This window comes from Rosa chinensis, chromosome 4 (assembly GCF_002994745.2).
Source record: "Rosa chinensis cultivar Old Blush chromosome 4, RchiOBHm-V2, whole genome shotgun sequence".
NCBI classification, from domain to species: Eukaryota; Viridiplantae; Streptophyta; class Magnoliopsida; order Rosales; family Rosaceae; genus Rosa; species Rosa chinensis.
Window position 1 is genome coordinate 49,440,084 of NC_037091.1, and position 129,198 is coordinate 49,569,281.

At 38.3% G+C, this 129,198-nt stretch overlaps 19 protein-coding genes, 1 long non-coding RNA gene and 2 pseudogenes across 23 annotated transcripts in view; 7 read left to right on the forward strand and 15 right to left on the reverse strand.

The window, feature by feature from the left end:
• The window catches only part of LOC112195795 (WD repeat-containing protein 43), a 5,763-nt gene extending 2,932 nt beyond the window's left edge, over nt 1-2,831 (forward strand). The window contains exons 7-13 of one of the 2 annotated variants that reach the window (XM_024335995.2): nt 1-167; nt 430-593; nt 709-788; nt 1,090-1,201; nt 1,658-1,732; nt 1,821-1,986; nt 2,375-2,831. The exon at nt 1-167 is cut by the window's left edge and continues 1 nt beyond it. In XM_024335995.2, the coding sequence (XP_024191763.1) occupies nt 1-167; nt 430-593; nt 709-788; nt 1,090-1,201; nt 1,658-1,732; nt 1,821-1,967 (745 nt within the window). In that variant the 3' untranslated portion in view covers nt 1,968-1,986; nt 2,375-2,831. The remainder of the gene's footprint in view (nt 168-429; nt 594-708; nt 789-1,089; nt 1,202-1,657; nt 1,733-1,820; nt 1,987-2,374) is intronic. The other variant, XM_024335994.2, reaches the window with a different exon arrangement.
• A 364-nt stretch (nt 2,832-3,195) lies between these two features.
• LOC112199472 lies at nt 3,196-6,076 on the reverse strand. The gene is made up of 4 exons (XM_024340489.2): nt 5,899-6,076; nt 3,895-5,415; nt 3,673-3,791; nt 3,196-3,581 (listed from the first exon to the last, which is right to left on the reverse strand). Exons 2-4 carry the CDS (start codon nt 5,408-5,410, stop codon nt 3,225-3,227), a joined length of 1,992 nt encoding a protein of 663 aa, XP_024196257.1. The 5' UTR covers nt 5,411-5,415; nt 5,899-6,076; the 3' UTR covers nt 3,196-3,224.
• A 993-nt stretch (nt 6,077-7,069) lies between these two features.
• LOC112198097 (leucine-rich repeat extensin-like protein 3) lies at nt 7,070-9,079 on the reverse strand. Of its 3 annotated transcripts, XM_040517461.1 has the most exons (4): nt 8,431-9,079; nt 8,258-8,342; nt 7,637-8,169; nt 7,070-7,600 (listed from the first exon to the last, which is right to left on the reverse strand). In XM_040517461.1, the coding sequence occupies exons 1-4, from the start codon at nt 8,446-8,448 to the stop codon at nt 7,340-7,342; spliced, it is 897 nt and encodes a 298-aa protein (XP_040373395.1). In that variant the 5' UTR covers nt 8,449-9,079; the 3' UTR covers nt 7,070-7,339. The 3 variants fall into 3 exon arrangements, with proteins under 3 accessions (XP_040373395.1, XP_024194914.1, XP_024194915.1); XM_024339146.2 differs by having other exon boundaries at nt 7,070-8,169; nt 8,431-9,078; XM_024339147.2 differs by lacking the exon at nt 8,431-9,079 and having other exon boundaries at nt 7,070-8,169; nt 8,258-8,348.
• A 1,146-nt stretch (nt 9,080-10,225) lies between these two features.
• LOC112198546 (major strawberry allergen Fra a 1.07) lies at nt 10,226-11,258 on the reverse strand. Its single transcript, XM_024339688.2, has 2 exons — nt 10,944-11,258; nt 10,226-10,834 (listed from the first exon to the last, which is right to left on the reverse strand). Exons 1-2 carry the CDS (start codon nt 11,125-11,127, stop codon nt 10,536-10,538), a joined length of 483 nt encoding a protein of 160 aa, XP_024195456.1. The 5' UTR covers nt 11,128-11,258; the 3' UTR covers nt 10,226-10,535.
• A 9,633-nt stretch (nt 11,259-20,891) lies between these two features.
• On the reverse strand, nt 20,892-22,017 carry LOC112197627 (major allergen Pru ar 1). The gene is made up of 2 exons (XM_024338377.2): nt 21,643-22,017; nt 20,892-21,388 (listed from the first exon to the last, which is right to left on the reverse strand). The coding sequence occupies exons 1-2, from the start codon at nt 21,824-21,826 to the stop codon at nt 21,081-21,083; spliced, it is 492 nt and encodes a 163-aa protein (XP_024194145.1). The 5' UTR covers nt 21,827-22,017; the 3' UTR covers nt 20,892-21,080.
• Nucleotides 22,018-23,488: 1,471 nt separating this feature from the next.
• LOC112200904 (major allergen Pru ar 1) lies at nt 23,489-24,566 on the reverse strand. The gene is made up of 2 exons (XM_040517484.1): nt 24,235-24,566; nt 23,489-23,981 (listed from the first exon to the last, which is right to left on the reverse strand). The coding sequence occupies exons 1-2, from the start codon at nt 24,420-24,422 to the stop codon at nt 23,684-23,686; spliced, it is 486 nt and encodes a 161-aa protein (XP_040373418.1). The 5' UTR covers nt 24,423-24,566; the 3' UTR covers nt 23,489-23,683.
• Nucleotides 24,567-35,423: 10,857 nt separating this feature from the next.
• LOC112197261 (major strawberry allergen Fra a 1-B) lies at nt 35,424-36,401 on the reverse strand. Its single transcript, XM_024337879.2, has 2 exons — nt 36,129-36,401; nt 35,424-35,978 (listed from the first exon to the last, which is right to left on the reverse strand). The coding sequence occupies exons 1-2, from the start codon at nt 36,310-36,312 to the stop codon at nt 35,680-35,682; spliced, it is 483 nt and encodes a 160-aa protein (XP_024193647.1). The 5' UTR covers nt 36,313-36,401; the 3' UTR covers nt 35,424-35,679.
• Nucleotides 36,402-40,032: 3,631 nt separating this feature from the next.
• On the reverse strand, nt 40,033-40,942 carry LOC112197260 (major strawberry allergen Fra a 1.05). Its single transcript, XM_024337878.2, has 2 exons — nt 40,683-40,942; nt 40,033-40,559 (listed from the first exon to the last, which is right to left on the reverse strand). The coding sequence occupies exons 1-2, from the start codon at nt 40,864-40,866 to the stop codon at nt 40,258-40,260; spliced, it is 486 nt and encodes a 161-aa protein (XP_024193646.1). The 5' UTR covers nt 40,867-40,942; the 3' UTR covers nt 40,033-40,257.
• Nucleotides 40,943-49,113: 8,171 nt separating this feature from the next.
• LOC112197262 (major strawberry allergen Fra a 1-3) lies at nt 49,114-49,987 on the forward strand. The gene is made up of 2 exons (XM_024337880.2): nt 49,114-49,396; nt 49,501-49,987. Exons 1-2 carry the CDS (start codon nt 49,213-49,215, stop codon nt 49,794-49,796), a joined length of 480 nt encoding a protein of 159 aa, XP_024193648.1. The 5' UTR covers nt 49,114-49,212; the 3' UTR covers nt 49,797-49,987.
• A 1,854-nt stretch (nt 49,988-51,841) lies between these two features.
• LOC112198497 (major strawberry allergen Fra a 1.07) lies at nt 51,842-52,648 on the reverse strand. The gene has a single exon (XM_024339629.2). The coding sequence runs from the start codon at nt 52,567-52,569 to the stop codon at nt 52,087-52,089; it is 483 nt and encodes a 160-aa protein (XP_024195397.1). The 5' UTR covers nt 52,570-52,648; the 3' UTR covers nt 51,842-52,086.
• A 9,502-nt stretch (nt 52,649-62,150) lies between these two features.
• LOC112199473 (major strawberry allergen Fra a 1.07) lies at nt 62,151-62,518 on the reverse strand. The gene is made up of 2 exons (XM_024340490.1): nt 62,433-62,518; nt 62,151-62,379 (listed from the first exon to the last, which is right to left on the reverse strand). Exons 1-2 carry the CDS (start codon nt 62,516-62,518, stop codon nt 62,151-62,153), a joined length of 315 nt encoding a protein of 104 aa, XP_024196258.1.
• A 3,605-nt stretch (nt 62,519-66,123) lies between these two features.
• On the reverse strand, nt 66,124-66,851 carry LOC112198451 (annotated as a pseudogene).
• A 3,133-nt stretch (nt 66,852-69,984) lies between these two features.
• LOC112197995 (major strawberry allergen Fra a 1-3) lies at nt 69,985-70,910 on the reverse strand. The gene is made up of 2 exons (XM_024338978.2): nt 70,625-70,910; nt 69,985-70,491 (listed from the first exon to the last, which is right to left on the reverse strand). The coding sequence occupies exons 1-2, from the start codon at nt 70,806-70,808 to the stop codon at nt 70,196-70,198; spliced, it is 480 nt and encodes a 159-aa protein (XP_024194746.1). The 5' UTR covers nt 70,809-70,910; the 3' UTR covers nt 69,985-70,195.
• A 5,942-nt stretch (nt 70,911-76,852) lies between these two features.
• Nucleotides 76,853-77,549, forward strand: LOC112201083 (major strawberry allergen Fra a 1.05). Its single transcript, XM_024342097.2, has one exon. The coding sequence runs from the start codon at nt 76,942-76,944 to the stop codon at nt 77,422-77,424; it is 483 nt and encodes a 160-aa protein (XP_024197865.1). The 5' UTR covers nt 76,853-76,941; the 3' UTR covers nt 77,425-77,549.
• A 1,816-nt stretch (nt 77,550-79,365) lies between these two features.
• Nucleotides 79,366-80,127, reverse strand: LOC112200838 (major strawberry allergen Fra a 1.08). Its single transcript, XM_024341844.2, has one exon. It carries the CDS (start codon nt 80,036-80,038, stop codon nt 79,556-79,558), a length of 483 nt encoding a protein of 160 aa, XP_024197612.1. The 5' UTR covers nt 80,039-80,127; the 3' UTR covers nt 79,366-79,555.
• Nucleotides 80,128-84,262: 4,135 nt separating this feature from the next.
• Nucleotides 84,263-85,060, reverse strand: LOC112200495 (major strawberry allergen Fra a 1.08). Its single transcript, XM_024341537.2, has one exon. It carries the CDS (start codon nt 84,966-84,968, stop codon nt 84,486-84,488), a length of 483 nt encoding a protein of 160 aa, XP_024197305.1. The 5' UTR covers nt 84,969-85,060; the 3' UTR covers nt 84,263-84,485.
• Nucleotides 85,061-86,684: 1,624 nt separating this feature from the next.
• Nucleotides 86,685-95,914, reverse strand: LOC112200791. The gene is made up of 5 exons (XR_002936454.2): nt 95,714-95,914; nt 95,471-95,568; nt 95,220-95,324; nt 86,996-87,158; nt 86,685-86,824 (listed from the first exon to the last, which is right to left on the reverse strand). It is a non-coding gene; the product is annotated as an uncharacterized LOC112200791 (long non-coding RNA).
• Nucleotides 95,915-96,772: 858 nt separating this feature from the next.
• LOC121052650 (major strawberry allergen Fra a 1.08-like) lies at nt 96,773-97,222 on the reverse strand. The gene has a single exon (XM_040518034.1). It carries the CDS (start codon nt 97,175-97,177, stop codon nt 96,926-96,928), a length of 252 nt encoding a protein of 83 aa, XP_040373968.1. The 5' UTR covers nt 97,178-97,222; the 3' UTR covers nt 96,773-96,925.
• A 736-nt stretch (nt 97,223-97,958) lies between these two features.
• On the forward strand, nt 97,959-98,776 carry LOC112200627 (major strawberry allergen Fra a 1.05). The gene has a single exon (XM_024341650.2). The coding sequence runs from the start codon at nt 98,132-98,134 to the stop codon at nt 98,612-98,614; it is 483 nt and encodes a 160-aa protein (XP_024197418.1). The 5' UTR covers nt 97,959-98,131; the 3' UTR covers nt 98,615-98,776.
• A 1,372-nt stretch (nt 98,777-100,148) lies between these two features.
• Nucleotides 100,149-101,078, forward strand: LOC112197674 (major strawberry allergen Fra a 1-3). Its single transcript, XM_024338439.2, has 2 exons — nt 100,149-100,464; nt 100,574-101,078. The coding sequence occupies exons 1-2, from the start codon at nt 100,281-100,283 to the stop codon at nt 100,867-100,869; spliced, it is 480 nt and encodes a 159-aa protein (XP_024194207.1). The 5' UTR covers nt 100,149-100,280; the 3' UTR covers nt 100,870-101,078.
• Nucleotides 101,079-111,560: 10,482 nt separating this feature from the next.
• Nucleotides 111,561-112,375, forward strand: LOC112197672 (annotated as a pseudogene).
• Nucleotides 112,376-114,565: 2,190 nt separating this feature from the next.
• On the forward strand, nt 114,566-115,318 carry LOC112197673 (major strawberry allergen Fra a 1.08). Its single transcript, XM_024338437.2, has one exon. The coding sequence runs from the start codon at nt 114,653-114,655 to the stop codon at nt 115,133-115,135; it is 483 nt and encodes a 160-aa protein (XP_024194205.1). The 5' UTR covers nt 114,566-114,652; the 3' UTR covers nt 115,136-115,318.
• Nucleotides 115,319-129,198: the final 13,880 nt, after the last annotated feature.

Genomic DNA, 129,198 nt, shown 5'->3' on the forward strand with positions numbered 1-129,198 from the left:
TGTTGCATTAGATCGTGCAAATGCAGAAGATGCCCTACTTCCGATTCCAAAGATCTTTGATTCGCATGAAAAAAAGAAAAAGCATGAAAAATTGCGCTTTGACAAAGACGAAGTAATGGCCGATTTGGAGGACAGCAGGAGTCTCTCTGGCCCTGTGAAGACCAAAGGTAGGCTCTATGTTCTCCCAGGAATGCCACTGAAACTTTCATTTATGCCATATAAGTAATCCTATAACTAGTAACGATTTTGGTGTAATGGCAGAAATATTAGTTTTCACCCATAATACTTTTAGGCCAATCAACATGTGTAGTAGTTATATGTTATTTGACCTCTGGTCATTATGTGTTTATTTACTATCCTGTTGAAAAGTAGTGGCACAGAAGATATCTGATGATGGGCTTGATATTTTTGCTATGCTGGTATGTGCAGATGGCACGGTAGAATTTGAACTTGACACTGGAGCAATTTGCATGGAGGACCGGTTGAGATCATTAGGAATACTCAGTAAACTAGATGACCAAACAATCAAATCCACACTAAATTCTGCAGCATTCAAGAGTATTGACATTCAGACAAATATGCCACAAAAGAAGGTTTGCTTGACATATTTATTTGTGCATTTCAAGTTCAGTGCTTTGATGTCATACATTTTATATTTTTTCCTGTACTTTGAGTTTTGTTCTCATCTAAATACTAATCATCTACCAGATGAGGGCAGCTGTACTGTCAATGGTACCTAGTGACACATACAAGTTATTGGGAGTTTTGGTGGCCATTTGGCAAACAAGGTTTGTTCTTGCTGTCATGATCTTGCTTAGGTTTTACATCATATGCATGCATGCATGCTTGTGGATATGTGTATATGTATATACATATATATATATATATATATTTTTCCTATTTTTTTTTTACTTTTGAGGATGTGGCTATGTGTGCATCTGTGTGCGTGTTTTATAGATAAGTTCATTTAGTTATGTTTTATAACCAGGTGTTAATTTGCCTTGTTGTTAGTATTAATAACTTTTTTATTCAATGTATTATGGTGAAAATTGACTAACTATGACTTGAGGTTTAATATTTCGTTTAAAGGTCTAGCAGTGGAAATTATGTACTTCCATGGATATACAGCATATTGGTAAATCACAGTCATTATGTCATGTCAGAAGAACCTGAGACCCAGGTGCTTAGTTCCTTGTTCAAGGTAAATACTATATTCCTATTTTCTATATGCTCCCTTATTTCATATCCTAAATGACATGTAACCTATAGAGTTTCTTTTCTTTCTCTTCATACATGTAGTAGTTCAGTAGTATTGAAAAATGATTTGAATTTCTGGATAAATCTTTACCACAGCGCTGCTAGATGCCTGGTTTAGTAGCCTATGCATATGATGATACCATGACAAACTAACCTTTGACAGGACAAGCCAAAGCCTAGATGACTTCGTTGGTTACATTACCTGCGATGTCTTAAACTTCTGACATTTACACCTAAATAAAATGACTTTCCACATAAATGCCCCTAGGTGGTTATGGTCTTTGGAATTGTTATTTGTCCTGAATCCAGAACTCTCAATTCCTCTTTAAAACCCCAACTCCATTTTATACTCGTGGTATAATATATTGGATGCAGTTCGTAATTGTTGTCCTCTTTGCAGGTCACCAAATCTAGAAAGGCAGCTATTCAGCCTTTATTACAATTATCCGGTCGTTTGCAGCTTGTAGTGGCACAGGTTGAGTGTCTCACATGCTCACATTAATTCAGTACTTTCGTCCAACTTTGTTGGTCTTTGATTGGAATGTTTGTATGCTTCTTACTAGATTGACAAGGCAACAAACACCGGAAATCAAATTTTATTGCATGAGGACCAGAAGGATGAAAGTGAAGATGAGGATGAAGATGTAAATGAAATTCACTTCAGGGAAGAAGATGATGACTCTGAAATAAGCAGTGACGATGAGCAGTAGTTGAATTTTGTGATAGGAGGTCAGCAAACTTTTTGTCATGATAATTTCCCTTTGTGTTACATGTTATTATTATGATTCTTTCATTCTTAGTAATTTAGTAACTGTTTCTTTGGAGACGACTTGGTGGACCTACAGTTTTATTCTATAGTTTGATTGACTTTAGAGTACAATGGATTGATTTTACTAGGTTATTAGGTGTATGAAGATTCTGTTTCATTGTGGAGTAGATGTGTGTTCTTTCTAATGTTGGAGGAATGACCCCACTCTAATCCATTCCTTATTAGTTTCAAGTATTTGAATAGGGTACTTAATAACATGGAATACCACTTATTGGTTGGAGTTGGATATCATGGCTTTTGCTTATTTTCCATTTTTGGTTGATAAGTTGCAATTTTTTGTTGTACAAGGATTTAGGATAAAGAGGCTAGAAGTGGTGCAGCATTTTCAACATCTTCTTCAGCCGATCAACTGGTCTCTTGATGCCGCGAAGCTGGAAAATTTTAGTGCTCAAGGTCACAACCTGGGCTCCTGGCCGTGCTTAACACCCGCAATTTTGTTTTGCTCCATTCCACCCCTCTTATCCTGGTGAAGAAGTTGATTTGCCCCAAGATATCAATTATAGTACTCTCTTTGTAATTTATTGCATAACATAGGTTTATCAGTGTATATCTTTGTGCCTTGCGAAAAGCAATCAATTTTGTACAATGAACACTCACTTTTGCTGCCAATAGATTAGCGGCTATAGCCGCTGCTTGACACTTGTTAGAGCCCAAATATCACTACTTATGAAGAGTAATTGGCAGAGTTTTTTTTTTTTTTTGGGACAAATTGTGGCAGAGTTGTTGATCATATATAGAGAGATGAGTTACAAGAAATGAGTATTGGAGGTGTTTGAATTTTGTTTTAGTATTTCTATACCTTACAAATCTCAAGCAAGTTATGCTTCCATGTTTGGTATGGTATATAGACCTGCGCGGCTGCGCCTGCATCGTGCTGATTTTACCAATGTTTTAAAAAGTTGCAAGCTGGTTGGGCGATGACAAGTGCCTATGTGGGTTTTATTTGTTTTAATTTTTATAATACATAATTATATTACTAAGAAAATAATCAAAATATAAAGTAAAAATTGGTTGAAAGTACTCAAAATAGAGAAAAAATGTTAAGCATACAATGAAACCATTAGTACTTAGAAATTAGGGAAAAAAAAAAAATGCAAGTCTAAGTCTCTAACTCTTCTTCTCTATATCCTTCCAAGACTCACTCCATATCGGACTCAAACTTATAAGCCTCCTCATCTCCCTCCTCTTCCGTGTTCTCATCCGATACAAAATTTTCTTCATAAAGTTCTCTTACTTCCACATTTCTAGAACCTCTCCTAAGCTCTAAGACATTATCCACTCCTGATGCCTCTCTAACCATTTCACCCAACTCAACTTTTTCATCACCACCATCAACAATCCATCCTTGAGCCATACTAGCTTCATTAGCAAGTAGTACATCAACTCTCCTCTCTTTCTCCCTTCTCTTTTTGTTGATGATCTTGGCATTGAATTGAACATAGATTAAATTGCTCAACCTTGTTGTATCTAGTCTATTCATTTTCTTTGTATGGATCTACATTAAAGAAAAAAATAAAGAAATATTAGTATATTTTGAGTTTTAATGCTAAGTTACTTATTATGTATTTAATTAATAAACTACTTACCCCCTCAAAAGTGCTCCAATTTCTCTCACACCCAGATGAACTTGTAGTCAATGAGAGTATCTTTATAGCCATTCTTTGTAATTTGGGTACATCATTTCCATAATTGGACCACCATCCAACTAGAGAAGCACAAAAAAATAAACACAATTTAAAACAAATATAATAACAACTAGTAATAAACAAAAAAAATAATGAATTGTAATTTTCACAAAATAATCTTACCCGGATCATAATTGTCATCATTGTTAGCACATCCCACCTTAGCCAAAACTCTTCCAAATCCACCATTTTTGTTCATATACTTCCCCAACTCTATATTTGTCACAACACTTTGGGTCTCAATGTTATCGGGAAAGAACTTCTCAACACAAGTAAAGAATGCATCCATGACAACTTCATTATTTTGTATGCTTTGATCTTTGTAGGTGTAATAAGGGTTCAAGAGGTAAGCCACCAAATGTAATGGACTATCAAGTCGATCACGTGCTTTATCATCAATAATTTCAAGGATTGGACGATAGTTGACCTCTTGATTTTTGAATGCCTCTTTAATCTCTTCCTTTGCTTTAAGTAGCTCTCCATATACAAAGCCCATTGATGGCTTTTTATCCCCATAAACAAGCCGAAACACCTTAACTAAAGGAGCAACTACTTTCAAGTAAAGTGTTACCCCATTCCAAAAAGAGGCACTCAATATAGTGGCATATGCTGTTTTCCCCTTCATACTCATGGAATGTTTACAATCATCCCATTCATCACTAACAACCATAGCCCTTAACTCCCATTTTTTCTCCACCAAGCTTTGCAAACTTAGGAAAGAAGTTGCAAATCTAGTGACTCCCGGTCTCACTATGTCTCTTTTCTTTGTGAACTTCCTCATCAACGCCAATGTCTTGTGATGTGCATAAATGAAGATAGTGAAGGCCTTTGCCTTCTCAATCACTCTCTTGAATCTAGGTTGGTTACCAATTCCTTGAAACATTAGGTTCAATGTGTGAGTGGCACATGAAGTCCAAAATATGTTTGGTCTCTTCAACTTCAACAAATCCCCCGCCATATTGTTAGAAGCATTGTCCGTCACTACTTGAACTACATTTTGTGGCCCAACTTTTTTAATGTACTTGTCAACATATTCATAGATATACAACCCGGTGTGTGCTTCCGCCGAGTCTTCCTTAGAAGAAAGAAAAGTTGTGCCTTTCTTGCAATTGACACATAAATTCATTATACTTCTCTTTCGGTCGGTCCAAACATCGATCATAATTGAGCAACCATTCAAAGCCCACTCTTCTTCTTGCTTCTTGAGTGATTGTCTAGTCCTCTCAATCTCTTCCTTCAACAATGGCTCCCTTAATTGGTATTGGCTTGGAGGTCGGTAACCTGGTCCAAATTGACCAACCGCTTCTACAAATTTTTTGAAGCAATCATTGTCGATGGTATGAAAAGGAATGCCGGTTTCATACACCCACCGAGCCAAATTTTGATGCACACCATGTGTTCTTTCCTTCCAAATGCCATCATTGATGTTTTGTTGTCTCATCTTCTTGCTTCCATCTATCGAAGAATCGGGAGTGATTGTAGAAGCAAACTTATCCATAGGCCTAAGAAAGTGCGTCCTTTTTCTTGGTCCTTCAACATCTTCATCTTCTTCAACATTATGTGGAACATCATTTGAAAAACGCTTCAATGATTTCTCCATTTCAGACATTGGATTAGATGCTTCGGAAGATGCGGTCATTTCCCCTAGTAATATAACATAATGACAATTGATTTTACAATAATCAAACATTCAGATATAATGTGTCATTCAAACAAATTCAGATTACAGAAAACATGTATGAAATTCGAGAGATAAAAAAACTAAAAACTAAAAAATAATAATAATAAAACTGGAAAACTATGAACAATTGCATTAGTGCATTACTGCATAGGCTTAATTAAGAAAGCTAGGAAAAAAATTGAATGAAGGAACTGAATGAATTAGCTGCCCAAGTGCCCATTATTGAATAAATTTTAAACAATCGTCAATTCAGACTATTCAGCAATTCATCAACCCATTAATCCAACCACTGTTCTAAAATCAAACCACTGAAACCAGCGATTTTTTTAGTAAATCATTATCCAACAATCGCCAATTCATTAATCCAGGAATATCAAATTAATTCATCATAACTTCAATTCATAAGGCAGTAGATAAAAGATCGAGAGAGAAGGAGAAGGACTTACGGGTTACGATGAGAGAGAGGGTGCAGATTGGAGCAGTGGAGAGAGAAAGAGAAATAGCGACCGTCGATCGTCGAGGAGAGACTGAGCCAGCGATGTGCTTCGGAGAGACGGCGATGTGCTTTGGAGTTCTAGGTTTTGAGAGGAAGTGAGGAAGACGGTCGAGATATGAATTCCAGATTTCGAGATATGGGTTTTCAATATTTGATGAGGAAAAAAAAATAATAATAATAAGCGCCCAGACCGCCCAGGCCGCCTAGGCGGCCGCCTTTTAGAACATCCTACTGATCATTGTCAGTTTAGTTCTTGGACGGTTGGATTTAGTAGTTGCTAAATATTTTCGTTCTACATGACACCGCTATTACTTTGTCCATCTTGAAGCACAAATACCTTTATGCATGCTGCATGGTATCAGAATTTGCTATATGTGCTGTTTCAATCATGGTATATAACTATATATCCATCGTTAATGTATGGGACCTTCGTCATTCTTTCTCTGGATACTTAGGAACGAGTCATGACAGTTTGCAGTGTCTTTTTCAGTGTCCTTGAGAATCCGACTGTAGTCAACTCTCCTACAAGGGTTTTGGATGAGTCGAGGAATTAGAGTGATTGACTATAAAATCCACTTAGTCTTCTTTTGATTCTAGTTATTCCATTGCAAGCTTTGGTGCGTTTTGATGCAACTAAGAGCTGTATGCATAAAAATTTTCTTGATTCTACATTTCGGCTTTTTGCAGAGTAGAGGAAGATTGTAGGTTTTATTTTAAAATGTTGTAGGTTTAGTTCTGCGTTGGAGAACCTACTAAAATGGTCATTTGTATGGCTTCTGATTAACAGTTGGTTATATGGGTCATCGTCCCATGGATTTGGTGTGTATATATATGGAGCATTGGTGTGTGTGTGTGTGTGTGTGTGGAGCACTAGTTAATTAAAGAGTCATCGTTTGAACCTTTTCCTTTCTTGAATCAGTAGCAACATTTGGCCTGGGAATGGAGTATTTCGGTTTAGGACCCTCTTTAGTAGGGAGAAGTTTGATTGTTTTAACAGATCGCTTCTGGGGAAACAAAACTTGGTTGGGAAAGGCCTTGCTACTTTTCAAGTGCAGAAGTCAAGAGTAGCTAATAATGAAGAAAAAGTATGGTTATATTTGAAAAATGAATGGTTGATAGTATGGTTCAAAAATATAGACGCTTTATAGAATTCTTTTACATAAAACTGAATTCCAGGCAGTACTATGTATTAAGTCCCCCGAGTGGGATTTAGGATCAATTCTCTCTTCTCTTACAAGCTTAGAATCTCATTCCTCCCCCTAACATCATCACATGATTATTAGAAAATATATCTTGCCACCAAATGATACATCTTTATAGGCCAATATATTCTCCATTAACTTTCCCGCCTGCGATTCTTTAGCGCCCGCCTTCAGCACCAATCTCTCTGTCTACATTACAGCACACGCATTCGGATTTTCGTCGCTAAAAATCGACGTGATGTTGCCATTTCCATTTCCATTGCTGATATTGTGATACGGTTGATCCTCATTATAGTGGTGGTATTGGCTGATCCTACTGTAATGCGTCTGTTGTGGTGGGGGTGGCTGAACATACTCATATTCAGTGACATAAGGTGATGGCCTGTATGTGTTGTAGCTATGTGTCACATAGACCGGTGGTGTATGGACTGGAACCTGAGCTGGAGCCGGAGCCGGAGCTGGAGCCGGGGCCGGAGCCGGAGCCGGGGCGGGGGGAGGAGTTGGTTCCGGTGGAGGTCCTTGACTATTATGGTATCTGTTATAGTAGCCGGGGTAGCCATTAGGGTAGCCGTATCTGTAGCCATAATCAGGTGGGTGGTGGTATATGGTATGAACTTCCCCAACTTCTCTTGGCCTGTGGTGGTACACCGGATGTTGTTGGCCTAGATTGGTCTCAGCAGCCACAGGTGTTGGTAGTGCCTCTGGTTGTGGATGTTCCGGTGGTGGCGGATCCTTTGGTGGCTCGGCTGGTGGGGCAGCTTCAGGAGGTGGAGCTGGTTCGGCTAGTGGATGAGGTGATTCTGTTGGAGGAGGGTTTGCTGCATCGGGAGGTGGTGGTGCGGCACCTTCGGGGGGTTGTTCTGCTGGAGGAGAAGCAGGCTCTGTTGGTTGTTCTATATGGGAACATATGGTGGCAATCTTCCTCGTCTTTTTAATGGCTTTTACTATCTTCTCTGGATCCGCCCACCCTATTATTGTTAACTTTTGCTGAGGGAAGTCAATGTAGAGATCATATATACCTGTTTGAAAAAAGAGAGACTTAGTTCATCAAAATTAGAAAGAAAAGAAGAAGGCCTGGATTTTAGTGTAAAGATCATGAATTCCTACCGTTGATGCCATGTAGTGCTTTCTTAATCTTCTGTACACACCCATTACAATCCATCCGAACATGTATCTCGGTAATCCGAGGTTTCTGCATTCGACAAAGAAACTATCTGGTTAGAGATTAATGTTGATACATATGTAATATGCTACACGTATTTGGAGCCATGCATGCATACCTCTAATTCTGGGACCATAGCTGGAGAAGAGAAAAGAAGCCAGGAAATGTGATGAGGAGGGTGGAGAGTATGAATGAAGAATCAATAGGTAGCATTTTATTTGCATGCACAGGTAAGAAGGAATAATTGAAAGGCAAAAGATGTGGGACATGAAAGGAATCATTCAACCTTTTTTCTCACACAAATAATAATGTTACAGCTTGATTAGCCTCTCCACAAATCATTTTCAAATCTTAAAGGGAACGAGGGAGGGTCGGTTTTGTATGGAATGTTGATGAGGCCAAAGAGAATTTGCTTTAAGGTGGATGGACGTCTATAATTGAAGGATGTCTTTGAGCTCATTAGGATATCCAAAACCGACCCTTTAAAAGAATTGAAGTGAGATCAATTTTGTTTACATTATTATTTCAATCTGTGGTTGTGGGTGGCTTTTGAGGTTGAAAGAGATCCACTATTGTGGAATCCTTTTGTCACAAGAAAGATCAATATACACGTATGAAAATTGTGTCCAGGGAGGGTTGGAAGGCATATAACCCTCCTTCCATTTTAGTCATAAAGGGTGATACAGATTGGAATTCAGATTCTTTCAGACAACGACGAGTGTGCACAAAAGCTTTTCATGAGGTAAGACCAACAGTACTCGCCAAAACTAACATATAATAAGCGGTGCTTTACTTTAGCATTGTATCAAGCTGGCAAGAATTTGGTTGGATGTTTTGGCTTGATTTACATTGTTGACTTATTTTGTGATAGCTTAACCTTTTAGGATTCAGTAGTTATATGTATGGTATAGCCGTAATTATTCACAGAAGGTTTGAGATTTTCAAGTTCTGCCTCCCACTTATCATCACTAATAGGAAATCAGAAAATTTAATTAGCATGTTAACTTGCAGGGTAGGGCTGCGCCTAAACTACATTTGTCTGTCTTCGCGTGAAGGAGGGGAGGACTTAATTAGGCATATTTAACAACTTAACAAGTACTTGATTGAGTATTACAGGACATCTTGTGGTTGATGATTCCGCTTACTGAATAAATTGCTTGATGCTTTTGAGTTTCAATTTCAGCCATTCTTTATTAGTCTAAAAAGAAAAGCAATACTGCAATGTAATTGGGGCTGGACCAGACTAGCCAGCTCAAACAATCCAGCACCTTCCAAATATCAAGGGGAATTCATATAACTAATCATTTATTAATTTCTTATTAAGTTACTGCATTTTGACCAAAAAGGCGGGTTGTTGTCAAATTGAATCTGTTTAATTTGTTATGGTAATGAGGTTCAGGAGTAGAACTTTTAGATCTTCACTTGTAAAGTTGATTACTGTTTGTTTTTGGACAAGGGTGGCATGGGAAGATTTAGACCTCACAGCAGGCCAAAATCTACAAAAATAAAAAGAGGGGAAAGAAAGAGAATGCCATTGTTGTTTTAAGTGTATCTTGCTGGTCCTGCTTAGATTATATTTCATGCAGATAATTTGGTTCTGGTATTTTTCTATTTGAGGTTGCCTTTAAGTTTTAATTAAAAGGACTACCAAGCAACTTGAGCGTGCAAATAAAAGAAAACCCCATAAAGCTTCTTGACCAAAATCTAAAAGCTCAAAGTAATGTGTGCGTACATTCTTTCTTATTGAACATAAAGATTGAAGCAGGAAAGATTTTCAGGACCTTAAAGAATATACAGGCTGGTTGGCTTATAGATTGAAGAAAAAATTGACTAGTTTTCCTTTGACTACGTAGTTGATGAATTTGCACGCAAACTTGAAAATGACGTCCATTTCCCCAATGAAAGAAGAAAACTGACTAGCTTTTCATGCTTTGTTATGTAAGAATAAGTAGTATTACAATGGGTTTGGGTATTTTCTTGGGAATTTTCCACTTATATGTGCTTGACTTTTAGTCCTAATCGTGTATTATGAATTTAAGAGAATGTGACATAAGAAAAAATGAATTCATATAACATTTGCCTGTGTGAAGTCAATAAGGGTTCACAAAATCGAGTCCTAAACAATACAGTTGCTGTGAATCTGTGATATATGCATGTATGTGTATATTTGTAACTATATGAAAGCTGGAGGGTCAATCAAATGATTGACGATGAAGACGCAATTCAAGAATAAACATTTGGGTTCTCTAAGAGGTAGGCTTCAACGACTTTGTAAATTCCCATAGCACTATTCTTTCCTGCTAAAATCTCCTCTTCTTTGACCTCAAATTCTCCAATGGAGTTGTAATTACTTGTCATCTTGCATATAGAGCTCCCATCACTAGCTGCCTCAAACTTGACCTCGTAAGCAATAGACTCAAGCTTGTCCCCTAATGCATCTCCCTCAATCATAGTGTACTTGCACACGAAATTGTCCTGGTCGAGTTCATCGATTCTGTGCTTGACGTATTTGAAATGGCTACCTACAATATTGTAACACCAAACAGAACTTTCATCAGTGGAAGAAATTAAAATAGGAGAAACTGCAGAGTAGTAGTAGCTAATATAGATAGAATAATGTATTTTCCTAACCTTCTGTGAAGTTGACTTGTTCAATGCTTCCTGCTCCGCCATCTCCTTGAGTTACTTCAACGCTTGCTATGAATTGGGGCAACAGCTTTGGGATCAAGTTTTTGGAGTCTATGATCAAAGCCTTGAACATGCGCGATGGGGCAATCGGGCACAAGAACTCCTGTGAAACGCTTGTCACACCCATGATATGTAGACTAATTGTAAAAGGAGGATCTAGATGACAAACCTTGATTATATATAGGAACCGGTGGAAACTAACCAGTGGCAGTACATCTATATACAGATGGAAATCCAATTTACAAAGAATTTTCAAAGTTTTTATCATAGACTTGGAGCTACGTAGTCATAATATATAGAATGGTTTTCAAGGGTTTCAAAGTTTTTTGGCCGCTTAGTTGGAACTTGGACTTATTAGTTCAAACTTCAAAGATACTGCTAAATAAAATACATGCTTTGATGTCTATAAACACATGGGCGGCGCTTACCAGCAACAGTGGCATCCTGGGTAGTGGGTACTAAGTATTATGAGGTTCAAGGTTTCAAACTCATTTTTTATATGACCCTTTGAACAAATTTCAGGCACTGGATGGATGAAGGCTAATATTGTTGTGATAAAGTTGAGAGGAATTATCATGCAACACTCGGAGAGTTTCTAATGAGGACTTCATGAGGACTTTCTAATCAACAATTGGGAGATCCAGTTTTCAATTACATTATAGTAAATCAACCAGTAGATGTTTATGTATGTATCAGTAGATTACTTATAAAAAATTTCTTCTAAACTACTAATCGTTAAGGTACCGAACCAGATCAAATCAATAGATGAACTAAATCTGTCAAGCCTAAACCATTCATGTTCATAAATTATAAATCACAATTATAAATATCTTAATAACTTTTAATTTGGTTGAAAAATTGAATAAATGATTTACAAATGAATATCTAAACATCTAACGGTTGATTTGTGGAAATGTGATTGAAAAGTAGGCTTCACAAGAAAGTCCTCATAAAGCCCTCATTTTAGTAGTTCTTATCAGAAACTCTTCCATGCAACACTACTGGGTGAAAGAATCACATGACATCATGCAATTATAACAAGGGTGCGGCTATTGCCACCCTACCATTTTCTTTGTTCACCATACTTGCTCATTACACCCTACATTTTAATTTCAATTATTAAATTTACTTATTTAACCCATTTCTCTTTTCAAGAATATCCTTATATGACATATCCAATTAGAAAATAAATATTTTTAATAAAAATCTATCATTTAATTTATACTCATAAAAAAATTTAAAATTTATTAAAGTTTCCTAATAAAATCATAATCTAATTTACACCCATTTTTAAAATTTTTTCTTTCAATTTCAATGTTTTTTTTTTTTTTTGATCAAGAACTTCAATGTTCTCTATTTCAATCTATGTAAAAAGATTAGTAAATTTACAACTATGATCAATGAAGAAGAGATTGATTTTTTTTCTTCGTGTTTTAAATTTTTACTTTCAGTGTTCACAAAGAATATTGTAGAGATTTTGATGAAGTTAAAGGTAATAATTTTGTGAATTGAATAATGAATTAACGATGAAGAGGCATAAAAAAGACAAAGAAATAGTAATAAATTCAAATTTGGGTTAAGAACATAAAGATTAATGTTATCCAATGAGAAATTAAGTAGTCTTATATTTAATTAATTACTTATATATTTATTTTTTCTTACATATTTGGATTTTAGAAAATTAGTGTACTCATTAGTCATTTTGCACTTGGGTAATATAGTCTTTCAATAATTCAAATGTTTGTAGGGTGAACTAAGAAAATAGTAGGGTGGCAATAGCCGCACCCTTATAACAATATGATGAGGCACTCTTTTATATATTGAGAGTTTCTATTGGAACCTCCAAATTTACTCATCTGACCTCTCTACTCTCTACACCTCCTTATTGCTTTTAAATACCCAATGTTTGCTCACTAGACCTCCTTTTGAATTCCTAAAATAACCTTAGTTATATTATTCACATACAAAACAAGAAATTACTCATTATACCTCTAATTCACTCACTACACCTCCATTCTTTGATTTTTTTATTTTTTTTATTTTGCATGCAAACACAAACTTGGACCATATTTTATTACTAAACAAAAAATAAATCATGACCTAGCTAGAACCATACTTGCAGCACGCACACATAGTTTGACTACAATATTTATATATAAAAGTTAACTCATTAACTCCTATGCTCCTATTAATCGAAACGAACTCATATGCTCCTATGTGGTGATTAAACACACTGAAGGCCATTAAGAAGATTGATAATGTTAGAGTCGAACACAAACGCAGAAAAAAAAAAAAAAAAAAAAAAAAGAAGAAGCTAAAAGCCATCGTCTTCCATCCAAAAACTCTCCTCCTCCAACCAAACCTTAAACAAAGTTAGATTAAGAACTTAATTAGAGTTCTGAAAAAATTTCTTAGCCTTTTTATCGACAACAAACTTTATACTAGTATTCAAATAATACCTTGCTTGGAAGCTCTGAAACATTGAATTGTGTATCCATTAATAACGTTATTTCAAATAGTTGCAATAGCTCTTATGAACGTTGCTGGCTTTGACGTTGTGATCAGAACGGGAACGTTATTATGGATGAGAGTAAGATCACAAGTCTAGGGTTTAAACCATTGTATCGTGAAAACTAGCTAGGTAGAGAGGTTTGTAAAGAAAGTATTAGTTAATTAAAATTCATTGTCTATAATTGTCATTTTATAAGAGGATATATATGTAATTCAATAATTCAAAAGGGGTGGAGGTCAAATGAGCAAATTGGGAGGTCCAAATAGAAAATTTCTTTTATATATGCACCGAGTTATTGCTTGTAATTGCTAAATATAAGCTAATCTTGCTTGCTCCGAAGCGTAGGTAGAGTGGGTACGTTATTGTTTATCTAAAGCCAGTAAATTGTAGGAAGAGGATTTTTCGGAATTATTTGAATAAAAATAAAATATTTTTTTTTTAAATAATCCAAAATTGAAAAAATTCAAGATCTAAACTTATTAATCGGCAACATTCCAATATCTCATTATCTAGATCTGAATAAAAATAAAAGTTATTGCTGTTGAAGTTGGACCAACTTATAGTTTCAGAATAGTATGAGTTAGTGAATTAACAAAAAAATAAATTTGAAAATCAATTACTTTATGTCTTTATAAACCTTTATAGATCCATATTTTGGAAGAATGGTTGTCCTAGAAGATGGCTGAATCACCAATGACATACTTGTTTAATGCTTCAACTAGATACACAGATTCAAAATGAATTGCATAATTAATATCATATTTTATGCTTAGTTGTACCAACGAGTTAAAGTGAGCACTTATTTGATAAAAAAAAATTTGACGGGTGAAACTAATGTAGAGACACGAAGTTCCTTAGTCACTTACTTTGTGGGGATGTTTGGTACAGTTTTGAACCGTGGCAGCATAGCTTATCCTTAAATTGATAGGCAGACCGAGGCTAGGTTACTAATAAAACTTTGGGCAACATGGTCAGGAGTGTGTGTGGAGATAGGCCAAAACAGTGGGACTATGTTTTGCTACATGTGGAGTTTGCTAATAACAATGTTGTGCATAGTGCAACAGGGAACTCGATCACCATTTTCTTTAGTTTATATTGTTGTTCCTAGATATGTGGTTGATCTGGTGAAGGTTCCTAAGGAACCTGGTGTTAGTGTTGCTGCTGAGAGCATGGCTAGAGATGTGCAAGTTGTTAGAGATGGAGTTAAGGCCAAGTTGGGGGAAACTAATGCAAGTATAAAGCTGCAGGTGACAAGCATAGAAGAGTTAAAGTGTTCCAAGAGGGAGATGACCTGATGGTGTTTGAGGAAGGAGAGGTTTCCTGCTGGTACCTACAACAAGCTGGAGCCAAGAAAATATAGTCTTTTTAAGGTGCTGAAGAAGATCGACAACAATGGTTATGTTGCTGGTACCTACAACAAGCTGGAGCCAAGAAAATATAGTCTTTTTAAGGTGCTGAAGAAGATCGACAACAATGGTTATGTTGTCGCACTTCATGATTTCATGGGCATTTCCAACACCTTTAATATTGCTGATCTGCATGAGTTTCGTGAAGATGAGGTTCTCCTGATGAGAATTTGGTCGAATTCTTCGGAGGTGGAGGAGACTGATGTAAAGCATTTGGCTGAAAGGATTGAAGAGCAGATTGATCGAGCATAGGGTAAAATAGGAACACTGCAGAATTGGCGTTCGATGTCAGAATGTTAATTATTATACCTTTCTGAGAAAGGAACGGCGTCAGGAGTCAAACTCATCACTTTGCCATGCCATATGGGCATTTTTGGGCTTCTGAGGTTGTTTCGGACCTCAAAACTGCATTTTACTATTTTTACAATATTTTAGGTTTTCTTAGTAATTTTTGGATTTATTTTGATTTAATCCATATGGGGTTTTAGGCTTGATTGTTAGTTGCTCTAAGGTTTGTTTGCTTGTATTTAAGCAACCTTAAACGGCTGCAGACTGCTATCTTTCATATTATTACCATAAAATTGAGAGTTTTCTCAAATTTTTTGGTATACTCCAAATTTATCTTTCTTAGGGTTTATATCTTGTAAACCCTGGCTATTCCGACTGCGTCATAAACAATCATTGTATTAATGAATTAAACAAGGTCAGAATAGAACATGCACAAAAATAAGCAAATCTAGGCCTACACTGGTACAAGACTACTCTTTAAGACTTAAGTGGCTCCAATGTCGATTACAAAACAAAAGTACATCGCCTTCGAAGGAAGATATATATTTAGCTAGCCACTCACGTCGAGCATGCAATTGCGGTATGTGAACATCTAATACTTTTAAGAAGACTCATAAAAGCAACAATTGCAAGTATAGGGTAGCCAACTAGAAAAAACTAAACAGTTGCAACCTTCTTCCCCTTATGGTTGGAGTTACCTGAACCTTTAGGAAATAAAAAAGAAGGTAAACCATTCTCCCCCACTCCAGCTTTCTTCTTCTTTTTACCTGAACCTAGATGCTTCTTGGGTGAAGATTACTTCAGCAGAAGACTTGTTTGGAACTTTGTTTTTGTTGCCTCTTGGACGTCCCGTCTTCTTGAGCTCCATTTGATTGATTGGAATCAAAACAAGCCCCATGCTAGTTGCATCCAAATTTGACTTTCCAACCGCAAGACTCAAACGCGGCTTCTTTGGCGATGACTCCACCTACTTTTACCACGGATAGCGCTGGCCACTCAGATTGGTATTAGTAGCATCTCCGACTTTTATCTCCCTGATAACTAGTTCTCAAACACGCTTCTTCTGTTTGAGAACTGAGAACATGAAGCCACTTAACAACACCGACGCCAGCCTAGTTGGCACCATTGAAGGTAATTTCACTTTTATGGCATCCCAAGGGGAGTCTTACAATGCCGCAATCCCAGCCAATGAGAAACAGAAACATCACATAGGACATCTCGTTAACCTGTCAACTTGCAACAACGTTGAAAACGAGAGAAGTCCTAGAATCCGCTGCAGACGCTGTCGGGATTGGTGAAGCTACCTGAATTAAAGATTGATTGAGATTGCGCTGCACAGAGTTCGACAAATCCTGGAACTTTATTAGCAGTAGCAACCCAACACAAGGCAACCCCACATGCCTGAGCATCCCACAAGTACGGCACCTTCAAACTAGGTTTTCTATGAAAAAATCCAGATTCAGAACAATGTCGTCCTCCACAGTAAAGCTTCACTTGAAAACCATGGGTTGGGTCAGAACAACCTCGACCCGAATTCGGAGCCTACCAGCAAACAATTCTCCTTCATCCTTGTCAATGAATTCTCCCAGAGAGCTTCTAACAAGTATGATGCACCTATCGGTCTGGAATGTAGGGGTGATTCTTCCAACCCTAAAGTATTCAAAGGCACTAAATCAATTGGAACAACACCATCATACGGGGCCAACACAATCAAAGCATGTTCGACTTCCCAAGGCCATGTCTTCATAACTCGAACTAGATCAGCAGGTTCAGTGAATGAAAACAGATAATGATATCCCAGAGAGCTTCTAACAAGTCTGATGCACCTATCGGTCTGGAATGCAGGGGTGATTCCTCAAACACTAATATAGAATCCTAAAGTATTCAAAGGCACTGAATCAATTGGAATAACACCATCGTACGGGGCCAGCATAACCAGAGCATGTTCGAATCCCCACGACACTCCCTTCATAACTCGGACTCGATCAGCAGGTTCAGTGAATGAAAACAGATACCGATCTCCATGTTCCTGGATTTGATACCTAGCAGAAAGACGCCATGTGCGTCTGAACATGTCCTTGAAAGAGAGCCCTTATAATAAGCGCGGGCAATGAGCAGTTTTCCAACTAGCAGCGCTTTGGAACACCGGAGTCCGGAACACCTTAGAAGGCCGAAAATCAATCGGGTTTTTTCCGTTAGCCAGGGCTATTGAAGACATAACCTGCACTGTTATTTCGTCGATCATCGACATCAAGGAAGAAGGTGGAACCACAGAGGTTTGGGAAAAGCTAGGGTTTGGGGGTGCTGCAACTAGGAGAAGCTAGGGGTTATATATATGTGTGGATCAAAAGAGGACATCCTTACTTTAAGAATTTGAGAATTTTTATTATTTTACACTAGTATATGACATGATTCATTGATTTCAACGGTTGATCCTTTAGATTCCTATGCAATAATTATGTCTACAAAAAATAACCAAATCCATAATCATTTGGTCATTCAAAATTGTGTAAACAAATGTAGTCTGTTAGATAAAATTAAAACGAACATTGTGCTAATCAAATAGTTAAACATTTTTTGAATAAAATCAAAATGAACATTGTGCTAATCAAATGGTTAAACATTTTTTGATTCTGCTAAGTTTTTGTATTATTCATATGTGTGCAGGTAACTAAAGAATGTCTGATTTTGATTATAAAAATATGAAAAATTCTACGATACATTAATGTACCAATACATCAAGTAGACTAAATTTGATATAAAGGTAGACTGACTCTATGAATAAGTAGACTAGCTTGAATTTGTCTATCTCTGTATCGAGGTAGTCTACCTCTGTATTGAACTAGTCTACTTGATGTATAGGTACATTAATATACAGTAGACAATCCCTTAAAATACATGCTAAAAATAAAAACATCCTCACTTTTCAAGTTTAAGGAGGTCATCTCTTAATTTTTCCTCTATATATATATATATATATATATATATACACACCTCCCCCTCTCTCTCTCTCTCTCTCTCTCTCTCTCTCTCATATATATATATATAAAGAATAATTTTAAATACACACCTCTACTTTGTTAATACACATCCCCTAATTTTTTTTATATCTTTTTCCCCCTATTTTTCCTTTTATACCATTTCATTGTCCCTTTCTTTTCAATTGACATTGTTCATCATCACTGCTATGTGCCTATGTTCTGCAAATACTTGAGGGCTACCCTATAATTTTCAAGTTCAAAGCCATTCCTCTAATCAATTATTTCCAATCTCCTATTCAATCTTCAATTTTCATTTGAAACTCTTGTTGTTGTATTTGTAATGGATTTTCACTTTTTTTTTATTTGGATTTCTAATCAATCCCTTCCCTTGCCATCACTTTCTTTAATTTTTAGTTGTGGACCTTATTGTGAGAGAAGATCTTATATATACTATTGCTGATTTGTCTGCTCCCAACTTGATGGCCTCTTTTGTTTGTTCTAATGAGCCTTGAAACAACATCCTTTACATACTCATGAACTTTCTTCACACTCACTTCGAGGAGATATTGAACATCTTTATTGTGGCAAGGATTGAAGAATGCTCAAACTCAGAATTTGGAGTAGGTCCTGGTGGACCTCTTATTACAGTCCCTTTCTTGATCTATGGAGAGGCCATAATTGTCGATTCGTTGGGACGCGAAACCCAAACAGATCAAACTTGAATAAGGAGCAGTCTTTTCCGATTAGAAAGGGGAAGAAGGGTGAAATAGGAATATAAAAATTTACAAAAAAGTGAGGTGTGTATCTTTTTTTTTGACAAAGTAATTATATGGATTTCATTAAGAATACGGTAAGGCCAGAATGACCATTACATATCCTTCCGCTACCATGTACATATAGTCAAGAAGTTGTGATGTAAAAACACACCACCATGATACATAGTCTAGATCATTCATTCAAAAAAGTCATGCTCACTTATTCTAGTGAGCCTATGTACTATGAAGCAAAGCATAGTAATAGGCAACATACCCTAAAGGCTACATCTTTTCCTTGCCCTTGGAGCTAGGGCTAGTCGGCTTTTCCGAGTGGAGATAGGAAAACACATCTTCAACAGAGACATGTTTCTTTGGCTTGGGAGGATTCTTGTTTCGGGACCCTAATGGCCGTCCTCGTTTCTTTTTGAAAGTGGAGTCATGGGAAACATCTCCCCTAGGCATCATGACTTGCGCAGGAACTAACATTCCACCTGGTGTTTCTACTAGTCCCAATGATTTGGTAGAAAGCTTGATTGAGGCAGCATGCATCTTCATCTTCTTTGTTGGTGCGGGTGAACCGTTGTGGCCAACTACAAGCTGCCCTAGTGTGAGCTTTAGTTTCTTAGGAGAGGCAAAGGGAGAGCCAGGCCTTCCTCGCTTCAAGGGAGACTGTTCTGCACTAGGTACTAATGCAAGCTGCTTGTTGGCTGCCTCTAGGGTTTGCAGATTGGCATGACGGAGAACCAGAGGTTTACGCAGTTTGGAGGTAGAGCCAGTGCTAAACAGACTTCGTGCCACAGGAGGCAGAATGGGCATTTGGATGCCTTGAAAATGAAATGCACCTCCACTGAAAGTGCAGTGCGCAAAACCTGCAAAAGAACTAGGCAACTCCACCTTGTTTTCAACCCGTTTTGGGTCCCATCTCGGTTGAGCGTTCTTACCTGCGTACAGGCATGCCCCATTCCCATGAAAGATAAGACTGCAATCTCGACAACGACCAAGCAAATTTTCAAAATAAAACGAGATTTCCTCAATAACCCCCGGCGCGAGCTTTAGGGTTTTTGTCAGGAAGAAGGGTTTGGCAATATGATGTGCCACATGAACCCTAATGCTACCAGTTGCCTTGAACAATTTCTCATCCCACTCCAGGAACCTGCCTGCAATCGAAGCAACATTCACAATTGTATTCTTTACCTCTAAGGCTGGCGGTATGTTATGCAGCTTCACCCAAAAAAACAAATCATGCATCTGAATTGCAGTGGGGGATTGCAATCCATCATACTCATGGATGATGACTGGTGCATGCTGAAAATACCAAGGTCCGCTTCGCAGGATCTTGTTCCTGTCCTTGCGCAGATCAAAAGATATCACAAAGCATTTCTGCGCTCTTTCCTGGACCTTGAAAGCAGCGTTTAGAACCCATATACGCTTGAAATGGCGCTGCAAATCCGATGCAGTAAACGGCTTTGGCGTGAGAGGTCGAGCCAGGAGGTATGCCTGAGAGCCTCGCCTAGTAACTGCTCCTGGCATCTTGGAGATATCCACCACATCGTCGCCTAGGAGAGCCAGCGACGATGCAAAACTTGTTGCAACATCATCGATCGTTGCCATGGAGAGAGGGATCAAGAAGCAAATCTGAGAGTTCTAGGGTTTTGGGGCGTCAGAGTGGCGCCTAGAGTTTGTTTATTGTACTCACTGTGAGGTGTGTATCTAATATAAAAGGATGTGTATATAAAATTTCTCATATATAAAAGCTGTATCTACTTTGTACTTATTTGATAAAAATAATTTGCTTTCAATATGTTTATTATGGTCTATTAAAAGCTAATATGTTCATATTAGCTTTTAATCTGTTTATTGTGGTTCCTGTTTTCCGATTTGTCCTTCATATCGTGTACATGAACTCGGATGAACTACTTTTACATAACAATAGATAACAGAGCCCCAAATTAATCAGATCAGAACCAAAATCATATATTAATCACAATCCTTTAGATCACCACAGGACAATACAGAATATAAAGAACAAAATTAAGTCTGGAAAACATAAACATGAACAATAGTACATGTTAGATATATTGTTCACAGCATCATAATTCCCAAAAATTAATTTCTACAACTTCTTGAAAGTTATATTTTCAAGTGTATGCACGGGGATGAGCCATAAGGTAGGCCTCTAAGACTTCATACATCCCAATGGCTCTGTCTTTGCCAAGCTCAATGTCCTCTTCTTTGATCTGAGTACCATCTTTTGCTTTGTATTCACTTGTCAAATGACATATACACCCTCCCCTGCCATACCCTTCAAACCTCACATCATAGGTAATGTACTCAAGCTTGTCCAGCAAATGTTCTGCTGCATCACTTTCAATGAAGGTGTACCTGCACATCAGATTCTCCTTGTCCAGAGCATCAATCCTGTGTTTAGCATATCTCATAGGACTAGCTGCACATCACAAACAAAACCAAACATTTAGTTACCTAGTAAACTAGTTCTATGACCAAACTCACCAAAGGATAAAAGATTTCCATTTTAGTTGATTTTAGCATGAAACTCATAAATTGGTATCTAAAACTCGGTCAGTCGGATCATTAAAGGGTTTAAATGATTATATGAGTCGGATCTGAAGCTAGCCTTTTGAGTATATATAAAACATAGATGGAAAAAAGTGAAAGAGTTGACTTGCTGATCAATAATACCTTCAGTGAAGTTGATCTGCTTGATGGTTCCAACTTCTCCTTCACCTTCAAGGAATTCAATACTTTTAATCGATGAGAACATGAGCTTGGGACAGAGGTTGTGAGCATCAAGGATCAAGGCCTTGAACATCCTTTCTGGAGTTACCTGAGTAATAAACTTCTGACTGATTTTGGTGATCCCCATCTTGGCTCGGCTAGCTTCTGATCAAGATTCAGGACTACGATTTCTATCAAAGAGAACTATGGATTTGAAGTCTGAAAGACTGGATGATGATGATGATGATGTTTCTGAGGTCTCGGTATTTAGGAGGGCGTATGCTTTATACGAGATGTAAAACATGGACCAGAATGAATGTGTTCTTAAGTGGACTTTTCAACACGGCTATGGATGGTGGGTCTTTCTTCTTTACAAACTAGATGGGGAGGCATGGAATTTCCATGCCCTGAAGGTACATTTTTCCATTTTTAATATTAACCAGGAAGACTGGTTGACATGTTTTATGGGTTTAAAATGAGAAATCAAACGTGATGATCAAGTTGCTTCTTATTCCCGTCGGTACCTAAAAAACAACTGGATCAGCTGGATATCGTTCGTTTCGTTTTGCAAGAGAAAACCATGAACCTATCAGTCACATTAGTGGAACCTTGAATTGTTTAGGCGTCTAGAATCTAGATGAGTTGGGTGGAATAGTATTATTCAACTCGTTGTCCTTTTGCTTCCTAAGGACTTCTACTTGAGATTTTATTTTCTTTTCTTTTCAGCGCAGGAAAAAAAAACCACGGTTGGTATTATCCACATAGCCAGAAGTATAAAAATTGGTTTTTGGTGGTTTAGGCTTTGTTGGGTGTATCCGAGGAGGGTATTCAACTTTGGAAACATCCAAAAGAAAATGAGATGACGTACGTATAGGCGCGCCCAAAAAACGCACTGGAATTTTTCTTGGGTGTCCAGAGCATTTGTTTGGTTGTTCTTTGTTCTCCTTTTCCTTGAGCTCTTTGATTGCAAGGTTCAAGTCCCTCTCACTTGAATTGTATTCTTCTAAATTCTAATTAATAAAGCGGAAAGTGTCAAAGTGCAGTGACTTTATAGGGTGTCATCGTTCTTTTTGTAGTACGTTTTATATTTCTTTAGATTTTTATGGAGACGCTAATATCACCGGCCTGCTCCTCAAAATTTAACGAAGAAAAGATATAGGCAGGGGCGGATGTACTTGGAAGGCTATCTGGGCTCAAGTCTAGACAAGATTTTGGGTTGAAAACCCATAGGTATATATCTATCTCTACCTTTCATACCAACCCAAAGAAAAAAAAAATATCCATCACAGCAGCTCACAAGCTCACCGCTTGCAGCCTCAGTGCCTCACACAGTCACACTCACTGACTCACAGCAACCTCAGTGCCTCACACAGGTTTTCTGACTTTCTCAAAGAAATCCCAGATTCCTAGAAGCTAGATCTCCTCTCGCCCAGTTTGCCCAGATCGAGAGTCTCGGCGGACGCCGAATCTGTTTGCTACGGTGCTACCAGTGGCGAAGTCGCGGAGAGAGACAGAGACAGAGATTCCATCATTTCCATGTTAGCTGAGCCACTGAGGAGTGAGGAACTGCCGAACTGAGGATCTTGAATTCTTGATCATGGTCGGTCTCGGTGAGTCGGTGGATAGCCTATGAGGCTTTGATGAATTGATGATTGTATTTTAACTATTTTTAGTTAGAATTACCGACTGAATGACTGATGTCTTTGATGATAAGCTACAGGCTAAAAAAAAAAAGAAAAAATTGTGCACTTCTAAGTAGCTTAGACAACAATTGAATCCTGGATCCGCTCCTGGATATAGTTCCGAAAGATCAAAATTCAGATTTATTATAGCAAAAGTGTTTCAATCATGCATGACTGCATAAGTCGCAAGCATTATCAAGAAAACTGAAAGTCCTGTTGTCAAAGTCCAATAGGCCGGTGAAACCAAAGGCCGCACCTATAAACATGACAGACTTAAAGAAATTTTCTTTTGAGCCCTCTTTATAGAAATGAAGTGGTTGATATCAAATATAGATATCTGGGTTTTGGAGGAGGTAGGCTTCCACAACTTTGTACATCCCCAAGGCCTTTTCTCTGCCGGCCTTTATGTCTTCCTCATTGAGCACAATGTCACCTTTGGTGTGGTACTTGCTCACCATCTTGTTCTTACTGCCACCTTCTGGTGTAGCCTCAAACTTAACTTCATAAGAAATAAACTCAAGTTTCTCCATTACTGAAATATCTCCATCAATCAAAGTGTAATTATACACGTAGTTCTCGTCATCCACCTCATCAACCCGATTTCGCACAGAAATGATCTGGCTGCCTGCATAAAAGATAATATGTTGATGCTAAGAAACTCCACCAATTATGTGTAAAATCAAAGTGGGCGTAATGTTCATTAGTCAGACAGCTAACAGGTAAATGTTGTGAGTCTGTCAATCTACCAAGAACCTTCAACAAAAGTCCACCCTACACAGTGTGTCATGCTAGATTCCCTGACCAGAGAACATTTCGCTTGTAGTATATATAACTTTAAATAATTAGCAAGTAAGCTGTTTATAACTTTATATGCATGCCTTCGGCGAAGTTGATCTGCTTGATGCTTCCTGCTCTTCCGTCACCTTGGATGGTGTCGATGCTCTTAAGAGCCTCCGGCATGAGCATTGGAACGAGGATGTCAGCCTCAAGGACCAATGCCTTGAACAACCTGCATGGAGGGATTGGGGAAGTGTACTCGTCTGTATAGGTGGTCACCCCCATAGTGTAGAAACCACGTATATAGAAAATTAGAACAGCTTTGGTCAGTGCAGATGGTGATCAGGGGGTAGTATATATATGGGTTGGAGTGACAATAAAAAACTCTTGTTCCAGAAATCGTTTCGGTTAGTTCTAAGGCGTTGTTGTGATTTTATGTACAATCTGTCTTGATGTGAGTAGAAAGGGAGCTACTTTCAAGGTTCATCTGCTTAATTATCAGCAAAAGGAAAGAGACATTGATACATAGAAAATTGAATTTGTTGCAAAATTGTTTACCCTTTTCCTGTGTACGGCTAGCTGCGCAGTTTGCGAATTGACAACAAATTAATTCATAGATCTTAATGGCCTCGGATATCTTATATGATCGAATGATCCGGATATTCATGATCACCTGAAGACAAATCGAAGGAATATGAATATTTGGAGTACTCGATAAAAAAAAAAAAAAGTTTGTTTCTCATGTATGCGTACAACAGTTGTTTTTGATCCACCATCTTGAGTTCTTGACATTATGACATGCATACATACATATACACACACACACACACAAATTCTATCCAGAGCGAGGCGCTCGCTCTGAAATTAAAATGAGTTTTTAGAGTTTATGGTCATTTTTCGGTTACATATCTACATCTTGATCGTTCAGTTTTTAAGTACTAATGTTAGATTATCTCTGCAAAATTTCAGTTGAATTGATGGTCGTTAAGACATTGATATCTTAAAGCTAGTACGGTTCAGGTTAGACAGATTAAGTTTGTCAATTGGTTTAAGCGAGTTAGATACCTTTAAGATCATCAATTTGGCAGAAATTTTATAGAGATGATCTATGCATTAATACCTAAAAACTGAACAGTCAAGATGTGGATATAAGACCGTAAAGTGACCATAAACTCTAACCTCGCACTTTAATTTCAGAGTAAGACCTCATTTTGGATAAATATTATATATATATATATATATATATTAAGAAAAACTCATATATATATATATATATTTTCTTTTCAATCTACACCTAATTCACATCAGTAAACCTTCCTTATTGAGCTAACAAGTGTAATTAATATTATATGTTCAAATACTGTATACCTAATTTCAGGTTTTTTTTTTCTTAACACATCCTCGTGATTAAATTTTTATGATTTCCCCCCTAGGACCCATTCCTTAATTATAGCTTCTTCTGTTTTTTTATTATTAATATTTGTTCCCGTTTTCCTTAATTATAGCTTCATCCTCGTGATTATCAACCATAAACTCAAAATATTGTTCCTGTTTATTGTTCCCGTTTAAATTGAAAACGGGAACAATTTAAATACACTTCACTAAGTAATTAATTTGTTGATAATCTTCCTTAACTGATTTCATTTAATTTGTTAAAAATAAAATGTAGTACATCATTTTATAGATGATAACTATAGGAAAAAAATATAATATGGTCCCAAATTGTTGTACAAGTGGTGGTCTGCGCTGATGACTCTACTTGATGCTGAGTAATTGTTTTTTTTTTTTCCCAGCCCCTACATTTCCTCCGCATATATGTTGGTATTCTATGTGGTGGTTCACGACCACATAATAATTATACGTAATTGTAGTGTTTGTTCAATAAATAAGTATTCCTTAATTTTGGCGACGTTGAATAATTTTGAATGTCGAGAGGAGTTTTGGCATTATAATTTAGCAAACTCATTTTTAACATTGATTCTTTTACAATTGAAAATGAACTTTACAATGCCGAGGAGAAGTTTCTTTCTGACATAAAGGTAACTTAAATATACAATTTCAAAATTGTTTTAACAATAGAAACAGAAAATTTACATTTTTACACCTAAAATAAAGAACATGATAATACTTCATTCGTCATCTCGACTTGCACTCAACAATTTGCTATGTAGTCTTCAAAAATCTCCCCCCTACTAGTGCTCCGTTGTGGTTCCTTCATTATAATTTATAAACAATTGCAAAGAAACAATGACGAATAAATTTACTAGCTTATATTTATATAGGAAAAGTCCACAGAGGAGTTAGTGCAAGTCCTGTTGATCCAGTAAAAGATGTTCAGGGCCTTAGTCCTTGACTGTGACAATCTCATTCCAAAGCTCATGCCTCAATGGCTCAACCCATCAAGAGCTTCGAAATTGTTAAGGACAGTGGACCCCAAGGAAGCAGCAAGGAAAAGGCTAGTTTCATCGGACATGATTTACAGCTAGGAACATTACATTATGATGTTAACAGATCAGTTGTGCAGGTGCCCAAAGCAAGTACTTGAAGAACAGATTCGAGGGGATGGCCAACGAAGAGAGCTTGACAAATGGTTACACACAGATGGAGGGTGATAAACTGTTAGAAAAAATTGAGTTATTTTCCTTATGATATCATGTTTGAGTCGTCTCCTGCTGATGATGATGATGAGGGATGCAAATGCAGCGTTGTAAGCAAGGTGCATCCGAAACCAGGCATTTAAATCAAAGAAGAGGAAATTGAGGCAAGCAAGCAAAAGGTGATGAGGGATGTTTTTAAGGCTGTGTGCATGGAAGCCCATCTCTTTTCTAACCCTCAGGCCTATGCTTAGTAATGTTTCCGGCCTCATTTATATTTTATTTTCCTTTCCGGCCTAATGGGCTAATATGCGACTCAATTAATAAAAACAATCTGGGGTGATTAAAAGAAAGAAATTGGACACTGGACACAATCAAACTCTTGATCGTCTAATCGTCTATGATCTTTCAATCGAATACCGGCTTGGGATTTTAGATTACACTATCATTCATATTTGTTGTTGTTGCCGGTGAGCTGCACGTGTTGTGGCTTTTTGATTATGTACAGCGTACTATGGAGTTACATGAATCAAATCACGTTTGGATGTATCTTCGAGTATAAGTGTGTAACCAAAAATATTACTAAACAAAACTATATTGCAATCGAACCAGTGACATTCAATTTAAATACAAAATAAAAAAACTCATAGACACCTAAGAGACTAGTAGTACATAAAAGTATAACCGAAAATTATCAAAAATAATTTAACCTTTCTATTGGTAGGGTATTTGATTAGACATTCTCCATTCATATATATCTCCTTTCTTGATCCTTTGTCTCACATTACCGGATCCTTTCTTTTTTTCCCCTGTCTCTATAATCAACAGAAACATAAAACTAATAGAGAAAATGTTAAACATGATCAAGTTGCTTGATATTATATTCCTATTGGAATAAGTAACGAACACATAATTTTATTTATCTAGAAACATACTGTTATATTCTCTTTATTTAAGCTGTTGTGGGAGTATATATATTAACATTTAGACTAAAATTTTATCTGCTAGTTAATAAATCATCAATTAACTTCACTACAGATAAAAACTCTTTAAGCGCATGAGCTCTCATTTGCCACCGGCCAGTTAGGTCCGCGGGTGACTGAAACTGTTGTTCGGTTTTGAATGATGATGATAGTACATGCCGATGGGCCCTCGTATATTAATCTGCAGGCAGATCTAATCTTCATTACATGATTTTTGTGCCTTCCTTAAGCCCACCAGCACAGACTATATGACTCGTTGGACACCAGGCACATGCAGATCGATCTTTATATCCATATATGCTATCGTGCCTTGTCTTAATTGAGCCACTCACTCAGAAATGGATCAACTAGGGGCATATATATTATCCCGTTTTTCTATATAAAGATATTTTTCAAGCTAGCTAGAGACAACGACAACGTGTTTATAATCATCCATCCAAAAACCTCAAAATACAAACAATAATGATCGATCACCAAAGACGACCGCATCACTCGTCTTGATGGCTCCACAATGTGGACATGCTAATAAACAAATAAATGGAATGGAAGAATACAGAAGTCTAGTTGATTCCTGGAAGCTTGCTTCCTCTATTTTCTCTTTCAACGTGAAGTTGTTTGGGTTTCACTTCAGTGAGCGGCGACATAGAATACTGAATATTGATTTCTACAAATTGTAACCTAATTGATGGTCTGTCATAAAAAAAAAAACGAAATTGATGGTATAATAAATTTTAAAGATGTGCGCCAACCTTGTCTACTGTGTGAATATATGTCTATTATTTAACAATCTTGATCCTGATATTTTCATATAATTAGACAAATTTGGACGACTTCTCACAAAAAAAAAAAAATTAGACTGTTTTAGTTTTTCTTTATTTATAATTTGTAAGAATGTCTATGTTGCTAGCTTGATTTTAATATTTTCATAAGGTCCTTGACCCATAGCACTAAAATAGATTAAAATTAGTCTACTTAGAGCAACTCCACCCGTAGTCAAGAAAAGTCGAGGCGTCGACCAGTCAAGTTAATGTTCACTGTCACTGGACATGAGTTTAACGTGAAGTTGTTTGGGTTTCACTTCAGTGAGCGGCGACATAGAATACTGAATATTGATTTCTACAAATTGTAACCAAATTGATGGTCTGTCATAAAAAAAAAAAAAACGAAATTGATGGTATAATAAATTTTAAAGATGTGCGCCAACCTTGTCTACTGTGTGAATATATGTTTATTATTTAACAATCTTGATCCTGATATTTTCATATAATTAGACAAATTTGGACGACTTCTCACAAAAAAAAAAAAAAAATTTAGACTGTTTTAGTTTTTCTTTATTTATAATTTGTAAGAATGTCTATGTTGCTAGCTTGATTTTAATATTTTCATAAGGTCCTTGACCCATAGCACTAAAATAGATTAAAATTAGTCTACTTAGAGCAACTCTACCCGTAGTCAAGAAAAGTCGAGGCGTCGACCAGTCAAGTTAATGTTCACTGCCACTGGACATGAGTTTCCACCCCTGTTCACTTTTCACTGTTCATCAACTTTTTCTTACATAAATGAAAAACTATGAATAAGTACAATACAACGTTATTTAGGGGGTCGTGAAAATTGAATTTTTATACGTTCTGAATTTGGGAAAACTTCCTTCATGAAAGTTGTAGAGATCGTCGATACGATCTCGTGCATATATGGAACGCAATATTCGAAGTTCGTATGAATTTATTATGAATTTTTAAAATCTGAAAATTTTCTATAAATATAAAAAAAAAAATTCATTTTAAATAAAAAGAAATGCTTTGGCATGATCTGGACCGTTAAAAAGTCCACCGCTTGATCAGCGCCGTTCGTCTGAAATGAAACTCAAGCTATAAATAGCCCTTAGATCGATTCACCGTCCCAGATCATTCCAGAGACTTGGACCCGTTTCTGCTCCTCGATGACCCGAAGCCACGACCCGGACAGAACTCCTCAGTCTGACCACCTTTTCGAGGTGAACCACCGGCAACAGTTTCGTCTCGCCGTTGCCTACGTCCCTGCGTTCTCGGATTGTACATGCATCGACGGTGAACAAAGAATCGACGACGAGAAGCTATGAGTTTTCCGGCGAAGTTCCTGCAATCTCCGGCGATCTTCGGGGCTGCATGAGGTACGGAAGTTGATTCTCTCAACGTGCTCTACGTCTTGCTAAGTTTAGTTTTTGAATTCGATCGATTGTTGACTGATTGGGTTTCTGGGTTAGCTTCGGGCATTTTTGGTTTGGGTTTCGGCCTCGCTTGTAGCTCCATGCGAGATATTGTGTCGACCTGGCAGCCACGATACCTTTGGGTGGAGCTGGCAGCCTGCCAAGCTTAAGCAAGAAAAAAGTCACGGGCTTGCCTTTTTTCTTGGCCTCGGTCATGAAAAGGCAAACCTTGGCTGGGCAAAGCAAGACCGGTGGAAGGCCAAAATTCCTTGTGGTCGGTCACCACATCAGTTTTCCTTGCTGGAGCCCGAGGAAAGCAAGACCGGTGGAGTTGCTCTTACACCACCAACAAAATTTTGTTCCCACTAACCCCACTTGATAGCTAAATGACGATTTTGGGCTCCAAAAAATTAAAAATTACAGGTCACCACTCTTATCTCTCTCGCCGACTCTCTCTCATCATTGATCTCTCTCTGCAAGGACAACGTCGACTCTCTCTCTCTCTTTGCAAGGACGTCATCGACTACTCCCTCTCTCTCTCTCTCTCTCTCTCTTTGTGCAAGGAAGACGTCGACGACTCTCTCTCTCTCACTTTCTCTCTCATCACCGATCTCTTTCTCTGCAAGGACGTCGATGACGACCCAAGGATCCATCTATCTCTCTCTCTCTCTCTCTCTCTCTCTCTCTCTCTGTGCAACGACGACGACGAGGATCTTAATTACAAAAGCTCGGAGTCCGATCTGAATCTTCTTCCCTGCACTAATCCCTCCGTTGGCCTTCTTCCCCGTTGTTTTCCAGCACCGACTTCGTCGTCGTCATCTTCGGCATCACCAGTGTCGTCATCTCTAAGGCTATGATTGATTGAATGATCTACTTTGGACCAGCTCGACCAGATGCAACTACTTTGGAGTCGGAGCTCTCAACACCGGCGAGAAACTCATTCGGTTTTTGACTTGGGTGCCCAAATAGTTTTTTTTTTTTTTTTTTTGTAAAATGAGTGTAGAATTTAATTAATTAATTTTTTTTGGTAAAGTGGGGGCAGAAGGCCCAGAAGGAAAGAACAAAGAAAAAAAAGTTATCGGGGGGCAATAGACGTTTTGAATTGATGTAATCTCCTCGTTTTTTTCTTTAATCAAAGTTTTATTTGTCTAATTTTAAGAAATAAATGGGTATTAAGGGGCAATAGACATCTATTGAGAGGCAATACAGGTTTATTTAGGGGGGAATAAACATCTCCGACCCCATATAAGATCTACAACAACCTCTTTGGAGACTTCCGGTGAGGTTTCATAAACCTTTATTACCCCTCTATTCGGGAGCAATAGACGTCTATTTGGGGGTAATAAACTTTTCCGGAGACCTATGAGATCTCGGACGATCTCTTTGGGGACCTCCGGCGAGGTTTTCAGAAAAGTCCAGTGGGCGGTGGCGGATGACCGGAATCCTGCGGTCGGTGACCAGATTCCAGCGAAAGTTGGCTGGAATCCGGCGGCCAGTGACCGATGACCGGCTCCGACAAAATCTCCTATGGTTTCTCTCTCTTCCATTCTCTCTCCCTCTCTAAGTAACAAAGGGGTGAGGGTAAAATGGTATTAAAAAAAAAATTAAAAAACAAAAAAAAAAACCTTAATGAGGTATTAGGGAAGACATCCTTACAGTGTTTTGTGTAAGAGAGAATTAAAAAAACTTAATAGGGTAAGTAAGAAAAAGAACCCCTAAAAATAGGGTAAATTGACAAAAACCCATTTTCATATATTAGGCAAATTTGGACGACTTCTCATGAACAGAAAACAAATTTAGGCTAGCTTAGTCTTAGTTTATCTTTATTTATAATTTGTAAGAGCATATTTAGCAGTCTCTCTATCTTATTGAATCCTTAACTATTTTGGAGAGTATGTTTAGTTTTTTTTTATCAATTTTAATGGCTGCACCAGACTCCTAAGTTTGTTATCTATTTTAACTTTTGGCTATCTCACTCATAAATATAGAGAGCGAGATGAGGCTCACTATTATTATTTTTTATTTCATTATATAAATAATATAAGGGGAGTGAAATTTGCACACCCCAATTTACATTATGTACTCCCTTCCTAATTTTTTAATATTTTCATATGTCCTCTTATATTTGTTTCCTATATTACCCTTCTTCTCCAACCAACTTCAAAAAGCTGCATCCCGACCATCTTCTCAAACCCGTTTCTCCTCGTTGGCTCATATACATATATATAGGCCAATAGTAACAAGAAAACAAGAACAACAAAACAAAACAAAACCAAAACTGTCGTTATTTCACAGAAGAGGAGGAGCTCTATCATACAGAAGAATATGGAGAATGGAAGAAGGAGGCAGCTGAAGCCAACTCGCCTGGCGCATCTTTCATCGAGCCAAATTAGCGACAAGGTTTGCAACTTTGTTGGCATCCCAATCCACTAGACGGCGGTGATTCGTAACTGCTTGGATTAAACGGAGACAATCTGATTGAACTATGATAGATGAAGCTGTGGGAAGCTTTGCAGAGAGAGAACAGACCAGTTGCAGAGCTAAAGTTTTTGTAGCAATCGGAGAGGGGGCCAAAGCATTCGAACCCACTCCATCAATTAAGTTACTGAAAGAGTCTCGATGAACCAAAGCCCGAAAGAGGGCTCATTAGCTTCTCTAATTCAGAATACCAAGATATGAGAGTTCTCAAATTTGTTGTATGAAAAAGACCGAAAGATTTGTTTTTCTCGATTGGAGAATTATAATCAAGGAAAGTTTTCTCTCATCATCAACTTCTCAGAGGCTTCCTCTAAATCTCGCTATGTCTCTTGATTTGGCAATCCCTCTATCTCTGACTCCCTTAGTCTCAAATTTTCGATTTGCCTCTCAACAAATTGGATTTTCTTTTTCTTTAGTTTGACTGATTGAAACTTTCAGATAATGAACAAAACCTAATGCAGAAAACAAATAAATTTTTTTGAAGCTTCATGTCTCCAACACACATACAATCTGAGCATGATTTTGGGTATCTCAAATCGTTCTTCATTGTATCTATGGGTAATGAATCTGGGTATTCTTTCGATTGACTAATATGATTTTGGAGAATAGGTTGATGATGATTGGTATTCATAGCTCAGTGCCTCAGTTCAACAATCAAAATGTTCTATGAAATTTTCTTATATGTTTTGCCATAACTTTCCTTGAGAAATTCTAAAGTTCAGCTACTTAGAAAGAAAACTCTTAGTTAGGGTGAGAGGAGAGGGAACTGAGAGAGAGAGAGAGAGAGAGAGAGAGAGAGAGAGAGAGAGAGAGAGAGAGAGAGAGAGAGAGAGAGAGAGAGAGAGGAAACGGGTTTTGAGAGGATGAGATGCAGCGTTTTGAAGTTGGTTAGTGAAGAAGGGTAATATGGGAAATAAATATAAGAGAACATCAGAAAATATTAAAAAATTAAGAAGGGAGTGCAGAATTGGGGTGTGCAAATTTCACTCATCTAATATAAATACGAAACTAGTTAAAATAAAGAGAATTGATGTAGACATATTTTATAAGTGGCTAGGCAAAATGACTTTTTAGCTACTTTGGCTAAAATTTGATTAAAAAATGACTAGTTTTGCTAAAAGATGTTCTAAGAATGTCACTGTTGCTTGTTGTAAAATTGTAATATGAGAATTAGATATCATATAGCAATGTCATTAATTAAGGCTTGAGGTAAATAACACCAGTCACTTTGAAAAAAATAAAAAACAAAAAATACAATAAATATATATATATATATATATATATATATATATGAAAATATTTAAATAAAGGAACGGGCGATAAATTTCTAGAATATGACAGACCCTTCACCTTCAGATTTGAGGGTGGGACGTCTTGCTTCATAAATTTTTTGTCTCCGAATAACTAATATCACCTCATTCCTTATTTACTTATTAAAACAACATATGAAAACAAATTTTTTTTTTAAATTTCCCCTTAGCTTTTAAGTCAGCTAACATATAACAGTTGACGTATAATATGGATTCAAATTTGTTTCTCTGGTAACCCAAAGGCCTCTGGAAGGCAATCAAGGAAGCAGGATTCATACTTCATACATATAACTTCATATTGAATCTGATGAAGAATTGAAGATAAACTAATGCTCATCATCATATTCATACAAAGACTTTTCCTCATTTGGCTGGTCATATATAGTTATCGCCAAAACCGAAGAGTTAAATGACGGACTAGAAACTCATGCATGTCGACAGACGTTGTTGTTATGAAAATCAAGTCTGGTTCGAAACGTAAGATTTAACCCAGAACTTACGTAGATGTAGATGGTAAAGATTGGGTTATCATGCATGTCTTAGTCTATACACTTTCAATTCTGAATATGTAGGGGATTAAGGGCGACAACCATCAAATATCCATCGATCAACTAGTCTACTAACCAACGACTTTTCAATATGCTCTTTCGGATATTCCTATAGACCTGAAGATCTCGTTGTTTTGTACGTGGTATGCCAGTAATTTTGGAGAGAAAGAGACGATCATATATGCCTGACGTTTTCAGGCTGATCTGGTCCTTAATTGTTTATGCATCACGTCATTTTCGGGTTTAAAGTTCAAAGATTGTTAATTCCGTTTATTGACTAACAATTTTTCTACCACGAAGGTTACGTTGAGAATGATGATCGATCCTGACGATGAACCATTCGTAATTTTTGGACTAAGTTGTTTATGAACACTTCATATAATCCGATCCATTTGGTGCATTATCTAGTTAATTATCTACACTTGATTTCTGCAGATGCCTAAAAAGCCCTAGAGTTGACGAAGACTTTATCGATAACAGGTACAAGTCACCCGATCCAACGGCAAAGAAAGTCTCCTGGTTTTTTTTTTTTTTGATACAATCTGATAGTTTAAAATAAGGGATTTTGCTCTCTGTAAATATTCACCAATTATAGAACCAAAAGAAATTGCAAAGATATGGAAAAAAACTTCTCTAAATTGATATAAAGAATTCGCTGCATTTGGCCACTTTTTCTGGTAGATGGACCAAATCATAAGTTCGTAAAAGCTTGGGGACCCAGCGATCTGTCCGTTTAGAATTTTGTAATTATATTAAAGGAGTCGGTTCATGTTTGTATTGCCAAAAAAAAAAAAAAAATCTTGTCCCTTGAATATATTACTCACCACTACTCTTTGTTATTACTTTAATCTATCATCAAACTTGAGCATGATAATTACTCATAGGTCTTTAATTACTTTAGGTCATCATCTTTACTTTAGGTCATTGGCTAAATGGGACTGAAGCTATTTTTCAAAGTTGGGTGCGTATATTTGATGAGGCGGTAAGACAATGACTTATCAATTAAGAAATTATGTGTTCGAATCTCATCAAAAGTGAGATGGTGGGTTTAAAAAAAAAAAAAAAATTATTTTTCAACAGTTGACAAAGTCGCTGGATATTGCTTTCAATAGGAGTGACCAAACTTGTTCTTATCCTCTTGGGCAGGGATGTACTCAAACATATCAAGTTAATGCAAGTAAGATCTCATTGATTACAAAGATAACTAGTTTCATTTATATTCATAGAAGATAATAAACTGTGTTCAGAGTTTCATCCCAAGCAGACATCACAAGCAAGCAGAAATCACACACCATAGACACTTATTATACTCAAGTCCAAACTGCCCAAACCCATGGCTGTTCTGGACTGACAGAAAGCAACATAAAAACCACACAGCCTTTTGAGTACTCAGAGCGCTCATAGCTAGCTAGTACTCAAACATCATATACAGATCGATCATAACTTAGTTGTATTCGCTGGGGTGGTCCTTGAGGTATCCCTCAATGAGCTTGAAGAGGTGCGAGGCCTTCTCTTTGCCGGCCTTGACGTGCTCTTCCTTGATTTCGACATCACCCTTGGTGTGGTACTTGCTGGTGCTCTTGATGATGGTTCCTCCGTGAGGAGCTGCCACCAACTTGGTCTCATAGTCGATCTTCTCGATGGTGTCTGACAAGGCATCTCCCTCGACCAAACTGTAGCTGTAGACGTGGTTCTCTTTGTCAATGGAGTGGATCTTGTGCTTCACGTACCCGTAGTGGCTGCCTATCGAGTTCCAATGTAAAAAAGAGAGCGAGCATATAATTAATTAATTAGGGTAATACTTTCTTGCTAGACATCACACTTGCATGCAGCATAAGTTAGTAAATTGACAATCTAACAATATATTTACACATGATTGAGAGGTAAAGTTACCTTCGCCAAAAGTGATCTTCTTGAGGGTTCCGGGGCCGCCATCTCCTTCGAGGATCTCAGCGGACTTGACTGCCTGAGGTGCAATCTTGGGGATGAGGTGGTCAGCATCAAGAACGAAGGCCTTGAACAACCTAGGTGGTGGGATGTCGGAGGTGAACTCGCTTTCATAAGTGTAAACACCCATGATGATCACGACTTGAGAAATAAGCAAAGGAAGAAACTTCAAGGATGATGGTTTTAGGGGAGCTGTGTTGTGTTGGAAATGTGTAACGGGAAGGTGGTCTTTATAGATTTTGAGAGTGAAGATTTCCCGAGTGAACTGACAATACTGTCCCTGTAGATGGATCAAATCAACTTGTCACTTCTTAATGGGGTGTTTCCAAATTAGCAAGGAACCTAATTTTTTATACAAAATTATCTGTTTTATTTCTTTAGTGGATATTTCTAGATTATAATTTTTAATAAATTCTGTGTCTTAGTCAAACTAAGCAATAAGCACCTTTCAATTGATTACTTAAAAAACAGAAATCAATCCAACTAGAAAATAATATTAAAGACTTTCTAGATATTGTAAGGTAAAAGGAGAATTGATCATCATGCAGTACATAGCTTTCAGTAAATTAATCTCATATAAGATAAACATCCACTCATCTTTTTGAAAATAACACGTGGCAAGTTTTCTAAAGCATGAGAAATAATTGAAGTCAAAAAGCCTAAACGAAAGGATGAAAATAAAGAAAATGCTTTGGAACCAAAAAAAAAAATATATAAAGAAAATACTGAGAAGATACTATGACAACTTTGAACAAAGTTCGGTTATAATCACCAGCCATTACCAACATGGTAATTTGGTCTCGATCTTCTTATTTTCTGGTTTTCTTTCTCTTCTATTTGGTAGTTCGAGACTTGAATGCTTTATTTCAACTTTCAAGAATAGCAGCTGGCGGTCAACATTGGTTATCAATATGTCTCCTTTTTTTTTTTGTGGATATAAAAAGTTTAGATAAGAGTGAGCCTTCCTTACACTATTAGGACCAGGACAAATCTACGACCTCAACCCAACAGGACTTACGAAACTGGCCAGTGTTTCAGTCCAACCCAGCCCAATGCAGGACATTTTCTAGATTGCCCATCAAATGAGAGATTGTTGGTAGTGGAGATTGAATTTGTGTGAGTTTACACCTCAAGTCCGCCATTGCCAACTGAACCAACTCTCATCGACAATATCTCTCCTTTTCTTTTATTTTCACATAACTTTTTTTTTTTTCCTTTTTCTTTTTCCCTTTTTCCTTTTTTCTTTGATGCAGGACTAAACTGATCGATCTTAATTGTCTACATTGTATTGGACATGCTTTTAATTATTCAGAAGATCCTACATCAACTGATGGGGACATTTTATTATTCTTGGATAACCATCTTCGCAATTCACAGACCTATTAATCTAAAGGTAGCTTAAGAAGAAATGGGACGGATATGATATATATGCATGAAGAAATTTAAAAAAAAACTAAAACTTACTGAACAGTTGCTGCATTAACAATTAATAACATTAACTAACTGGGTTGATGGAGTAGTTACATTACCAAATACCATATAATATAAACTTATATGGGCAGTAAGTACACGTCTCAGAAATGTAAGAAACCGGCCATGAATCATAATGGCCTCATATTTTTGTCTCATGCACTTAACCAATTAATTAACTTTATTGCCTTTTAAAAAACTGATAAATAAATAATTTTGCCGAAAGCAAGAGGAAAGACGAACAAATATATATATATATATATATATATATATATTATCATTTCAATATGGATAGAGTGTGTGTCTATATATATATATATATATATATATATATAATATATATATTATATATATATATAGGTTTTGAAGAGGACGTCCGCAACCCAGAAAAAGTGCGGACGTCTGGCATTTCTCCACTATCAAGCTCCAACGGCGGCGCGCCTCTTGCCGGACGGAAGCCAACGGCATCCTAGACCAGTTTGCAGTGAAGATGAAGGCCAAAGAGATCGAGATCGGAGGTCTGGGCACCCGGGTCGACTGCAAAGTGGTAGTTCGATCAAGGTCGACTGAAAAGTGGTAGCCGGCGAGTCCACCTGATTGCAAACTGGTCTGGGATGTCCAGAGGGTTCGTCTGGTGACCGCAGGTCAGCCATCGCCACCTTCTCGACACCAGAAGAGGGACGTCCACACTTTTTCTGAGTTGCGGATGTCCTCTTCATAACCTCTCTCTCTCTCTCTCTCTCTCTCTCTCTCTCTCTCTCTCTCTCTCTCTCTCTCTCTCTCTCTCTCTCTCTCTCTCTCTATATATATATATATATATATATATATATATATATATATATATATATATATATATATATATAAGTTCTCTAGCAGCCTAGCTACGCATTTGGTGGAATACAATGCACTTGATCAACAGTACGTAGTTGGTGCTTAAAAATTAATCAATCACTAAGTCATCTAGTGGAATATCGAATTGAATATACATCTTTGATTCCTCAGTACAAATATGCAGATAAAAAATGTATTAATGCTTTGTTAAACTATTGCTGCAACTACTAATCACGAATTGATCAAGGCATATTGCATAAGCATATACTAAGTTCATTATTTCTACAACTAAAGTTGACTAAATAGTTTATTGGGATGGTTGTGAATTGTGATCATGTACGTACGACGAAAAATAAAATTTTAACATAGTATGAATTTAGCCATTCCATTTGAAATAGCAACATTTTCTAATAATTGAACAAAAATTAATCAGATTGAGCTTAATTTACACCGATTCATAGCTATCCTGTACACACGTGAACCACTGACAGTAGCATTTTTTTAAATAGATATTAGTTCAATTCACGGTATTTACGTTCGGTTGTACTCATATTCTTACTGATATGTACTGAAAATGCTTTCATCATTTCATAATCTGAAGAAAAAGTCATCTTTATCACATGCCCCACATCATCGTCTTAAAGATTGCAGTTTATCTTTGCCTCGGATAATCCTCATCGTCAATCTGGATATTCCCAAATTTATGCAATGTCCCAAGACGATAGCGCCCTCTTCATTTGTAAGTGTTAGGCTATATATGAGCTTCATTGCCACATTATTTTCGTACCATCTATTGTGATAATATGAATGATGATTCTAGAGCTTCAACTTTTCAACTATTGCTACCTAAAGATCTAACTTCTTATATACCAAGATAGAAGCCAAATTTCCCATGGTTTAAGTGGTAGTTTTATTTTTGGCAAAGTAATTCAGTATGTTATCTTGCTAAATTGTGAGTTTGAATAATCCATTCATACATAGAAGACAAGATTAATAGTTCAAAATCACATTTGATTAAAAACATATATTAAGCTAAGTTATCTAAATTTCTTTTGTGATCTTTTAAATGAAATATCTTGTCAATCATATAGTGGAGTCAAATGACACTAGCTAATATTGACTCCGTATATATACTCATTAAATTTGGTAATTAGGTAGCCCATGTTTTGGCAAATTATCATTCAATTTCTACTAATTTGGTTTGGTGGGATTTGGTTCTTTCCTCTATTCATGCTCATTGTAATAACGATTGATTAGGTCTGCTAAAACTTTGTTTTCATTAGTTGGTGTTTGTATGTTTTGTTTTGGATTATGAAGTTTGACCGTCTTCCCCTTCTCCTGTAATTTTTTTTTCTTAATAATTCTAAAGTTTAAGGAGGCTTATTGCCTCGCTTAGCTTAAAAATAAAAGCCCAAGAAAGCATTTCATGATTCATATCTTTGCAATGATTGTCAATGGACGGTTTTAAGGGTTTGAAGAACCATGCTAGGGTAGTGGCATGGTGGGAGGCACTAACTATATTTAATCAAACTATTAAAGTAATGAAATGTTATGGCTTGATTAACGGATGATTTTCATTATTTTATAGAAAATAATACCACAATCAGATCTTTTTTAAATACTATAATCCAACAGGTCTATATCCATGCATGATATAACCAAGTTCTTGGCCTTTTTTTTCCTTCCAGAAGAAAAACTAACGTACGTGTAAAACCACATCTTTAACAGTTCATATAGAGGTGGTAATACCCAGACAACGTACGTATAACCAAGTTTAGTTGTAGGACTCGGGATTGGCCAAGAGGTAGCCTTCAACCAGCTTGAAGAGCTGAGATGCCTTCTCTTTTCCAGCCTTAACATGCTCTTCTTTGATCTCAACATCAGCAATGGTGTGGTAGTTGCTGATGCTTTTAACCGCAGTTCCTCCATCAGCAGATGCAAGCAATTTGGTCTCGTAAGAGACCTTCTCAATCTTGTGATCAGATAACACATCTCCTTCAATCAAACTGTAATTGTAAACGAAGTTATCTTTGTCAATCCCATCGATCTTGTGCGTTACAGAGCCGAATTGACTGCCTGCAAAAAACATAATGTGACACCAAATTTATGTAATTATACCAAACTAAATCCTACTCTAATACTCCGAAATATATAACTAATTACAGTATGGGTCAATTACGTAAGTGCATGTCTATATACCTTCCCCAAAGGTAACTTTCTTGATGGTTCCAGGCTTTCCATCACCTTGAAGGATTTCAGTACCCTTGATTGCTTGAGGTGCAATCTTCGGGATGAGATTGTCCACATCAAGAATGAAAGACCTGAACAATCTAGCTGGTGGGATGATGGAGGTGAACTCGGTTTCATAAGTGAACACACCCATTATACGATCGAATTTATCACTTCAACATAACAAGAAAGTAAATGTTTAACCTAGAAGATTAGGATCAGACAGAAGAGAATGCTCTGAAGGTGGTAGTTATAGAAAGAGATCAGTGAGACCAACGTTTATATGTGGAAGGTGTTACTACAACTTTAGGAGATACATCCATAAAAATTAAAGTGTGCTACTCGATCGTTTGGTTTTAGGCGGTAGACATTAAAGAGTCACAAAATGTGGTTGGTCTGTCGACTTCCAATTTTATTTGAACTTTCGATAGCACACAGAAAAGAATATACGGAGAACTTGGTTTTTAAGTTGGTCTCCCCCCCCCCCCCCCCCCCCCCCCCCCGCATGAGGCTTAAAAAGTGCGAGGTGTAGGTGAAAGAAAGGCGCAAAACATGCATCGGAAGGTGTCGAAAGCAGACGACTCAGATTTTTTTTTTTTTTTGGGTGAGAAGCTTTCTCGTTATCCGTTTCTAGACTCCATTTGGTTCGATCAGCCAATGAGAACATTCTGGTAAAGATGATAGAGATGAGAAAAAGAGAGAAGATCATACATAATATTGATGACCAAAATCTTAACGTAGAACAGAGCGATTATGCCTGAGACTCCATGTTTGAGTTGATTTTGGAGTTTATAGTTATATTTCAATTGATAAGTATCATACATACAAGCTAGTGTATTAGTGGGTATGAGATACCCTCATTTACAACTATTTAAACAAAAATTTACAAGTATTTGAACCAAAATTATAACATTGAGAACAAAAGTTACCATATTCATTTACACTATTTACATATAGTTAAACAAAAATTACAACATTGACAACGAATTTGTTCAAAAGCTTGTAAAAATGTCGTAAGAGGTATAATTACTAATATTAGAACTAAGATTACAACATTGACAACGAATTTCTTCAAAAACTTGTAAAATGTCGTAAGAGATGTAATTACCATTATTAGAACTAAGATTACACCAAGTAGGACTCAAATTACAACTTTGACAACAAAATTTGTTCTCACTTTTGTAAATGTGGGTATGCGATACCCACCACTACACTAGAATTTCCCTTCTTTTCTTTATCTTTTGCTGCTAATCTGATAAGTATAAAATTGAATTTGAATTGAGTACCATTTGAGTTTGAGTTCAGTTCATCAAATTCTAAATCTAATATGCATCAAGTATATAGTATAACTAGCTGTATTTGTGGATTTTCATTTTTCATGTATAAATGTTGTTGGTTGGTTTTTGTTTAGAACCTTTGATTTAGAGATCTGGGGGTGATAGAATTCAAGAAAGGTTTTCAAGGGTTAGCACAGATGCCATTCTTAACAGTTTTCGCACTTTGTTCAGTACTTCTATTAAGTTTTGAATGCCGAATTGCCTATTAGTTCCATTTTGTTTAAGGAGTTTTGGAGTTTAATTCCCGTATTAATTGTTCAGCACTTTGGAGTTTAAGTAGTTTTGTTTTTCTTGATGCCAATCAATTCCATTTTTCTTGGACGGACATGCATTGTTCGGCAGTTGGAACCAGATTGGCATATCGACACAAATCCTGAGATAATCTTTCAATTGTCTGTATATTCTTGTTACTTGTCTTGTTATTAAGTTATTGATTATTTATTGGTTACAGAGGTTTATCAAGTATCAGTTCCGTTTTTTCAATTCTGTATGTCAACTCCATTTCGTAGATCAATTCCATTTTGAATATCAATTCCATTAAGTTGATATAAGTACTTAGTTGTTTTGTTTATGATACAAGTATATCCATGTTCTGTTTTGAATATCAATTCAGTATATCAACTCCATTTTGTGGATCAATGAATGAATGAATGACAATCCATATTGTTTTTTGGTTACATTACGTGTTCTATATATAGGACTTATGCACTTATAATATAGCTCATTTATACGTAAGGTTAAGCCTCAAGGTGAACACCATCCTGAGACTCTTCTGAAAACGCCTCGGCTTCTCCTCATCCTTTTAAAATATTGGTTTCAAGTTTTATTTAGTTTCTTTGATGAGAGATTCTTATGTATGACAAACGTACTACATGGCTGGTAGGGCTTCCAAATCAATGAACATGCAAAAGAGTATTTTTGGTATTTCATTTTAATAAGAAATGATAGTTTCAGAACACACTTAAAATTTTTTGGATTTTGATTGGGTTGCCCCATCGCTACGTGGTACATTTTCAGCAGTGACAACTGGCAATCAATCATTTGAGGTTCATAACTGTAGAATCGCTGTAAATCTGTATGTAATTAGGATTTTATTTAATTAGGATATCCTGTAATTATGGAAAGATTGTTTCCTATTAGAGTTAGACTACTCCTTTGTACTTGTATATATACCCTCATTGTGGGATGAATAGAATTATTGAATTAACCCTGAATTGAAGTATTCTTTTCTACTTGGTATCAAAGCCAGGTTCAATCCTTTGAACTTACGCTGCATCCTTTGAATCCTGAATCCTAAAGAACACCACAAACCGCTGCGTACCACTACCATTGAATTCCAAACCACCATCACCCTACCTTTTTTCGAAAAAAAATTCAGATCCATCTTGAAACCCTAGAAAACCCAATCCTGCAAAAATCCCGAATTCCTCAATGGCCGGACCTGTAATTGAAGGAGAACAGTCAAATCCCGAGAAGGGAATGGTGCCATCCTCACAAGTCATCCATCACCACTACACCACCCAACAAGACAACTCTGCGTTCCCAACAAGTGTTGTCTTGAATGAATCCAACTACACCATATGGGCTCCTCTCATGCGGATGCACATTGGAGCACGAGGGAAGGTTGGTTATTTGACCGGAGTGAAGGCTGAACCCACCATAAATTCTGCAGAGTATAAAGCTTGGGTCACGGACAATGAAAAGTTGGCTCATTGACTCCATGGAGTCCTCTCTTATGAACCGGTATATTCGTCTCCCTACTGCAAAAGATATTTGGGAAGCTGTTGAGAAAACTTTTTATGATGATTCTGAAGTGTTTTGAAGCAAAGCAAAATGGATGGCCTTTTCCTACCTACTATAATGAGTTAGTGGCGATGTTCTAGGAGATTGATCAAAGGGTGGCCTCTCAGAATGATAATGTTGCAGCTGTAGTTCAAGAGACCTCAGCGATGTCTCAGATGCGTGTTCACATGTTTTTGAGTGGACTTGACCTAGAGTATGATCAGGTGCGTGGAGAAATCCTGCGCAAGGAACCTAAATTCTCTTTGGAGCAGAGCTATGCTTACATTCGCAAGGTGCAATAAGAGAAACAGGCTATGAGGCATTCAATACCTACCGAATCTTCTGTTATGGCTGTCCAACGCAAACCAGGACCTCCTCCAGGCTTCTCAGGTCATTCTTCACATCGTCCTCTAGGTAAACCAAATACATGTGCAAATAGAAAGTGCATTTTGTGTGGGCAACTAGGTCATAGCAAAGAGCGGTGCTATGAAGTGATTGGTTACCCTGATTGGTGGGACTTCACCAAGAAACCACGAAAGAATCTGGGCAAGGCCGCCATTGCTACAACAGAGGAAGAACGTCTAGATAATGCCTTCGCTAATGTAGCGCAATCAGGTATGAAGGGTAAGGTTACTTTGAATAATACATGGATAATTGATACAGGTGCATCTGATCATATGACCAATGACCCTAATCTTGTGAAAAACCTTAGACATTCCCCTCAAGTTGTTGTCTCTACTGCTGATGGTACTCCAACTCCGGTCACCGGAGAAGGTTCTATTGTTTTATCTGATACATTAACCCTTGAATCTGTCTTAGTTTTTCCATCACTAGCTTATAATCTCCTGTCTGTTGGTCAAATTATTTTAGTTCTTGCATGTATTATGACCTTCTATCCGTCTTTCTGTGTGTTTCAGGACATTCTGACTCGGCGGATCCTTGGTTATGGTGTTAGAAGGGGGAAATTGTACTACCTGGATTTGACAGAGACTGGAGAGAACCAGAAGCATCTTTTGGGGCAAGCTAATCAGATCAATGGGGTAGAGAATGCGAAGGAAGCTGTATGGTTATGGCATCGCCGTTTAGGTCATCTATCTTTTAGTTATCTTAAGAAGCTACAACCTCATTTGTTTTCTGTTGTCAGTGATTTGGATTTCCATTGTGACATTTGTGAACTAGCCAAGAGCCACCGTGTTTCATATTCACCAAGTCTTAATAAAAGTCCTGTTCCTTTTATGAAAATTCACTCTGATGTCTGGGGTCCTGCGAAAATTCCTTCTCTTTCTGGAGCTCGATATTGTGTAATGTTTATTGATGATTGTACTCGCATGACATGGGTATCATTACTGAAGAATAAGAGTGATGTATTTGGGATGTTTACCAAATTTCACAAAATGGTGGCAACTCAGTATCAAAAATCTATTAGAGTGTTTCAGTCTGACAATGGTGGAGAGTTTGTGAATGACCCTATGATTGATTTTTGCCGGTCAAATGGAATTCATCATCAAACCTCCAATTCTTATACTCCTCAACAGAATGGTTTAGTAGAACGGAAGAACAGGCAGTTGATGGAAGTTGTTTGTGCTTCCTTGTTTAGCATGAATGTACCTCGGTCCTATTGTGGAGAAGCAGTAAAATCAGCAGCATATCTTATCAACCGTACTCCTTCACGGGTGATTGAGTTTCAGAATCCTCATCAGAAGCTTCATACACTTTTGACCATCCCTTCTATACCTAATTTGGAGTCCCGGGTGTTTGGGTGCACAGCCTATGTTCATATTCCCAAGCCTCAACGCAGCAAGCTTGATCCTCTTGCCCGTAAGTGTATCTTTGTTGGTTATGTTGACTTCTAGAAGGGTTATCGATGTTATGATCCTCTTACTAGCACTATACATGTCTCTCTTGATGTTGTTTTCGTGAATTCGAGCCTTATTACTCAGGGGGAGCTTCTCAGTCTTCCTTTCAGGGGGAGAGAGGTTGTGAAGGGAATCCTCGTTCTATTATTGATTTTGATGTCTTTGAAGACTTGGAAAATTTGGAGGATAGATTTGAAGGTAGAAATTCGGAAACAGAAAATGCAGTTGCCGAACAGAGCATTGTGAATTCCGAAACAGACAATGCGATTGCCGAACGAAGTGTTGTGAATTCCGAAACAGAAAATGCGACTGTCAAACGAAGTGTCGTGAATTCCGAAATAGAAAATGTAACTATCGAACAAATTGTTGTGAATTCCGAGACAAAAGAGACGACTTTCCTAGATAGTTTGAATCAAAATCAAGACGTAAGCTCACACACAAGATATTCCCCCTTCTGCATCACCAACTGAAGATCCCGGTCAGAATGATCCACCTCAGGTACCCCTAAACTTTAATGAGTCCTTATGGGTTAGACAATGTTGAACCTAGGAAATCACAAAGGGTTACCAAGGGAATTCCTAAGAAACAATATGAACCAGATATCAAAGCCAAAGCTAAATACCCTATAGCTAATTTTATGTCTAACCATAGGATTTCTGGGTCACATGCACTTGTTGTTGATCAATTATCTACTGTATCTATTCCTAGTAACGTGCATGATGCATTGATGGATCCAAAATGGACAAAGGCCATGAATGAAGAATTGGAAGCTCTTCAAAAGAATACAACATGGGAGCTAGTACCTATGCCGGTTGGAAAGAAGACTGTAGGATGCCGTTGGGTATTTACTGTGAAGCTTAATGTAGATGGAACTATTAATAGATACAAGGCGAGGTTGGTTGCCAACGGATATACACAACGCTATGGGATTGATTATGAGGAGACTTTTGCACCGGTGGCAAAGATTAATACTATCCAGATTCTAATCTCACTTGCAGCAAACAAAGATTGGCCCTTGCACCAGTTTGATGTGAAGAATGCGTTTCTTAATGGGAATTTGGAGGAAGAAGTGTACATGGATGTGCCCCCAGGTGTTAAGAATTACCCAAGTGACATTGGCAAGGTGTGTAAATTGAAGAAGTCTTTCTATGGCCTGAAGCAGTCTCCAAGAGCTTGGTTTGGAAGATTTTCAAAGTCCATGAAAGCCTTTGGATACAAACAGAGCAATTCTGACCATACCTTGTTCATCAAGCGCAAGAATGGTAAGGTTACAGCTCTTATTGTGTATGTTGATGACATGATTGTTACAGAGGATGATCCGAAAGAGATAAATGAATTGCAAAAGTATTTGTCCAGGGAGTTTGAAATGAAGGATCTGGGACAACTGAAGTATTTTTTGGGTATTGAAGTTGCAAGGTCTAAGAAGGGGATTTCACTTTCACAGAGGAAATATGTTGTTGATTTACTTGCTGAAATGGGGATGCTAGACTGCAGACCCATCGAGACACCCATTAAGATGAATCACGGACTTGCTATCTATCCTGATCAAGTTCCAACTGATAAAGGGAGGTATCAACGTCTTGTAGGAAGGTTGATTTATCTTTCACATACTAGACCTGATATTGCTTATGCTGTGAGTGTTGTTAGTCAATTTATGCATTATCCTAGTGAAGAGCATATGGATGCAGTCTTTCGTATTTTGAGGTACTTGAAGATGGCGCCAGGTAAAGGGTTACTGTTTCAGAAAAAAAAGAAAAAAAAAGGAAGTTGTTGGGTATACAGATGCAGATTGGACTGGTGATAAAACTGACAGACGTTCTACATCTGGGTACTTCACTTTTGTTGGAGGGAACCTTGTTACTTGGCGTAGCAAAAAGCAGAAAGTTGTTGCCAGATCAAGTGCAGTAGCTGAGTTCCGAGGTATGGCACACAGAGTCTGTGAAATGTTATGGATTCGTAATGTCTTGAAAGACCTGGGTTACAAGCTTAAAAAGCCTATAGATTTGCATTGTGATAATACAGCTGCCATTGAGATTGCACATAATCCAGTTCAGCATGATAGAACAAAGCATGTGGAGGTTGACCGTCATTTTATTAAAGAAAATCTTGACAGAAAGGTTATTCGTTTTCCATTTGTAAACTCAGAGGAGCAATTAGCTGATGTTCTTACTAAAGGAGTGTCTAGGAAGGTATTTGACAGCTCAGTTGACAAGTAGGGCATGATAGACATCTATGCACCAACTTGAGGGGGAGTGTAGAATCGCTGTAAATCTGTATGTAATTAGGATTTTATTTAATTAGGATATCCTGTAATTATGGAAAGATTGTTTCCTATTAAAGTTAGACTACTCCTTTGTACTTGTATATATATACCCTCATTGTGGGATGAATAGAATTATCGAATTAATCCTGAATTGAAGTATTCTTTTCTACTAACTAGCAAGAGCTTTGGATTTTCTTCGTTTTTTTTATTTTTTATTTTTGTTTATGTAATTTAGCCTATAGATTTTCACTTGAAAAGTATACTTCACCATAAAACTAAGCAACATCAATGAAATGTGGAAATGTCCTTCCAAGGAACCAAGACTTGTTACGCTGTCATTAATATGACTAGTAGCATGAAAGAATTGTCATTATTTAAGATTAACATGCGCAATAATTTGGATAAATTAGTACCGGAGAGTCTGCATGAATAATTAGAAAAGTAATTTTCCAGATCATGACATATATATTACAAATGAAAAGTAAACAAATGTTACGTACAAAGACCGTTGATTAGTCATGATTGCATGATCGACCTTCACCCTAGTACACCAAATTTCGTCTTGATGCATCCAATAGCTAACTGTACCTCAAAACCGTACCAAATTTCGTTTTCATGCATCCAATAGCTAATTATACCTCAAAACCGTCCATGTTCAACATTTTGATCATCAAAAAACAACTTCACCCTCAATAATTATTTGTAATACAATGAATTTAACAATTCTTTGATATAGAGAGTCCAGATTCGTAGGATGATTATGCAGTTATGGTTGAATAATGAATTGTGATGAAGAGTGTACACCAGAATTTAGTGCAACCTGTACTACGTAGTACAATCCACTTGTTCTTAATTATAGGCAATTTGGCCATCAAACTGTCCAAGTGCAGTGAGGTAAAGTTAGACTTTTTTACTAATTAGTAAATAAAGTTTTGATCACATGCATAATTCATTCACTTTCGAGGCGGCTTCATTCTTTAGACTAATGATCAAATTATTCTGACAAAAAATAAAATACAAAAGCACTGAAAATTGATATTCCTTCTGATCACATGGAAAGATCCATTAGAAAAACTTGCGAACTGCCAAAACCATTTGATCTATAGGCTGGTCACTTTACAATGCATACCCTTCACCTGAACCTATAAATACCACCTTTGGCCCTCACACTTCCTCACACCAATACCATATTATTCTCTCCTAGCTTTCTTCATATTGTTGCCTTATTCCTCTGATCATTTTCTAAGCTCTTTATCATCATCATGGGTGTGTTCACATACGAAACCGAGTTCACCTCAGTCATCCCACCACCTAAGTTGTTCAAGGCTTTCGTCCTTGATGCCGACAACCTCATCCCCAAGATTGCCCCTCAGGCTGTGAAGAGTGCCGAAATCGTTGAAGGAGATGGAGGTGTTGGAACCATCAAGAAGATCCACCTTGGTGAAGGTTAGTTTAATTGTAACCATTGTCTTCGTACCTAGCTTGACTGTTTAACTTTATTTCTCCGTGCAGTTTTGATAACAATTAATGTTGTGTTTTCATTAATACAGGAAGTGAATACAGCTATGTGAAGCACAAGATCGACGGAATCGACAAAGACAACTTTGTGTACAACTACAGCATCATTGAAGGAGATGCTATCGGAGACAAGATTGAGAAGATCTCCTATGAGATTAAGTTGGTGGCATCCAGCGGAGGTTCCATAATCAAGAGCACCAGTCACTACCACACCAAGGGTGAGGTCGATATCAAGGAAGATCATGTTAAGGCCGGAAAAGATAGAGCCGCTGGTCTGTTCAAGATCATTGAGAACCATCTCTTGGCCCATCCCGAGGAATACAACTAAAACTGTTGATCTCTGTGATCAGAGGCAACAACTAAAACTGTTCTTCATATCTCTCTGTTTATTGGTGTGATGGTGTGCCTTTCATTTTCCCCTTTTCTCTTGTACCAAGCCAAAGCTTGCCTCTTTGGGGTACAACAATGCTGTATTTAATTCCACTCTAAATAAATAAAACAAAAATAATTTGAAATAAATGGCGTTCTTTTTTTGTTGTTAGCAAGACTGTAAGAGCAATTTACTAATTCTGTATTTCTGTTCTCTCTCCGGAAGATAATAATTAAGGACTTATTATTTGCTAAATATATAACACATAGTTGAGCTAAAACTGTTTTCCTGGATCACATAGTTTGACAAAATTAGCTAAAATTGCTTTCCTGGATTATTTTAGTGCATTCTGAAGCACCTATCGGATGCTCTCTCACAAAGCACTTACAAGCAATTTTACCATGCATCTTGCTATAAGCAATTTTAAAGCTCTACATGTGTTCTTCGGAGAAAAGTGCCTTCATGTAAGAATACTTCGACAATTCGGATGCCAAATGGCAATCATGCATGGATTTTTTTCGCTTGCTTATTCAGTTATTTGTGTATGTGTGTGTCTCTATATATATCAATATTAGCTGCTAGCTGTGTTTGTCGTAGTTTCAATGTAAAACACAAAAAAGTAACACCCATCGCTTTCACAATGCTTTTGGGATACGATCATGAATCAAAGGCTCGAACACAAACCACATCTAATTCCCAAAAAAATAAGGAATTTTTTTTTTATATACATGAAAACTAGTTAGTTTGTAATAATTGCAACGACGTCATTAAGTATCTAAAGCCCATAGCTAGATCCTAATCCTCCTAGACTCCTGGTGACCTAATACTACTTTTTATGTCAACGTCGGATAGAAGCTGTTATGAAACTAAAAATAACTAAAAAGTAAAGTATAGTACTTTTTATGGCTAGCAGCCAGTCTTGAATGGAATATGGATGAAGACATGAAGTCTTGCTCTAAAGGAAAAAAAAAGTCAAGAAATTAAAGAAAATCCACTCTGCAAGTCGTGCTTTTATTTTTTTTTGGCCAATTGCTGATTGTGCCAATTAACGAATTAGGGCGGTAGTTGGGTTTGGATAGATGAATATCAAACAATCATTCAACTTAATTGTATCGAATTAAAAGATAAATGTCTCCACTTTTATCATGTTCCTACATATGATTATGCATCAAACCCGCCACAATTGATTCAAAAATGACATAACAAGTAACAACCGTGTAGTATATATATAGTAATTAAGAGTTAAACTTAATGAACCGAAACAACATGTAAAACCATTCCAATATCTTAGCAACTCATTGGTACAAGTGAAAGAACTACCAACAAGTACAAGTACGTAATACAATCCGATAATAGGTCACCAACTAACCTTTGATACAAGAGAATGAACACTGGTAATCTGATACCCCAGAAGAGTTCAGTTAGCATGACAAATAATAATAACGTCGTCGCATTATCGCACCTAAATAAGCTCTAGTATGTACATGTTGAAAACCCAGTTGGAACCAATTCCATGATAATTTATTAGGCATGGGAAATGCTTTTTCACGAAAAAAGCAAATCCAGAAAAAAAAGATCATCATTTTCCTCGCTATACCATCATATATCTTCTCCTCTACTGCCATTTAAATAGATATTGCCAGGAGCATCCGTATGATCAACGTTATATATATACTCCATAACAGAGGCCTTATTCATACAGGGAACGGATAACGTACAAAATAGTTCAATAATGAATTGTTTACATTCCAGTTGGTTTAGTAATTAATTAATTTCATTTTTTTGCAGAGTATATGCGATCCTTAAAAAGGAACGGCCAAAGTAATAGGAAACTATACTTCTGAGTAGTTGTGACCAAGAGTTTATAAGAGTACGAGCCCCGGATGCAGGCATTGTATATAATCTGAAACTACTCATAACTAAGTTTTTATAGGCCAAAGTATATATAAAACACTGAAGTACTCTCCAAGTAATTCTATTCATAGAAAAAATTGCACCATTCATTAATCAAATGAGCTTTGCTTTATTTATTGAGAACTTGAGACAAATTTTTAATCAATACACCATTACATGCAGTTTGTATAATAACTTATATGCAAGTCAAAACAATCTCTAGCTCGGCAGGAAAGAAAAAGAAAAACTGATCAAAGTCATTGTCCAAAAAAAAAAAAAAAAGAAGGAAAAAAATAACTGATCAATGCCACACCAATGACGGTGAAAAAGGAGGGTACAATTACTGTAGATTGTTTTAGTTGTAGGCATCAGGATTGCCCAAAAGGTAGAGCTCAATAATCTTGAACAATCCAGCGGCTCTTTCTTTTCCGGCCTTGATATGCTCTTCCTTAATCTCAACCTCACCTTTACAATGGTAGTGGCTGGTGCTCTTGATGATGGAACCTCCATCAGCAGATGCGACCAACTTAATCTCGTATGAGATTTTCTCAACTTTGTCTCCGATAGCATCACCTTCAACGATACTGTAGTTGTACACAAAGTTGTCTTTGTCAAGTCCATCAATCTGATGCTTCACATAGCTGTATTCGCTTCCTTCACCAAGGTGGATCTTCTTGATGGTTCCAACACCTCCATCACCTTCAATGACTTCAGCGCTCTTAACTGCTTGTGGAGCAATCTTAGGGACGAGGTTATCGGCATCAAGAACAAAGGCCTTGAACAACCTTGGTGCTGGAATGACCGAGGTGAACTCGGTTTCGTAAGTGAAAACACCCATGATAGAAGAACTGAAGAAGAAAATGATCAGAGAAAAAATGAAATGTTCAGGAAAGCTAATATAAGAATCGGTATTGGGGTGAGGAAGTGTGAAGAATGGAGGTCGTATTTATAGATTTGAGGGTGAAGATCAAACAATTTAGATTAGTGGATCTTTCAAAGAATGTTTCCATGTGAAAAGTTATAATATTCATTTGAATGAACTACTATTTTTAAGTCTAAGAAGCCGTCTCGATTATTAGTTGCCTTTGGAAGACTTTGAAAAACCTAATTAAGCTAGCTAGACCATCCAGAAACCACTCAATCTATTTTTCTCTTTTAATCGTTTGTTTGTTTGTTTGTTTTTTTTAATAAATTGATATCAATAGCCGGCAATAGGCCAACAGCCAATGGCTAGAGTGTAGCTGCACTTACAACAAGAAAGCCGGCAAGAAAATCCGGAAATCTTATTCTAAGCAAAGCAAACTCATTATAGATCGATGATAAGTTCGCTATAATTAGCGAACTTATAAACAAAGAAACTCCATGTCTTCTAAGGCAAAATCATTCACTAACCTCCCATTAGCCAATCACGCAATTGTGGTACCAACAGAAAGCCACTTTCTAGCCAACAATCCGCTTGGAAGCCAATCTTATTTCAGATAATTACCGACTCCTGCGGAAATTATGATATGAAATGATTGGTCTTGGACCATGAGTCGACCCAAATGCCTAAGAACGTCCACCTCTTAGGCCAGACCTACCCTCACCACTAAATGAAGAATGAGAGTGGCAAGGCACCCTCCCTACATGCCCATATGTCCAAGTTTGAGCCCAAACCCAAAGTCCCAAACTCAAGCAAAGGGAGCAGAAACCCTAATATGCTTCTGCCTAGTCATCGCCGCTGCAGAGGCTTTTGGCGGATGATCTCTCCAGAAGGCCATGAAGGCTGCAATTCCCGCCTCCCCTTTTCCCTTGCTAGTTTTCTTCTTCAACCAATACCATCGATCGCCAACTCAGAAGGAGCAAGGACAGACTGCTCCGCTGCTACCCTTGATCACCGACACCACCCAACCGACCTGCCGTTCCTCGCAGATGAGTCCGACCTCCAATCACAGAAGATCAAATTGGTCCTCCTCTGATCAGTAGCACAGCACATACCAACCAACAAAACAGCCACTCTGTCCTACCGCCGCAAAAACAACCAAAGCCCCAGTACCCACGGCGAAAGATCTCGCCTCTGCTAGAGTTGATGGATGGAGGCAGCCCCTCTCTCTCTCTACTCAACCTCTAGGGTTGCCTTTTTTCATCGTTTGTCTATTACTACCACACCATCCAAAATTCAAAACTAATTCTTTACCTCTCCAGTTTATTTGTATCACAAGGTTGATTATGTTCATATATACGTACGTTCCGCATTCCATACGTTTCATCACACAACTTTCGTTACCGTTGCTTGTTTTGTTCATTGTGTATATGTGTGCTTTTGTGTGTGTGTGTGTATATAAATTGATATGTATGTGCATAAATTATTTCATATGTGTTTTAGGGAAACGAGAATTGAGAGGAATTTGCTATGTATTCTCATTGATAATAGGGGCCTCTTTATATAGAGGATTACAATGCATAGAATCTCAATCATACAAGGAAAGTAATTCTACATTGATTAGGATTTTAGATCCTTCTAATTAAATCCTATTACCACTAGGTCAAGTAACCTAGAGTTTGGACCAAACACAAATAGAGATATCCTTAAACACTCCCCCTTGTGTTGTCCAAACGCGGTGCTTCTCTCATTGCCTCGTTAAAAACCTTGCCGAGTAACAAAAACCCAGTGGGACAAAAATAACCTCGGTCAAAGGGGAAAAAGAGCACAACACACCATTCACGATTCGAGACGAACATGTAGACATCTCCCCCTGATGTCTGCACCTCCCCCTAATGACAACAATCATGGGAGTTCAGATAATTTCCGCAAGTCAATTCTTGCCACATGTTTCTCGAACGTGGATTTGGGCAATGACTTATTAAACAAGTCTGCCTCACTGTCCTCAGATCGAACCTAATTCACTTTGATCTCGAGAATAGCCTGTTGTCGCTGATTAAGCTTGGTTTTGTCACTTTTGATGTAGCCTTGCCTCATTTGTTCAAAACAAGCAGCATTATCCTAAATGCTCGTAGGCTCATTTTTGGTAGACTTCAAACCACAATTGCTTCGAACATGCGTAATGATGGATCCAATCCATATACATTCACGAACCACTTCATGAAGAGCAATGATCTCTACATTATTCGAAGATATAGCGACTAGGGTCTATCCTGTAGACCTCCAAGATGTCACGGTCTTTTCCCATGGTGAACACTTAACCGGATTGGGAATGACCTTTGTGTGGGTCAGAGAGATACCCAACATCAGCAAAACCTTCCAAAACACATGTCGTTTTGGGATGGGGATAGTGGACGCAGGCCAGTGTTGGCGGCGTACCTGGTGTGTGATGGGTCCGAATCCATCATCTCTTTGTAGGAATAAAACATGCCCATATCAATCGCACATCTCAAATATCGAAAGATATCTTTTACACCAATCCAATGGCGTCGCGTTGGCGCAGAGCTATATCTAGCTAACAAGTTCACAACATATGAGATGTTCGGTTTTGTGCATTGGGATAAGTACAATAATGCGCCTATTATACTAAGTAAGGCACTTCTGCCTCTAGCACATCTTCGTCATCATCCTTTCGACGAAGAGGATCCTTTTCAGGATCAAGACTATGGACGATCATGGGGGTGCTTGAAGGCTTGACCTTGTCAAAATGCCTAAGCATCTATCGACACGATGCTCAAGTTATAAACCGAGACATAATCGTGTTCTCCCAAAATCCTTCATCTCAAACTACGGATTTCAAGTGTTCAGCGGTTTCCCTTAACTCTTTAAAGGCTTCTAATGAAGATCATGTCCAACATGAACCGCGATAGAATCCGAAACTTGTCATAGAAACACGTGGGCATATCCCTTCCCAATCAAGTAGTCACTTTAGTGAGCGTTTCAACCTTATTGTAAACGCGCTCCGTGGTCTAGAACCTCTTGACTTGGGTAAATGAAGTTCGCCATGAACCTTCATGTATATTCCGTAGCTAGATCCTTATAGAGATACGTAGTGACCACATTTGTAAGCTACATGTTCAGTTATTCGGAAACTACCAAACTGAAAAGGTAGTGGAGTGCAATGACATCCATTACGAGAGAATATGTCTCATCGTAGTCGATTCCAGGGCGTTTTGTGAGAAGCCTTGTGCCATAAGGCGAGATTACCATATCTTTTTCTCACTACGCTTTCTAACGAAGACCCATTAGTCAACAGGTTCTATGTTAGGAGGTGTTGGCATCTCTAGCTCGAAAACCTTCCTCTTCATTAGAGAATCCATCTTAACCTGGATCGCATCTTTCCATTTAGGCCAAATTTCTCTACGTTGGCATTCATTCATCAACGGAGCGTGGTTCGATATCATCAGACTCAACAAACTCATGTGCAACGAAGTGTGTGACTACATCATCAATTATGATGGAGTTTCTATCCCACGTCTCATGTACACTAGTGTAATTTTCATAGAGCTCTATATTCTCAGGAATAGGTTCTGACGTTGAGGCGTCCCCCAACGATAACCATAACTCGGAAGATACTCATGCGACGGATTTTGAGTGTCGATGATTCAAGGATTGGTTTGTGCCAATGTATCCTTCGAACCCACGGGCCTCTCATGCATCCTAGCTGGGGCCATGGCCTATAACGTCAGAGTGCCACTCTCTTTGGCGTTGGCGCCATACCTACCTCCGTGTAGGGTGGCGCTACGTCCTCTCGTAGGGACGTACATCCTTGCAGGCATGTTTGCAGCATATTTGTGTGGTCTCGTCATTTTAACAGGGATCGAGATGAGACATAGTGGGGACAGACTACGACAATTCCTGTCGTTCCTGCTAAACATCCGTGTTCTTATCTCCCCCTAATGACGGGATGACTGTCTCATCAAAGTGACAACCCTCAAATCTAGCGGTAATGAGATCGCCTGGCAAGGACATTAAGTGGCGAATGATTGTTGGAGTCTCAAATCCAACTGAGTGGCCCATTCGTCTGGAAGGACCTATCATAGTGTGCTGTGGCGGCCCAATGGGCACATAAATGGCTCACTCAAATGTGCGTAAGTTCAAAATACGTGTACCCAGTCACTGGCTGTAACGCAGAGGTACATTGAGTGGCGGTAGGTCGTAGACGAATTAGCATACCTGCATGCGATATTGCATCACCCCAAGCGGATGTAAGAAGATTAGTGCGCATTACCAATGTTCGGACTACCATCGTAGAAGTTTCTGCGAGACCAATTGGGTGTGTTCATGGGAATATAATGTCCAACATTAGTCCTAATGCAATAACCATCGAAAGTCTTCGATGTAAACACTCTAGCACAGTCAAATCCAATTGACTGAATAGGATGATCTGGGGAGTGAGCCCGTTGTCATATGATATGTGCTAGGAGTGTAGCATAAGCAACATTTCAAGTGGACAATGGCATAACACGTGACCAGCGTGTTTGCGTGTCAACCAACATCATAAGATATTTAAATGTCCGCAAGTCGGTTGAACTAGTCCACAGAATCCCTAAGGATTCTATGTAAGAACATAATGAGTATTTTCATAACCTTTGCAGAGGACAGTCTCAGTCCTAAGTTCCCTAAGGAACGGGCTTTGTAAAAACGAGCGAGAGGCTTTAGAAGCAACCAATGAGGATTTTGGTTGGGCCTGAGCGTCTAAAACGCTATTTGAAGCAAGTTGGTGATTGCAGCATCACCTGGGGCGCCATCACCATGATGGACGCCATGGAACGCCATCCATGGCATCATGGATAGGGTCTACACCAGCCCTAGGCTGGTGGTGGACGGAGGCGGTGCCCTAGGCAGCAGCGTCGGTCACACTTAGTCCAGGAATCAACTTTTGATTCATGCTTCATTTCGCTCGAGAGAAAAGATGTCCATGTGAAGTCTTTAGTAGACGGATCATCATATCATGACCAGGATGACCTATCCTGTCGTGATAAAGCCAATATGTGTCTAAATCCAAGAGATCTTCTCTCATAACTTTTATTGGATTAATAGCTCGAATAGTGACATAGAGTCCACTAGAGGGACACATAAACTTCTCTAAGATGCGTCTTTGTTCATAATCATTAGAGGTGTTGCAAAGGAACTCATTTCCGTTCTCTACATGCATTTTCGCATGGAATTCGTTGGCTATTCATAGGGTACGATTTGCCCTAAGAGCGTAGAGAGTTTCTGTGACAGCTGTAATCAAGGTGCCATTTGGCAAGTGGAACTTGGGCTATTCCATGTCCTTGAATTAATACTGATGGCCCAGCCATCGTAGTCACAAAGTCATATGCTCAGAATCAAAATGGAGTCATAATGAAAAGAACTCAAAATTTTATTCATAAGTCAACAGAGTACATCATTGTCTCTTAACCATTAGGAGAATCTAATCCAAATGCTAGCTAATGCAAAACAATGGTAGTCGTCTAACTTCTTTCAGTAATTTCAAAATAAATGTGACCAGGTGAGTAGAGAGATGTCGGTCGAGCAAGGCTCGCTTAAGTACCACTAAACTCAAAACCTTCCTAGACATCACACTTACTTTGGGTGAGCCTACTTTGAAGAAAGACTAAACCATTGGCATTTACTACAAAGTATATGGCAATTGCCTATTACATCTCTTGGAAAAATAAAGACTTAAACAGAATTGGCGATCTATTGATCCCAGCCAGATTTGTAGTCTCCAACCCTTCACTTTAGATCATCTTCTTGATCTTCTTGTTCCACATAGTGAGCTTTTCTTGCTTCACAATATGCTTTGTAGGCGGTGACAAGTTCTTCACGAGCTCTACAAATGTGTGCCCAATGATCAGACACTCCACATCGAGAACATACATCTCTTTTCTTGAACTCCATTGATTGAGGCGCTTTGAAAGCGTCATTTAGATGGCTCTTAGTGTTGGTGGCGCCACCAACATGGCCAGAGGCTTTGCCTCCCTCTCTCTTTCCACGTTTACCTCTTCGGTTCCGTGTTCGCCTATTTTGGTGGTTACCTTCCCAAGTAGAGCGATTATATGGACCAGAATGTCCAAAAGTATCCCTAAGATTAGGGTTTCGCTCTTGGTGCCCTCTTTTAGAGGTGCGACTATAATTGGATTCCGGAATATGCTCTGTTTCCACGGATCTCGAATTACAGTTTTTCACAAGTATATTGTCATGCTTTTCAGCGACATTCATAGCTCCAATGAGCTCATGAAACCTTGTGATCCATCTTGCATTAACATCGATTCGATAGTTCTTAGCAACCATCAATGCAGAGACGGGGAAGGTAGAGAGAGTCTTCTCAATCAACATTGCATCTGTGATCTCTTTACCACAAAATTCCATTAAGGATTTAATGCGAAGTGCTTCTGAGTTATAGTCAAGAACTGACTTGAAATCACAGAAGCGGAGGCTATGCCATCTCACTTCTAGGTCAGGAAGCAGGGAGTCACGGACGTTGCCAAATCTTTCTTCAAGTGAGACCCACAGCCTTCTGGGGTCTTCTTCGTTCATATACTCGTACTGGAGCGAATCATCCATATGACTAGTTATTAGGATGGTGGCTTTCGCCTTATTTGCCTCTAAGGCTGCTCTATTTGCTTCCAAAGCTTGAGCTTGCTCAACAGTTAGCACGTCCTGGCTAGGCTCGAGAATCATATCCAGGATTCCATTAGCCTTGAGATGCTAGTGGATATAACTAACCCACCTGTGATATCCAGAGACAGTTGTTCCCAATGGAGCAAAGTCCAATTTGTTCAGGTTACTCATCCTGAAAGAGAACAAGAAATTAGGGTTAGTTTCGGAGCGAAATAGGCTTCCACGAAAACATATGAAATTTCTGAGCGTAATCGCTTCCAAGAAATTAGGAATTTCCGAGCGTAGTCGCTTCTAAGAAATTCGATTCCAAGAGATATTGGATTAGATCGAAACAATGATGTAAGTGGTCGATCATAAATTCTCTACAAACTCTAAGTTTGGAGATCTCAACAAGCTCTAAGCTTGGAGTGAGCACGAACCCCCACAGTTCGGCTTAATTTGGTCTCCCCTATAATGAAGAAAGGGGGGGTAGAAGAAGGGAGGTTGCAAGTCCCCGAGAAAAAGAAGCGAAAAAGAATATAAAAAAACTTCAAAAACGGGAACTTTTAGTAAACCATACCTCTTAGGATTACAGAGCGTATTCGATCCTTATTGTAGGATTGCAGACGAGCTTCAGTTCTAGGCAAATCAAACTTGTTGAAATTCGGAGCAAATTCGCTTCTGAACAGCTCCCACTCCGATTGGTGTACAGGTCTCAACACGACTCCAAAGGGCTTAAATTTGGAGGTAAGATAGAAGAGGCAGACTTGAACAACTTTGATGAAGGAAGAATTTTGATCTGAAGTTCTGAACTAGGAGTTTCGGGGCTTGCAAACTGACTGATATGCACAGGAACGAGCATGCTGAACAGCTCCCACCTCGAATGGTGTACATGTCCCAAAACGACTCCAATAGGGCTGAAATTTGGAGGTCACATAGAAGAGACAGAGATGAACAACTTTGATGAAGAAAGTATATTCATCAGAGGTTCCGAACAAGACGTTTCGGGGCATTAAAGCAGACTTATCTGCACAAAAACGAGCGTGCTGCTGTGTTGCAGGGGGCAGCAGGCGTGCGGCAATGCTGCAGGGGCAGTAGGCAGCACACGGGTGCGCAAGGGCTGTAGGGGAAGCATAGGGCATAGCTAACAAGGGCTAGGAGCTTGCGGTAGTTTTGGTGAGAAGAGTTTTCGGGTTTTTTGTTTTTAGGGCTAGGGTTAGGGCTCGTGCTGATAACGTGTTTTAGGGAAACAAGAATTGAGAGGAATTTGCTGGGTATTCTCATTGATAATAGGGGCCTCTTTATATAGAGGATTACAATGTATAGAATCTCAATCATACAAGGAAAGTAATTCTACATTGATTAGGATTCTAGATCCTTCTAATTAAATCCTATTACCACTAGGTCAAGTAACCTAGAGTTTGGACCAAACACAAATAGAGATATCCTTAAACAATATGTTCATAAAGTTATTATCTCTAACTTTTGATTGGAAAGTTGGAGAAAACTAAATTATTAATATAGTTTCATACAGATGCTAATGTAGCTCAACATGAAGCGTACGTTGTAGCCCCAATAGGAAGCATATATGCACTTCAAAAACGAAGTATTGTTACCATTACTTCTGCACATGCTTTGCATTTTTAACAGAATTTGTAAATTGTAGCTATAGTTTTGTTTGTGCCTTTGTGGGTTTAAAGTGTTTTGGAGTTGCTTTTGATTCGATGACTAAAACACTTAAAAATCAGTTATACAAATACTAATAACAATACAATACAAATTAACCATTTTTCTCTGACTTCTCAGTCCAAAGATGGAAAAAAGGAAATATATATATATATATATATATATATATAGAGCCATTCTCAGGTGCGGACATCCGTACTTAAGTAAAAGGTACGGATTTCCATTTTTTCCCCCTTTCCGATCACACATTTAGATCTCAACCGTTCAGTTTTTAGGTCCTAATGTATAGATCATCCCTACAAAATTTCAGCCAAATTGGTGATCGTTAAGACATTCAAAACTGCAATTTACGATAATGAATACGAACGGTTCCGAATTTGTCAAATCGGAACTGTTCGTATTCATTGTTGTAAATTACAGTTTTGAATGCCTTAACGATCACCAATTTGGCTGAAATTTTGTAGGGATGATCTATACATTAGGACCTAAAAACTGAACGGTTGACATCTAAATGTGTGATCGGAAAGGGGGAAAAAATGGAAATCCGTACCTAATCCTTAGGTACGGACGTCCGTAGCCAAGAACCCCTGTGTATATATATATATATATATATATATATATATATATATATATATATATATATAAAGATGGACAAGAAATATTCAATAATTGTCTTAACAATATTTCTCTTAGCCTTCTCGGTGTTTAAGTTAATTTCTAGTTAAGATGGTGCGATACTCTTTTTCTTATCGCTTACATTTGTACAAAGTATTATTTATCAAGTAGACTAATTCAATTCATAGGTAAGATGGCTCCATTAATTGATAAACTAGTACGTGACTAAGTTTATTTAACAATTGGGACATTAATATGCTATAGAACTTCTCATTATTTGAGTATAGAGGATTTTGCTTTATGAATCTTTACAATATATTGGATCATTTACTTGTTCCATCCAATTAAAAGTCTCAACATAAAAGAAAACTTTCAGCTACGAAGTTTTCTGCTAAATATGTGAGCATTTATTAGGGTACAATATCTAGTTTAAAGATCGGGGAGGCTCGATCATATGAATTTTGCTTTATTTATTAAGATATTACAGTACAATTTGTAATTATGATTGAAGCACAAGCTAGCCAAAACAGTCTTTGGCTCAGTAGAAAAGAAAAAGAGAAAAATGCATGCAGTACGTGGTACAATTTATTAGATACTTTTAGACTCTAGTTGTAGGCATCAGGGTTTCCCAAAAGGTTGTTCTCAACAATCTTGAACAAACCAGCGGCTCTTTCTTTACGGGCCTTGACACGCTCTTCCTTGATTTCAACCTCACCTTTGCAATGGTAGTGGCTGGTGCTCTTTATGATGGAGCCTCCACTCGGAGATGCAACCAATTTAATCTCGTAAGAGATTTTCTCAACTTTGTCTCCAATAGCATCCCCTTCGACTATGCTGTAGTTGTAAACAAAGTTGTCTTTGTCAAGTCCATCAATCTGATGCTTCACGTAACTGTACTCGCTTCCTTCACCGAGGTGAATCTTCTTGATGGTTCCAACACCTCCATCACCTTGAACGACTTCCGGATCCCCATCCAGTTTCCGCGTTTGATTGCCTATTGGGAGGATCAGGATGTAACGCTAGCACAAAGGCGGTGACATGGTGGCATGGAGGAAGAAGCTGAACAAGGCTAGGGAGCTTACGGAGGTTTATGGAGGGCCAAAGTGCAAAAACTTGGTTAGGAAGATTGGTGCATTAGTGCATATTGCAGGTGGTGTAGGAAGTAAAAAGTTAGATTTGTGCAAGGAAGAGAAGCTGAAGAATGTGTTCCAGTATGATATGAATAGCTATAATCTCAATTTTGATAACGGCAGTGAAGATAGAGATGGGGAGAATCCAGTTGCTAATTTCAGCATGGTTTGCAGCTCCTTCGAGTTTGATTTCTCAGCAGGGTCCGGTTGTTGATGTACATGAGCTTCCGTAAAATCTGAAGGTTAGATTAGAATTAGGCTGGCTGTCAATCTTTATTTCTTTATTTGGCATTTAGTTCACAATGAATTCATCGAGCGCAACGAATTGACTAGCTATTTTAATGCTCTAGTGGTTTTCTTTCTCACAATGACTTGATTTCTAAAAATATAATGGCCAATGAATCAATGATGAAGAAGAGAAACTCTGCTTTATATGTATATTTTGAGTTTGGATCATACAATTACGTAGGCATCAACGGTTGGTGGTTGATTAAGGGTATTTATGTCTTTTCAATACCAGAGAAGGTCATTTTTCATTCGTTTCTAAATTGTAGGTCAAAAGTCAATTTAGGAGCCAAATAATGGTTATTTATCAAAATTTCTCAAATCTTTGGGGCTTGTGGAAACATCAGGAAGCATGTTGGTGGCTACTGAAGTGATGTTGCCAAGAACTGTGGAGTTTGAGCAACTAAGAAGAAAGAAGAAGAGAGGTAAGACCTTTGAGCTCAAAGAATAAAAATCCTCCAAAATAAAAAAATGTGCCTAATGGTGAAATCTTGAGCATGTTTATACTTAGGAAAACCTCCTAGCCCTAACTTGAGGGGCAAGGAGAAAATGTAGTTTCTTTTGTTGTGGTATGTCTTAGAGCTTTCATAGTTATAGGCTTGCATTTTTAATAAGTGAGTGATTAGTTCGAATCAAGGTTCTAAAAATCGACCTAGGCGCTCGCCTAGGCGCTGGGCGTCGAGTCACCTTTTCGATTATAGGCTAGGCGATGGCTCCTTGGCGGCCGCCTAGGCGGTCTAGGCGGAGCTGCTCAGCGCTGGAATATATATATATATATATATATATATATATATATATATAAATTTTTTTCAATTCCTCAAGTTGCAGGTGACGGCGGCGGCAAGGGAGGTGAGGGTTTTGAAGCGGAGGGCGTCGCGGTAAAGGCAGAGGTGGAGTTGAAGTGATAGAGAGTCCAGGTCGGGTTCGGAGGCTTAAGAGATGGATTCGGGTGGGACTTGAGAGAGGAAGGGGATAGAGGTGGGGAAGAGGAGGAGGGTTGGGACTTGAGAGAGGAAGGGGGCGGAGATGGGGAAGACGAGGAGAGTGAAGGTGAGGGAAAATGAGGTAGCTTTCTTTCTTGTTCTCCATTTTTTGGTAGCGTGAAGAGAGAGACAGAGAGTTCGGGGAAGAAGAAGCAGGGGAGAGAGAGAGAGAGAGAGAGAGAGAGAGAGAGAGAGAGAGAGAGAGAGAGAGAGAGAGAGAGAGAGAGAGAGAGAGAGAGAGAGAGAGAGAGAGAGAGAGAGAGAGAGGAAGTGAGCAGTTTTTTTTCACTTTTTGTTGTCTGACATGATAAGGTTTGAATTGAGATAAGGGCACGTGAGGGTTGTAGTGCTTGAATATAATTACTCAATCAAATTATTAAGTGATTTTAGTATTTGAATATAATTATTCAATTAATTATCAAGAGTTATGTGAAAAATTTAATTCATTTGTATTTATTATTAAAATAAAATAAAAACCGCCTAATCCCCACCTAGGCCCCTGGGCGCTAGGCCTCGGGTTACCGCTCGACTAGCGCCTAGCGTTTTTTAGAACCTTGGTTCGAATATAGTTGGTCTATCCCTATGTACCACAGTGGTTTTCATCATAACTTCTTGATCGGTCTATATATGGCAGCACGAGTTTAATGAGAATTCATCTTATTCAAAACCAAAAAAAAAATTGACTTCTTGCAAAGCATAAGTGATCCTTAATAAGATCGATATTACAATACAATTTGTAATTATGATTGAAAGACAAGCGAGGCAAAAAATAATGGGAAAAATGCACCAACAGTGTTTAGACACTGTGAGGATTGTCAAAATGATACCTGAACTTACAAAGTTATCAATGTGATACCTGCTCATTTTTTCGTATCAACATCGTACCTACTACCAAATTCCGTCACGGAACCGTTAAATTTAAGGGTAAAATTGTCTTATTACACATTTTTATTAAAAAAAAAACAGAAGAAATTTCTTATTTCTTCTCTCTCTCTCTCTCTCTCTCTCTCTCTCTCTCTCTCCTTCTCTCCTCACCAACACCACCGCAACCAACACCAGACCACACCAGTCGATCAGTTCAACCAACACCACCACTGCGCCTATCGAGCCCATTTCCTTTCTCGATCTCTTATTCCTCATGGTCCTCTTCTTCTTCACCCTTGTCCTCTTCAGCAATGGGCAACCTAACCCCCTGCATCCTCGTTTTCCAGACCTTCATTGGCATCGTCGGCCTCTGACTTCACTCTCAATTCTCTGGCCTACAATTGCTTCTGATTGAATTCAAAATCCCCGGCTTAGCTCAGAGGGACGACCAATTCAGTGATGGGGCTTCACCCATTTACACACTCTCTTCGCCCAATGATTTTTGGTCCAAGCATCGCGACGATGTCAGCTACAATCAGCTCCAGAAGGTACTCAAATTGATTGGAAATTATTTAATATTTGCTTGCACAATGGGTTTGAGATTGGTATAGATCACTTTTGTGTGTTGTGTTTCGTTTGATGAGTTTTATGGGTGATTAGAGTTTTAATTGGATCTTATAATTTGATGGAGGGGTTGTTGAGTTTCTATATGTGTGGTTGTTCATGTCGGGAATGACAGAGGTGGTGTTGCATGTTGGGAATGACGAAGAGGTTGTTCATGTGGTTGTTGATGGTGTGGAGGTGGTGTTGCATGTCGGGAGTGATAGAGAGAATGGCGGGATGGGATTGGAGTTGTGATTTGAGAGTGGAGGGCTGGTGGGGTTTGAGTTTCTGATCAATGGTGTATACAAGGGGGTCGGAGGAGAGAACGAGAGTGGTGGTGGCTAAGCCGTCGGCGGGGGTGAACTTGGACGAGCAGTTCGATAGGCAGAGCAGGGTGATGAGGTGTCTGCTGTGATTCACAGTGGCCGTAATCGCTTAAGGCGGCGCCGGTGTTCTTCAAGGACATGACGTAGCTGGAATGGTCCGCTACTGAGATGATTTGAATCTTGATGATTCAAATCAGGGGAAGAACTCCGAAGAAGAAACCAAAAAAGAAGAAGAAGAAAGAAAGAAAAAAACTTTTGAGGGTAAATCGGTCTTTTTGTCTTCATTAAGTGACTCACATGTGTGGCACGTGCAAAATTTAACGGTTCCGTGACGGAATTTGGTCGTAGGTACGATGTTGATACAAAAAATGAGTCCAGGTATCACATTGATAACTTTGTAAGTTCAGGTATCATTTTGACAATGCTCATAGTGTCCGGACACTGTTGGTGCATTTTTCTCAAAAATAATTGGGTCGGTAGAAAAGAAAACGAGAAAAATGCATGCAGTCCGTGGTACAATTTATTAGATAGTTTTAGTCTTTCAGACTCTAGTTGTAGGCATCAGGGTTTCCCAAAAGGTAGTTCTCAATGATCTTGAACAAACCAGCGGCTCTTTCTTTTCCGGCCTTGACGTGCTCTTCCTTGATTTCAACCTCACCTTTGCAATGGTAGTGGCTGGTGCTCTTGATGATGGAGCCTCCACTCGGAGATGCCACCAACTTGATCTCGTAAGAGATTTTCTCAACTTTGTCTCCGATAGCATCCCCTTCGATTATGCTGTAGTTGTAAACAAAGTTGTCTTTGTCAAGTCCATCAATCTGGTGTTTCACGTAACTGTATTCGCTTCCTTCACCGAGGTGAATCTTGTTGACGGTTCCAACACCTCCATCACCTTGAACGATTTCGGCACTCTTCACAGCCTGTGGGGCAATCTAGGGGATGAGGTTGTCAGCATCGAGAACAAATGCCTTGTACAATCTTGGTGGTGGGATGACGGAGGTGAACTCGGTTTCGTATGTGAACACACCCATGATGATGATACAAGAACTTCTTAGAAACTGATCAAAGAATTGAAATGTAGAAGGAAGATGATAGTACTGGTATTAGTGTGAGGAAATGTGAGGATTGGAGGTGGTATTTATAGTTGAGGATGAAGCTCATTTTTGTATATTAAAGTCATCAAACAGTTTAAACAATTGAAACTTTCAAAGAATATATGTTAATTTCGATATGAAAAGGAGTTTCTAATATTCAACTCAATGAATTATTGTTTATAGTCTAAGAAGCCGTCTTCCATATATTGTTGATTTGAGGACTTAGGAAATCCAAATTGATCGAAGTCTGAGTACGTAGTTGTACAGTTGTACTTAACGATATTACATAAATTAATCCTAACGCGGAAAAATGAACACTGATCCGTTTCAACAGTACAATAGTATATTATATAAATTATAATCTCAAGTCTCAACATCACTTCTTAATGATTCCAAAAGATTGAAGACAATTAGCAAAGAACCCAAAAAAAAAAAAAAATGAAATAGCCATTTTTGACTGGATCACTACGCCATTGTCGATGTTGACTGCGAAGAAAGCTATTGAAAAATGAAAATTCAAATGGAGTTTAGAAGAAGACATTAAAGCCATTTTTTTTTCGTTTTTTTTCTTTTTCTTTTTTGGTTGTCTAGAACCTGACCCCAATTAGCTCTCCCTTGCCTTTTTGGATATGCCGTTTAGTTTGCGGTAGTGGATTATCTTTTATGTAGTGGTAAATCAATTTCCGCAGTCTGCAAGATTGTAGATTAAGTCACTACTCGTAATAAGGAGTTAGTTATCGAGCACCTTAGAAGTTGATTTCTGACTGTATTGAGCTAGCTAGATTATCAGAATTCAAAATGAATGTATCGACTTCATCCCTTTAAAAAATGAATGTATCAACATCTATGCTAATGTAAATAATTAAGAAAAACACTATCAACAAATCAAATATTGTACTGTTTTCTATAAGATAATCAAATCTGTAAACTTGCAAATGATGGCCTCATCATGACTTTTCTTTATATTCAATAGCCAATGATTAGATTTTTTAGTATCTCATAAGATATCAAAATTATATGAAATATACAATGACAACTTCATGTTTGACGACGTGCTTCCACTACTACTTGATTATATTTAAGAAAGTGTTTCCATTGTCAGGTTGTTGTCAATATCGGATATTTCAGATACATATCATGGTGAGAAAAAAAAAATACGCATTGTAGAAAGAGTCGTTGAAAGTATGTAAACCGGCTGGACTTATTGTCACTATAGGTAACTTATGATCAACATAATTAATGTTGAAACCACTACAGATGGTCGAGTTAGTAAGAACCACTAGGTGTGAAACTCTCACATCAGGGATCAAATCCCGCCGACGCTGATTAGAGTTTAAATCTCAATCTATTCTTGGTGGCTAAGGGGGAGGAAACGTTTTGACATGACCCCCCTCCTCCAGCACGGATTAGTCTCAGGGACTAGAAAACTTTTGAGGATATCGACTGATCTCAATCAAAAAAAAAAATAATAATTAATGTTGAAGATCATAGAGGTTAGATATATAGATTATCAGTGAGCTGTGACATGTTGGTAATTCATAATTTTAATATTATGAAGGTCATGAGTTTGATTCTTACTGACATATGTAAGGATGAGATGTGTTAAGGATTTAAAAAAAATAGAGGTTAGATAGATAGTTAATTACAGATAATCTGAAATATCTGTAAGTAGTGTGAACTTTGGGTGTGATACCAAAGTTTCTAGTAGAGAAATAAGGCTTCCTAATTTTCACTTTCGTTAGTCTGGCTTTACAGCATGTCATGTCCTATTTTTTTTTTTTTTTTTTTTTGTTGATTTGAGGAGTCATGTGGTTGCAGTTGCACTCCTCTCCAGTCTCTCCACCCTCAGTGGTGCGTCTCCACCCTTTTGTGGTGAGGTTTTCTGAGCTTTGGTCTTAGGTTTAAATCTTTTCATGTCTCTTTTCCATTTTATCTCTCCTTGTGCTTGCCCAATTTCTCATCAGATTTCCAGATCTATTCTCAAACCTCCCATCCTCCTCCATCTCAGACACCTCACCCCCTCATCTTCATCCAACTTTTCTCTTTTTCCACAACCCCATTTTCACAATCAACCCTTGGAGTCTCGACAGGGATCTGTTCACTTAACTTCACACTTGATGATTGCAGTAGTACCGGCAAGTCACCGAAGTTTGTGGACATCGCCGGACCAATGGTGTTGTGATGCTTGGTGCTCTCCACCTCCATGACTACCTTTACTAAGTTCTCTGTTTTTCTGTTTTCTTCCTATGCATGCAATTTCGGTGTGGAGAATGATGGTGGAGAGTTATTTGGCCTCTGGAAGTCAAGCTTCCGTCGGAGCTCATCTGGTCATGGTGGTACTCACGGCGGCTAGCTTGTGTTGTTGCGAAGACTTTGGTTTTAGATCTAGGTTTTCCGATATTTTGGGCTTTTGGGCCTCAGCTTGTCAGTTAGTTCTAGTTTAGGTATGAGTTTGTCTATTGGGTCTTTGGGCCTAGGACTCCTACTTTCTCAGTATTACCTTTGTAATATGGGTTTCATATAATGAATGAGTTTATTTGACAAAAAAAAAAAAGTTGCACGCCTCTGTTTATTCACAGAAAAGAAATTAAAAAAAAAAAAAAAAACTTCAGGGATGACAAAATTTCGTTATTAGACTAGGATATGCACAAACAGTTCCTAGAGTTCTTTCAAACCAAGTTTAGAGTTAACATTTTGTAAAATTCTCAGCAGTGTGAACTTCGGAAGTTATTTTTTTTTTCCCATAGGAAATAGAGCTTCATAATTTTCACTTTCTTTAATCTTGTTTTACTACATGTCTTATCATTTGTTTTTTGTTGGTCGAGGAGTGGTATGGTTTCAGTGACTCTGTTTCTTCTTGTTTTTTCTTTCTTGAGGAGTCGGGTTTTAGTTTGGTTGTAATTTTTTTTTCGTACTTAATAAAGGCTTATACAGGGATGCACCCGGTATCTGTTTATTAAACATAAAAGAAATTTCTTCCATGAGGAAAAAAATTTCTGTGTTGTCATCGCTCGCAGGCTATGATCCGTAGAAACAGCTCCTAGAGTTCTTAAAGGCCCAGTTTAGAACCAGTTCTGTAGAATTCTCATTTGTACTAGCAGTACAGTATCCACAATCAGTAAAGAATAAGCAGTGAGAATTGGCAAACACTATCTCTTACCAGATGATTTTCGGTTTATTTATTTAGATTCAAATCCACTATTATTACAGTACAATTTGCCATATATAACCGAAGTGCAAGCCAAAACAATCTCTGAAAGGAAGAGGGAAAATAGCAAAGCCACACCAAATGACAGAATCAAGAGCAGGGCACAACACTATTATTGTCCATAGTAGCACTCAATACCACTATCATATAGATAGGTTTAGTTGTATTCCTCGGGATGGGCCAAAAGGTGGCTCTCAATGATCTTGAACAGACCAGCGGCTCTTTCTTTTCCGGCCTTGACGTGCTCCTCCTTGATCTCAACCTCACCTTTGCAATGGTAGTGGCTGGTGCTCTTGATGATGGATCCTCCCTCGGAAGCGACCAACTTAATCTCATAGGAGATCTTCTCAATCTTGTCTCCGATGGCATCTCCCTCAATGATGCTGTACTTGTACACAAAGTTGTCTTTGTCAATTCCGTCGATCTTGTGCTTTACGTAGCTGTATTGACTTCCTGCATAAAATGAGATTCATGAATTAGATGGATGGTTGCAAAAATTTAAGACATATTCTTTTGTAATGTATATTTGAGCAAAAATTATAACAAGGCCTTAGAAATTAAAATCAATGATGCAAATTACACTAACCTTCACCAAGGTGGATCTTCTTGATGGTTCCAACACCTCCATCACCTTCAATGATTTCGGAACTCTTCACTGCCTGAGGGGCAATTTTGGGGATGAGGTTGTCGGCATCTAGGACGAAAGCCTTGAACAACTTAGGTGGTGGGATGACTGAGGTGAACTCGGTTTCGTATGTGAACACACCCATGATGATGATTAAAGAGCTAAATGGGAAATGATCAAAGTAAGAATGATTTGTGGAGGAGGCTAAGAGTGAATTGGTATTGGTGTGAGGAAGTGTGAGGGTTGGAGGTGGTATTTATAGATAGCTTGAGTGGCCGAAGCTCACCCGTAGATCAAGGATTGAGTTTAAAAAAGGGACTTTTCAAAGAATTAATGCACATTTCCATGTGAAATGGACGTCTGAATTTTCAATTCTATGGATTGTTGTTCAAGTCTAAGAAGCCGCCTCCAATGGGTGATTTGTAAAAAGCAATTTCTCATATACTATACTATCCTGTTATAAAGAAGACTTTGAACTAAAAGTACTTGGACTTGATGACAGATATGTAATCCTAACATGGAAAATGACTATATTTAACTCTGCCACAGCTACATTATGTAATTCTATGCTAGGATACAATTAAATCAACAGGTGTAATCAATTATATAATGTTACAGACTGATTAAAGTCTTTCAGAAGCAAAATTTCCCAAGTACATAGGACTGTTTTGGCGAAAACAAAGATGCATATTCCTGCGGCAAGCAAAATAAGATGCACATTGACAAGGATAAAAACCAAAGCAGTCTAAACACAACAGTAAAATTCGAGACCAAGTCTACGTGGTTTTTTCATGGACCCTTTCCTGGCTAGTTCTGTGAACCTTCTCTTCAAAGTTCATTCTAAACATTGGTCTTCTTAATAATTGAGCTCATACAGTATACATTTACTTTATATATATATATATATATATATATATGCTGCTGATCTGTATTGCCTTAACACAGAAGGCATTAAGGGTATGATGTTTATATGGGTGCGTCTGGGCTACGCCGGGCATAACTTGCGCCCATGTGGGGTCCGCATTCCTGGAGTCTTCATGTCCACACAATTTGAATGAGAAGGGCACAGTAGGAATTGCCCACTTCGCTACCGTTATCAGTTCAAAACAAGCCGTTATGGTAAAAAAACGAAGGTCATTCATGACAAAGAACCATCCCAAAATTCCCAAATTCCAATCATCCCAATTCCTCTGCAGCTGTCCACCGGACAATCTCAACGGCCACATCGATCCTGGATTTCTCTAAGCCGGAGACCGAGTCTCTTTCTACAGGAGAATTAGCCTTTTTGCGCGACTCGATTTCGGATTTTGGGTCTTCGATGGCGTTGAGTGGGATGAAGAAGGTGAAGGCAGGAGCTCCTGGTTTTCACTGGATCAAGGAGAAGTACCACAAGACTACCGGAAAGCAGATCATCTTTGATTATTGCCTTCGACGACGGCATGATGTACTACCAATCATCACGAAGGGCTTCGACGACGGAGCGTACGGCCACTGCCTTGTCGCCGGATTCGGACAAGAAGTTAAGGATCAAGCTATATCGTTTTGATTAAGAATTTATGGGTTTTGGAATTTTATGGGCGAATAGATTGGCGAATTTGGTTGAGACTGTGATTCTTAAATTTGGATGAGGCTGTAATTCTTATTTGGATGAGATCGAAGAAGAATCAGTAAAATTGCAGAAGAAACCACTTTCAATTGCTTAATTTAAAACTAAAAGGCATTGCGGAACACCCTGCAAAGTTGGTGTCTTGGCTAAGGCACCGAGTATTTGGAGTGGTGCCCTCTAGGGAAAATTGTCCTTTTTTCTTTTCTTTTTTGTACTTTTTGTGTTTTTGTTTTAATTTATAATAACCTGAATTGTTCTAAATGGACGAACTTAAAAATGAGTTGGAAAGAAAAAATTAAAAAATAAAAACTACATTAAATTTTCTAGTAGACTTTACCTTCATTGAATTTTAGTTAAATTTTATATTTAGGTGTTTAGAACCATTTAGAAAAACTAACTGTGAATATAAGTTCCTTGAGTTCTTGTACATGATAGAGGTATAATATATATAAGAAATGGTCAAGAAAAGTGCTTTCATTGTATTAATTATATATTGAAAAAATTGAAAAATTGTGTTTTAGTCTTGGTAAAAATGAAAACATTGTGGTTGACCAAGTGGATCGTCGTTGGAGACGAAGTCGAAAGCGGATATTTAACTTCCTCCTCCTTGTCATTTTTGAAAAGTTCGCATCATTATATGGCAATATACAAGTTATACAGCACTATTAGGCACATAGGTGTTTCTAGTAATCTGCAAATACAAAATTGAAAATTGATAGATTTAAAATTTACGCATGTACTTAAGGCATATAAATAGGTATTATGTGAAAATAAATAAATAACTCTATGAGCCTTCATTTTCATATTGGTGAAAGGAGTCAACTCAATATACGCTCATGCTTCACTAAAGGGAACCGAATCACAGAGAGATAAATGTTCAGAATTTTTCACATGGGTTAACACATCTCGTCCCCACAAGAGTGTGAGCTCTGACGGATCCAGAAAAAAAGTTGTGAGCGAGTGGTTACGAGCATTTTATTTTGACGTATATAGAGTTTAAGGTTGACTATGTGGATCGAAGCCAAAACGATGACGAAAACATGTACATTTTTTACCATAGCCATATTTCCCCGTCTTGATAACATCAAACGGTCGAATTTGCCGATTTCTATTTCCTCCACCTTGTTCATTTTGGAATGTATACTTTTCCCTACAACCAATATACTTGCAAGATAATATTAGTAGGCATATTAAGATTTTGTGTAATCCAAATAATCAAAATTAAAAATTGATAAATTTGGTATTATCCATGTATTTAATGCTTATTAATAGGTAACAAGTACAAAAATTAACCTCATCGGTTGTCGTTTTCATATTCGTCAAAGGGGTTAACCAATACACACTTATATTTCCCTAAGGCCATGTTTGGTTCGCCGAAAGTAAGTATCAGGAAAGGAAACTTATTCATTTCTTGCGTTTGGGATGCAAAATGAAAGGAAATAATTTCCTGAAGGAAGGGAAAATAAGGGGGAAAGTGCTTCTTTCCAAACTTCAAAGGAATCACTTTCCTTGCATTTATTACTCATACCATATTATTTTATTACATTATTTACAAACTTTTTAGCAAGTTTCCTAATAACTTTCCTTACATTACCAAACAAACGAATTGAAAGTTCTTGGGAAATTTCATTTCCCTTCCCATGGGAAAGACCAAGGAATTACTTTCCTTTCCGTGAACCAAATGAGGCCTAAGAGGAGTTGAATCACGGGGAGACAAACATCCTGAAATTTTTACATGGGTTGATACAGCTCGTCCCTACGAGAGTGTGAGCGCTGACAAATTGAGAAAAGAAGTTGTGAGGGACTGGTTATGAGCGTTTTAGTTTGATGTGTATTTATAGTTTAGGGCTGACCACGTAGATCGAAGCCAAAACGAACGAAAACATGTCAATTTTTTACCTTAGCCATATTTTCTCACCTTGATCACATCCAATGGTCAAATTTGTCGAATTATATTTCCTCCACCATGTTCGATATAAAATGTATATTTTTTTTTCCTACAACCAATAAACATGCTAGACAACATTAGCAGACATTTAAGAATTTTTTGTGAACCAAATAATTAAAATTGAAAATAGTTAGATTTGACTTTACTTGATGTCTTGATCTTCACAGTTAGTTTTTCTAAACACTTGAATATTAAATTAAATTTATTCAAATAAAGTCTACCAAAAAATTTTAAATTTATTTTTAGGTCATCGTCTAAACGAGAACAATAACAAAAAAACTAACAAATACTGTTTATTATTATAAATTAGAACAAAGCTTTTCAAAAAAAAAAAAAAAAACAAAGAACAAAAAGAAGAAGAAAGGAATTAGATGGCTCGATCCCAAGCTGCCAGCTTATTAGTTATATAGTCTGTGCCCTTGCCAACGCACTACATGCAAGTTTATTAATGCCAACTCTACTTTTGTTTTTTATTATTAACTCAATTAAACTAGTTTCTTCTACTGATAGCCTGATACTTCTTCGTTCTCTTCCGTTTCCTTCCTCTGTTTCTCTTTCTCAGCAGTCACTACCATTTCAACCTTCTACCGACAAATACCCATCACTGTGAAAGTAAATTCCAACAGCAATATCTAATTTCATAGATTACCATTCAATTTACTGATACCATGACAGTGACGGACTCCTTCTTTCACAAAGATGTCTCCAACTTGTTCGACCCATCTCTGAGTCTATGGAGAAGCCTCCAGAATCACAATCTCAATTCAATCTGCTCATCTATTCACTTGTTAAATTTGATCGAACATTTAATTTCTAAACTTCATAATTCCATATATTCTTAATCAAAGAGGATCTAGCTTCGATCTCAGTTTTGCACATATGATTGGATTTTTCTTCTTCGTTTCTTGTTGAGCAGCTAATATCTGCATTGGGCTTGAGACTTTCTGAGATCATTGTCAAGTGGTTATGCATCAGTATTAAGTGGTGGTGGCACCTCTAGCTGATGTACAGTGAATATTGCAAGCAGAGGCTAGAGAGATGGATCTGCTTCCGACATCATTACCTCCACTCACAGCTCTTTACTGCTATTGGTTTTGCACCCTCTCTTTTGCTTGTTTGATTAATCTGCACCCTCTCTTTGAAATTCAAGAGGGTTGTGTGGTTGTCTTTCTGCCATTCCTCTTAAATTTCGATGCGGATCAGAATATCGATAATGTCTTCTACAGTTCAACTAGTGATGAGAGACCGAGTGGAATGACCACCTCGCCCCTCCGTTGAGAGGGATGGGACTGCAGTTAAAGATTTTTTTTACCCACTGCATCTAGCTTGTCGTTTGTGAAGTATTAAATGACTATTTTACCCCTCCGTTAACTTCAGTTTAGGGCGTACCATGCCCCCGGCGTAGCCAAGAATTGTGCTGTTTATATACCGTATGATCAGTTTGTCGGATAAACAACGACGAAATTCAACACCGCAGCAATCAGCTAGATGTCAACTGTTAGGTACTTTCAGTAGATTATCCCTGGTACAAATTAAACCACTATCTTTGGCATACATGAAAAGAATTCTTTTAGGCCCCGTTAGTGTGGATTTGGATTTGGACTCCTCAAATCCAAATCTATCCGTTTGGCAATTCTTTTTCACGTGTATTTGGATTTCAAATGATCTTGCTCAAATCCACACCCCAATTTTATTAAGAATTTGAAATTACTACTGAAGGGTAGTTATTTGAAATCACTTCTGTCTTTATCTAATCCTCTCTCTCTCCTCCATCTCTGTTCACCACCGACTCTCTCTCTCTCTCTCCCCCCCCCTCCCCTTTCTATCTCTGTTCACCACTCTCTTCTCCGTCTCTGTTTCACAACGACGCCGGTGCGGTGGTGCACTCACTGAAGGAGAAGGCAGGTTCATCCAAGACGGCAAACCGGAAAGAGTCGTGGTGGTAGATCCGACTGACCCGAGCGCCGAACCAAGCGAGAGAATCTGGTCGAAATCAACGGCACCGATTATAATCTGGGTAACTTTCTTCCCATGAAATCCTTTCGGGGACAATTGCAATCCAAACAACAATATTTGAAATCAGTAGATTCTGAATCATTGAGATTTTAAATCTGAAAATTTTAAATCTAAATTCAAATTCAGTTTCCAAACGGGGCCTTATAAAATTCTCTGTTCCCTGCTAACATAGATAGAATGGTCTCGGAAGACATTTCCAACCTCACTAAATGTTCCTTTCAGTTTGGATGTGAACTGGATTTTTGCAGGTCAATACGTACAGCCAAAACAAAAGTAGGTGCAGCATTAAGACAAGCAGCTAAGTCTTAAACCACAGAAAAATGAAATAGCCAATCTTGACTGCCATCCAATTTCAGTACACTGCCAAGGAAGCTTGCTATTGATAATGAAACTTGAATTAGAATAAGACCATCTAGAAGCCAAGTCTCTTTTTCTTTAATACAAGTGGGTTCTAAATTATATGGGGCTGGCGTACTTTCTTTGACCGTCTTGGCCAATCCAAAAAGAATGTACAACTTATATCTACAAGGATACTTATCAGAGTTACACCAGCTAGCAAGGTATAGGCGACCTTCAACCTCATAATCTATCTAATTACTCTATAAATATCAGTCATGGCATTTTCTTTTCTCACAAATCAAAACACCATTTCTTATATTAACCTTCCTTTGATCATCTTGTAAGTTTCAAGTAACTCAAAAACTGATAATGGGTGTGTTCACTTATGAAACCGAGTTCACATCCGTCATCCCACCACCAAGATTGTTCAAGGCTTTTATCCTTGATGCCGACAATCTCATCCCCAAGATTGCTCCACAAGCAGTTAAGTGTGCTGAAATCATCGAAGGAGATGGAGGTGTAGGAACCATCAAGAAGATCTCCTTTGGTGAAGGCAGCCAGTTCGGCTCTGTGACACACAAGATCGATGGGATTGACAAAGACAACTTTGTCTACAGCTACAGTTTAGTCGAAGGAGATGCCTTGTCCGACAAGATTGAGAAGATCTCTTACGAGACCAAATTGGTGGCATCTTCCGATGGAGGATCCATCATCAAGAGCACCAGTAACTACCACACCAAAGGTGACGTGGAGATCAAGGAAGAGCATGTTAAGGCTGGAAAAGAGAAGGCGTCCCACCTCTTCAAGCTTGTTGAAGGCTACCTCTTGGCCAATCCTAATGAATACTCTTAAACTTCTTTGCCGTTTGTCGTCCATTTCTACAAGAAAGTCAGCTGATATTCCAGGTGGATTGTTGAAACATTGAATGTACTAATGTATTGTATCAAATAAAAAGCTATAATAGCACTTTGCAAATTCGTTGTTCTATTCAATCTTAACTAAGTTAAACTATCATGTTACAACTATAGAAAGAAAAAAAAAAAAAAAATTCCTGAAAGATGGTCAAGAAGAACACCCCTGAACTAGCCTCTCCTAATCAAAATATATGATTTATGATTTTACGAAGAGACTGGAGTTTCAGTCTAGCTAGTAACTCATTAATCAAAACTACATAGAAAGCAAAACCCCTAAAATAAGAACTTGGGGAATTCACTTAAACCAAGAATGTGAAAAACTCTACGGAATTAAGTCAACGTACCTCAAAGTTTCAACGATCCAATGGCTTGCCTCCGAACGGATAAACATTCTCGATCAAAGTGTTGCCGCGAGAGAGTTACAATGTACGGCGTTGGTTTTAATTCGGTCGTGTGTTTGCTTAATTGATTTGTGTCGTAATGGGCTCAGTAAATTGTCATGGGCTCGTTTAATTATACACAATTATTTTGCCAGCTAATATGTTTTTATTCTTCCATCTGATTTCTATTCACGAAAAGTAAACTTTTGGTAATGACGTATGTTATGTATGGATCGAATCAAAAATCTTTCAGTAAAAAATTGAGTTTGTCTACGATACATTAATGTACCGATACATTAAGTAAACTAATTTGATTTCGAGGTAGATTGACTCTATACATTGGTAGACTAGTTTGGTAGTATTTTACCTCTATATCTAACTAAATCTACTTATGGCATGTTCAGGGGCGGATGTACATAGAGCCCAGCTTAGGCACTTGCCTAGACTGGATTTTTGAGTTTACATAGATTTGGTATAGGCAAGCTATGTGAAAATAGCAGAAATAGGGCAGGAATATGGTAAAATAGGCAAGCTTGGTACTGAATATATCCTTAATAAGTTTGGCATAGGCAAGCTATATATGTGAAAATGACATAATTAAATAAGGCAAAACTGGTAGAAATATGGTAGAAACGGGCAAAATAAGCAAGCTTCGTAGGATATATTGACCTACTGAATATATCCTTACTATTTACTTTGAGTCTTGCCTTACCTGAGAAACATTTTTGGATTCGCCCCTGGGCATTTTTACTTAATTGAAATGAAAAAGTCATGAATCGGAGACAACTGGAACTGAAGAAGTCATGAATCAGAGACAACTAGAATGAGAGAAGGAAAGAATCGGTATGGGAATCATTCTTAAACCCAAACCCCTGAACCCAGGTGATTATCAAACTAAGGGTTATTCATGAATCAATTTCTGATAATGAGGTGAAACCCACACCCATTCCAACACCTATATATGTTAGTAAATGTAGGAATCTCATACATTTGAATAATTGTCATACTTTTATATGTCAGTAAAAGCAGGAAATCTCATACATCGAAATAATTCCTTTTATTTCTATTCTCATTTCAGGTAAGTAAACGTGCGCTTAATGTGCCAGTATATTAATGTATTTTAGAACTTTTCTACATAATCAGCCTCTCCTAATCAAAATGGCTATGGACTATGAAAAGACTGGAATTTTAGTAAATAAGAATCCTCTAGCTAGATCTAGCTAGATTAATTGGACAAACTCTAACACGGTTATATTAAAAATTAAACAGTTACTAAAGACTTTAACCAGTCCTTTCCAAAAAAAGAAGAAGAAGACTTTAACCAGTAATTAACCAGGTTATATATACCACTTCATTCAGGGTCCAATTGACTCCCGGCCGTGCTGGTATATCATATATGTATGCTTTCCATCATAATTACTGCATTTTGAACTTCAAAATGGTGTTCCTGGCATGGGAAAAAACTAAAGCCCACAGATTTGTATAAAGAGGAACAAACGTTTTATTCTTTACTTATTCAAATGAAGTGTAAAAACTTTACGTACAATTCGTCATCACTGCAACTGCAAGCCAAAACAAGATCTGGCTTGGTACGACAGAAAAGGAAATGAATATCAAAGCCACACCAAATGATATAAAGAACATGAAACAACGACACAGTATAATGCAGTAGCATTATCATAGTTTGATTTAGTTGTAGGCCTCAGGGTTGGCCAAAAGGTGGTTCTCAATGATCTTGAACAAACCAGCGGCTCTTTCTTTTCCGGCCTTGACATGCTCTTCCTTGATCTCAACCTCACCTTTGCAATGGTAGTGGCTGGTGCTCTTGATGATGGAGCCTCCACTTGGAGATGCCACTAACTTAATCTCATAAGAAATTTTCTCAACTTTGTCTCCGATAGCATCCCCTTCGATTATGCTGTAGTTGTAAACAAAGTTGTCTTTGTCAAGTCCATCAATCTGATGCTTCACGTAACTGTATTCGCTTCCTTCACCGAGGTGGATCTTCTTGACGGTTCCAACACCTCCATCACCTTGAACGATTTCGGCACTCTTCACAGCCTGTGGGGCAATCTTGGGGATGAGGTTGTCAGCATCGAGAACAAATGCCTTGTACAATCTTGGTGGTGGAATGACGGAGGTAAACTCAGTTTCGTATGTGAACACACCCATGATGACGATACAAGAACTTAGAAATTGATCAAAGAATTGAAATGTAGAAGGAAGATGATGACAGAACTGGTATTGGTGTGAGGAACTGTGAGGATGGAGGTGGTATTTATAGTTGAGGATGAAGCTCACTTTTGTAGATTAAACAGTTATAGACAAGTCAAGGAATACATGTTAAGTTCGATGTGAAAAGGAGTTTCTAATATTCAATTCAATAACTAATTGTTTGAAGTCTAAGAAGCCGTCTTCAATAGTTGATCTGAGGACTTTGGAAAACCAAATTGAAGTTTGAGTACGTACTTAATTTTTTTTTTTTATACAAAAAAAAAAAATCTAAGGAGAGACATGAAGTCAAAACTCTTTAGAGAAAAGAAAAAGTCTAAAAGACAGTTCCAAAACATATACAAGATTAGCACTAGCCCGTTAAATCAAAAATTGAGACACATAGTAGGTGTTCGAGTTTGCGGTGTCCAACTCGAATTCGTTTAGCCTTATTTGGTCTCCAATTTTTTGTGATGAACTTTTAGGATAGTCCTAAGAATCGAACATTTTCATCGTTCATAGTTGCTCAGTCTTCATTAAGCCCAGAGCCAAATTGAATTTAAGCAGCAATGCCCAAAGAGTTTTTCATTTTCCAAGTCATCCCAGCAAAATTTAGTTTGAGCTTGAGGTTCAAGTGAAGCAGATTCTGTTATGTAATTGTACTGAATATTACATAATCCTAATGTGGAAAAATGAGAATCGATCGATTTCAAAGTTCAACAATACATTACATCAATTCTACTCTAAACATCAGTTCTTAATGATACCATCAAGATTGAAGACAATTAGCAAAGAACCCAACAAAAAAAAGAAAAACAAAAAAAAATAGCCAATGTAGACCCAAAAAAAGCCAATGTTGACTGGACTATGCCATTGTTGATGTTGACTGCGGAGATTCAAAAATGGAGTTTAGAACAAGACCATCTAGAACGTGGTTTCCAATTTTTTATTTTTTATTTTTTTTCATTTTTCGTCTATATCATATATATATATTTATATATATATATATATATATATATATAGTGAGGGATCCATTTTTTTGGTCTTTTCTAAACCAACTTTTCGATCACATTTTGACATCTTAACCGTTCATTTTTTAGGTCTTAATATATAGATCATTTCTGCAAATTTTCAGCCAAATCGGTGATCGTTAAAGCATTCAAGATAGTGATTTATAATTATAAGTATGAACGGTTCAAGTTTGACAGATTTGGTTCGTCTATTGATTTAATCTACTTTAATACCTTAAAGATCACCGATTTGGTTAAAATTTTGAAAAAATGATCTACACATTATGACCTAAAAACTGAACGGTTGAGATGCCAAAATGTGATCGAAAAGTTGTCTAATGCCTTATCCCTATAAAAGACCCAAAAAAAGAATCCCTTAGTGGATATATATATATATATATATATATATATATATATATATAGACACACACACACCCAAAACAGTAATTGGGTCTTGGGTACATAGATTTCTCTTACCTTTTAGGATATGTATTTTATTTTCTAGTAGTAGACTATCCTTTATGTAGTGGTAAATCAATTTCCGCAGTCCGCAAGATTGTAGATTAAGTCACTATTTGTAAAAAGGAGTGACTTAATCTATATATATATATATATATAGACACACACACACCCAAAACAGTAATTGGGTCTTGGGTACATAGATTTCTCTTACCTTTTAGGATATGTATATTATTTTCTAGTAGTAGACTATCCTTTATGTAGTGGTAAATCAATTTCTGCAGTCCTCAAGATTGTAGATTAAGTCACTACTTGTAAAAAGGAGTTAATTATCGAGCTTCGATTTCATATTGTTTTGAGCTAGTTTATCATTATTCCAAATGAATGTATCGACAAATACGTTAATACAAGTTAATGTAAATAATTAAGGAAAACACTATCAACAAATCAAATATTATAATGTTTTCTATACGATAATTAAGCTAATAAGCTCATCATATTGTTATGAAACCCTAGAACGCGCCGCACGCGCCTAGGACTTCCCCAACTCTGTCTTGTGCTCGTCCGGAGGCACGTCCTTGCAACGTTGTCGTCGGACGGGTTGTTTTTCTTTCTCGCCGTTCGTTATTGACATAAGAGTGGTTCGTTTCGATGCTTGATGGTTGCTAGCGGTGGTTGGTTGTGGTTTGGTTGGTGGCTGCCATTGGTTGATCTGGTTTGGGTCGCAGGTGATCTGGTCGGAGTGATGATGGAGAGCTATCGGACTTGGGCGATTTGGTTGGTGCTTGGTGGTGGTCCTGTGGCGAAAGGGCTGGGTTCTCCTTCGTTCGATGGGTGGTGGCTGAGGTTGACATCTAGGCCTGCTCGTGAGAGCAGCCCAGATCCGGGCTGTACGGGATCTTTTCCGGCTTTCTCTGCGAGCACTCCTTGGTGGAGACCTTGGTGCGTGGGGCGACGATGGTGGGGCGCTAGCGGTGGACTGACTAGGGCGGTAGTGGTCTGGAGGCAGTGCGGCGGAACCGGTGATGCCACGTTGGTGGGTCTAGTGCAAGGTTTGTTGGCCTCGCTAATGGGCTGCAGTGAGTCCATTATTGAGTGGGCTAGAGAAGCTTTGTGGGCTCAGTTAGGCCCAGAATTAATTATAGTTTGTTTTACTATTTTAGTTTATTTTAATTTTCTAGTTAGCAATGGCTTTATGCCGAAAATAAGTCCCTATCGCATTTTGGTAGGGAGATGTGGGCTTTCGCCAGGTATGCACATTCAATGTGCCTTGTCTGGCTTAGCGAGGTTGTGAGCTATTTGCTTGATCAAATGGACGCAACCTCCTAGTGGCAGGATAAAATTGAGTGTCGCCGGATTTATTTTTGTGCGGCAACATAGTAGGAAAGCTGTGTTATCTGTAATTATGCTTCTTCGTTCTAGAGTTATATTTCCGGTATGTCACTGCTATGTCAAAGCAAATAGAGTAGCCATTCGTGCACTCTTTGCTAATTGGTGCTTGTTAGAATACATAGATTTTATGGAGAGTTCTGATATTATTTCAGGATGTTCTCTTTATGCTTATTGTAATTTGGGGTTCAGGCTCTATGTCCCCCCTTGTATTCTGCAATTTCATTAATCAAGGCTTGAGGGCAGTCGCACCAACCCCATTTAAAAAAAAAAAAAAAAAAAAAAAACTTGCAAATGATGCCTGGGCTCATCATGACTTTTCTTTGTATTTAATAGTCAATGATTAGATTTTAGTATCTCATAAGATATTAAAATCATAGGGAATATACAATGACAACTTTATGTTTGACGACGTGCTTCCACTATTATTTGATCAGATTTTCCACTGTCAAGTTGTTGTCAATATTGGACATTTTAGATTATCCGATACAAAGACACATCATGGTGAGAGAAAAAAAATTCGCATTGTAGAAAAATTCGTTGAAAATTTGTAAAACTATTGGACTTATTGTCACTACTGCTAAGTAATTAATTATGGATAATTTGAAATATCTATAATTTCGGTGTGACAACTAAATTGCTAGTAGAGAAATAAGGCTTTCTAATTTTCACTATCATTAGTCTGGCTTTACAGCATTTCTTGTCCTTTTTTTTTTTTTTGATTGAGGAGTGATATGGTTTCAGTCGCACTGCTGACTGCTCTATTTATTCACACACAAAAAAAAAAAAAAAAACTTCAGTGATGACGAAATTTCGTTAGGTTTGGATATGCAAAAACAATTCTTGGAGTTCTTTAGGACAAAGTTTTGTAAAATTCGGAATTTTTTTTTTCCCCACAGGAAATAGTTGTTCATAATTTCCACTTTCATGAATCTTGTTTTACTACATGTCTTGTCATTTGATTTTTGTTGATTGAGCAGTGGTAAGGTTTCATGCATCTTGTTTTTTCTTTCTTGAGGAGTTAAATTTCATGTCATATTTCAGTGGGTTGTATTCTTTTTTCCTACATAATAAATGTTAATAAAGGCTTATACAGGAATGCACCCGGTCTCTGTTTATTAAATAGAAAAAAAGAAAGAAAAAAAAAACTATTTCATGAGTTGTCATCGCTTGCAGGCTGTAATCTGCACAAACAGCTCCAGGCGGGAGTTCTTAACGGCCAAGTTTAGAACCAGTTCTGACTGTTCTGTAGAATCCTCATTCGTCCGAGCATTACAGTGTTCACAATCAGTAGTAAAGAAAAGTAAGCACCGAGAAATTGAAACACTAACTCTTACCAAATGATTTTTGGTTTATTTATTTAAATTCAAATCCAGGATTAATACATTACAATTTGCCATATATAAACCGAAGTGCAAGCCAAAACAATCTCTGTAAAGAAGAGGAAAAAATAACAAAGCCACACCAATGACAGAATCAAGATTCAAGAGCAGGACACAACACTATTATTGTGCATAGTAGCACTCAATACCACCATCATAGAGATAGGTTTAGTTGTATTCCTCGGGATGGGCCAAAAGGTGGTTCTCAATGATCTTGAACAGACCAGCGGCTCTTTCTTTTCCGGCCTTGACGTGCTCCTCCTTGATCTCAACCTCACCTTTGCAATGGTAGTGGCTGGTGCTTTTGATGATGGATCCTCCACTTGGAGAAGCCACCAACTTAATCTCGTAAGAGATTTTCTCAACTTTGTCTCCGATAGCATCACCTTCAATTATACTGTACTTGTACACAAAATTGTCTTTGTCAAGTCCATCAATCTGATGCTTCACATAGCTGAATTCACTTCCTTCACCGAGGTGAATCTTCTTGATGGTTCCAACACCTCCATCACCTTGAACAATTTCGGCACTCTTCACAGCCTGTGGTGCAATCTTGGGGATGAGGTTATCAGCATCAAGGACAAAGGCCTTGTACAGTCTTGGTGGTGGGATGACAGAGGTGAACTCGGTTTCGTAAGTGAACACACCCATGATGAGGATTAAAGAGCTTAAAATGAGAAGATTGAAATGTGGAAGAAGCTAAGAGACTATTGATAGTGGTGTGAGAAAGTATGAGCTCTAGAGGTGGTATTTATAGGTAAGGATGAAGCTCACCCTGTAGATCAGAGCTTGAACATAAGCAAGGGGATTTTTCAAAGAACATATATTCCCATGTTGAATTATCATTCTAGACTAAATGGGCTAATTCTAAGTTGTGAAATGGCAAATTTGTCATCCTAACGTGGAAAAAGGAGCATTCACTTTTAACATGTTTGACTTGCATGGAGTCTTTAGCTAGCTAAACTGTGAAGTAAACTATTGGAAATTTCAAAGAGAAATTGCAAATAAGAACATCTAGAACATGATGACCCATTCCATTTAAAGCCACTCAGCTACATATATAAAATAACTGGGGCTGGGTTGCTTTGTTTGACCATTCTGGATATATCCAAGAGAATAGTAAGTACAGCTTGCATCTACAGGGACACTTACTAATTCACAGTAGGTAGATATAGGGTAGCCTTCAACCTCATAAGTCATGACTCATCTCATCAGTAATCTATAAATACCACCCATAACATTTTCTTCTCTCACAACTCAAAACCTTCTCTAGGTCCTAAACACCAATTTCCATATTACTCTTTCTTTTTTATCATTATCCAAGTCATAAGCTGGTAAAGGGTATCTTCACTACTGAAGCCGAGTCCTCCGTTGTTCCACCACCGAGTTCACCTTATTTGAAGGAGATGGAGGTGTTGGAACCATCAAGAAGATCACCTTTTTGGGGAAGGCAGCTAATTCAGCTCGAAGACCCACAAGATCAATATGGGATTGACAAAGATAACTTTGTCGCCAACTACAGTTTGATCGAAGGAAATGCTTGTTCAACAAGATTAATGAGAAAAACATTTCCTTCAATCATATGTAGCTGTACACAAAGTTATCTTTGTCAATTCCATCGATCTTGTGGTGTCACTGAGCCGAGTTAGCTGCCTTAGAGATCCTAATTAATATTTCTTTTGAAAAAAAAAATCATAAATAGTCACTCAACTTAAATCCTGATTTTTAATGGTAAAATAGACGGTATGACCAAAGTGTAAGACAATGTTTAAAAAGAGTAACTAAAGTAATATTTTTAAAATAAGCGATTTAAGTGTCAACCAGGTGAAACTGAAAATAATTTGTGATTTTTTGCATAATTTTTGGTATCATGTTGTGTCCACTAATATTCCTGTTGAAAGAGAAGAAACTCAAGAAAGTAACTAAAAGAAATTGCTGCTAACAACCGTTTTTCGGATTGAAAAGTGTTATTCAAAATTGGAGCTGTATTTATGACAATTCAAAATTTCATGAAGTACTAGAAATTGTGCCCGTGCTTTGCCGCAGGTTTTGGAACTAACAAAATGTTATTTAAGGACTAAATTTAAAAGCATAAAAAATATAGTTGATATGATCATTATATTAACAAAAGATTAAGTCTTGTTTCATAACAAATGTTGAAGTAGATCATGTCCTAGTAACATCACCACCGGTACAGATGTTGTGGTAGTTTGCAAAAAATAGTTGATGATGTCCTTTGAAGTTGTTGAATGGGAGTGGACTGATCATCCTAGGTATTCTCTACACTAAGCTATCTTTGTAAGCATCTCGGACACGGTAATGGTTTTTTCTGGCTCAATCTCCGATCTACTTCTTCAATGTGCTAAAAATAGGTATATCTTACAAAAAATGGTCAGACTTGGCAATATGATTGCTGTTAAGACGAACTATCAGCTGATTATAAAATGTTAGATTCATCGTTTGCAAAAGCTGACAGTTGCTTGGAAGTCTCAACTGAGTTGTTGGCACTGGAAGTCAGAAACAATGATGTAAATATGGAGGTGGGGTGAGGCTAGAGGCTGGTTTTTATTTTTATGTGCAGAAATAAAAAGGGTAATGCAATCTAAGATGGTAAAAGTATGTCATGAAATTTATACTGTACTGTTTTGTGCAGAAGAATAGGAAAAGGGAGAAGTTACCTTTTTGGAAATTTGTTTGATGGTAATGGTGATGGGATTTGAGGAGTGGCCTGCTATCCGTGTCTGAATGTCTCTTTTTTTGTGGGTGAGACCTGGCTTGCTGTGGAGCTTGAAGGTTGGTCTTCTTGTCTAGGAGCAAATCGCTATGTATCCGGAAAGATTCCTTTAACAGTGAAGACTTGCTTAGTACCGTTCTTTAGTTTCATCAGTTTTAGCCCTCAAAGTTTGTTGCAGGAAATTGGGTATATAATTGTTCATCCTTCTCATCATAGTTATATATAAAATATTGGAACCCTACATGAATGTTTTGGCATATAGATAATCAAGTATTAAGTATCAAGTATCAAGTGTTATGTATGAACCGTCAATGATAGTGAAACTAAGTTTGCAGAAGTTCATGTCCGTGAAACTCATATAAATCAATATGAGCAGAAATTAATACTTGTACAAATGTACCCATGTTCTCAAACAGAAGTTAAAAAAGGTCCTCGTGACATTAATTGTTGACATTTCTTTTACTTTACCAAAGGAAGCATAATCATAAAATCTAATGACCTGAGTATTGATGTAAACACATTTTTCCAACTTTGCAAGATAACCACATGGGCTAATAATATGTAAACGATCAGATCATAATCCATCAGTTTAGCAATTAAGGAATTAATAACTCCACACACCAAAACACAGAACAATAATTTTGAAACTGTTCAAGGAAAACCTAATTTGTGTTTAGCCCAAACTCTAGATTACTTGACCTAGTGGTAATAGGATTTAATTAGAAGGATCTAGAATCCTAATCAATGTAGAATTACTTTCCTTGTATGATTGAGATTCTATGCATTGTAATCCTCTATATAAAGAGGCCTCTATTATCAATGAGAATACACAGCAAATTCCTCTCAAATTCAGTTTCTCTAAAACACGTTATCAGCACGAGCCCTAACCCTAGCCCTAAAAACAAAAAACCCGAAAACTCTTCTCACCAAAATTGCCGCAAGCTCCTAGCCCTTGTTAGCTATGCCCTATGCTGCCCCTGCAGCCCTTGCTCACCCGTGTGCCCCCTACTGCCCCTGCAGCATTGCCGCACGCCTGCTGCCCCCTGCAACACAGCAGCACGCTCGTTTCTGTGCAGATTAGTCTGCTTTCACTCACCGAAACGTCTTGTTCAGAACCTCTGATGAAAATACTTTCTTCATCAAAGTTGTTCATCTATGTCTCTTATATCTGACCTCAAAATTTCAGCCCTATTGGAGTCTTTTTGAGACACGTACACCATTCGAGGTGGGAGCTGTTCAGCATGCTCGTTTCTGTGCATATCAGTCAGTTTACAAGCTCCGAATTTCAACAAGTTTGATTCACCTAGGACTGAAGCTCGTCTGCAATCCTACAATAAGGATCGAATACGCTCTGCAATCCTAAGAGGTATGGTTTACTAAAAGTTCCCGTTTTTGAATTTTTTTTTATTCGTTTTCGCTTCTTTTTCTCGGGGACTTGCAACCTCCCTTCTTCTACCCCCCTTTCTTCATTATAGGGGAGACCAAATTAAGCCGAACTGTGGGGGTTCGTGCTCACTCCAAGCTTAGAGCTTGTTGAGATCTCCAAACTTAGAGTTTGTAGAGAATTTATGATCGACCACTTACATCATTGTTTCGATCTAATCCAATATCTCTTGGAATCGAATTTCTTGGAAGCGACTACGCTCGGAAATTCCAAATTTCTTGGAAGCGATAACGCTCAGAAATTTCATATGTTTTCGTGGTAGCCTATTTCGCTCCGAAACTAACCCTAATTTCTTGTTCTCTTTCAGGATGAGTAACCTGAACAAATTGGACTTTGCTCCATTGGGAACAACTGGCTCTGGATATCACAGGTGGGTTCGTGATATCCGCCAGCATCTCAAGGCTGATGGAATCCTGGATTTGATTCTCGAGCCTAGCCAGGACGTGATAACTGTTGAGCAAGCTCAAGCTTTGGAAGCAAATAGAGCAGCCTTAGAGGCAAATAAGGCGAAAGCCATCATCCTAATGACTCGTCATATGGATGATTCGCTCCAGTACGAGTGTATGAATGAAGAAGACCCCAGAAGGCTGTGGGTCTCACTCGAAGAAAGATTTGGCAACGTCCGTGACTCCTTGCTTCCTGACCTAGAAGTGAGATGGCATAGCCTCCACTTCTGTGATTTCAAGTCAGTTCTTGACTATAACTCGGAAGCACTTCGCATTAAATCCTTAATGGAATTCTGTGGTAAAGAGATCACAGATGCGATGTTGATTGAGAAGACTCTCTCTACCTTCCCCGTCTCTGTATTGATGGTTGCTAAGAACTATCAAATCGATGTTAATGCAAGACGGATCACAAGGTTTCATGAGCTCATTGGAGCTATGAATGTCGCTGAAAAGCATGACAATATCCTTGTAAAGAACTATAATTCGAGATCCGTGGAAATAGAGCATATTCCGGAATCCAATTATAGTCGCACCTCTAAGAGAGGGCGCCAAGAGCGAAACCCTAATATTAGGTATACTTTTGGACATTCTGATCCATATAATCGCTCTACTTGGGAAGGCAACCGCCAAAATAGGCGAACACTGAACCGAAGAGGTAAATGTGGAAAGAGAGAGGGAGGCAACGCCTCTGGCCATGTTGGTGGCGCCACCAACACTAAGAGCCATCTAAATGACGCTTTCAAAGCGCCTCAATCAATGGAATTCGAGCAAAGAGATGTATGTTCTCGATGTGGAGTGTCTGATCATTGGGCACACATTTGTAGAGCTCGTGAAGAACTTGTCACCGCCTACAAAGCATATTGTGAAGCAAGAGAAGCTCACTATGTGGAACAAGAAGATCAAGAAGATGATCTAAAGTGAAGGGTTGGAGACTACAAATCTGGCTGGGATCAATAGATCGCCAATTCTGTTTAAGTCTTTATTTTTCCAAGAGATGTAATAGGCAATTGCCATATACTTTGTAGTAAATGCCAATGGTTTAGTCTTTCTTCAAAGTAGGCTCACCCACAGTAAGTGTGATGTCTAGGAAGGTTTTGAGATTAGTGGTACTTAAGTGAGCCTTGCTCCACCGACATCTCTCTACTCACCTGGTCACATTTATTTTGGAATTACCGAAAGAAGTTAGACGACTACCATTGTTTTGCATTAGCTAGCATTTGGATTAGATTCTCCTAATGGTTAAGAGACAATGATGTACTCTGTTGGCTTATGAATAAAATTTCGAGTTCTTTTCATTATGACTCCATTTTGATTCTGAGCATATGACTTTGTGACTACGATGGCTGGGCCATCAGTATTAATTCAAGGACATGGAATAGCCCAAGTTCCACTTGCCAAATGGCACCTTGATTACAGCTGTTACAGAAACTCTCTACGCTTTTAGGGCAAATCGTACCCTATGAATAGCCAACGAATTCCATGCGAAAATGCATGTAGAGAACGGAAATGAGTTCCTTTGCAATACCTCTAATGATTGCGAACAAAGACGCATCTTAGAGAAGTTTATGTGTCTCTCTAGTGGACTCTATGTCACTATTCGAGCTATTAATCCAATAAAAGTTATGAGAGAAGATCTCTTGGATTTAGACACATATTGGCTTTGTCACGACAGGATAGGTCATCCTAGTCATGATATGATGATCCGTCTACTAAAGACTTCACATAGACATCTTTTCTCTACAGCGAAATGAAGCATGAATCAAAAGTTGATTCCTGGACTAAGTGTGACCGACGCTGCAGCCTAGGGCATCGCCTCCGTCCACCACCAGCCTAGGGCTGGCGTAGTCCCTATCCATGACTCCATGGATGGCGTCCATCATGGTGATGGCGCCCTAGGTTATGCTGCAATCACCAACTTGCTTCAAAATAGCGTTTCAGACGCTCAGACCTAACCAAAATTCTCATTGGTTGCTTCTAAAGCCTCTCGCTCATTTTACTAAGCCCGTTCCTTAGGGAAATTAGGACTGAGACCGTCCTATGCAAAGGATATGACAATACTCATTCTGTTCTTACAAAGAATCCGTAGGGATTTTGTGGATTGATTCAATCAACTTGCGGACGCTTAAATATTTTATGATGTTGGTTGACACGTAAACACGCTGGTCACGTGTTGTGCCATTGTCCACCTATAAATGCTGCTTATGCTACACTTCTAGCACATATCATATGACAATGGGCTCACTCCCCAAATCATCCTATTCAGTCAATTGGATTTGACTATGCTAGTGAGTTTACATCGAAGACTTTCGATGGATATTGCAATGGGCTTGATGTTGGACATCACATTCCCATGTACACACCCAATTGGTCTTGCGGACACGACTACGATGGTAGTCCGAACATTGGTAATGCGCACCAATCTTCTTACATCCGCTTGGGGTGATGCAATATCGCATGCAGCTATGCTAATTCGTCTACGACCTACCGCCACTCAATATACCTCTGCGTTACAGCTAGTGACTGGGTACACGTATTTTGTACTTACGTACATTTGAGTGAGCCATTTATGTGCCCATTGCGCCCCCACAGCGCACTATGATAGGTCCTTACAGACGAATGGGCCACTCAGTTGGATTTGAGACTCCAACAATCGTCCGCCACTTAATGCCCTTGCAAGGCAATCTCATTACCGCTAGATTTGCGGGTTGTCACTTTGATGAGACAGTTTTCCTGTCGTTAGGGGGAGATAGGAACACTGATGTTCAGCAGGAATGACAGAAATTGTCGTGGCCTGTCCCCACTATGTCTCATCTCGATCCCTATTACAGTGACGAGATCACACAAATATGCTGCAAACATGCCTGCAAGGAAGGACGTCCCTACGAGAGGACATAGCGCCACCCTACACGGAGGTAGGCATGACGCCAACGCCAAAGAGAGTGGCACTCTGGCGTTACAGGCCATGGCCCCAGCTAGGATGCGTGGGAGGCCCGTGGGTTCGAAGGATACTTTGGCACATTCCAATCATTTGATCATCAAGACTCAAAATCCGTCTCATGAGTATCTTCCGGGTTATGGTTATCGTTGGGGGACGCCTCAATTTCAGAACCTATTCCTGAGAATATAGAGCTCTATGAAACTTACACTAGTGTACATGAGACGTGGGATAGAAACTCTATCATAATTGATGATGTAGTCACGCACTTCGTTGCACATGAGTTTGTTGAGTCAGATGATATCGAACCACGCTCCGTTGATGAATAAATGCCAACGTAGAGAGTTTTTGGCCTAAATGGAAAGATGCGATCCAGGTTAAGATGGATTCTCTAATGAAAAGGAAGGTTTTCAAGCTAGTGATGCCAACACCTCCTAACATAAAACCTGTTGACTAATGGGTCTTCGTTAGAAAGCGTAGTGAGAAAAAGAGATGGTAATCTCGCCTTATGGCGCAAGGCTTCTCACAAAACGCCCTGGAATCGACTACGATGAGACATATTCTCTCGTAATGGATGTCATTGCACTCCACTACCCTGTCAGTTTGGTAGTTTTCGAATAACTGAACATGCAGCTTACAAATATGGTCACTACGTATCTCTATAGGGATCTAGATATGGAATATACATGAAGGTTCATGGTGAACTTCATTTATCCAAGTCAAGTGGCTCTAGACCATTGAGCGCGTTTACAAAGAGGTTGAAACGCTCACTAAAGTGACTACTTGATTGGGATGGGATATGCCCACGCGTTTCTATGACAAGTTTCAGATTCTATCGCGGTTCATGTTGGACATGATCTTCATTAGAAGCCCTTAAAGAGTTAAGGGAAACTGCTGAACACTTGAAATCCGAGTTTGAGATGAAGGATTTTGGGAGAACACGATTATGTCTCTGTTTGGAACTTGAGCATCGTGTCGATAGATGCTTAGGCATTTTTGACAAGGTCAAGCCTTCAAGCACCCCCATGATCGTCCGTAGTCTTGATCCTGAAAAGGATCCTCTTCGTCAAAAGGATGATGATGAAGATGTGCTAGAGGCAGAAGTGCCTTACTTAGTACAATAGGCGCATTTTTGTACTTATCTCAATGCACAAGACCGGACATCTCATATGTTGTGAACTTGTTAGCTAGATATAGCTCTGCGCCAACGCGACGCCATTGGATTGGTGTAAAAGATATCTTTCGATACTTGAGATGTATGTATGATATGGGCTTGTTCTATCCCTATAGAGAGATGATGGATTCGGACCCATCACACACCAGAAACGCCGCCAACGCTGGCCTGCGTTCTCTATCCCCATCCCAAAACAACATGTGTTTTGGAAGGTTTTGCTGATGTTGGGTATCTCTCTGACCCACACAATGGTCATTCCCAATCCGGTTAACTGTTCACCATGGGAAAGGACTGTGACATCTTGGAGGTCTATATAATAGACCCTAGTCGCTATATCTTCGAACAATGCAGAGATCATTGCTCTTCACGAAGTGGTTCGTGAATGTATATGGATTAGATCCATAATTATGCATGTTCGAACAATTGTGGTTTGAAGTCTACCACAGATGAGCCTACGAGCATTTAGGATAATGCTACTTGTTTTGAACAAATGAGGCAAGGCTACATCAAAAGCGACAACACCAAGCATAATCAGCAACAACAGACACTCCTCGAGATCAAAGTGAACTAGGTTCGATCTGAGGACAGTGAGGCAGACTTGTTTACTAAGTCATTGCCCAATTCCACGTTTGAGAAACATGTGGCAAGAATTGGCTTGCGGAAATTATCTGAACTCCCATGATCGTAGTCATCAGGGAGAGGTGCAGACATCAGGGGGAGATGTCTACATGTTCGTCTCGAATCGTGAAGGGTATGTTGTGCTCTTTTTCCCCTTCGACCGAGGTTATTTTTGTCCCACTGGGTTTTTGTTACTCGGCAAGGTTTTTAACGAGGCAACGAGAGAAGCACCGCGTTTGGGCAACACAAGGGGGAGTGTTCAAGGAAAACCTAATTTGTGTTTAGCCCAAACTCTAGGTTACTTGACCTAGTGGTAATAGGATTTAATTAGAAGGATCTAGAATCCTAATCAATGTAGAATTACTTTCCTTGTATGATTGAAATTCTATGCATTGTAATCCTCTATATAAAGAGGCCCCTATTATCAATGAGAATACACAGCAAATTCCTCTCAAATTCAGTTTCTCTAAAACAGAAACAATATTAATCATATTTAAACTGTTCCATTTCAGTTAAGATTTGGTTAGGAAGAAAACTAATGATTCTTTTGGTTGCTGCAATTGTGAAACACATGGTTTATACTTTTTGAATTTCAACATTTCCAATAATCAGAGATGTATAAAATTGATTCAAACAAAACTGAACTACACAAAAGTTAATAAAACAATAGCAGAAAAAGGTGAAAATTGAAGTGGAATGGGTAGGGAACAATCTCTACATACATTCATGATATAGAAGAATTTAGAACTGATCTTATCCTAGAATTTCATAGAATTTAACTATTAAAAAGCAGTCCAAATATACATTTAAATTCAATTTGTAGTATGTAGTTCAATAGTGAAAACATAATGCACTATGATTACACATAGCAACTTACCCAAATTCTAATTCACTCAAACAGCAAAGAAGCTGCTTCCTTTAAGCACAGACACACTAACCTCCAAAATCACAGTTCAAAGCATCAATACGAAGTCGAATTTCACTATAAATTTCTTTGCAACTGAAAATAAAACCATTTGCATTCAATTTTCTGTGAATTTAACTACTTTTACACAAAAGCTCGACCAAAAAACTTTTCTCTTTTGAATCCTAAGAAAGATAAAATATGCAATGACGAAAGTATTTTCCCCTGTATTCATTCCATACAGGATAACGAAAACTAAAATCTTTCAACATTAGTGAAATAACCGTATGATTGATTCTATGATTGGTTGCCCAAATCAGATTAAGAACCAGATCTCTTTCATTTGTTTTACTTTACTCTTTCTGTCTAACAGCGTTAAAAAAACCTGTTGTTCTTGCAATTATTCAAAAGCTAGAACAGAGGCTACATAAAAAAAGGAAATTTCATATATGAACTATGAACTTCGATTAACAAAACAAAGAAACAATAAAAGGTTTTGTCTTGAAAGATTATAAAAGCTGATAAATCAATTACTACAACTGAAAACATGAAAACGAAAAGTGAATTAAAGGTAATCACATTAGGTATATGAACAAAAGATGAATAACTATGATATTCATCTTGATTTTGCTTAGTTGAAATCTTACCAAGCTTTTACTGTTCTTGATTTTGATCGTTGACGTTGACTTTGACTAACAGTGAATCGAGATGGTGATAGCGGCTCCCCGAAGATGGAAAGAATCAACTACTTTCTTTATATATCACAATGAATGCCAACATGTAAATTGGCAAAAAATGAGTGCAAGGTTGTAATTCTTAAGGTCATTCCTTCAAATAATATTTCTATTCAATTTGAACTATTGCATCTGAAGTGAGAGCTATGAAGATCATGGGGTACCTGGACTTGAGATTATACAAATCTCTTCGGCATGATCTAACAAATTTGAGGAACCGATGTTGCTAAGAATCCTCAGGTGCAGATACCCAATCTTAATTCTTGTCAGAGAAAAACATGGAAATTGTTAGCAAAATCAATATTGTCTTTAATCAATATCTCCGAGCCCAAATCCTAAATCAATCACATATGAAGATTTAAATTGATTTTGAAGAATTTTTTTTTGTGGAAAAATCAATTAGATACCTCTTAAAATGAAGAAGATCGTCATCTCCAGAAAGCTCGAGCTTTGTCTCTCTTCGAGGAAGCTCAATAACCTCGTGCCGAGTGATCAAATGCAGGTTAGAGACGGAATATTGATTTGAGACGGAAATCAATCCCTTTGCCACAGAAATCAATATTCCTTGCCGCGTAATTAGGAATCAAACCCTCCAGTTGCTAAATATCTGCACCACTATCAAGTTGATAAGGAGAAGCGAGAGACCGAAAAAACCTGAACCTTCTGGAGTTCTGCCAATCTATTGTTGGCGGGTGTTTATAACAGACTGATAATTTAAGAAAAAATTAAGGGCAAAAGCGTCATTTACTTTGGGCTCGAATGAACAGTGCGACGCTAATGAATAGTGCAGCGCGAATGAACAGTGGACGCCCTTTAGATAATAGATAATTTCACATGAAAGAGTTCAAATTGAGAAAGAGAAAGAGTTCAACTTCGTGAAAGTTACTTGAAACAACATTCTTTCGAAAAGAGAGTTGAACTTGAGACGCTTGTCAAGTTGGACAGAAAACTGGAAAGCTCAATAAGCCAGAGATCAACTAGGGCATGTCATGATCGACAAGAAATAATATAGTGGTTTTTTTTTTTTTTTTGATTTGTCAATCACACGGTGTCCTCAAAGGCTTCCTAGGCCCAGAGACTAATCCGTGCTCGGGGGATCTTGTTAGAACGCTTCCTCCCCCTGGCCACCAAGAATATATTGGGATTTAACTCCAATAAGCGTCGGCGGGATTCGAACCCACCCGAGGGTTCCACACCTGGAGGCTCTTACCAACTCGACCACCTGTGGTGGTTATAATAATATAGTGGTTATACTGGCTGTACGTTCAGGAGGATTACCACAAGTTTTCACCATCATTATAGCAAAATTGGTCTTTTACGGCGCACATCTCATGTGTGCCGTTACAATGTCTTTATTAGGGTCATTCATGACATGTACTTTATGTGTGCCGTAAATTTAGTTATCTATTAACGGTGTGTGCACAATATGTGTGCCGTAAATGAATTATTTTATTAATTTTTTATGACTTACTATTCTTGCATGTCTTAAATAGTTATAAAGTATTAAATTTTGTTTTGATCGAAGTATTAAATCCCTTTGCTCTTGATGAAAGAACCTCCACTTGGAGATGCCACCAGTTTAATCTCGTACGAGATTTTCTCAATGATGCTGTACTTGACTACTTGTAAACAAATTTGTCTTTGTCCAGTCCATTAATCTGATGCTTCACGTAGCTGTATTCGCTTCCTTCACCAAGATGAATCTTCTTGATGGTTCCAACACCTCCATCTCCTTCAACAATTTCAGCACTCTTCACAGCCTGTGGGGCAATCTTGGGGATGAGGTTGTCAGCATCAAGAACAAAGGCCTTGAACAGTCTTGGTGGTGCAATGACAGAGGCGAACTCGGATTCGTAAGTGAACACGCCCATGATGATGATTTAAGAGCTGAAAATGAGAAAATGATCAAAGAAAGATTGAAATGTGGAGAAAGCTAAGAGAAGATTTGATGTTGGTGTGAGAAAGTGTAAGCCCTGGAAGCTCACCCTCTAGATCAAAGTTTGAGCAAGGGAATATTTCAAAGAATTAATAGTTCCCATATAAAAACAGACTTTTAATGAAAAATTAATAATTGTTCAGGTCTAAGATGCCACCCAAAAGGCGGTTGATTATAAGGTGTGAAAACCCAATTTTTCATCCTAACATGGAAAAATGAGCACAGTTTAACTGTTAGACTTGAACTATGTATTTTTCTACATAATAGAATTGAATACATAGCAAAGTCTGCCAAATCCAGAGGTCTCTGTTTTGAAGAAAACAGGGGCGGAGAAACTAAAGCAATTTAAACCCAATACTAAATTAGGAGCATGTGGAGTATTATTGACTGTAAAGTAATAGATAATAGATATTTGCAAATATAAGGAAAAAAGTATGAGCATCATGACAACAAACAAAGTCTTGGAGCAAAGAAAATAAAATGTAATAGCCAATTAATTGTGACTGTGAAGGAAGCTATTGAAAATTCAAAGTTATATTGAAAAAAGGTCATCTAGAACACGACCCCATTAATTCTTTTTATTGTCTTCTACCTTAGTTTTTAAGTTTTGGTAGTCTAGAACCCACCGTCCAAAGCCAAACAGGTACTGTAAGCTATTGGGATTGGGGTGCTTTTCTTTGACCATTTTGATCGTATCCAAGCGAATGGTACAGCTTGCATCTACTGATCTACAGAGACACTTATTAGTTCACATTAAGCTATTGGAAAAACCTTCAATGATCAGTAATCTATAAGTAATGGCCATACCATCCTCTTCTCTCACAACTCAAACACCAATTCTCTTATTACTCTTCTTCTCTTGTATCATTTCCCAACTCATAAACTGATCATGGGTGTCTTCACTTATGAAACCGAGTTCATCTCCGTCATTCCACCAGCTAGATTGTTCAAGGCTTTTATCCTTGATGCCGACAATCTCATCCCCAAGCTTGCTCCACAAGCAGTCAAGGGTGCTGAAATCATCGAAGGAGATGGTGGTGTTGGAACCATCAAGAAGATCACCTTCGGTGAAGGCAGCCAGTACAGCTCTGTGACACACAAGATCGATGGGATTGACAGTGATAACTTTGTGTACAACTACAGTTTAATTGAAGGGGATGCTATCTCAGACAAGATTGAGAAGATCTCATATGAGACCAAGTTGGTGGCATCTTCCGATGGAGGATCAGTCATCAAGAGCACCAGTAACTACTACACCAAAGGTGATGTGGAGATCAAGGAAGAGCATGTTAAGGCTGGAAAAGAGAAGGCATCCCACCTTTTCAAGCTTGTTGAAGGCTACCTCTTGGCCAATCCTAATGAATACTGCTAAACTTAACTGTTATCAGTTTGTTGTCCAGTTTTCAATTTTCAAGGTCTTCCAGTTTCTTTTCATCAGCATCTTGTTCCAGTTGGAATATTATGGAAAGTGAATGTATTATTTTCTATAAAATAATGAGAATCATCTGGTAATATATTGTTGTTAGCTTGCAAATTTTTTGTGCATTCTGATTTAAATGATGCATCTACAAGAAACTTAACTTATCTTCGAAATCCCTTGTGACTAAGCATTGTTTGAAGCCACAGATTGTTAAATATATTAGGATTTGAACATAGGATCTACCACTTCTACACCTGAGTTACAGTTCTTCATGGATGGCTATATTTATAGCATGGTCTAGTTTCGATTTTTTCTGTGTTTGTAAAAGTGACCTTAATTTCAGACTACAATTGTTCAAGAAATATTCTGGTCAGAGATAACAAAGATCTTCAGCAATGAATTAGATGAGGTTCAGAAAGTAACTTCTAATAAAAAACTCTGAAAATTAATAGAATGAAAGAAGGAACTGGAATGAAGTTTTGCAACTATCTTCTCTCATGTAGAACATTAACCATTGGTGATGAAATTCTCAGACAATATCAATTGTGTCACAACGAAGTTTTAGTAACTAGATTGTAGCACATCAATTTTCAATGGCATACTAGAATTACATACACAGACTTGTAACCATACTGGTAGATCATCTACGTTTGTATACATAACCTCAGAGTCTGACTCTGGCATTGAAAAAAAAAGGAACCACTGCTTATGTTATACATCTTTTTACAGTTTTTCAGTCTAAAATTATCTTTACCAACAAAATTAGATGCTTCTGGATTTGATTCAAATTAAACCTAAAACTGTTGTCTGCATTTTCGATTATATTACAGTGGATTAAAATATATTTCACTAAATAATTGATTGCCAGTTGGTATTGCTTATTCATAGCGTCTAACAAAGTCTTCAAACTCAAAATATTTAATTAGGAAAAGAATATTTATATGAAAAACCAGCTATTTATGAAGATTCCCATAACTACTAACAAAAACCTGGTCATTATCAGAACGTGAGCGGCAATATGCAGAAACAGGTTGTGAATTTCTTATACAGTCTAAGCAGTAAAGGAAAGTTTATCCCGTGATAAAAGTTAATAAGGATGCAATATTTCTAATATTTCTTCTAGCAGATATTAAAAGAGACTCAGAATAGATAAATGACACATCCAATCATCATAAACTCCAACAATATTATACTAATTAAAGCATTAAGAGAAGACTATATATGTAGCCTGCAGACATGTATATAATTTAGAACCATTTAATACAAATTAGGATATTATACAGACAGCACACCAGTTGGTTGGAACCAGTTGTTTGTCTGTAATTGGATTTTTAGACACGGCTTTGGGAGTTCTTCGACTAAAAGGAATAATGTGAATCAAAGATTATTCTCTTCTTCACATGGACAACATCCACAGAAAATTAATAAATTGCCCAAACTCCATTATGTATAGAGCCATCTTACACAGCATTCCATTCAGCCTAAGCTATAAATACCACTTCCATCCCTTATACTTCCTCACACCAATACCAATTCTCTCTTAGCTTCAATCCCTTACATTTTAGCTGCTATTTCCTTGATCAGTTTTTAAGCTCTTAATCAAAATCATCAAGTCATCATGGGTGTCTTCACATACGAATCTGAGTTTAACTCTGTCATCCCACCACCTAAGTTGTTCAAGGCCTTTGTCCTTGATGCCGACAACCTCATCCCCAAGATTGCCCCACAAGCTGTGAAGAGTGCCGAAATTGTTGAGGGAGATGGAGGTGTTGGAACCATCAAGAAGATCCACCTTGGTGAAGGTTAGTTAATTTTGTCTTTAAGGTTTATTTTACTGCACCCTTATACTTTTGATCATACTCTTAATTTGCATCACCATCCATCCTAATTTATAATTTTCATTATATGCAGGAAGTGAGTATAGCTACGTCAAGCACAAGATTGACGGAATTGACAAAGACAACTTTGTGTACAACTACAGCATAATCGAAGGAGACGCTATCGGAGACAAGATTGAGAAAATCTCCTATGAGATTAAGTTGGTGGCATCCGAGGGCGGTTCCATCATCAAGAGCACCAGTCACTACCACACCAAGGGTGAGGTCGAGATCAAGGAGGAGCATGTAAAGGCTGGAAAAGAAAGAGCCGCTGGTCTGTTCAAGCTCATTGAAAACCACCTTGTGGCCCATCCTGAGGAATACAACTAAAACTGTTGATCTCTATGATTGAGGCAACAATTAGTATTGTGTCACTCTGTTTTCTCTGTTTATTGGTGTGTCTTTAAGTTCCCTTTTTCTTTTCTACCATCCCCAAGCTGTCTCTGGCTTGCACATTGGGGTTATGACTGAACTTGCAACAATCTTGTATTTGATTCCACTTTCAATAAATAAAAGAGACATCATTTGTTAAGACCAAATTGGTGTATTCTCTAGAAGGCATTAAGGACTATTTTGGCATTACTTGTAGAGTTGTCAAATACACTTTCAAATGACCATAAGCACACCATAGATTAAAATGCTTAATACTTGGAGTAAAAAAACTTCAATGTATATGAGCAATTTCAGATCAGTCCTAAACTGATCTAAAGATTTTTTCCTCTTGCTTAATCATATATGCATGCAATTAACTTTCATAGTTTCATATATATGATAGACAAGCTCACCAGCTATGTGTTCAAGGCCTTAATGCAGACAAATTCATCCCAAAGATTGCTCCTCAAGCTGTCAAAAGTGCTGAAATTTAGATGACCGATGAATTCATGAAATCAGGAAATAACTAAAAGTGAAAACATTAGTTTATAAACTTGGAAACCTATCAAATGATCTTTGTTGTATATATTGAGATTAAAATAAAGTAAAACATAATCTTTGAAACATAGCCCAAAAGTGCAAGCTGGAAACTGCACTGGCTTGATAGACTGTTAAATTGCCAATGTCAGAAGAAAAAGCAGGACAAAAGAAGATCATTCTCCTAAAGGTGGTTCTTTATAACCTTGAACAAACCCAAGGCTCTTTCTTTGCTTTCCTCATGCTCTTCCTTGACCTCAACCTTGCTCTTAAAATGGTAGTTGCTGGTCTCTTTATGATGGAACCTCCTTCTGCAGAAGTCACTAATATTACTTCATAAGAGATTTTCTCCATCTTTTATGACATAGCAAACCCTTCAAGTGTTCTTCATGAATTCCTTCAGTATGATGCTTCACATCACTGTATTCACAATTCAGTTTTTCCATCATCTTCAACAACTTCAGCATTATTAAAAGCTCGTGGAGCAAATAAGGTTGTCAGCATCAAGACCAAATGCTTGAATAATCTAGGTAGAGGGATAACAGATGTGAAATCTGTTTCCCAAGTGAAGATACCAATGATAAAGATATAAGAGCTGTAGAAAATTATCAAAGTGTTGAAGGAAAATCAAGTTATGTGTGCCTAATCAAACTAGGAGTAGTAATAGGAGAGAGTTCTAGAATTCCTAGTCCTACTCGAATTAGTTTTCCTTGTAATATTAGAACATGTACTTTGTAATCCCTATATATAGGGCTCCTATTCACAATAATAGAATGACAATTCTCTCTACAATCTCTCTCAAATATCATATTCTTCAACACGTTATCAGCACGAGTTCTAACCACAAACCACAAACCAAAAACCCGAAAATCTTCTTCATCACCGCAGCTCCTAGCCCACGCTACCCTCACCTGCGCGCCTGCCCCTGCAGCACCTACGCACCCCTGCGCACGCATCCCTGCTGCCCCTGCAGCACCACTGCACGTCTGCTTCCCCTGCAGCACCAACGCACACCAACTGCATCCTTCTCCTTTTCTGTGCACATCCGTCTGCTTACAAACCCCGAAACGTCTAGTTCAGAACCTCAGATCAAAATCCTTTCTTCATCAAAGTTATTCATCTCTGTCTCTTCCATTTGACCTCCAAATTTCAGCCTTATCGGAGTTATTTTGAGACCTGTACACCAATCGAAGTGAAAGCTGTTTAGAAGAGAATCTGCTCCAAATTTCAACAAGTTTTTAAATTAAAGTTCATGCTTTCCGAAATTTAAAATTTCTTCTTCTTTTTCTCGGGGACTTGCAACCTCCCTTCTTCTACATCCCACCTTTCTTATAATGTGGGTTCGATTCTTGAAGAGCGGAATCGTGGGGATTCACGCTATTAACGAACTAAGAGCGTTCGTAAGACTTCGGACTAAAAATGTCCGCAAGCATCGATTTATGATCATATAAACATCATTGTTTCTGTCTAATCCAATTATTCTTGGAAATCGATTTCTTGGTAGCATAGCTCGGAAATCCTATTTATATTAGTTTTCATGGAAGCATTAACTCCGAAACTATCTTGTTCTTGTTTCATCTTTTAGGATGTCAAACACGAACAATCTCGATTTTGTTCCATTGGATTATGCAGGCAAAGGATATTTAGACTGGGCCATTGACATTGAGACCCATCTTACTGCCCAAGATTTATTGCATACAATCCAAGAGCTTTGTCCTATAGAAACAACTCCAGACCCTCAAACTGAGAAAGATAATTCCAAGGCACTTGCCTTCATGAAACGGCACATGGATAGTGACCTACAGTTTGAGTTCATAAATGAGGATACTGCCATAAACCTTTGGCAAGCGCTTCGCGAATGATATGGCAATGTCCACCACATCAAAACAACGATGCGTCTCTGTGGAAAAACAATCACAGAAAACCAATTGATTGAGAAAACCCTCAATACATTCCCCGTCCATGCTATGAGGTCTTCTAATTTATTTCGGACTCATGTAAATGCTAGACGGATTACAAGTTTTCAACAGTTTATTGAAGCTATGGCCACTGCTGAAAGACATGGCAACGAGCTTGTGAAAAGAGAAATTGATAGGCTTCAAGATAGCCATCAAGAGCATCGTCCTATGGCTAGAGAAAGTCGCCATCGACGTCATGATCCATACGATCGAAATGCTCAAGAAGGTAATCGCCCAAGGCGACAATCGCACGACCGTAGGAGGCGTGACTTTGAGGGAAGAAGGGTTGGAAACCATGGAGCCAACGTTGGCCATGGTCATCACTTTCCAACGCCACCAGTCCTAGGGACTATGCATATTGCGCCAATGCGCCTCAATCAAGGGAGAATCCTCTTTATGGTGTCTATTTCTGATATGGAACGTCTGATCAATGGACCTGAATTTGCAATGTACCTACAAAGGTAGTTGCATCATGGTGATCAAGACATCGAGTTCACAAAGACTTTAAATCTGGCGATGAAGACAAAATGCCGTAAATTTTTATTTTTAGAATAGTCTTTATTATTTCCAAGAATTATGTAATGGCAATATGCCTTAGTCAATAAATAACAATTATATTAACTCTTTCTCATGTGGCGCATCTAATAAAGTATGATGTTTAGGAAAGTAATTGAGATTAGTGGTACTTAAGAGAGCTTCGCTCCACCGACATCTCTCTCTACTTCCCTGGTCATATTTGATTGGAGTTACCAAACGAATAGAGTGACTACGATTTGATTTTTATTTTGGATTAGATAAATGGTCACGAAACTTTGATGTAATCATTGGCTATTATTAATAAAGTATCAATTTATTTTATCTCATGTCGTGGACATATTTTTCGAACTTTATTAAGCTTCAAAGATATAAGAGCCAATGGTTTTCATGTGGAAACACATTGTGAGAATGGACAAGAGTTCCTTTGTATCACCTCTAATGACTACGGACATAAAAGAGTCTTAGAGAAACTTATGTGTCGATATAGTGGGTTGTATGCAACCACTATTTGCATAATTGAATCCAATCATGTTATGAGAGATGATTTATGGGATTCTGACACATATAGGCTTTGGCACGACCATTTGGGACATCCAGGTCGTGATATGATGATCCGAATATTAAAGACTTCACACAGACATCCATTTTTCAGAACGAAAAGAAGTAAAAATCGAATTTTAGACACCAAAAGAGCACATGCGCCTCACGGCGCAGTTCATCCCCAAAACCGGCCATCCTTGGCCTACGCCGCCATCCCCTTGCGGCCTCAGGGTGGCATTGACGCCACCAATGCTCTTTCTACTCCAAATTTTGCTTCTAAAGTCAATTATGACTTCATGGCTCAACAAAAATCCTCATTGGTTGTTTCTAAACCCCATCATTTATTCTGCAAAGTCTGCTCTTTAGAAAAATTAGGATCGAGACCATCCTATGCAAAGGACACTACATAAAATATAACATTCTTACAAAGAATTCAAGGTGATATTTGTGGACCTATTCAACCACCATGCGGACCATTTCGATATTTTATGGTATTGGTTGATGCATCAACACGCTAGTCACATGTCATGCTATTGTCCACTAGGAATGCTGCATTTTCTAAACTCCTATCACAAATTATTAAGTTAAGGGCTCACCACCCTGATCATCCTATTAAGTCTATAAGATTAGACAATGCTCGGGAGTTTACATCAAAATTTTTTGATGATTATTGCATGTCCATTGAGATTGATGTTGAATATCCAGTTCCTCATGTTCACACCCAAAATGGTCTCGCAAAAGCCGCTATTAAACGACTACAAATGGTTGCTAGGGCATTGGTAATGCGCACCATTCTCCCTATTTCTGCTTGGGGCTATGCAATATTGCATGCAGCTGTGCTTATTCGTCTGAGACCTACTGCCACTCAACCCTTTTCTGCGTCCCAGATGGTGACTGGGTATGAGCCTAATGTCTCACACTTACGCATATTTGGGTGTGCAGTTTAAGTGCCAATTGCGCCACCACTGCGCACCAAAATGGGTCCTCAACGATGATTAGGCATTTATGTTGGATATGATTCTCCAACAATTGTCCGCCACTTAGAATGACAAGACCCGCCCCAAATTTCACCCCGAAATCTGGGGTGGCCCTGCGGGGCCCACCTTAGAAGAAATTCTACCAAAAATTTGGCGGAACTTCACCTAAAATGGACTACCCAAAACCTGTAGAAAGCATATTTACACTTCTAAATCACCCATCCTTATTCTTCTGGAGCCACCCTGCTCCCCAAATCAACATCAACCAAATTCACAACACACAAATCTCAACTAAATAACATTAATCCCTCAGGTAATCAAAGCAATTATAATAGAAAGGTAAATAAGGAAAACCTAATTCAAAGGCAAACGCGGAAGCCATGCTGTTGACTATGCCTCAACTCCATGTACGCCCGACCTCAACTAATTTCACCTGCACACTGGGCATTTGAAACCGAAGGGCCCAGGGAAAGTACATAAACACACGTTAATGTGAGTGGACAAAAATAAACAATTTTAAATAAAAGGGATTTTATACTTTCCCACATTTATTTCTCTAAAAACTTCCGATGCATGCAATGTTTAAGGCAAGCAAAACCAGAGAAGTTCTATACAAGAAAAACCGACTAGCCCCGCTAGTCACAAACTAAAAGAAGAGATTGAAACTCTGGTATTCAAGAAAATAAGACTAGCCCCGCTGGTAAAACGGAAATCGAACTAGCCCCACTAGTCAAAAGTAGTAAAGTGAGTAGGGGAAGACGATAGCCATACGAGTGAGCCTCCCAGGCTCGGGTGATAGCCTCCCAGGCTAAAATACTCCCATTACTCCCGTAATATACCCTTACGCCACTAAGTGTAGCGATAGGATACCGGGCTACAGAATTACTGTCACAGAGACAGTAACCTGCGCCACAAAGGCGGAGGGCTACGGTGATCCCATCACCGCGCCACAAAGGCGGAAAATCAATGCTAGCAATGATAAGTCACCCAAAGTATGGCAAAAGAAACCCGAAAACCAAGTAAATCCATAAGTACATAAAGCTTCCCCATCTCTCATAAATGAATTTCCAACGACGTGTCCCACATGCCAAGATCATCTCAAATTCCAAAATAAATAGGAGAGAAATAAGCATATTCCAATGACGTGACCCTGCACGCTATAAAATCTTCAAATAGTCATAATTATCAAACCAAATTTATTACTAAGGCATTCTCAATGCCAAAACCAAAGATCGATTAAATAAACAAGAAATAATTCCATCGAAATCCCATTTCGAAAAAATCTTTCAGAAATCTCAAATCGATGAATGAAAATAAATATGAAATTCCAAAATCACCGCGGAAAATAATTCGTCGAAAGTCAGCAAAAATTATAATTTCGAAACCGAGCATAACGGAAATTAATATCCGAAATTCATGACCGAGGTAAATCATAATCCATCTCAGAAAATCATTATTGAAAGCAAATCCATGAGATAAAACAAACTGAAATTCCGGAACAAATAATATGCTCGAAAGTAATATGATAAATAAATAAAGCATTAATTCAAGAAAATAAGCGCATGCATCATTATTTAAAACAAAAGTCCACTCACAGTACTATTCCGACAGTCACGCATTCGAGTTCCGTCATCGAGCAATAGCTCAGTACGTCGTCCTGTACACAATTATATTCCGTGAATAATTCTTCAATAATTTAGTATGATTCCTAAACTCAATTCCTCATAAATTACATCTCCCATTCTCCTCGGATTCAGCCCAAATTACACCACTAATACCAATTCGTTAATTTAAAGGTTCCAAGGCAGAACCGGGAGATATCCGATGGTCGGATTCTCGTAATTCGATAATCGAAACCCTAAACTTCAAAAATTCATAATTAATTCCAAGTTTCTCCAAAAATTACCAAACTTAACATACAAGCTCTACACAATTTATAAGATTTAATGGGCTAAAAACCGGAATCAAAGCACTGCCCTACACGCCTCCACGCGCCACCCACAGTGGCGGCGCGTGGGGCTCACGCGCCGGTGGCCACCACCTCCAATGGTCACCAAATTTTGACAACAGCACCTACTCAACACACTGATCATTTTTCTCAATGACAACACATCCCAATTTTACCTTTAAACAGTCGAATCCAGCCGGTGAAGAAAAACCCAGAAAACTCAAGAACCCTAGGATCGGGTTTTGATCAATTCTCCCTCTACACTACAAATCATGGCTTAAGGTTAGAGCGGAAATGATCCTTGGCAAAAACCGCACCTTCGACGCCGGTTTGGTGGCCGGAGACGGCCGGAATAGCCGGAAATCGACAAAATTCCCAAACTGCTACAGTGAACTTCACGGCTCAATTCTGAACCGGCCGAGCCACAGCAAAACACCACCACAGGCGTGACAAGGATGAGGAGGCGAGCTTGCCGGTGCCCTGATTCCATCGTGGGGTGGCCGGAAACGGAAGAATTCGCCGGTGGAAGAAAACGGCAGAAGGGGAAGGAAAATCGAGGAAGAGGAGAGAGAAAATTCGGTAGATTTCCGAAAATGGAAATCTACCATAGTAACTCAGCTATTTATAGAAAGTTACCGTAAACAGTAACCATAAACAGTAACTTTAATCTTTCGCTTATAAATTTCGCGTACGAACTCCGATTTTAGCGTACCACATATGCACGCGCTCGGTTTAACGTCCCCTACGACTTTCATGAAGAATATTTTCTCAAATTTTGGCCCGAGCAAAAAGTCAACTTTAGGGCCACTAAAAGTACCAAAACGACAATAAAAGTAAAAGTAAAAGTCGTTTACAGTCCAAATGTCTAGTAAAACCGTAAATTAAGGTTCGGGACGTTATATAGAACCCTTGACAGGCGATCTCTTTACCGCAAGATTTGTGGATTGTCACTTCGATGAGATAGTCTTCCCGTTGTTAAGGGGAGATAAGAACATCAATGTTCAACAGGAACGACAGGAATTGTCGTGGTCTGTCCCCACTCTGTCTCATCTTGTTCCCCAAACCGCACAGTCTGAAATTGAAGTGCGGAGAATTCTCGATCTTCAGAACGTAGCGGAATAGATGCCTGATGCGTTTTCTAATATCCCTAAAGTGACGAGATCACATATACCTGCTGCAAACGTGCCTGCAAGGATTGATGTCCCTAAAATTAGAGGACATGACTCCATCTCAAGGTTATCTGAGCATGGCGCCAACGTCCCCTCCCTTGGTGAAGTTGTGGCTAGGCCCACGGCTCCTTCCAGGAAGCGCGGGAGGCCCATAGGTTCAATGGATTCTTGCCCAAGAAAGAAAGCGAGTTTGGCACAAAATAATCCATTAATCATCGATGTAAATAATCCATCTCATGAGAATATTCCGGATTATGGTTATGTTAAAGAGACATCATTGGGGGACGTTCCAATGTCAGAACCAACTCTAGAGAATAGAGAGATCTCCATGAATTACACTAATGTACATGAGATGATGGATAGAAATTCTATGGCTATTGATGATGCATTTTCATATCATGTTGCAAAAAGAATTATAGAGTATGATGATATCGAACCTCGCTCTGTCAAAGAATGTCAACGAAGAGCGGATTGGCCTAAATGGAAAGATGCGATCCAGGCTGAATTGGATTCACTAGCAAAGAGACAAGTATTTGGGCCTATAACGTAGACACCCCCAGATGTAAAACCTGTTGGCCATAAATGGGTCTTTGTTAGAAAGCGTAATGAGAAAAATGAGGTGGTTAGATATAAAGCCCGCCTCGTGGCGTAAGGTTTCTCTCAACGCCCTGGAATCGACTACGAGAAGATATATTCTCCCGTAATGGACGTTATAAAGTTCCGCTACCTTGTCAGTTTGGTAGTTTTCGAAATACTTGACATGCACCTTATGGATGTGGTTATAGCATATCTCTATGGGGATCTAGATTCAGAGATATATATGAAGGTTCCAGATGGACTTCAACTACCCAAATCAAGTGGCTCTAAACCACAGAGCACATTTTCAATAAGATTAAAATGCTCACTATATGGATTAAAACAATCCGGACGGATGTGGTATAATCGTCTAAGTGACTACTTGATTGGGAAGGGATATATTAACGATGAATTATGCCCATGCGTGTTCATTAAAAGAACAAGTTCTGGATTTGCAATCGTAGCAGTTTATGTCGATGACATGAACCTAATTGGAACTCTAGATGAGTTAAAGGAAACTGCTACACATTTGAAATCCGAATTTGAGATGAAAGATCTTGGGAAAACACGGTTTTGTCTCAGTTTAGAACTCGAGCACCGTAGTAATGGGATTTTGATCCATCAGTCTGCATATACTCAGAAAATACTAAGGCGCTTTAATTAAGATAAAGCAAAGCCTGTGAGTACTCCCATGATCGGCCGTAGTCTTGAGCCCAGAAAAGATCAGTTTCGCCCAAAGGATGAGGACAAAGAATCACTAGAGGCCGAAGTGCCCTATTTAAGTGCAATAGGTGCAATATTGTACTTAGCTCAATGCACAAGACCGGACATCTCCTTCGCAGTGAACTTGTTAGCTCGACATAGCTCTGCGCCAACACTCCACCATTGGATTGGTGTAAAGACAATCTTTTGATACCTAAGAGGTAAGACTGATATGGGCCTATTTTATCCCTATAGAGAGAAAAGGAATGACGGAAATTTGGGATCGGACCCCAAGAGGCAAAATGCCACCATCCAAGAGTTGGCCGCCTGCCATGTTGCCGCCGCCGGCGTCGCCGCCGTCCATGGTGGCCGGCATCCTCCTACTCCCCTCCATCAAAATGACAATGATATTTTGATGGGTTTTGCTGATGCAGGGTACCTCTCTGACCCTCACAAAAGTCGCTCACAAACGGGTTATGTCTTTACCATGGGAAGCACTGCGATATCTTGGAGGTCTACAAAACATACCCTTGTTGCTACTTCCTCAAATCATGCAGAGATTATTGCTCTACATGAAGCCATACGTGAATGTATATGGCTAAGGTCTGTAATTAGACATATTCAAGGAAGTTGTGGTTTGAAGTCTACCACAGATGAACCTACATGCATTTATGAGGATAATACAGCTTGTATTGAACAAATGAAGTTAGATTTCATCAAGGGTGACAACACCAAGCATATATCGAATAAGTTCTTTTATAATCAGCAACAACAATCACTTCTAAAGATTGAAGTAAATCAAATCCGATAAGAGGATAATGTAGTGGACTTATTCACTAAGTCGTTACCTAAATCCACTTTCGAGAAACATGTGAAGAGCATAGGATTGAGAAAGTTATCCGAACTCCCATGATTGTAGCAATCATGGGGAGATATCAACATCAGGGGGAGATATGATGTCTACATGTTCGATCTCGAAGAGTAGAGGACGTGTTGTACTATTTTTCTCCCCCTCGAGCATGTTTTTTTCCCACAAGGTTTTTCACTCGAGCAAGGTTTTTAAAGAGGCAACGGATGAAGCGTCACCACAAAGTTTGAGCGGCACAAGGGGGAGTGTTGAAGGAAAATCAAGTTATGTGTGCCTAATCAAACTAGCTAGGAGTAGTAATAGGAGAGAATGTTCTAGAATTTCAAGTCCTACTCGGATTAGTTTTCCTTGTAATATTAGAACATGTACTTTGTAATCCCTATATATAAGGCTCCTATTCTCAATAATAGAATGACAATTCTCTCTACAATCTCTCTCAAATATCATATTCTTAAACCCAAAGAATAGAAATTTGGAAGAATTGGGAAATTGACTGGTGCTGAAGGTCAGGGGTGTAAACTATAATGTGTTTCCTGGTAGACCAAAGATTCTAGACAAGTGAGATTTTCGGTGAATGTCTTCCTGTGAAAAGGACTCTAGAATTCTCTATTCATTGAAGAAAAAAACTATTCAGTTAGCACACCAGTGAGAAATTTTTGAGCTATTTAGTTTCTAAAGGGTGGCTTTCTTTGACTAAAACATTAATGTAATGCATTAGAAACTTATATTCCTTTTCACATGGACAACAACCTTTGAAACTTTAAAAAAAATTTCTAAAGTTCAGACTCTTTGCCTAACATACTCTTTCCCTTTGATCTATAAATAGCCCCTTTCGGTACTCAGACTCTCTCACCAATATCAATTCTCTCCAATTTCATTCTTTCTTTGATTATTAACTATCTAAGCTCTTTAAACATCATCATGGGTGTGTTCACTTATGAAACCGAGTTCACCTCTGTCATCCCGCCTGCTAGGTTGTTCAAGGCCTTTGTTCTTGATGCCGACAACCTCATCCCCAAGATTGCTCCCCAAGCAGTTAAAAGTGCCGAGATTCTTGAAGGAGATGGAGGAGTTGGAACCATCAAGAAGATCAACCTCGGGTAGCTATGTGAAGGAAGTGAATATAGCTATGTGAAGCATCAGATTGATGGAATTGACAAGGAAAACTTTGTGTACAGTTATAGTATGATTGAGGGAGATGCTATCTCAGACAAAATTGAGAAGATCTCCTATGAGACTAAGTTGGTTGCATCTTCTGATGGAGGTTCTGTCATCAAGAGCACCAGCAACTACCACACCAAGGGCGACGTCGAGATCAAGGAAGAGCACGTTAAGGCAGGAAAAGAAAGGGCTGCTGGTTTATTCAAGATTATTGAGAGCCACCTTTTGGCCAATCCTGATGCCTACAACTAAAACTATCGTCTAGATACTGCATGCCATGAGCATGCTTGTGTCGTCTTTTCTATGTTCAGTCAACGACGTATGGCTTTCATTTTTGTTTTTCCTTCTCTCAACGGCTCAACCCTAAGCATTCTTTGTTTGCATTTGGACTTCTCATCAAAGAAAAATTTACTTGTATTTGACTTCAGTATGAAGTTCATGCTATGAATAAAGAATGTAAAAGATCATTTGAGTCTTTGCATTGCTCTTTATTTTTCGATCTCACAATATCTACATGCACATTAGTCCAAACTCCAAATGTCAAGCAAAATAAAGCAAGAAAAATAAAACTAAAACTAAAACTTCTGACAATTGGCAAGAAAAATATATAAAGCAAAGACTAATAAACAATAATGAGTAGCTAATTAACTTGGTATTGACCCAGTATTTGTATATACTAAAGCTTTTACCTTCAGTACACTAGCATTCAACACGTATATCAACTGGAGGACTGCATGTGTTAGGTTCAAATCAGCCATTAACGTATCCATGTAGGGGATTATATTTACTACATGCATACCTATCATGTCCCCCAATATTTTAGATCTTTTTCCAACTTGAGAAGAAAGTTTACCGACTTTGTAATGATTCTCCGAATCAATAAAGAAAGGAATTTGCACTACTGTATGTATAATATCTTGCCTGGAAAGTGGAAACTTGAAAATGGATCGCTGCAAAGTGCAAACCACCAACGCTTCTCTCAATTCGATCCCCTCAAGAATTAAGCCTTCGTTGACTGGAAAATGAAATTCACCTCGGAAATTGAGGGTAATTTGACTGGGACTGTATATTGGCTTAAAAAAAATTAATTATAAAAAAAAAAGGCTAAATAATGATTACTGCCCCGTAGTTTGGGTCCAAAATCAATTCAGTTATTGAACTTCTAATTTCATCAAGAACCCCCCTGTACTTTCAATTTTGATCTAATAGGTCCAAGCTGACAATTGAGTTATTTAACTTGTTAACGTGGCTCATATATGACCTATGTTTTATGATGTGGTGTTGAAATGACCTGCATAGTCAATTTAGAACTGAGATCCACTGTTAGAAATCTATCAAATAAATAGTTTTTCAACAATTAATCCAACTATAACTTGAACCCATAACAGAATATTAACCAAATGGACTTATTAGATCAAAGTTAAAAGTGCAGGGGTGTTTTTGTTGAAATTAGAAGTCCAGGGACTGAATTAATTTTGGACCTAAACCACAGGGTAGTAACCAGTATTTATCCCAAAAAAAATGTAGGGATCCTGTAGCCTATAGGCATCTTGGTTTGCTTGGTGTTAACTGTTCACATGACTTTAGGGGCGGGTGAGAATTTTTAGTTTTACTTTTAGTTTTATATTACAAAAATGTCCTTGGAATTAGCTTAAATGGTGACAGGCTTAGGAATTACCAATGTTTGGCCAGTTTGGGAATGAAACTAGCTTGGCAACAACACAGCTTCGTATGTAAATCTACAATGCATATTTTTCTTTTAGCGAATTCTTTTTAATAAGTAAAAGATTAAAAAAATAAATAAATAAAAGATTAGGCGAAATTATCTCGTCTCCAAATTATATTCTCTTTTTATTTATGCAACTAATGTGGTTCTTACATCAATTAGGGTCTGAAGATGGTCTACCAATATCGAGGGTTAGAACGTGTATAATAAAACAATCCAAAAGAAAAATTTATGTTGGAATATGTTTTATGTGGTCAAGTTTATTTTTGTTGCGACCAATCTAGTTCCTACAACTCATTTAAAAGCCTAGAAAAGTCCGTCAAATTTATAAAATTGAAACTTCATTCCGATACTTCTAAACAAATGAAAAGGTTTGGCAATTGCATAATCGATTACCTTTTTCAACTAAAAAAAAAAAGAAAAGGTTTGGCAAAACAAAAACAATCAAATGAAAATTAGTTAAAAAAGAGATACTAATTACAACTGCTGACCCCGGCCCCTTGGCTATACCATTATTGAATAGTTTTCCAAATCTTGAACGTAAAATAGATTTTTCAGTTAAAAGTTTCTTTTTTCTTTTTGCAATTCAATTAAGTATCATATTTCGAATCATTTTGCAAGATCTCTTTGATTAATCCTTCGCATTATTTTGAACAGCCTTGCAGAGCTGCCCAAGATCTTATAAGTCCTTAAGAATTAGTAGCAGTCAGCTCTTACTCTGATGCTGAATTAGAACATGCTCATTGGCTCATTAATGCACATTTGCAATTATCACGTGTATATAATAATTGTCTTTTTATTCAAAGAATGTGTACTTCCAGAACTTCAAATCAGGATGACTTTGACTTCACTGACTTGCATTTCAATGTATATGGGCTGCCCTTAGGCAAGATCAATCAGCCACATGACACAATATACCCGAGACCGTTAAATCTATAAATAACAGTACTCCAGGCTCATATTTTGCCATATCAAATATCAAATCTTAGCCTTCTCCACATTTGATCACTCTCTCTTTGATCATTTCCCAAGTTCTTAAATCATGGGTGTCTTCACATACGAAACTGAGTTCACCTCTGTCATTCCTCCAGCTAGGTTGTTTAAGGCCTTTGTTCTTGATGCTGACAACTTCATTCCCAAGATTGCTCCACAAGCAGTGAAAAGCGCTGAGATTGTTAAGGGAGATGGCGGTGTTGGAACCATCAAGAAGATCAATCTCGGTGAAGGAAGTGAATACAGCTACGTGAAGCACCAGATTGACGGAATTGACAAAGACAACTTTGTGTACAAGTACAGCATGATCGAAGGAGATGCTATCTCAGACAAAATTGAGAAGATCTCCTACGAGACTAAGTTGGTGGCATCTTCCGATGGAGGCTCCGTTATTAAGAGCACTAGCAACTACCACACCAAGGGAGATGTCGAGATCAAGGAAGAGCATGTTAAGGCTGGCAAAGAAAGGGCAGCTGGTTTGTTCAAGATCATCGAGAGCCACCTTTTGGCCAACCCTGATGCCTACAACTAAAGCATATATATGTCTTGATAGTCCTACCGCATAGAGGGCAACAATAAGTATCTTTCTTTCTATGTGGCTTTCATTTTGTCAAACCAGAGCCTTCTTTGGGTTTGGATTCGAGTTTTGGTTAATGATTTCCATGCTTGTATTTGATTTCAACCTCAGGAAATAAACAGTAATCATTTTATATTCCTTGAATGTTCTATATATGTTAAGGGCAGCAAAAACAACAATCATTTTACTCTTTTGCTGCTATATTATTGGCTGGAGAAGATCGGTTGCTCTTGGGTTTTTCTTTTTGGGAGGCCTTTGTAGTTTTCAATTGAGTTTCTTAATCTCTTTGCGTCATTGTATTTTTTTTCTTTTGGGAGAGAGGTTTTGGTCTTGTTTTTTTTTTTTTTGAGTTGAAAATGTTATCAATTATACAATTCAGCAAGCAGTACAATAATGACTTGTCCGTTGGGGCTGTCAGAAAAAGTCATTACATAGAGTATACTATACTAGCACACCCCTCACACAAGTATACTACTCAGCACACCCCTAGCACACCCACCTTTTATGCTTAAGCACAAAAATAAGATATCATAACCACCCCAAGAACAAATAAATAACCAAGAAGCAGCTTGTTTCTTGTTGATTTGTCCCACTCAAAAAAAAGAAAATTGACCTCTTTTTGTAAAAGAGAAGACATGCCCAATACTAAGATAAAAGAGTAAAAGCAAATAACTAAATAGAACCAAGCCCACAGAAGGAAGGCCCAATCTCCAGCCTAGCTTGGAGAAGCCCTAGTAACCTCTGCCCCAGTAAAGCCACCACCGCCGCCAGGTTCACTTCCGTCGCCGATCCCAAGGCTAGTCACAACTTCGCCACCCTCCGTGACTAAAAGTACACTGTCATCACCACACGGGGTCAACCCCGTGCACCCCATATATGCCAAAACCAGTTTCAAATCCCCCGGTTCGATCTCCGGCGGTAGCAGTAGGGGAATACCCAAACCTTTCGAACTCGGCCAGATCAGAAGCAAGCCCGCCCTTAACGACCTCGAAATAGTGTTGTCGCGACAGGATGAAGACGATCACTTGAAGCCACCATGGATGAAGGACAACATATCCGGTCTTCCACCTGGATCTCACCCTTCCCAGCAACCACCATCACCAACTTTGTCCGTCCAACCAAAGCCTGCCTTCGTTGGCACTGCCAAACCAACCACGCTTGAGCGACCTCCGTCGCTTACGAGCAGCAAACCATTGAATAACTTGCAACAATTGCAACCAAGAGAATGAGGGAGCCGAAGCCTGAGAAAACCCCAATGAAAGGAATAGGCCCGAGGCCTAAAGAATTGTCGTCGACGGCCGTCCACGATAAACCCTAGCAGAACGAAAGTGCTAGGTCAGATGTGCTCTCGTATGCTATTAATACTTTCATTACATTTGGTCTTTGTCCCCTCTCCCCGTCTTGTATTTTCTTTTCTTTTTTAATAATATAAATAGAGGGACGGGCGGTGGGTTCCGAATATAGAGGTCCTCTTCTCTTATGAGGAGGGTAGGCGCCTTGCGCAATAACTGCTATCGAGTGGCTAATATCACCTAATCATTTATTATAAAAAAAAAAAAAAATTATATAATTGAACCGAAGACTTTATGGATTTTGTTATTGTTCGTTTCACTCTTAACATGATACTTTCAACAACAAAAAGATAGAAATTAGCATTGTTATGTGAGAAGCTACAAACAATAAGGCGATAAGCTACTTTTTTTTTTTTTTGAAATAGAAGTTGAATTCATTAGATCAACAACCAAAAGCTAGTCTACCATAACTTACATAAGCAAAACCCGACAAGAAAATCTGAACTAAACTATCTAAGCTTGAGCAGATCATTAAAATATCTGGGACGCTCGCTTTTAAGTAAGCCTATCTAAGAATGTATAAACCTCGCCCTCTACGGAAAGGAAATCATTCAACTAATCCTCTCTTACCAATCACGCAATTGTGGTACAAGCAAGAAACTAGAAACGTCATAGAAGACCCATAGGGGTCCATTTACTCTCACATAGGCTTATAACCCTATAAAGAAAATTAATAAATAGGCAGCTCATTCCCTTTCGAGTTGGAGCTCGTACCACTAGCAGCCTCAGCCAGACTATCATTCTTGGATATCTTTTTCTTCTCATAAGCCTCAGCAGGCTTAGCAGCCTTCTTTTCATCATAAGGCAGTAAGGTCCAAAGCCCAAAAACTAAGGCCCAAAGCCCAGATCCACTAGAAGAATCCAGACCTGAGCCTGTAACATCACTGCACAGCAGTAAGGTCCAAAGCCCAAAAACTAAGGCCCAAAGCCCAGATCCACTAGAAGAATCCAGACCTGAGCCTGTAACATCACTGCACAGATCATGCCCTACAACAAAGCCGCCGCCCTAGGCTGCAACCCTGTCGTCATGACATCAACGCTGTCGCCGGATTCCACTTCAACACGCTGCAACGCCGATTTGGTAATCCTGGCGCTAACACCGGCCTTCCAAAAACTAGAACATTCACTGCCACGAAAAGCACCGCCAAAACCACCACCGATTTTAGCAAACCAAGCCGCCGCCCCAAAAAGAACACCAATCTGGCCTCTAACCACGATAAGCTACTTGTTCATGCCCTAGCTAGCTTAATACCGAAAAAAAAAAAATTTAAATTACCTATAGCTATTAGCTCAATTAACCTCGATGGATTGTCTCTCTAATAGTCTAATACTCTAATTTTATCACTCAATTAGTTTCTTCAATTAACATAAAAAGGTCTCTCTGCTTTTCTTTTTTCTTTTTTGTTCTTTTTTGTCATCAAGGTTTTGAGTCATGTATAAATTGCCATTTTACATAATCAAACACTTTTTGACTTTTTGTTACCATGCATGACTTTCTCATTTCCATTTCCTTTGTATGCTCACATCCTACATCAACAGATCCACATACATATTTTATATGTTCTGAAATTTTTAATTATACTTTTCTCAATTATGTTCTTTCAGTTTCACCCAATTAAAAAATCTTTTCTTGTTTGAAAATTTAACATTGGAGGAAACTAAACTACTATTATACTTTCACATTCACATAGCTGTTCATCACTTCTTATCCACGTCATTAATTATAGCAGGTGTGATTTGCAATGCTGAAAGTGAAGATGAAAATGTTATAATGGTTGTTACTTGTTAGTGAAGGTGGTGGGGTAGCTTTCTGGCTGCAGCTGTAATCTTAATTTTAGCAGATTTGAATGAGGCAATTGTTATTTATAAGTTTGATCAGCATTTCACACAAAATTGTAACAATATTGTCATGTTCTACGTAACATATCATTTGATATCATTTGATATGATATAATTTTGAGTTTCATCGTCTTAGAAGTTGATAATATGTCTTCATTACCTTCGACACTTCTTATCCTTTTTATTATAAGGTATAAACTCACAAATAAAATAGGGTGCTATTGCCACCGTACCATTTTATTTGTTCACCCTACTTGTTCAATACACCCTACATTTTAATTTCAATTAGTAAATTTACTTATTCAACCCATTTCTCTTTCCAACAATATCTTTATATGACAAATCCAATTCAAAAATAAATGTTTTTAACGAAAATATCTCATTTAATTTATACTCATAAAAAGATTAAAATTTCCTAATAAAATCAGAATCTTGTTTTAGGGAATCAGGAATTGAGAGAAATTCACTGTGTCATCTCATTAATAATAGGGGGGCCTCTTTATATAGAGGATTACAATGCATAGAGTTAGAATCATACAAGGAAAGAGAATCTCTAGATTCTTTTAATTGAACCCTATTACCACTAGGTCAAGTAACCTAGAGTTTGGATTAAACACAAATAGAGATATCCTTAAACACTCCCCCTTGTGTTGTCCAAACGCGGTGCTTCTCTCGTTGCCTCGTTAAAAACCTTGTCGAGTAACAAAAACCCAATGGGACAAAAATAACCTCGGTCGAAGGGGAAAAAGAGCACAACACACCCTTCACTATTCGAGACGAACATGTAGACATCTCCCCCAGATGTCTGTGCCTCCCCCTGATGACTACGATCATGGGAGTTCAGATAATTTCCGCAAGCCAATTCTTGCCACATGTTTCTCGAACGTGGATTTGAGCAATGACTTAGTAAACAAGTCTGCCATATTTTCCTCAGATTGAACCTAATTCACTTTGATCTTGAGGAACTTCTGTTGTTGCTGATTATGCTTGGTGTTATTGCTTTTGATGTAGTCTTGCCTCATTTGTTCAAAACAAGCAGCATTATCCTAAATGCTCGTAGGCTCATCTGTAGTAGACTTCAAACCACAATTGTGCGAACATGCGTAATTATGGATTCAATCCATATACATTCACGAACCACTTCGTGAAGAGCAATGATCTCTGCATTGTTCGAAGATATAGCGACTATGGTCTATTTTGTAGACCTCCAAGATGTCACGGTCTTTTCCCATGGTGAACACTTGACCGGATTGGGAATGACCTTTGTGTGGGTCAGAGAGATACCCAACATCAGCAAAACCTTCCAAAACACATGTCATTTTGGGATGGGGATAGTGGACGCAGGCCAGTGTTGGCGGCGTACGTGGTGTGTGATGGATCCGAATCCATCATCTCTTTGTAGGGATAGAACAAGCTCATATCAATCGTATATCTCAAGTACTGAAGGATATCTTTTACACCAATCTAAAGGCGTCGCGTTGGCGCAGAGCTATATCTTAGCTAACAAGTTCATGGTAAATGAGATGTCTAGTCTTGTGCATTGAGCTAGGCACAATAATGCGCCTATTGTACTTAACTAGGGCATTTCTGCCCCTAGCGCATCTTCGTCATCATCCTTCGAACGAAGAGGATCCTTTTCAGGATCAAGACTACGAACTATCATGGGGGTGTTTGAAGGCTTGACCTTGTCAAAATGCCTAAGCATCTATCGACACGATGCTCGAGTTCTAAACCGAGACATAATCGTGTTCTCCCAAAATCCTTCATCTCAAACTCGGATTTCAAGTGTTCAGCGGTTTCCCTTAACTCTTTAAGGGCTTCTAATGAAGATCATGTCCAACATGAACCTTGATAGAATCCTAAACTTGTCATAGAAACGCGTGGGCATATCCCTTCCCAATCAAGTAGCCACTTTAGTGAGCGTTTCAATCTTATTGTAAACGCGCTCCGTGGTCTAGAGCCTCTTGACTTGGGTAAATGAAGTTCACCATGAACCTTCATGTATATTCCGTATCTAGATCCCTATAGAGATACTTAGTGACCACATTTGTAAGCTGCATGTTCAGTTATTCAGAAACTACCAAACTGATAGGGTAGTGGAGTGCAATGACATCCAATACGAGAGAATCTGTCTCACCGTAGTCGATTTCAGGGCGTTTTATGAGAAGCCTTAAGCCATAAGGCGAGATTACCATCTCTTTTTCTCACTACGCTTTCTAACAAAGACCCATTATTCAATAGGTTTTATGGTAGGAGGTGTTGGCATCATTAGCTCGAAAACCTTCCTCTTCGTTAGAGAATCCATCTTAACCTAGATTGCATCTTTCCATTTAGGCCAAATTTCTCTACGTTGGCATTCATTCATCAACGGAGCGGGGTTCGATATCATCTGACTCAACAAACTCATGTGCAACTACATCATCAATTATGATGGAGTTTCTATCCCACGTCTCATGTACACTAGTGTAAGTTTCATAGAGCTCTATATTCTCAGGAATAGGTTTTGACGTTGAGGCGTCCCCCAACGATAACCATAACCTTAAAAATACTCATGAGACGGATTTTGAGTGTTGATGATCCAAGGATTGGTTTGTGCCAAGGTATCCTTCGAACCCACGGGCCTCCCACGCATCCTAGCTGGGGCCATGGCCTATAATGCCAGAGTGCCACCCTCTTTGGCATTGGCGCCATGCCTACCTCCGTGTAGGGTGGCGCTATGTCCTCTCGTAGGGACGTCCTTCCTTGCAGGCATGTTTGTAGCATATTTGTGTGATCTCGCCACTTTAATAGGGATCAAGATGAGACATAGTGGGGACAGACCACCACCATTCATGTCGTTCCTATTGAACATCTGTGTTCTTATCTCCCCCTAACACGAGAAGACTGTCTCATCATAGTGACAACTCGCAAATCTAGCGGTAATAAGATCGCCTTGCAAGGGCATTAAGTGGTGGACGATTGTTGGAGTCTCAAATCCAACGTAGTTGCCCATTCATCTGTAAGGACCTATCATAGTGTGCTGTGGCGGTGCAATGGGCACATTAATGGCTCACTCAAATGTGCGTAAGTACAAAATACTTGTACCTAGTCACTAGCTATAACGCAGGGGTACAGTGAGTGGCGGTAGGTCGTAGACGAATTAGCATAGCTGCATGCGATATTGCATCACCTCAAGCGGATATAAGGAGAGTGGTGTGCATTATCAATGTCCAGACTATCATCGTAGTCGTTTCCGCGAGACCAATTAGGTGTGTACATGGGAATATGATGTCCAACATAAGTCCCAATGCAATAACCATCGAAAGTCTTCGATGTAAACTCTCCAGCATAGTCAAATCCAATTGACTGAATATGATGATGTGGGGAGTGAGCCCGTTGTCATATGATATGTGCTAGGAGTGTAGCATAAGCAGCATTACAAGTGGACAATGGCATGACACGTGACCAGCGTTTTTGCGTGTCAACCAACATCATGAGATATTTAAACATCCGCAAGTTGGTTGAATCAGTCCATAAAATCCCCATGGATTTGATGTAAGAACAGAATGAGTATTTTCATATCCTTTGCGTAGGACAGTCTCAGTCCTAATTTCCCGAATGAACTGGCTTTGCAAAATGAGCGAGATGCCTTAGAAGCGACCAATGATCATCATATCATGACCAGGATGACCTATCCTGTTGTGACAAAACCAATATGTGTCTAAATCCAAGAGATCTTCTCTCATAACTTTATTGGATTTAATAGCTCGAATAGTGACATATAGTCCATTAGATAGACACATAAACTTCTCTAAGATGCGCCTTTGTTCGTAATAGTTAGAGGTATTTGCAAAGGAACTCATCTCCGTTCTCTACATGCGTTTTCGCATGGAATCCATTGGCTATTCATAGGGCAATTTGCCTAAGAGCGTAGAGAGTTTCTGTGACAGTAATTAAGGTGCCATTTGGCAAGTGGAACTTGGGCTATTCCATGTTCTTGAATTAATATTGATGGCCCAGCCATTGTAGTCACAAAGTAATATGCTCAGAATCAAAATTGAGTCATAATGAAAAGAACTCGAAATTTTATTCATAAGCCAATGAAGTACATCATTGTTTCTTTGATCAAAGAAAATCTAATCCAATAAACTAGATAATGCAAAACAATGGTAGTCGTCTAACTCCTTTCGGTATTTCCAATGTAAATGTGACCAGGTGAGTAGAGAGATGTCGGTGGAGCAAAGCTCGCTTAAGTATCACTTATCTCAAAACCTTCCTAGACATCACACTTACATTGAGTACGCCTACTTTGAAGAAGGACTAATATCATTGGCATCTACTACAAAAGTACATCTCTTGGAAAAATAAAAAGACTTAATCAAAATCGCCAGTTTCTGGGTTTTGATCCTTATAGTCTTCCACCCTTAGATCGAGATCGCCATCTTGATCTTCTTGATCCATGTAATTTGCTTCCCTTGCTTCACAATACGTCTTGTATGCGTTTGCAACATTCTGGGGTGCTGTACATGCTTTGGCCCAATGTTCAGTTGATCCACATCGAAAACAAACATCATTATGGTCAGGCTCCCTTGATCGAGGCGCCATTGGGGTGCGATTTGGACGACCTATGCTCTTGGTGGCATTACCACCATGGTCGGAGGCTCCGCCTCTCTCTCTCTCTTCACACGTTGACCTCCACGATTCCGTGCACGCCTCTCTTGGCGATTTCCTTCCTCTTTAGGGCGAACATATGGACCAGAATGTCCAGAATTGTTCCTACTCTTTGGGTTTCGCTTCTTGCGTCCTCTATTGAGGGTGCGACTATAGTTAGACTCCAGAATAGGCTTAGTTCCCACGGGTCTAGCATTATAGTTCTTCACAAGAATATTGTCGTGCTTTTTAGCTACGTTCATGGCGCCAATGAGCTCATGAAACCTTGTGATACGTCCTGCATTTACATCAATCCGATAATTCTTTGAAATCAACAGTGCAGAGACGGGGAAGGTAGAGAGAGTCTTCTCGATCAACATCGTATCAGTTATGGCTTGGCCACAAAACTCCATCAGAGACTTGATACGAAGAGCTTCCGAGTTATAATCAAGCACAGACTTGAAATCACAAAAGCGGAGGCTATGCCATCGCACTTCTAAATCAGGAAGCAGGGAGTCACGAACGTTGCCAAATCGCTACTCAAGTTCTACCCATAGCTTTCTTGGGTCTTTCTCATTGAGGTATTCATTTTGGAGCGCGTCATTCATGTGCCTTGTCATGAGAATTATGGCTTTAGCTTGTTTTGCTTCAAAAGCAGTAGCTTGCTCAATGGAGAGTACGTTCTGACTAGGCTCTTGGATGGCTTCCAGAAGTCCATCAGCCTTAAGATGTTGGCGCACATCTCGGACCCACCTATGGTATCCTGCTCTAGTTGTCTCTAGTGGAACAAAGTTCAGCTTGTTCAGGTAACTCATCCTAAAAAACAACACAAGATTAGGGTTAGTTTCGGAGCGAAAAAAGTTACCACGAAAAACTATTAAATTTATGAGCATAGTCGCTTCCAAGAAATTACGGATTTTTCTGAGCGTAATCGCTTCCAAGAAAATCCGATTCCAAGAGGGGTTTTGGATTAGATCGAAACAAAGATGTATGTGGTCGATCGTTTTCTTCTCAACAAACTCTAAGTTTGGAAGACTCTACAAGCTCCAAGCTTGGAGTGAGCACGAACCCTCACAGTTCGGCTTTTGGTCTACCCTATGTAGAAGAAAGGGGGGTAGACGAAGGGAGGTTTCAAGTCCCCGAAAAAGAAGAGAAAATGAATTTAAAAACTCTAAAAACCGGAACGTTTAATAAAAAATACCTCGAAATAGGTCGCCGGAAAATTTGACCGGAAAAATTGGTCTTAAAAAATCGCCTGAAAAGTGGCCGGAAATCGGCCAAAAAAGTCGCTGGAAAAGTGTTGACCGGAGGTTGACCATTGACTGTTGACCGCTGACGTGTCAGTGGGTCCCTATTTGCTGACGTGCCAGTGGGCCAGGTTGCTGACGTGGCAGTGGGTCAGGGTGCTGACATGGCAGTGGGGTCTGCGTCAGTGGGCTTGGGCTTCTTTTGCTCTCTATTTTTTTTTTCTCTTCTTCTTTTCTGCCGGTTCAAGGTGCAGCAGCTCAGGTGGCCGGTTCACTCCTTTTTAGGCCGGTTTTTATACTTTTTCTTCCAGTTCCTGAAACTTCAGATCGATGGGCTTCTGCTACCAAAATTTGGTGGAAATTGGAGGTCCGGAAGATGGTGAACCGGTGGAATATTTGCTACGAGTTGTATGGAGCTTCGGGTGGCCGGTTCGGTAAGTTTCCGGCCGGTTCTTGGGATGGGGCCGCCGGTTCTAGACTTCTGGGATCGAGTTCTTCAATGTGTGAGGTGGAGGCAGAAAATGGGTCAAGGTTTTGTATTCGGATTCAAGGTTTTTAGCTTCTTGAATCAGGGTTTGGCTATTTGTTTCAGGGCTAGGGCTTCGTGCTGATAACGTGTTTTAGGGAATCAGGAATTGAGAGAAATTCGCTGTGTCATCTCATTGATAATAGGGGCCTTTTTATATAGAGGATTACAATGCATAGAGTTAGAATCATACAAGGAAAGAGAATCTCTAGATTCTTCTAATTGAACCATATTACCACTAGATCAAGTAACCTAGAGTTTGGATTAAACACAAATAGAGATATCCTTAAACAAATCTGACTTACTCTCAGTTTAAAAAAATTTTCTTTCAATTTTAATGTTCTCTATTTCAATCCTTGTAAAAAGATGAGTAAATTTACAACTATGATCAATGAAGAAGAGATTGATTTTTTTTCTTTGTGTTTTAAATTTTTACTTTTGGTGTTCACAAAAAATATTACAAAGATTTTGATGAAGCTAAAAGTAATGGCTTTGTGAATTAAATAACGAATTAACGATGAAGAGGCAACAAAAAGACAAAAAGATAGTAATAAATTCAAATTTGGGTGGAGAAGATAAATATTAATGTTATCCAATGAGAAATTAAATAGTGTTTGTATTTAGTTAATTACTTATATATTTATTTTTCTCACATATTTGAATTTTAGAAAATTAGTGTACTTATCAATCATTTTGCACTTGGGTAATATAGTCTTTTAATCATTTAAATGTTTGTAAGGTGAACAAAGAAATTGGTAGGGTAGCAATAGCCGCACTCATGAAATATTGTCATCTCGTTATCATTGCTTTTATGTAACAATTAACAAACTAACAAATAACCAATTTAGTATCATTTGATTTAATAACATAAGTACAAAATTCTGAGTTCAACTCACAGACTAGTTTATTACATTAAGGTTGAAGTCGAGATCAAGGAAGAGCGTGTTAAGATTGGCAAAGAAAGGGATGTTGGTCTGTTCAAAGATTATTGACTACCACCTTTTTTTGTATTATTGAGTACCACCTTTTGGCCAATCCTGATGTGATGTAGGACGAGAATGTGCCCGATTTAGCCAGAAAACCATAAAATTAAAGAAGCGGCGTAGAATCAAGAAGAGTGATTGGAAAATAGATAATTCACGTGTAATCAGGTTACTAGCCGTTGGAATATTCAAGAAAAATTGGTTCTGGACTTTTCGGGTTTCTCGTGCGAAAAGTCAGGTTTTGATTGTGAATCAGATTTGATCAACTTTTGGCCACAATATCCGTTTGAGACGCATGATACCTTTCCGGAATGGGAACGACGAGATCTTCAAGACTCACTTCAGTGAGCCCTTTCAGATTTAGGCCAAAATATATCGTCGTAATTATCCGATTCGGCATTTAATATTTTTAGGCTAGTTTTGAAATTGTTTTAGGATTCTTTTATTATTAGGTTTTAGTTTCCTTTTAATTTGGATTCTTTAAGATTGATAGATTATGATTTAGGGTTTTGGATGCCTATATAAACACCATCATGCTTTGTTTTAGAATCAGTTTATCATATCAAATTTAATAAAATCTAGAGATTTTTCTCTATTTCTCTGGTGGACTTCCGACTGCGTCATGATGCCTACAACTAATACAATCAATAGAAAATTACACACAAGTGATCTTTTAAAACTTTAATTAGTGACAAGGCCACTTAATTATTTTGTACACATAAGGCCACTTGGTTCCACAAATTAACTCATTCCTGACAATTTTACCCTCCCACTTGGGAAACCCAATTTTACCCTCCCACTTGAGAAACCCAATTTTACTCTCTCTCTCTCTCTCTCTCTCTCTCTCTCTCTCTCTCTCTCTCTCTCTCTCTCTCTCTCTCTCTCTCTCTCTCTCTCTCTCTCTCTCTCTCTCTCTCTCCCTCCTTGACCACAGATTTTCACGCCTTTGGTCTCCGCCTCCGATTCCGGCGACCACCGGCACGACACTCCCCCTTTCTGATTTCGGCGACCACCGCCTCCGATCTGGTGAGGTTCCAATCGGTCCAAGCTTGCAAAACCTCGAAGGCCCCGCCACGCCTGAAGACGACGAAGAAGCTCCCATCGAAGATCCACGTTGCCAACAAGCTCGAGTCGCTCTACCAGAGCGTGTAGATGTTCAAGGTCTGTGAGCAAGCTCTGGTCGCGGTCACTAACAAGGCTGACATCACCGTCCTCTGAATTTGGTGTTGGTGTGCTTCTGGATCTCATCCTCGGTGTAGATCCGAGCGCTGTCAGCGTTTTTCGGTGTTCCGCCATCAACGTTCCTAGCGTTCTCGTGCTTCCTTGCCTCAGCTTCGTTGTCTCTAAGTCTCGGATTCGCCTCGGCTCTCCCAAGTAATTTGCATTTTCCATTTCGTTTGAGTTTGAATTTGTAGCTGCAAATTGTTTTGAAAACCTCAATTTTAATTGCCTAGTGAAAACTGTGAAGTAAATGATCATAGGACATCCCAGCTGTGGAAGTGAAAATTGCCGGTATCGATGAGTCTGGGCATGATGGAGACCTGAATGCAAGCACTGGTTCCCAGATGGTTATGTCTGGTGGACTAGAAAATCAGACGTTGGAAGTTAATGTAGGAGTAAAGACTGGTGAAGATGTCTTGGTGCCTGAATATGTTTCCCCAGCAGAGGTTTATGTAAAATCTGAAAATGGGCATAATTTGATTGACATGGCTATTGATTTGGAACCGTATGCTGGAAAGGATGGGAATGTTTCAGATGATAGTAATGTTTCCAGAATTTCAAGCTTTTGATCTAGTATGGGGCAAAATTAGGAGCCATCCATGGTGGCCTAGGCAGATATGTGATCCTTCCGCTTCATCAAAACTTGCAAAGAAGTATTTTAAGAAGCACAGTTATCTGATAGCTTATTTTTGGGATTGTACATTTACTTGGAACGAAGCACCACAAATTAAGCCCTTTAGGGAGAACTTTTCACAAATGGAAAAGCATAGCAATATGGAGGAATTCCAAAATACAGTTGCACTATCAACATGGACAATCAACATATGATTTTGTGCAATAAATTTCTTTGTCAATAGCTTTTTATTACTGGTTAAGTAGCTTTGTACATGTGTCATGGTAGGTTTATGTACCTATATTAGTAGCTTTTTAGATTACTGGTTGGTGTTGATGACAGTAATGTTTGTTGCTAGTGAGAGTAGGTTTTGGTGTTGGGGGCAGTAACTTTTGTTGGTATGGATAGTAGCTTTTGGTTTTGGAGAGCGTAGCTTTTGTTAGTAACAGTAGTTTTTGTTGCTGCTGATAATAGCTTTTGTTGCTAGTAACAGTAGTTTTTGTGAGCTCTTTGGAAATCTCACCAGCGTAGCTTTTGTTTGTGATAGTAGCTTTTGTTACTGGTGATAGTAGTTTTTGTGACCTCGCCGAAAATCTCACCAGCGTAACTTTTGTTGCTAGTGACAGTAGCTTTTATTGCTAGTGATAGTAGCTTTTGTGACCTCGTCGGGGTTGCTGAAAATCTCATAAGAGTAGCTTTTGTTGCTAGCTACAGTAGCTTTTGATGTTAGTAACAGTAGCTTTTGTGGTCGCCGGAGTTCGTGGGAAGTTGGCCGGAGACTCGCCGGAGTTGGCCGGAAGTCTACCGGAGACCCACCGGAGTTGGCTGGAGGTCCTCGTCGGAGAGGGGAGAGAGAGTGATTGTTGACTTTTTATTCTAGTGGCATTTATGTAAATATGTTCATTTTTATATCCAAAATATAACACCCTTTTTAATCTAGTGGTCTTATGAGGGAAAAAATTAATTGGTGGCCTTATGGCTAAAAAAACATTTAAAGATGTACTTATCAGTATTAATTAAGCCAACAAGGCTTATGGTTAAATTTTCAAAAACCCACAATTTACCCTTCTTTAATTATAGTTTAAAAATCTATAATTTAACACATGAAGGATAAAATAGTAAATATAACAGTAAACTTAATTGAAGAAATTACAACAAAAAAAAGATCTTAGACGTTTTGTTAATACAATGGCAGTTTTAATTTTTTTTTTTTGGAGTTGGCAGTTTATATAAAAAAATTGCTTATTAAACAAAAAGTTATTCTTGTTTTTTTTGAAGAAAAAAAAAGTTATTCATAATTTCATAAAAAATAAACATTTTTTAGATAAATTATGAAAACAAACTCTTTTTTTAGAAATATTAATAAAAACTCAAACAAAATATTATAGAAACAAATAAAGTATATAAAAAAAAAGCCAATTGACACACGCTCACGCGTGTGTTAAGAGGCTAGTACATAATTAACCCATCAATCAACTGCCCTCTTTTCTCTATTTTTTCCACGCGGTGTAAAACAAGCTTATATCCAACTAAAATAACGTATGAAATACGTTACATATTTTTAGTAAATTCTAGTAGTAAAATTTGGTGTAACTAGTAATAACCATA

What these genes read in the sequence shown, in the direction of transcription:
- LOC112199472 (XM_024340489.2), bottom strand. Translation starts at nt 5,410, where the DNA reads ATGACCGCATCTTCCGAAGCATCTAATCCAATGTCTGAAATGGAGAAA. An exon ending in TGATGACAATTATGATCCGG is followed by an intron (nt 3,792 to 3,894) that starts GTAAGATTATTT and finishes GTGCTTCTCTAG; the next exon opens with TTGGATGGTGGTCCAATTAT. An exon ending in ATTGGAGCACTTTTGAGGGG is followed by an intron (nt 3,582 to 3,672) that starts GTAAGTAGTTTA and finishes TCTTTAATGTAG; the next exon opens with ATCCATACAAAGAAAATGAA.
- LOC112198097 (XM_024339146.2), bottom strand. An exon ending in AGCACTACATGGCATCAACG is followed by an intron (nt 8,170 to 8,257) that starts GTAGGAATTCAT and finishes TTTTTCAAACAG; the next exon opens with GTATATATGATCTCTACATT.
- LOC112197262 (XM_024337880.2), top strand. Translation starts at nt 49,213, where the DNA reads ATGGGTGTGTTCACATACGAAACCGAGTTCACCTCAGTCATCCCACCA. An exon ending in GAAGATCCACCTTGGTGAAG is followed by an intron (nt 49,397 to 49,500) that starts GTTAGTTTAATT and finishes TCATTAATACAG; the next exon opens with GAAGTGAATACAGCTATGTG.
- LOC112197261 (XM_024337879.2), bottom strand. Translation starts at nt 36,312, where the DNA reads ATGGGTGTTTACACTTATGAAAGCGAGTTCACCTCCGACATCCCACCA. An exon ending in GAAGATCACTTTTGGCGAAG is followed by an intron (nt 35,979 to 36,128) that starts GTAACTTTACCT and finishes GGAACTCGATAG; the next exon opens with GCAGCCACTACGGGTACGTG.
- LOC112199473 (XM_024340490.1), bottom strand. Translation starts at nt 62,518, where the DNA reads ATGGGGATCCGGAAGTCGTTCAAGGTGATGGAGGTGTTGGAACCATCA. An exon ending in AAGGAAGCGAGTACAGTTAC is followed by an intron (nt 62,380 to 62,432) that starts GTGAAGCATCAG and finishes TTACAACTACAG; the next exon opens with CATAGTCGAAGGGGATGCTA.
- LOC112197673 (XM_024338437.2), top strand. Translation starts at nt 114,653, where the DNA reads ATGGGTGTCTTCACATACGAAACTGAGTTCACCTCTGTCATTCCTCCA.
- LOC112200904 (XM_040517484.1), bottom strand. Translation starts at nt 24,422, where the DNA reads ATGGGGGTGACCACCTATACAGACGAGTACACTTCCCCAATCCCTCCA. An exon ending in ATCAACTTCGCCGAAGGCAT is followed by an intron (nt 23,982 to 24,234) that starts GCATATAAAGTT and finishes TTATGCAGGCAG; the next exon opens with CCAGATCATTTCTGTGCGAA.
- LOC112200627 (XM_024341650.2), top strand. Translation starts at nt 98,132, where the DNA reads ATGGGTGTCTTCACTTATGAAACCGAGTTCATCTCCGTCATTCCACCA.
- LOC112198497 (XM_024339629.2), bottom strand. Translation starts at nt 52,569, where the DNA reads ATGGGTGTTTTCACTTACGAAACCGAGTTCACCTCGGTCATTCCAGCA.
- LOC112201083 (XM_024342097.2), top strand. Translation starts at nt 76,942, where the DNA reads ATGGGTGTGTTCACTTATGAAACCGAGTTCACATCCGTCATCCCACCA.
- LOC112200838 (XM_024341844.2), bottom strand. Translation starts at nt 80,038, where the DNA reads ATGGGTGTGTTCACATACGAAACTGAGTTTACCTCCGTCATTCCACCA.
- LOC121052650 (XM_040518034.1), bottom strand. Translation starts at nt 97,177, where the DNA reads ATGGGCGTGTTCACTTACGAATCCGAGTTCGCCTCTGTCATTGCACCA.
- LOC112197260 (XM_024337878.2), bottom strand. Translation starts at nt 40,866, where the DNA reads ATGGGTGTGTTCACTTATGAAACCGAGTTCACCTCCATCATCCCACCA. An exon ending in GAAAGTTACCTTTGGGGAAG is followed by an intron (nt 40,560 to 40,682) that starts GTATATAGACAT and finishes TGTTTTTTGCAG; the next exon opens with GCAGTCAATTCGGCTCTGTA.
- LOC112197995 (XM_024338978.2), bottom strand. Translation starts at nt 70,808, where the DNA reads ATGGGTGTGTTCACATACGAAACCGAGTTCACCTCAGTCATCCCACCA. An exon ending in GAAGATCCACCTTGGTGAAG is followed by an intron (nt 70,492 to 70,624) that starts GTTAGTGTAATT and finishes CATTTTATGCAG; the next exon opens with GAAGTCAATACAGCTACGTA.
- LOC112198546 (XM_024339688.2), bottom strand. Translation starts at nt 11,127, where the DNA reads ATGGGTGTGACAAGCGTTTCACAGGAGTTCTTGTGCCCGATTGCCCCA. An exon ending in ACAAGTCAACTTCACAGAAG is followed by an intron (nt 10,835 to 10,943) that starts GTTAGGAAAATA and finishes ACAATATTGTAG; the next exon opens with GTAGCCATTTCAAATACGTC.
- LOC112197674 (XM_024338439.2), top strand. Translation starts at nt 100,281, where the DNA reads ATGGGTGTCTTCACATACGAATCTGAGTTTAACTCTGTCATCCCACCA. An exon ending in GAAGATCCACCTTGGTGAAG is followed by an intron (nt 100,465 to 100,573) that starts GTTAGTTAATTT and finishes CATTATATGCAG; the next exon opens with GAAGTGAGTATAGCTACGTC.
- LOC112200495 (XM_024341537.2), bottom strand. Translation starts at nt 84,968, where the DNA reads ATGGGTGTGTTCACTTACGAAACCGAGTTCACCTCTGTCATCCCACCA.
- LOC112197627 (XM_024338377.2), bottom strand. Translation starts at nt 21,826, where the DNA reads ATGGGGATCACCAAAATCAGTCAGAAGTTTATTACTCAGGTAACTCCA. An exon ending in GCAGATCAACTTCACTGAAG is followed by an intron (nt 21,389 to 21,642) that starts GTATTATTGATC and finishes TGTGATGTGCAG; the next exon opens with CTAGTCCTATGAGATATGCT.